This window comes from Caloenas nicobarica, chromosome 8, assembly GCF_036013445.1.
Source record: "Caloenas nicobarica isolate bCalNic1 chromosome 8, bCalNic1.hap1, whole genome shotgun sequence".
NCBI classification, from domain to species: domain Eukaryota; kingdom Metazoa; phylum Chordata; class Aves; order Columbiformes; family Columbidae; genus Caloenas; species Caloenas nicobarica.
In genome coordinates, this window is record NC_088252.1 from 27,996,809 (window position 1) to 28,134,502 (window position 137,694).

At 44.4% G+C, this 137,694-nt stretch overlaps 4 protein-coding genes across 6 annotated transcripts in view; 2 read left to right on the plus strand and 2 right to left on the minus strand.

The window, feature by feature from the left end:
* Positions 1-15,292: 15,292 nt before the first annotated feature.
* On the minus strand, positions 15,293-32,946 carry LOC135991550 (lysosomal amino acid transporter 1 homolog). Its single transcript, XM_065640256.1, has 9 exons — positions 32,753-32,946; positions 29,673-29,796; positions 27,982-28,327; positions 26,617-26,746; positions 25,433-25,523; positions 23,606-23,730; positions 22,614-22,709; positions 21,501-21,686; positions 15,293-16,135 (listed from the first exon to the last, which is right to left on the minus strand). Exons 3-9 carry the CDS (start codon positions 28,317-28,319, stop codon positions 16,004-16,006), a joined length of 1,098 nt encoding a protein of 365 aa, XP_065496328.1. The 5' UTR covers positions 28,320-28,327; positions 29,673-29,796; positions 32,753-32,946; the 3' UTR covers positions 15,293-16,003.
* Positions 32,947-50,417: 17,471 nt separating this feature from the next.
* VEPH1 (ventricular zone expressed PH domain containing 1) lies at positions 50,418-118,037 on the plus strand. 2 transcript variants are annotated; one of them, XM_065640340.1, is made up of 13 exons: positions 50,418-50,555; positions 52,658-52,873; positions 55,879-56,053; positions 68,647-68,813; positions 70,280-70,489; positions 76,986-77,206; positions 82,539-82,748; positions 83,571-83,965; positions 95,536-95,675; positions 98,813-98,947; positions 103,692-103,809; positions 113,240-113,376; positions 117,801-118,037. In XM_065640340.1, exons 1-13 carry the CDS (start codon positions 50,418-50,420, stop codon positions 118,035-118,037), a joined length of 2,499 nt encoding a protein of 832 aa, XP_065496412.1. The 2 variants fall into 2 exon arrangements, with proteins under 2 accessions (XP_065496412.1, XP_065496413.1); XM_065640341.1 differs by lacking the exon at positions 98,813-98,947.
* On the minus strand, positions 59,802-64,963 carry PTX3 (pentraxin 3). The gene is made up of 3 exons (XM_065640309.1): positions 64,697-64,963; positions 63,807-64,313; positions 59,802-60,970 (listed from the first exon to the last, which is right to left on the minus strand). The coding sequence occupies exons 1-3, from the start codon at positions 64,842-64,844 to the stop codon at positions 60,357-60,359; spliced, it is 1,269 nt and encodes a 422-aa protein (XP_065496381.1). The 5' UTR covers positions 64,845-64,963; the 3' UTR covers positions 59,802-60,356.
* A 17,497-nt stretch (positions 118,038-135,534) lies between the features above and the next one.
* CCNL1 (cyclin L1) overlaps positions 135,535-137,694 on the plus strand; it is a 13,088-nt gene continuing 10,928 nt past the window's right edge. For both annotated transcript variants that reach the window (XM_065640096.1, XM_065640097.1), the window contains exons 1-3: positions 135,535-135,822; positions 136,003-136,077; positions 136,277-136,386. In XM_065640096.1, the coding sequence (XP_065496168.1) occupies positions 135,544-135,822; positions 136,003-136,077; positions 136,277-136,386 (464 nt within the window). In that variant the 5' untranslated portion in view covers positions 135,535-135,543. The remainder of the gene's footprint in view (positions 135,823-136,002; positions 136,078-136,276; positions 136,387-137,694) is intronic.

A 137,694-nucleotide genomic window follows, 5' to 3' on the forward strand; every position in this document is an offset into this window, starting at 1 on the left:
GGACTCGAATATTGATAAAGGGAAAAGAAGGGAGTTTTATCGAACCCAAAAAAGGAAACTTTGCATCAGACTTTCTAAAAAAAGGGAACACGAATTTTGCTAGAAAATTTGCAATTAATTCCTATTTGTTGGATATTCGTTAATTTTTGTGTGCATGCATGTATGACATTGGTGAGTAAAAGGTGGATAATATCATTTAATGAAATTACACCAGAGACACCAGTTGCCCCAAGTTCTTGAAAAGACGACAGTGGTGTCAGGGTTCCCAGGCTCTGTTTTCCTGTAAGTGCAGCTGCCACCGACGGGGACAAGGACAAAGGTGCCACATCCCTCAAGCTCCTTTATTTTCCCCACCCCATGACAGTGCAGTGCCCTGAAAATATTTACACAAACCTCTCAGCAGTGGAAAAAACCTTAGTAAAGGGATTAATGGAAATAATGTGCTGTCCTCGGCAGCCCGGGGAGTTTTTGCGGTGATGGAATGAAGAAAGAGCAGGAAAATTCCTTCCTGAATCCCACAATGGGTTCAGTATTCACTAATACTGAACCTCACCGTGCTGTGGCTTGTGGAGGTTTGAAATCGCGTAAGAAAATAGTGGGAAAAAATACCCGACAGTGCGAGACACTGATCAGCATTGCTGTGCAGAGAAAACCATCCAAAACCCACCCAAAACACAGGCTGCTGCAAGAACCGGTGGTTTTGTTCTCTTGGCACAGACTGCTTTGGGGAGTTTACAGTTTTCTTTTTATTTTCTTTGCTTTTAATCAAGACACTGTGCCTTGTGCTCCTCTCCCCCAGCCGGGAGCACTTGCTGGGGGTTGTCCTGTCCCCTGCGTCCCACGGCTGGTGTCACCCAGGCTCCAGGTGTAGGACCGAAGCTGCTGGAGACGGGCTCGGAGCTGGAGTTTGGAGCTGCTCAGTATTCAGCGGCACAGCTTACCTAATGCGCATGGATTTAATTCATTTCTGATTGATCCCATAATTACAAAATTTGTTTAAAGCTGTTATATTATCTTCTTATTTGACACAATATGGCACAATTTTGTTATAGTATTGAAAACCAAATAAGACAACTGCAGCTGGTAGCATTTCAAAGAAACATCCCCTTTAAGATGAAATCAATCCTGTTTCAAGTTTATTCCCTTGCTTTATGATTGAGGCTCTAGGGGTGTATTTTGCTGAAAAAATGTCTTTTTGATTTTTCAGAAATTCTTTAGATTAATATGCAGCTGTCATTGCAAGGCAAATCCAGACCCGCTTTCATGTGTCTCCTCTCTCCCCAGGCTGCGGCGAGTGCCGATCCCTGCCGGGCAGGAGCCGCGGGCAGCGACGGGCAGCACCGGCAGCACCGGCAGCACCGGCAGCACCGGGCACAGCCACCCCGGCCCCACTTGCCCCTCGCCCTCCGTGCCCGGCTCTCCCTCGGTTCACTCTCACCACCCCTTTGTGAAGCAGGCTGGAAGTGCGACCCCCATAACAATATAAAGAGAGTTTTGGTCCTTTGTGTTTCCCTCGATGCGCCTTTTGAAAAGTTGTTTGACTTGCAGATCATGTCGAATAAACTTTCTAAGGGGATATTTTCGAGTAAATAGACGCTGAAGGCCGTAAGAGAAGTTTAAATATTTATATCAATATTTAACCACTTATTCTTTCGGCGGCGTCAATCAGTGCGGCTGGCAGGACACGTCCACCCCTGTTTCGTTTAAACACGGAGCTGCTCGGCTGCGGTGCCGGCAGGGATGGAGATCTGCTCCAGCTGCTTCATCCAGCCTTGGCAGCTCTTCTCCAGCTGCCTGTGAGCAGAACATCCACCAGCACCCACAGGTAGATCAGACCAGATGTGGGGCTGGTGAGAGCCTGGCCCAGCTTGGCCAGAGAGGTGGTGGCTGAACCATCCCTGGAGACATCCCCGGCCAGGCTGGACGGGGCTCTGAGCAACCTGAGCTGGTGCAGATGTCCCTGCTCATGGCAGGGGGGGCACTGGGGGGGCTGGGGAGGTCCCTTCAACACAAACTTTCCTATGCTTCCGTGATTCATGTGGATGGCATCTATGCTCTCTTGCCGCCGCTCTCCCAGTGCCCACAGCAGCATCTGTTGCCTGTAACTGGTGAGTGGGGAAGGTTTTGTGAAGCCAAAATAGGTTTTTCTTGCTGGAAATGGAAATGTCGATCCACCGCGGTGGAGTGGCGATGATACTTGTTTGCTCAGGATGTTACTCTTTATTATTATGGTTAAAGGATGGATTTGTATCCCTTTAGCCATGTTAAGTGGAAAGTCACTTCCCAGGTAGCTCTGTTAAAGCAAATTATCACTCAACGTCTGAGAACATATCTTAGGATTTTTAAATTTAACCAAAGTAGCATTTATCAGATGAGCAGAGCAGTGTCAAAGGCAGCCCTGTGTCATGGTTTATGGCCACATCCTGTGTCCCACCCCAAAGAGGTTTGTGCATGTGCGCAGCAAGGCCTCAACTTATAAAACCAAATTAGTCAATAGCAGGACAGACAAAAGCCCACGGAATGTCTTTGTGGTGCATCATAGAGGTTATTTTAAGAAAATAAAGTTTTCATGAAAAGGTCTTTGGCTGCTCCATGGTAAGACCCTGCCTGGCCGCCGCTGCCATGCCCGCCCCGTGAGCAGCACCCAGAGGTGCCACGCGTGGGACTCGTTTGCTCCTGGCATTGAATTACTCATTAATGAAGTTCTTGGGCAGATGAGGCACCAAGTCACCTCTTCCCCCCGCCCTGGAGCTGCGGGGAGAGGGGACCCGCGTGCTGCCATCACGAGCAAAGTCCCAAATCGCCCTGCGCAGGTTTCTGTGAGATTAATAAAAACCATTATTTGGAAGAGCTTTTGCATATTTTATTTTCTTATCTAAACTGGAGTAGTCCAAATCAGGCATTTCTACTATTTCAAAGAATGAGAGATGCTGTTAGGGAATAATACATTAATAGCTGAAATGCTACACACGCTTGCCCTACTAAGGCTTTTTCTGCACTAGTTGAATAATTCTGTTGATTCCTTCACTTTAACATAAAATTTGTATTTGAACTGCTTTCTCAGAAGCTTTCTGCCGCAGCTGGAGTTATAGGATGAGTCAAAACAAGAAGATACGAACACAGAGAGCATGGGAGCGTTATGTGCAGAAGTACTCATCTCTCCCTAAAATTTGGCTTTTCATTTCTTTGTGCTCTGTTTGATTTCCTTTTTTTCCATATTCCCATTTTCCTTCAGGGCAACTGCAAAGAGCTGGTCTGGGACAGGGTTTATATCAAATACCAAGACTCCAAGCTCAGCGTGGTTGGAAAAATGCAAAAAACCATTTGTTGTTTCTGAGAGCAAAGACCAGCACTGTGTGTAACCAAGTGCTGAGAAAAGTCACAAAAGAAGCGTGCTATCAACAAAATCCCTGGACAAGTTTGAACTCAGAGGCTCGAAACCATTTATCTCATGTCTGCTTCTACTCCAGCAGAAAAGGGGTGGAAGGACGGATCCTGATTTAGACCACATTTTGGGACATTTCTGGGTTGATATTGCCCCTGACAGCCCTGCGGAGCAAGATTTGTGGTTCCCAGAGCTGCTGGAAATACAACATATTACACACCCAAAATTTCCTTTTTTTTTTTTTTTTAAGCATTAAATACTTTTTCCTTTCCAGGACAAAAAAATTCTTAGCGGAAGGTACTGCATACTACACATACAAGGACTAAGTGTATATATACATACATCCTACAATTTTTCTGCCTGGTATGAGGTGTTTTATAGAAGCAAACATTCCGAAGGAGAAAGGCTGAGAGGTGATTTGACTGAGCATGAGGATGCTGGTTCTTTCCCAAAGGAATTCCCAAAACTCCTCCTCCATGTTTATTGACTGTGGTCTTATTATTTTAAATGATTTCTGATGAATTTGGGCTGATTCTTCTCTCTCAGCAACACTTTCTAGAGATTCAATAATGACTCCGAAGACAAACTTCAGTTCCCACAGCGTTTGTCACTTGTGCCGTGAAGGGACACGTGCTGTGACCCCCTCCTCCTGCTGACGGTGCCTGTCACTGCATCGTCACACATCACATTGCCATTTTCAGTAAAAAAATAATGCAATTTGCAGTAAATGCAGATTATCAGCAAGTGTAAAGACTTTCCTAAATAGTTGGAGGTTGCTGGTTGGGAGGCAGTGCAGTTTTACCGGCCAGAGAGGAAGCCTGAGCAAACCAGACTTGGTTTACACTAAACTAAGCTGGGGTATGGATATCAATGGTGACCTGATTGCGTAATTATTTAATGCAGATGGAAACCACGAGCGGCGTTTCCGCGCTCGCGTGCCGATCGTCTGCGTTTCCCCCGGTGTGGGGGCAGCTTTTGTTTGCTGCCGGGGATGCGGGTGATTTACAGATGTTTCGGATGAAGGATGGTCACGTGCATCGTGCGCTTACAACGTTTTACATTCCTCTCGATTATACATCTGTCACGTTCGTTATTAAGTCGCTGCGGATTACATTGCATTACGGCGTAACAAGGAGATGTATCACAGAGCAGGGGAATGCCGTGCCTGTTCCAGCTGAGGACATTGTTTTCCCATATTTCTCTAGCAAGATCACACATTATAATCGCTGCATACAGTATACCATGTAAAATGATCCCCATTTATTTCATACAATAGATACCGTGTCGTTTAATTAATTTAGACTAAAGAGGAATGCTCAGCATTCACTAACAACTTTTCCTTTGGGATTTTAAATGAAAAACCCTCATTCTGAGCAGCAGCCGGGGCCAGGAGAGCACTCCTGGAGAGGAGGTTTGCATCCAGAGGAAAACTGCCCCCACACCCCGTTTTTCCCCCCAAATGTAAATGAATTTATAAAATTGATCTAAAGCATCTAGTGGCCATGAAAGCTACAGCACTGCATGGTATGCAGAGTTGACCCACGGAAGAAATGCCAATTATTTAAGGAAACTACGCATGAGCACAACCATGGACTCGAGGAAACCAGCCTGACCCACAGCGGAGCCGGTACCAGCACTGCTTTCTTTTCCCAATGCCTGTCCTTTTTTTTTTGTTCTTAAGCCAAATATAACAGGAAAGTATAAATGTAGATCTCAAATGGTGATGTTTATGGTGCACGGAGCACCACAGCAGCCATAGCCTGAAGTGGCGATGCTGCCTTTTAGCATCCCTGTCCCTGCAGGATCCGTTTCTAAATTATGGAGATTTCTGCAGACCTTAGGCCATGAGTATTGAACAGTCCTCACCTCGTACAGCTTCTCATTGACCTAGAGTGCAATACAGGGGTTTTTTTTAACATAAAAGCGTTGTTGACAAACCCTTATATTACTCCAAGAGATCGTTTACCCATGTGCTACAGGAGACTTTTAAACCTGCTTCTAATTAGCCAAGCCTTCGTTAGAGTCATCACAGGTCCTTGTTCATTGCTTCCGTTGGAGATGATCTTTTAATCGTGATTTCAGTGGGTTTGATGAGCGCTGAGGTGCCTCCCTGTGTTTGTTGGCTGTTTATTTGCCCGGGGTGCATCCCCTGCCCCACACCAAGGGGGTGACACCACCAGCAGCCCCCGAGCTTGCAAACCTTCAGTGCATCCTATACCTCGCTCTTAGCTTTTCCTCTCACATTTATAGCTCCGTGCACTTACCGCAACCCCTATTTTCAGCGTACATTAAGTGAACTATTTTAATCAGAGTTCCTCACTCCAAAACAATTTTTCTCGGGAAAGATGCTGTGTGCTGGAGGCATGGGTCAGCCTCCGCGATGCTCCTTGGTAAATTTGCTGTGGAAAGTCTTTCACTGCAGCCTTTAGCAGCCAGAATATTTAAATATAACCACACAGCTTTCATTGGATGTAATAAAAGATTCTCATCCGTATTACTGTGTTCGATATCAGTGGTTTGCCTCTCAAATGTATTATAGTTCATTTCACATTTAGTGATACAGCAATAGCTTCAATTGTGCTTTGAGGTCAAGGACAGCCATTGATCCATTTAAGCAAATACTGCTATTAATTAGAGGCGGGCTTGCACTGAAATATCTGGTGGGGGACACTTCAGGCACCTCTGAAGAACGGGCATGGGCAGTGGTTGTCCTGATGACTGTTGATGAGGAGTTGATCACTGGAAGGTAAAATCGGGTACCCTGATCACAGGATGGGAAGAGAGGATCCCCTGGGAGTCCCCCCCTCCTCGCTGACATTGTCCAGCCGCGCTGACATTGCCCACGGGGCTGGAGCTGCCTGGTGCTCCTGGCTCCGTGAGCCCACAACGGACCAAGGATATCAACCTCAAGGACAGACGCAAGGATGACAACCTCAAGGACAACCTCAGGGATAATCTCAAGGAGAACAACCTCAAGGACAACCTTAAGGATGACTTCAAGTGTATCAACGTCAAGGATAACTTCAACGATGACAACCTCAAAGATAACAACCTCAAGGACAACCTCAAGGATAACACCTTCTGCCTCAGTGCCTTCATTCCACTCCCCATCAATCCTCTTCCCACATCTTTTTCTTCTTTCCTTTTTAAAGCTATTGTCTAGCCAATTCCTTTTAAGAAAAGAAGATTTTACAAAGCCTCATGAGCCATTTCCCATGTCTATAAATGTTTTATTACTCAGGCAATATGGGCAAAGCACTCACTTGTCTACTTTCCAGGACCTCAAACACAACAAAACAACTCCCCCAAATCCTCGCTCCCAAGTGCACACTCAATTCCTTGCTACCACCAGATCACCTTAATGAAATAATGAGTTTATACAAGTACTACTAAGCTGTCAAGAAAAGTCTTTCTATATTAGAGCAGTGATCTTATTGAAACATTTCAAGCAAAAACAAACAAAGAACTTAAACAAATGTGGGGGGAAAAAAACATGGACAAGAGATGGAGGAAAACCCTGCGGTATCCGACACGGTGGCTACAAAGACCAGGGGTGATGGACGTCTCGGTGAGGTCTCCTCTTTACCCAAAGGTGTTTGCCTATGAGCAACAAAAAAAGGCAGCATAAACCAAAGTCGCTGCTGAGAAGTTGCAGAGGTTATCTGTCATTGTCACGGCTCTCTTTGCAGTATAAACCGTCAGAGCAATTCAGAATCCCGGCAGCTATAGCTGTTCCTATATCTTAAGGACAGCCTTTTCAGAAGACATCAGTAACAACAATGACAAATCCTGCTTTTGAAGGGTCTCATCACACTGAAAACTTGCTTGGGTTTGTGACAGCACTTTTACATAAAGGTAAAAGAATTCAGAGTTTCCCCAGGATGTGGTACCAAAAATCACATTAGCAGATAGTTGAGCAAGAAGATCAGCATTTAATATATCCCCACCATATACTCATTTTTAAGTATAGAATGAAATATTGAATAAAGAGGGCTTAAAATAAAACCCATCTCCAGCTCTGTGCTTGAGGCATCTTGCCGCGGCGGAGGTAGCCACCGATTGTGTTATATAATATTTGTTGTTGGTTACATCGGGCTCCAAAGCACAACTAAAATAGTTTGTCTGTTGTAGGTAGGGAGATTGAGCTGATACATGTTGGCGTGGGGAAGATTAGGAGAAAAGACACGCTCTAAAACTTAATAAATCTGGAATATATATTATAATCTATTCTAAACTAAACATCGCGTTTCTAAATTGAGCCAGACAGGGTGAACAATATGGAGCAGGGATGGACATAAGTGATGTGTGCTTGATGCAGCATGACTTGCATAAAACAAACCCGCCTCACTTTTTTTGGTAAGAGGTAGATTTTAACCAGGGCAGGGACAGACCGTGGTCTTTGGGCAGTGGCCAGCACCAGGAAAAGGCAGCAGATGGATGTGGGAGAGCTACACGCACAAAAATGAGTGGCTTTCAAGGCCAATGCATCCTTTTGTGGGAATCTTTTGTAGCAGCAGCGCCTCGATGTCCAAGCATTTCATTGCAGATGTTTTGCTGAGACACATCTCCCAGGACAAGCGGTGGCTCCTGTCCCACCACCTGCCAGCTTGGCCGATTCAAGGTCGCGCTTTGCAGAAGTTACTGCAGTTTTGTAGGCAAAATATGTTGTTTTCCTCTGGAGACACCGTCCCACAGCGGGTCCGCACAGCCCCACCAGGAAAAGCACAAAGGACACTTCCCACCAGGAGTGAGGGTGAAGCATCCACATCTGTGCAGGGAGAGAATGCAATAAATATCAAATGAGAACTGATTATACAACATAATATCACTTTCGATGTAAAAGTGAATTACGCTGTGTGCAACAATAAATCATAACTTTACGTTTCACCAGCACACAGCTAGTTCTGAACTGTAGAATCTGGAGCTCTGGCTGAGTCTACCAGCTTTTGGGGGTGCTTCTACCCCGAGCTTCATCTCCAGCAGATCAGATGAAAAATTTTAGCCTGATTATCATGAAAGTACCTGCATCTGAAAAGAAGGCATCTCCAGTCCGTGGCAACATGCAGTCTTGCATACTGGGTAATAATTTTTTTAAAGCAATAGCAAAGCAAAGTCAAGAAGTCTTAAACTTGGTAATTTCAACAGGTTTCCTACTCCCATTGCAGCAACAGATGAAGGCACCGGTCAGTGAGGTGTGTGGGGCCAACATCATGGGTTGTTCCTGCTCCCACCAGGAAAGGCACACCTAGATCCATGGCTAGGTTAGATTTTACTTTTAATTGTTGCATGATTTTTAAGCACCTGATCTGTGCATTTTGGCCAGACCGGGTGAGCAGCTAAAAAAGCACGAGTCCCCCTGTGCAAGGTTGGTTAGACAAAGTTAGAAAATACACAGGCAGAGGCTTAGGCAAGCCCAAAAAGCAAGGAGCTGCCAAAAAGCAAAGCAAAGGACCAAATCAGATGCAGTGCTTCAGCTCGGCTCTCACAGTTCCGTGGCTTTTGTTCTGGATTTACATCCCAGGAGCAAAGATGAGATCAGCCGGGGCGCTTGCAGGGTGGTTTGTGAGGATGCGCTGCAGGGTCCCTCCTCGGGGCTGGGGGATGCAGCCCTTGGGGGTTCCACAGGCTTCGGGGTTTCACAAATCGGCGGCACTGGAACAGCAACTGCACCATCTGGTGGGAATGGCTCTGTCTGGGCTGGGACCGTGGGCTTGCAGCTTCGTCCCGCAGCGATGTCCTGGCGCCCTGCGGGGTCCCAGCCCTCTGCCATCGCCTGCTCAAGGCACCAGGTCCCCTCACCTGATGTGGCAAGGATGAACCAGGGAAATGTGCCTGTTGGTAAAGGACGCGTGTAAAAGAGAGCAGAGTGCAGACCGAGGACGGAGCGTTCGCCCTGCAGCTGCGCTCGTGCATTGCGAAGGGGAGAGGAAGGCGGACATGCTGCAGAGCAGTGCCTCTCCTGCTGGGAACCCAGGATGAAGGGCTGCATCCAGGGGGGCTTGGGGTCATGAGACCCCCCCTGCACTCCTGCCTCCAGCTCTGGGGTCCCCAACACAAGAAGGACACGGACCTGTTGGAGCAAGTCCGGAGGAAGCCACTAAGATGGCCCGCGGGCTGGAACAGCTCTGTTGTGGGACAGGCGGAGAGAGCTGGGGGTGTTCAGCCTGGAGGAGAGAAGGGAGATCCTACAGCAGCCTGCCAGTGCCTAAAGGGGACCTACAGAAAAGCTGAAGAATGACTTTACAAGGGCGTGGAGTAACAGGACAAGGGGTGATGGCTTTAAACTGAAAGAGAGCAGATTTAGATTAGATATGAGGAAGAAATTCTTCCCCAGGAGTGTGGTGAGACACTGGCACAGGCTGCCCAGAGCAGCTGGGGGTTCCCATCCCTGGAGACATCCCTGTCCAGGCTGGGTGGGGATTGGAGCAACCTGGTCTACGGAAGGTGTCCCTGCCCATGGCAGGGAGTTGGAACTAGATGGTCTTTTAGGTCCCTTCCAACCCAAACCGATGTGTGATTCCATGCTAAGAACAAGGCCAACACACAACCAGCACAGCCGCGGCAGAGAGCCAGACCAGCCCCACGAAACGGGCGCGTGGCTTCAGTGACCAAGCCCCCGCACAAGGGAGTCATTATTTCTCCTTAAATAAATCCAGGGCTGAGCCGAGGCTGGCTTCTTTCTGGTTTTAGGTATATGACATTAAAAAGGTTTAAAAAGAGGTTTTACAGGAGCGCGGCTCGGCCCGGCATCGCGGCACAGGGCAGGGACGGGAGCGCGGCCTGCGCCGGGCTCGGCCTGTGCCTGCAGGCAGCTGCTTTGCTGATTAGTTGAATCTTAATATTTAGGAAAAAAAAAAAAAACCCACCACAAAAAACAAGAAGCAAAGGTAAAAGTGGAAGGCACTGCTTTCACTACAGCTTTGATTCGACAAAACAAATGAGTTGTGAAGCGGTGATGTGGTCTGGCTGGGCGGAGTGAGGTCCAGCAGCTCTGCCTCTGCAGCTGCCAGTGATTCAATAGCCTGTTGCCATTTCATCCAACATCAAACTTTTCTTGTTTCTTCACTATAAATACATAAACAAGAGAGGACTGCAGCACCCTAGGACTTGTAGAAAGCTTCCAGCCTTCATGCTTTAAAAAAACAGACGCAGAAATGCAGAAAAGAAGTTGTACGTTCAGCATTTAAACTTTCCTTCCACATCAGTTTTTGCTCGCTTGCATCCGAGGGAGAGCGCTGAGAGATGAGGCTGTGCTGCAGGACCCAGCTCCAAATTCGGGATCGTAGATGTGCTTTGGACATCAGTGACTCCACGTGTTTGTCCAGGGCCAACTCAAATGAGCCTGTGCCACAAAAGGGGCCAAAACGCCCAGCAGTAGGTTCCATGTGTGATGGGAAATGTGCCCCAAGTGAAGCCCCACCAGCCCCTGGCAGGTTTCTGTATTATCTGACATCCCTGATGTGCTCTACGGGGACACACCAACAAGCAGAGATGCTGGATGAAGAGGGGAAGAAATACTTGCCTGCTTTCTCAGCATGGCACTTCAGTATCTCTGCGAATTGGTTTTAACTACAACTGGCAGTCCTTATTTTAAAATATGGGCATTTCTCTGCTGGAAATGCTGTCCTCCATTATTTTCTTCATCTGAAAGCTGCAAGAGTCAATACATCACCACTGAAGCTTGCTGAGTGGCTAGAAATAAGGTGATATCATTTCCAAAAGTAAGTGACCAGCAGGCTGCTGTTAGCTCTGCCCATGCAGAGGGACAGATGGCTTTTTGCAACTTTGATTTACTGGTAATTGTTGGAAAAGAAGCAAGCAAGGAATGAAAACCCTATATTTCCATTACAGTTTACTTAATAAAAAAATACCATATGAAAGTCAGACACCATAAAATGCCCATCTTCTCTCTATATTTACAGGATCATACAATAACTTGAGCCAGACCAGTGATCAATTTTAAAAAGCCCTTTGCAATTGAAGGCACAGACAAGTGAGTGTTCAATATCCCTGCAGCAAAGCAGCAGCCACGGTTCACCAGAACAGCCCAAATACGGCCAGACGGCATCACAGCAACGGGAGGGGGCAAAGTCCCGACCAAAAGGCTGCTCCAGAGAGCTCTGGAGCAGGACACTCTATTTCCAAGAAGCCGTTTTGAACACTGAGCAATTTCTCCTCTGATGTGCCTGAGAACTCTTCTGCATCATCAATTCTCCCTGCTTGCAAGAAACATTTTGGCATTGATATGGAGGATATTTTTACCATCGAGCTCCCACATTACAGCCAATTCATCAGGCTGCAAGTGCTGCCTATGGCAAGAAAAGATCAATTCTGACTTGGTGGTTTCTCATGCCTTTCACATACACGTCCCTCTCCTCTCGCCCAGCACCACATCCTCCTTCCTTGGCTTCTTCTAGTCCTTCCCATTAACTTCACTTACTGCTGGGCATGCGAAAGTCTTTGGTTTTGCTGTAGACAGCACGAGCTCAGTGCCAGGTGGCAGCCCTGGAGCAGAGGGGCTGTGGAGGTCCACGTCACCCTGCCGCACCGCTCCGCCCCAGCGTTCCCCCAACACCATCCACACCAGGCGCTCTGCCCCGTGGGCTGTGGGGTCTGAGGGAGTCCCCAGCCTTCCCTGACCCTGCATCATTCCCACCTCCTGCTGAGCCAATGTCTGCTACGGAGACGGTGTCCGTCCGTGTGAGATGTCTGGTCTGCGGGCTGGTGGGTTTAGGGCTACCTCGGGTCCATCGGCGCTCCACCTCGGATATGAGGTGCTCATACCTATATGCTTTGTTCATGCCATGGTCCCAGGAAGTAGCTTAGGCAGCTCCGCATGTTCAGCTTTGTTGGAAAAATTCAATCATTTCATGTATGAGTCACTTTGGGACATATCTACAAGAACTTTCTTTAAGAGGAGAAAGTTTAGGCTGCTGCTGAAGGAAATGCCAAGAGAGTCACAGTGGTTGTGTTGAGAAATAAAGGCTCATTTCCTCGTGAGGGCTGTTCCCTCTGGGTGTGTTCAGACCCTGGAATTGTCCTTCAGCCCAACCATGGCTTGGGCTCCAAGCAGGAGCAGGTACAGCCTGGGGCCCACTAGCAAGTCAGATAAAATGACGCAATGCTTCTTTCTTCTCAACATCTGCAACCTGTCCTCCAAGCACATTTAAAGACAAAATGTGCTGTTACAATAGGTGGTAATTTTGAGGCACGTGATGCTCATGAAGAACAGTAATGTTCTGTACCTGAACCTCCAAGTAGCAGCGAGAAGTTCCAGGGAGCAGGAGAGGAACTGCTGTAAAGTCAAACCAGCATTTCTGCCAGAATCAACCAGCGTTTTATTTCTCAGTCAACAGTTTAATCTAGTTTAATGATTATCAATACTGATGTTGAGTGTAACCACCTTGTGTGGTACAATTGCTAGAATCTAAAAGCCAACTTGATTTTAATGGTTTATCATTAGGAGTATTATTTAGTCGGATTAAACTGGTCTTAATTCTTCCGCAATCATCACTTAAAAGCTGTTTGGAGTGCATTACAGCGACCCCCCTCATCACGACATGAATCAATGCTCTGTCTCCACGCCATCCATCTCCAGCAGCATCTCACCAGCAGACACATGGACGGACACTGAAGTATACAAGCTATTACTATTTTCCTTGTTATCCATTAAGTTGTCTTCGTTGTCTGTTACCTGCCTACTAATAAATGCCATTGGAAAGGACCCAAGCCCTGGATGTGGGTAACAAGTTTCTCAGGGCTACCTCAGTTAAAGCTTTGGTTAACTTAACCTGCAGCTCCTTACTCACAGTGCTGGAGAAGTTTAACTCTTAACTTAAACATCCATAAACTTCAATATCAGGGATACATTAAGTCACACAAAGGGGCAGCAACAAAGCAAGCAGCACAAGGCACAAACATTGCTCTGTTAGGAAAAGGCTGTTTCTTATCTGTAATAATATGTAAGAAAATTGTGACGGAGCGGTTAGAACAAGAAGGCTGCTGCCCAGTCGTGGGTATTCTTGTCTTTGAGGTTTCCCAGAGACAGAGCAGTGACCTTGCACAGGTTGTCACAGCACTGGTGACAGAAATATGGCACTGCCTTCTGCTCTTTGAACATAAAAATAAGGTGGTTTTTCTTGTTGTACTTCCTTGTACTTTTGGCAGAGCTGTAAAAACCCCTCTCTCGAAGGTATTGTGCTGAAAACCATGTGGGAGCATCTTCTCTGGCTTCCAGAAGATGCTGTAGACCTTAAAAGTCAAAAGGACACAGGGAACGAGATCCCGGAGCAGCCAACTGCAGTAGCTTCCGACTGGATGAACCGACCTTGTTTCCTTTAGACTAATAATACCTTTTGTAATTTTTTTTTTTTTTTTTTTGGTCAGCAAGAATACAAGTATTAATCTAGGAAAAAAAATGGCAAAATTACAATTCCATTGTCAGAAGTGGTGAATTAAGTATTAATACATATTCTTCTCCTTGAAACAAGTGTGCAAAACCAATGTGTTATGGTCAGGAGTAACTCCATTCAGGGAAGAATCTTCTGCAGATGACGGACTATGTTAGCTACTTTATTTGATTAATTTGTTTAAAAATAAAGCCCTGAAGACATTTTAGATGTTTCCTTCAGTTAATGAGATTTCCATGATAGTTTAAAAAATAAAATTAGAAAACAATGCCGTTAATCTTGGATTACATGCAGCACGGGAAAGAATTAGTGGCATAAAGCAGGAAGATTAAGACACTTTGCTTTCCAACAGAATAGCTGTCATAGAAGCTACACGCTGTATTTTCCCATCTGAGATTAACATCGCGGTGATCAGGATCTGCCCTTTAGTCTCTAACCTGGTATATTTGGGCTCGGCTCTAACTTCTGCCTCTGGTTCTGAGAAAATAGCTAGGGGCTGAGCAAAGGGATGACAAATCTCACATCCTAATAGGTGATCGGAAACAGCAACGATGACTCTGTGTATTTGATCAGCTCTTGCAGTCACATAGTTAATTGGAAATAACATTTTCACAAGTATAACTATTCACTTCACCCACATACTAAATATTTTTTATATATATATATAAAAAAATAAATACTGTTCCTTCACATTTAAAAAGTTATTATTTTCCATTAAAAATCTCAAATTAAATCACAATAACTTTATACACCCTGCATTTGGCTGCTATAATAAACACCAGTATGAAATGGGAAAAAAAGACATCCCAAAATAGGATTACATATAGCAATAAAAGGGGAAATAATCTTTGAAGAAATCGTGTAGGAGCAAATCCTGCCTGCATTAAAAACTAACAAGTCGTGGTTTCCATCACCAGCCAGGCACGAGTTTGATAATCTCACACGTGCAGCATATAAACCTGTGAGTACAACACGTCACATTTTAATTTATGCACTGAAAAGGTTAATTTCTAACACCCTTCCCTCGCTGCAGAAATCAGGGGAAACACATTCACTCTTAAGTACTCACTGAGACCAATAAAGTCACCAGCTTTGCTGGGATGGATCCCACATAAACCCTCCGTGTCTCGCAGAGCTGTAAAATGTTCCAGAAATACTTGGATTTTCACCACACAGCTCAGCAACTCAGCGTTTTTAGTGGGCACTTTTGGCAGCAATTTAGATACGATCAATTGCACTCATTAGTTACATTTATAAATTTGTTACGTATTAGTTTTCATTCTTGAAAAACAAAATTTAAATCGTGTCCCTTTAACCTGAAATCAAAGGGAAAGAGCTTAATGACAAGCCCACAAATGTATAAAAAGCTCATATTGACCTTTCTAAAAAAACAACCCTTTTGTTCACAAATTTAAATCATTATACATATATTCAATGAAATATTAACAAGAAGTTTATTCTTTGAGATCATTTTATTAAAGTTTTCTTCAAACACAACATAGCATTGCAAAAAATCCACAATTGCAATATACAGTCCCCTTAGCTTCGGGTTTGGTTTTTTTTTTGGTACTTACATAAACCAGAAGTTTGCAAAGAAAACGTATGTTGTAGTGTTATATGGTATGTAAGATTATATTCCTTGGAAGACACAGGTATTGATGTATAAGCGCTCTAACTCTTCAAAATAAACCGCACAGTGATACTGTGCAATGAGCCCAATAACCAACTCCCGGATTCTGCTTTCGCATCAATGATAGAAATGACTTAATTATAGGATGTTTTTTCTTCCGAGACACACAAAATGGAGTACAAATAAAAAAGGCCAAATCTTACAGGCAGCAGCCTGTAAACCCAGGTTGGGTTCAAGGCACACGGGAAACCTCATCGTCTGGTTTTAAACCAGCCAAGCTGTTAATTAGATGTACGTGTTCAGCCAAAAATAAATAGTCATCCCATGATATGCACTGTATCATGGTGTCAAAGAAATACTTCTACAGCACCTATTGCTGTGACTCCGTATCACACTTTGGGGAGAAACGGCGAAAACGGGGGAAAAAAACATCTGGAAAAAGAAAAGTATGTAGCCTGAAACGACACAGTAAATATTACTATTGGCATGTCATTTGCAAATGAGTAGTGACAAATTAATGACAAAATAAATAACGAAGAATAACTCTGGTCCCTAAGCAACTGCAATGCGAATAGTTCGTCAAAGTGACCCAAGATGTGGTTTGCAGGGGCTCTCGGCCGCCTCGCTCGCCAGCAGCGGTTCCACCTCCAGCGCCACCGAACCGGCTCCTCTTCCCTTGCGCTGCCCGTAGAGCATGAACTGCACACTCACCTGGGATTTCGGGGTAAGGAAATAACCAACCAGGGTCCAGAGGCAGCATTTGCAGCGCTCGCTTTCAATTAAACCCCAAATCAGCTGTACAGAATAAAAGCAGCCATCCATTTAGTTCTGGCACCGACTCTGAATACCACAGTCCGCAGAGGAAAGCTTAAAACTTGCTGTGTCTAATTCATGCACTGTAGCATAAGTATTATCCATTTATTTAATCCCGACTGTGGAATTTTCTACATTAGCATATAACCTTTTCCAAATCCTACTTAAGGCTCGTTTTCAGGACTCCTTTATGGCAAAAAAGTTTAATCACATTTTACTTGCAACAATAGAAAAGGGAATATACAGAAAAATTCTAGCTCAGAACTTCAGATCCCTTTGGTTCTATGGCTCGAATATACATTAAAATATCTTTTAGTACCTCATCCTCATTCATTAGCAGTAGAACAAAGTTCGTGTAGGAGCAAAGTGGAATGAAATATATTGTGCTGTCCTACTCCAGCTGCGGTGGTTCAAATACTGGGCTGGGCTGGGGGTGGATGCTGGTAAGGAGGGCAAGTTATTAAAAAACTTTTCTTAGTGATAGATCAGAAAACAAAATTCTCATTTCCTGCAAAATTCTAGGCAGTTTGATATTCAGAGGCACCGACACGCAGACCACACCACAACTCAATATTTAATGCTGTTTTCAGCACAGAATCGTGCAATTAGACATAATTATTTATTGCTATTGTAAAATAGACCATTGAAAATACTGCTAATCTCTAAAGAATTAGTAAGTATGTAGTTGTCCTTTCCCTCAATAGTTCCAGCTCTCAAATTTTTGACTTTAAAGACATTAGTTGGGTGGAAGCAGGTGAGCAGATGAGGCCAAGTGGAGCCTCCGACGTAAAGATCTGCATTACAGCAGGTTTAAAGGGATGTGATACAGAAATAAGTGGCCATCTGTGCACTCAGGTACCTTCTACAATTCCACTATGTTCAGCTCACATATGTTGAGCTTTCATAGAGCCTGGATCACCACTACTGGTAGACACAAGATCCCATTTTAAAAATTACATAGTTTTTCTCTGGGAGGAGATCTGACATATGGAATTCTACCGGGAACACTTTAGATCAGTTAAAATTACTTAGCTGGTAGACAATGGTTGTGAGAAGTTTGAGGCTAATGTATGTAATTATTTATAAAAATAAGGAGAATTAAAAAAACATCCAAAAAAAGCTTGCTGGGAGGCCTGGATGAATAGAGAGGAAATTCTTTAAATCCCAGGCAGAGCCCCAAGAATTCTCCCACCTTCTCAAAGCTTTCCAGCATCCCACCTCTGAGGTTCCCCAGCGAAAGACTAGACAGGATTTCCTCCAAAACAGCAGCTCAGCGCTCCTATTTTAGTTTTTCTGTACCATTATGTGCAGAATGCTTTCTTCTTAGAGTTTAGCAAATTGGGTTTATAGCATATATGGCTACCGCTTAAATTTCCTGCCTTTTTCTTTTTTATAGGCCTTGCTGTACTTGCAGCTGAGCAGCTCCCCAAGTCTTAATAATTGCACTGGTGGAAAAAGAAACTGAAATTGGAATAAAATTTGCTGAACTCCTCCTGCGGGGCTGGGAGCAGCCTGGGCTGCAGCACCCAGCACTGAGCCACCGCGGCGGCAACTGCAACCGAGCTTTAAAGGAGGAATAAATCATAAACCAAAGCTACGTGGAGCTTATCAAGCCGTATTTCCAGAATATGTTTTTGTAGCATATGTACTCAGCTGCTCCTGCTTTTAAAATAAACGCTAAACTGCCAAGACTAATAGGAACTAACTCGCTGCTCAAGTCTGACTTTCTGGGGAAACTTAAAGACCGAAGTGTGCAAACAGCCCAAGTGGGAGGAGGCACCAAACCGACCCCTCAGAGTGAAACTCAGGACAGACACTGAGCTACTATATCCATTCTTTTCATTAAAATAAATAATTTAATGACAATTCAAAAAACGAAATAGTTTTAAGACAAAACCGGGCATTTCCAGGAGCGCAGAGAAGTTGTATGTTTGGCTGGGCAACTCTCCTGGCTGAATTGTCAGGTCAGGCTTCTATTCTTTGCACAGCGTAATTAAATTACAAAGCGTGGTGTTTCCTAGAAGTATATAATAGGTTCCAAGTGGTTGTCCTGCACATCACAAAAGGTGCAAGAGAAGAGTCTGTGGACAACAGCTCGGCTCTTGCTGAATGTACTTTGGCGATCCAGTAACAACCTGGCTACGCTTAATGAAAAGAAGAACATGTGGAGGATTGGAACACAGTTCTCTGACAATAGGGCGATGTCAAATAAAAAAAAAAAAGAGGAAAAAAACCTTGGTAAAGGGCTTTGTCTGAACTAAATCCAAAGCAGAGTTGTTTGGTTTTGGGGGCAGCAGGGGAGGGAGGGACTGGGGTGACTCACAAAAAAGGACCAAGTTTTCTGGGAAAGCTTGCGCAAGATTCGGCCTCTTGGAAACTGACTGGCGGCTGCTGCCAAAAGTCCAAGGGCACAACTGGTCATCAGCTGATTTTCCAACACGTAGTATTGCATCCCTGCATACAGGTGAAACATTATGCAATGATGCACATAAAATAAAGCTCTAATAAGGCCCACGGCAGAACCCTACAGCAGGCTAAGCTGGACTTAGCATCTCTGACTGACAAGGCACGCTCTCAGGCCCAATTAAACCCTGGGCTTTGTGGTTCCTTGAGGAACTCCAACCACCTTGCACTGCAAAGCAGTAGTTGGAAGGAGACATTTACTGGAGAATAAAATGGTGTACAATTTATAATTCCAATGCATAACGCTATGAAACTCCTCTTAAAATGAAAAGGAGGACAAGTCGTACTTCACAAACAACTGGACACTTCCATTACTTAGGGAAAACGACTGGCTTATTGTGCAACCAAATAAACTGAAGTGTAGACACCAAGGGAGCGGGATGACGGCGTTACCCTGTTAAAGCGAGCCGCAACAACCCGGTGTAACCCTGCACTAAGTAACGCTGGAGATGCCGTTCCGCTCCGACCAGGAGTCCGTTTGTTCCTAAAGCCAGTCGGTGCCAGCTGTGTCAGATGGAAGCAAAAGAACACTGCGGCAGACACAGGGCGAGTGAACTCCTAATCCTGGCGTGGACCTCGAGAAATGAGAGTTTACTTTCCACCTAATGGAACTCTGGACATTACCAGGAATAAAGTCCACCAGAATGAGGCAATTTCTGCAACTAGTCCTCAAAACAGAGACTGTTACACAAATTATCAATTATGAAACACATCCCTCTTAGAAATTTTTGGTTTCATTCCCCCGTTTTCCAAAACCCAGGTGATCCTGTTCTTCATTTTCTGGTCTAACATGACATACCAGTTTGTTAGATTTCTGATTTCCTTGCTTGGCAAGAGACAGCAACGAAGCTCTTGAAAAGCATCCACTTCCATACCTCCAGGGCTTCCCCAAGCAGGAGGTCTGCTTTTGTTTCCTCTTGATTACAAATACTCCATCCATTTTCAACCAACGCTATACACTCCACTAGATTCCCTATAAGCTCCTCAACCTGATTTGGAAGCATCTGTTTCCAATGTCATCTGAACTGGAGGACTATTAGCGAGATTGGATTCAGACTCCAATCAAGAGATGAACGTCACGGCTGGCAGCGCCGCCCGGGCCGGGCTCCGAGCGGGGGAGGCTCGTGGCCCATGCCTAAAGTTCCTTTTCAGAGCCCATCGCAGAAAGGCATCTGCAAATGTGCACATAACGTACTGTAAGGGTCATCAGGATCGAATTCTAGGGTTTTTTTAAGGTAAATAAACACTGGCTGGTTTATGTTTCCAGCTGGGGGTGGAAGAAGAGTCACTTTGTTCACGGAGCAAAATGCCACGTGGGCTTGGAACCCAAATCCCGACAGTCTGCTCATGCAAAAGCAATGGCGTTGCCTCATAAAACCACAACTTATTTCAAAATGGGCAGTTTAGCCTCTCCAGTGTAGTGGAGCGTTGTCTTCCCACGATGCAGAACAAGCAGACGGCTGCTCTGGTCAACAATTCATTTAACGGGCCACCCGATGGCCACCGTCCCATCGCTCGCCTAGTTGGAGCGGCTTATGAAATTACTTTAATCAGAAAGACAAGACTGATGCCTGGGAATCATAACTCCTGGAACTCTCCCAGGTAAATCGGGTAAAGAACTTCCTTTTAATATGGAACGGATCAGCGCAATGTGCTTCAGCACGGGCCTGAAATCACTCGTCATTTTATCCAGTTTTATAGTTTGAGTTCACAGAGCTAAGTACCAAGATGTTTTCAGACATAAACCTAAAATTCTTACTTCAGGAAATAATCAGAAAATCTCCTCCTTATACTTTTTTTAAAAGTGAAAATACAAGCTATAGTAACACGACTGGTGACTATAAACCTATAGTGAACAGTAAGATGTTACTGTTCTCTCGGCTTTTAAAGCTAAAGTACTATTTTACTTTAAACGTTTTGAATTTCTTGATCACAAAATGCTGATGCTCAATCTAGAAAGAACACGACCGACAGTAACTAATATACTGCTGGCATACTGTAATATATAATAACTGTAATATATAATAACTGTAATATATAATAACTAATATACTGCTGGCATCTTATGTACGTCCCCTGAATACAAGAATAAAAAATTATAGTGTTTTAAGTTTGCTCAGGACTTTCAAGAAAATGGCACAATAATCGAGATAATGGTGTAGCTGGTGTCGCCCTTGGTACAACTGAATGAGCCCAGCTGCTGATTTTCAGCGGTGCTCCGTGTCTCAATGCACCTGATTTTGCCCCAAATTCCGCAGCTAAGGGGAGCTGCAGCATTTCCTTGTTAAGTGCTATTTTCTGAAACTAAGTTTGCCAAAACCTCATTGTTTGTCTCTGACGTTAATGCGATCTTGCAATAACACTGACAATTTAACCAAATTCTCAAAGCTACAACTCTACATTTGCATCTAAGACCAAGCAGGTTTGGAGTTTGTTTTGCTTTGTGTAAGTTTTTGTTATTGTTGTTTTGTTCTGTTTTTTAATGTATCAGACAGTGAACATAAGAAAAACAGCACAATGTGCAAAATGTCTCCCCCCAACTTTTACTATACTATGTATATGTACTGGCTACAAGAAATAAATTAACCTGCGCAAGGCAGCTTTAATGTAGATATTTTCTACAAACTTGTTATTCTTATCGAGAACTAGGATTATTAAAAGCATATAAATGATTGTTCAGAAAGAAGTTACAATTTTATGATCAAGTTAGAATCATTAAAAAAAAATGATTAAAAATAAAATCCACTTAATTTCTGATCAACAAGCCTATTCTGAGAAACTCATAACAGGAAAAGGATACAAAAATGTCTAGAAACAAAACTCCAAAGCTCCCAATGAGCCATGGAAGGTGGCGTAACAAGTAGAGTGCCTGGGAAGATTCAGGCGTTGGCATCTTCAAAACAAGGCTCAGTCCATACGTACAGTTTCCCACCATGGCCAATGCAAACAGCAGGTAAGAGGTGCCTTCTGTTGATCTTCTTCGGAACTAAACACAAATTTTTACAGAAGAAATGTTAGAACACATATCACAGTAGCCAGTTATAGATCATTTTAGCATTTTGTACTGTAACACATCCAAAGACTTTCGGTCATTCTTGTCCATCTCTTCCCAGGCTCTGGATCCCCCGATCTTGGTACTTCCAGCACGTGTCACTGAAAACAACTGAAATTGTTACAGCTCTTCGAACCAGCTCTGGTTAATGTCGTTTTTATGTAAGTGCAAAGCAGCAAAGATAATCTGCTTCCAAATGATATTTAGGTCTTAAGAAATCTGTTGCTCTCTCAGGCTGTTCAGTGGACCTTTTTGAAAATATTGTGGTATTCCAGCTGTGATGGAAAAGGTAAAGGCGGAATAAGAATACGCATAGAAATGAGCGAATAATTCCCATAATCAATCAAAAAGCCCGTATACAGTTGAAAATGTAAAACCTTCAGGTTGTTTTTTTTTTAATTGAATATACTGATAGGGAGGAGGCTGTGGGGAAAATGGCATCTTTGTGGAAAAGGGGCTAAAATTCTAAACTAATTTCCCTGATTCTAACTTTTGATCCCATGATTGGTTACTAAAGGTAGAACAGTTTGGAGAGAAAAAAAGGGAGATATCACTTGCTCATGACAACAATCCCACAAAGCACGTTTCTGCTCATATCTGACAAATCTAACTGAATTCACCTCCTCTTTCCCTGCCAGTCAATCTTCTTCCATCAATCAAAGACCATCATTTTCCTAAAATTCTCACCATCCTTCTCTGAATGGGAAAAATGCTCTTTTTTTTCCTTACCATTCGAGAGAGTCACCAAAGCAAAGCAGCTTTGGAGTTCAGAGGGCTCACTGCCAGGGAGAATCCAACATCTAAAGCAACTCGGAGTCTCTTGTAAAACACACACGTGTACTTAGACAAAAACCTACTTACATTTTTATACAGCTGAGGAAATCTACTTCCCAAGTAGAACACACAGGATATGTAGCCACAAATGAAGCCTGACATTTCAATCATATCGAGAGAGTTCTGAAAAAGAAAGGTACATATATTTTGGCAAGAACACTTTCAGGTGTTTCAGAGGATTAAATTGAGAGTCCGCTGGCTGATTTTCTGGACAGAACTCCTTTCATGGCGGTTCAGTGCTGCTCTTCAAATGACCAAAAAGGGCTAGAAAGGGTTTAATCTTTATCTCACAACAATGCACGCTGCCACGTCATCGCCATGACCGAGATCAAAACCAGTGCCGGGCTTTAGGATACGACACTAATATCAATCCAGTCCCCTTGCTAAAAAAGCCTGGGCACAATAATTCAAACCCAAACTAAGAACTGTAGCTAGGGCCGCTAAAAAAAAATGAATCATCCTGTCTGGAGAAAGCAAAATACTCATAGTTTAAGAGTTGTTAGTTTTCTCACTCTAGCTGTGTTTTGAAAATAAGCTGCTTCCCTGCTGGGCAATGTTGCTGGATTACAATTATTTTACTGCCATTAGTACGAAGGCCATAAAATGGCTAGAATAGCCTGTGAACTTCCCCGCCGCAACGACAGCAGCAGCAGGTACAATTGTAATTTTCCACTTTTATTGATTTCACTTGTGACCGTGTAGTCTCTACACAGATGCCTACAGGATGTACCATGAGCAGAAATACAACACGTGTCCGTGTTATTTCGCAGAGCAGCACATCCTAACGACCCACGGGACAGAATAAGCCTGAAACACGGGAAGCTGGTAAAAGAAGCAATTTTATAACTTTATTTTGGGGTGTATGGTCCGTAGTTAAAACATCCACATAGTGCTACATTTATGATTTCTAAATCATTGTTAAAAACGTCATCCGAATTTCTTTAAAGCTCAGAATACACAATCTTTTCAAGAGGCTTTTGGGTGGGATTCTTTTGGAATGGGAGCAGGTAAGAACTTACATCACTTCTTTCCATTACTTTCCTCTGCTCTTGGTTTCTTAGTAACATCTGACAGGGTAAAATAACCCACAGTGCTATACACACCACGACCCACGTTACACAGAAATTCTTCAGGCTTTTGCCTCCTAGGATGACAAGCAAACAAATTAGCTGAAAGACAACATCTGCTGTTGATTTAAGGTTACTTTTTGCTTACAATATAAATATGTAAATGTAAAGGTAGGATTTCATGTGTCTTTTCCTTGGCAGCAATGTCAAGCCCACCTTGGTTCTGGGCTCGGTGTCCATCCCTGCTCACCATCCCAGCCGTGCAACAGCGGAGGGAGCGGGGCAGGAACAGGAGGGAACCCCTGAAATGGGCATCGCTACCCGTGGACAATGCCCACGCTCAGTTAATCTCCTATATCAGCTCCTAATAGTTTACTATTAAACATCGGCTGCTAAACAGAAAACTGCTAAGTAGAATAGAATGTAACAGTTTCAGCACAGCTTGATTAAAAACTGCAAAAGCGAGGATATTTGAAATTTAAATTAACAACATCTTCATGAGCTCTGGAGCTCTGTTACCTTCTGCTGCTCCAAGCAGCTGTTAAAGTCCTGTGGTCACTGATACCAGCAGAACAAATTGCTGTTTGGCGTAGAATCACAGAATAGAATAACAGAATCACATCGGTTGGAAGAAACCCTCATCATCAAGTCCAGCCCTAACCTAACCTCACTCGAGCACTAAACCACGTCCCTAAGAACCTCGTCTAAATCTGTCCTAAAGACCTGCAGTCTAAAATCACAGACTGAGGAGCGCTGTTCCATAGGCCACACTCGGAGATGCAAAACTGCCCCACATGTCTGGGGCAACTGCTCCAGATCCGGGGATGGAAAAGCCATTTTTCAGAGCTTTAATCACTGAACCATTCCTCCCTCCCCAGCTCTGCAAACCCCTGAGCTGAACCAGGCACCGGCACCTCAAACGTGCAAAAACCCACGTTTGTTTTCAAGAGGAAGCAGCAGGAAGGAAATATCTTCCGCGCTGACCTGTCTCCAGGTTTATTATCGGTCCCATATTGAATGAATCTGCTTTATCCCTATTTATTCCGCTGGGCAGGCATCTGTTTCACTTCAGCTTTTTGTTACCTCTGCTGCACCATGGATTTTCTTTGATACTCTTTTTTTTGGTTCAGATTGATGAGTTGATGTTTTTTATTTGATGCAATGAGATTCCTGTCTTCCCTCGCAGTCAAAACAGGAGTCCTTTGGTAGGCTGCATACCATTAATACAACTACTGCCAGGGTTTTAGGAAGCACAACTAATTTCTCTCCCCTTTAATATGTTTTTAGCCATATTGAAACAGAACACATGAAGATGTCAAGTTATTTTATGCTATAAGCAAATAAACTCCGGTTTCAATCAACATGGGGGAAACTAACTGAACCACACAAAGAAATAATGCTTGCTCTCAACTTACATGTATTTAATAGATAGCTGTAAGTAGATGGTAAAACCATGGAGTGAGTTAAAATATGGAACCAGACTTCACAAAACTACCACATTTTGCATATCCATCTAAACTGAAAGAACTACGTGGAAAATACTTACAGATATTACGTGGGTAAGAAAAGAGAAGGGCAGAAAGGCAGAGAAGAGAAAGGGCAGGATTTTCACAAGAGATGAGAAAACTGGAAGCAATAGGCCTAACAATATCAACCAGAATTTGTACACTCTATTTTTTGATCCCTCTGAAAAAAAACCCTATTTAAATGCTGTAGAAAATATAAGAGTAAAGAGTGCACTACATTATGGAGAGCATTTTAATTGTTGCAAAACCTTACGTTTTTTCATCTTCTGGTTCTTGAGCTTATAGTAGATGAATTGTGAAATCATTATTATATCCATGTTAACGTAAAAAACGGCAGTGACAATCTGAAAGAGAAGACATATTTTCTTGTTCAGTATACAAACAGAACCAGATACCTTAACTGCATGGAAATTTTGCGTCATAATCACAATGCGAATGACAAATACCAAAGCACTGCCAAAAAAAAAGAAAAAGAGGCAAAAAGCGTTTCCAGTACAAAACTAGTTCGACTGCTGCAGATAATGCAGCGTGAACCTTGTGCAACGGGGACTTGCTGATACAACCGCAGTAACTGGACATTTTCCAGGACGCACAGAAGAAATTCCTGCCTGGGCAGATGGCAAATCCTGCCAGAAGTTTCACTCTGCTCCACCCGCTTTCCCAGCACTTTGGAAACTGCTCATCTTACTCAGTGTCTCTTCCCTCAAAAGGACAAAAATTGACATTTTCTCTTCCCTTTTTCATAACGGGGAGATGGAACGGGTAGCGCCGCATGTCAGGTTGTAAAAGAGAAGACAAGTCTGCCCACCCTTGGGTCCATCTCCAGCTTGTGAAAACTGCGGGTGGCCGCCACGCACCTCTCGCTCTTTTAATTAAGAGTCAAAAACCAAACCAGCAGATAAGCAACTTTCAGACACTTGTAATGTATTGTTGACAACTACTGTTTCTTTCAGAGAAACCCTTCCCTTAATGAAGAAAATACATTTTTCTAACTAGTCAGAGACTAACAGCTTTGAGCTGATATTTCCTTGTTAATAAAGTTTTCCTAAAAAAAAAAAAAAGGCAAGTTTAAAGAGTAGTAACCTCAGAACAGCTTGATCTATGACAAGCTAAACAACAAAACTTCCTTCCAGCCCCATGTGCTCTCCAAGCCCATTTTGAAGCTGAAGCTTAACTGAAAATTCCCCACTTCATTCATCGAGTAACACCCAGCAAGTCTCTCCAAATGTTAATTACAAGTGTGCAATGGTTGCTATAACACGTAACAGTATCAATGTAAATATTTGGGAAATTATGACTTATTTTGTAGACAGTACATCAGTGAACAGAATACAAAGCTATTTTCCTTCCCAGGACGTATTTTGCTGTGCAATATTAAGTTATCCTAGAGAGAGTTTGAAAAGCATAAATCAGAAAGCAGTTATATTGACGGATTACCTGAATTGGCAGTTGATTTGTTAAATAGCAGCCTATGAAATTGGTAATATCTCCAGCTACCCAACACAGCAGAAAGCCCAAAGACAGCGCTTGATCCACTCTTCCATTCTGACAGGCAACGTAAATTTGACTGGCACAAATTGCAGAAGGAATTGTCAAATAGCATAAGGAAAAAGACATTTAACAAGCTCAGAAGTACATTTTTCAAAATCTGAATAAAGAAAGATTAAAACTCGAACCACAAGAGACCCGTCACAGCAATACTCCACTCACCTTTTGAAGGAGAACTCAGTACCACTGTAGCTCACCATGTCTCACTCTAACGTAACAAACGACTCAAATCACAACCTCATTACTGCTCCTTTTTTGTGGCCTGCACTGAAATACCATTTTCTGGACACCAGAACTATGCCGTAAGCATTTTACATTCATCTGCTGCAAATACCAGCCTTTAAAATACTGAAATAAGAAAAGCACTGTTATTTTTCATAGAAGGGCTAAGAATAGGCGAAGCTTCTAAAAGAGCTGACAACGACACTTACGCCTCTAAATTGCAGAGCTGTTATTCAGATCCACCATGGGGACTGGGAAGCAATCCCAAATGCGAGTCCATTAGACATCACTTGATGAATTCCATGCTCACTAACATGACAGTTTTAATGTAAAGCCCCCTCTCAACTAATATTTCAACTAATATTTCTGAAGCTCAACAGCTGACCAAGAGTGGGTTTATTTTGCTGGTTTTCCATGGCCCTTTTACTAGTCCAGTAAATTATATCCCCCTTACAGGGACAGACTTTGGAGTCAATCCCATTTTGTTTCAGGCATTTTCACCTGCTGGGAGCATTTCTAGTTTTCCTTTGTCATCTCCTGCCTACGTACGTGAAACCTGAAGCCGGTGCCAGTGACCAAACAGCAACTGATTTAGCACCACCGAAGTGCCAACGCGTGGGCTGTTTTGACCTTTTCTCAGCCCAAATTTCGTTGGCGGGAGCCGGGACGAGAGTATTGGTGGCAAAACATGTGGTTTAAATCAACACAGAGGCAGCTTCTGCTGCAAGTGTGCCTTGCACACATCTCAGGGTGGAGAAGATAAGAGAGAAGAGGTGATTTATTCTCATTTGCTCTAAGTGGCAGAGATTAGTGTCAAGTCAGTACAACAGAACAGTACATCAAGCTCATTTGTCAACCACCAAATATTGTTGCAAACATGAACAACATGCTTCTCTGGCATATTATATCTGTATTATGCAGATAGAGGAACATATCCAAGATAAATTTTTTCAAAAAGGCAGCTTTTGAAAAAGGCTTGAGGCAAGATTAGTCATGTTTGAATCTGAGGACTGCTTAAGACTTTAAACTTACGGTAGTGCAGCAAACAGAAAACAGACAATGGAAATGAGTCCTGTGACAACGCTCCAGTACTCCCACGCGTTCTCGACGCATTCTTCTAGAAGATGCCAAATCCATGGTGTTCCATTTATGCACAATCTCCTATTCTCTACTGGCGAGATATTGAAAGCATGTGTATGCAGCTGAGAAGCCATCATTCCTGGACCGAGATCCAATTTCAGAAGTTTATTTCTGCCTCCATTTTTACCCCATGCAAATCCGCAAATCCGTTTACCGATGCTGAATATCCTCTGTGAAAAGACCTCTGCATCCAGACAGATGCTCGATATCACAGTTATTTCCAATCTCATAAACGAACCTGCCAAATTCGAAGAAATAAATATAGCCAGTGTGAATAAGACATTAACTGTGCAACGCTTGCTTATATTTATCGCTTACAGAAGAGAAGTGAGACTTCCAAGAAAGAAAAATACTTTGTGGTCCCTCACATTCATTCGCTCTTGACAAATATGCAGCGCTCGAGATTTATATCACTACAGCATTTTAGTCGGAGGTTTTGTCAGACTGAGACCGCCAGTTACACTGAGCTGCCAGCAACCTGCTACAGGGAAAGGAAACCGAGCCATTTATTTGCACTTCAGACCAAAACTCTGATTTTCACGTTCAACACTATGCCAATGAAGTAACAGAACTTTCTTTAATGGTACCAGCCCGGATTCTGAACGCTCCACTCACACTTTAAAAACATAATGTTGCTTTCTGTGTAGCTAATTTCAGGATAACATTATGAAAAATAAGTCACTTATGACTCAGATTCCAGAAAGCCTCTAAGTTCTACCTGATCTAGCTCACCCATCAGCCTGACCAGTGATCCAACAGTGTCAAACAGTTTGCATTATTTAATACTCCAGAGCAAAGACAGTAAGCATGAGAAACTCGCACAAGGCAAATGTAGGGTACTACCACCCCAAAATCCCCACAGTGAAACATAACAGCACAATACGGCTTAAATTTGAAGGAAGGGAGGGTCAGGTTTGACCTTTAAAATTTTTGTTTCTGTTTTTTGTTCCTACTGAAATAGCCATCCTATTCGAAATTTTAATATTTACTTAGAAGGCTAACCACTACGAAATTGAAGAAAACTTTAAGAAAAATGCAGCATTATCTACTACTATTCCTTGAAACTTCTTGCTGACAAAAAACAAGCCGGTTTCCCACTCATTCTGATGAGATAATTTAATTCCTTTGAAGGTTAATAATTCCTCACGCAGAGGAGTCTTAAATCAACTACCTATTAAAGCAAAAAAAGCCAGAGCAAGCGAACTGTTTGAAAAGAAAAATAAAAGTATTGCTATACTAATAGGTTCACCTGTTTAGTATTTAAAGCCAGATGTAGAACGAGTAAGATAGTGAAAATTTCTAAGACCCTTTGGAACATCTCAGATGCACAGCAAATTTGGAAAACAGGGAGAAGTAATACTGAGGTATAAGAGCATCCCCCTAGAAGTGAACAAAGTTACTTATTATCTCACAGGCAACACTCCCAAACACCTGATGTTTGCGGTGGGGATTTTTGATGTTCTTCACACACGTGGGGACAGGGCTTGGAAGGGCTGACAATAAACCCCTGGGTTTGAGCCACCCTCATCATGCATCAAAACTACTTTCAAATCTTGAGAAAGTTTCACAAAGTTAGGACTCACTTTGCTGGTCACGGAGAAATCTGCTTCTTCCTTTCGTCAGACGCCAGGTATTTGTGGTGTTAAATGCTGAGACAAGTTTTCTGCAGCAACTGGCTGCCTCTCAAGTGAGCTGTCATCATTGGACCTAAACCAATTAAACGAGAGAAAAAGAATGTATTCATATACTGGGAATTTACCTTGGCCTATTAGATATATTCAGCTTATACTGGGGAAGTTATTAGACTTTGTAGCCATCTTTGACAATAATTTTTAAAGTTAAAAAAAAAAAAAAGTTATGAGTAATGTTTCAGGTAACTTGCCCATTCTGGTACTCTAAAGTTGAGCAGAGTTTTACCACCCACTAAAAAGGGAGAAACGTCAAAGCACACGTACTATTTCGGCAGTTTTTAGGCATGAACTTTCAAGCATTCATAAACGTGGTAACAAAAACCTTACACATTTTGTTAAGCTTCATCTCAAAATGCCCATTTAAAGACAAGCAGTGTATGTCGGATGTAAAAAAAAAAAAAAAAGAAAAAAAAAGGTATTTTAAAACCATGTCTGAAAAACTAGGTTAAACATGGTATTTAAAACCATGTCTGAGTATCAGAACTGCGGTTGGACTCACGTGTGAAAAAGTTCCAAGATCAAGGACTATGTGGCAGCAATTCAGACTCAAGCACCTGATTTTGTGCTGTACCCTGGTCCACACCCCCGCAGCTACTATGGAAAACCAAACAGTTTAAAAGTGGTAGGAAATAGAGCGGCCACTTACACTCCCCAGCAGACTGGAGCTCTGGCCTCCTGCCACACAACACGCTCAACACATTTAAAGCACGTGTGCATATTCTTGGGTTGTTATTACTCCACATTTACGCAGCAGAATAAAGTCCGCGTCGCCGGTCCTTGTGACCGCATTTTTAATCGTACAATAATTGCTATTTTTCTTAAATCCTCAGCAAAATGCTCTTTCCCAATAAGGGCTCTATCACCAAACCCAATAATTCTACCAGCAGCTGGAACAACTGGCTGCCGTAAACTAAACGTATTGGCCACAAAACCTGAACTGCTCCTGGGAAGGCAAAAGGCAACAGTGCCGGATCTTCAGTTATTTTCACACCTGGGCTGGGTCTGACATACCAGGATATGCCCTTCACCAAATCGGCTACATCTTCTGACACTGAACTATGTTATAACGGTGTTCTCAGCTCAAAAGAATAATGGTGCTTGAGCTAGAGCAGTCCAGACGGTTCCCTCCCCAGATACATACAGCCTGGCATCGAATGTTTTCATTTCTATCGTTGCATTAAATACTTTCCACCTGAAAACAGGATAAGCAGATTGCTACGACATTTATTTTCTTCCTATAGTATTTCAGTTGTCAATGATGGGAAGGGAAAATAATATTAAAATGGGATTTATGTTCCTATAACAACTCCTTGCCTGTAACCTCAGATTCTTTCTTAGATAACTGCTCAAATACCAGTTACTACCATTCGGAAAAATTACAGTAAAGGTATTATTTTCACATAACGGTTAACTTGGAACCTTGACATCATACCTTTCTGAAAAGCTTTAGTGTTTGTCTAGCAAGAAACAAAATGGCTATGGCGTAAGTTATTTAATAATAAGGAATCAGTAGCTTGAGATTCCTGTCTGGACACTCTTCTTATTATTTTAATCCCCTAGTCTGGAGTAAAAAAGTACAAACAGAAATATTCAATGGCTTAAAAGTGAAATACGCTTCATAAAGAACAGTTGAGGAAAAGGAAGGTTTCCCTGGAACTTGGGAGACTCGCCACAGCTCCGCTGCCTCTCCAGCATCCATGTGTTCGGCTGCTGCGTCTGCCGGGATGTCAAACGAGACACCGGTAGAAATGTGTGAGGACAGCAGGGATGCGCGTTTGGCACATTTGCAAGCTCCCTAAATAGCAGCTAATAACAGCTTGAAATCCAAAAGGATGTTCAGTTGTACAGTACTCAGGATTTAATTACTCCTGGGGAAAAGAAGAAGTGGAGCTAAGCCAAGGAGCAAATTCAGGGCTTCTTCAAACGCTCCCCAATATTAACCTGGTCGTTGTATCTTGTGTCCAGCTATTCTCTAAATAGATTTTTACACACTCCTGATTGTGCGTGATAACGCATGAGCACATTTTACCTAGAAAACAATGCAGTTCTCATAGAACACTTCCAGCGTAGCTTATTAAAAAAAAAAGAAGGAAAAAAAAAAAGGAAAAAGGGGGGAAAGGAGGGAAAAGGAAGGTTAAAAAAAAGGGAAAGGAAGAAAAAGGGAAAGGAAGAAAAAGGGAAAGGAAGAAAAAGGGAAAGGAAGAAAAAGGGAAAGGAAGAAAAAGGGAAAGGAAGAAAAAGGGAAAGGAAGAAAAAGGGAAAGGAAGAAAAAGGGAAAGGAAGAAAAAGGGAAAGGAAGAAAAAGGGAAAGGAAGAAAAAGGGAAAGGAAGAAAAAGGGAAAGGAAGAAAAAGGGAAAGGAAGAAAAAGGGAAAGGAAGAAAAAGGGAAAAAGGTTTAAAAAGAAAGAAAAAGAAAAGAAGAAAAAGAGAAAGAAAATGAGAAAAAAGAAAAGGGGAAAAAATAAAAGGATAAAAAAGTGAAGAAAAAAGAAAAAGAGAAGAAAAAAGAGAAGAAAAAGAAAAGAGAGAAGAAAAAGAAAAAAGAGAAGAAAGAGAAAAAAGAGGAGAAAGAGAAAAATGAAAAGAAAGAGAAAAATGAAAAGAGAAAAATGAAAAAGAGAAAGAGAAAAGTAAGAAAAAGAAGAAAGAAAAAGAAAAAAGGAAAAAGACAAAGGAAGGAAAAGAGGGGGAAAAAAAGAAAAAAGAAGAAAAAGAAGAAAAGGGAAAAAAGCGCCTTTCTCCAGGAGGGCCCAGCAGGTACCGCAGCCCGCCCCGGGGCAGCCCCGTCCCTCGGGCCGGTGGGCCCAAGCGGCAGCAGCCCGTGAGCTCCTGCAGCCCCGGCCGGTGACAGCACTTGGGAACGCGGAAGGCGACGCTAACGGGATGACAATCAAGCCCGGCCTTAGGAAAGGGCTCCCCGGGCAGGGAAGGGGCTCGGCGGGGACACGCGCCCGAGCGGGGCCGGCACCGACCTGGCGAGCGCTGCCGCTGCTCCGCGATCCGCCCCGAGCCGGAGCGGGGTTCCGCCGCACGGAGGAGCCTGCGGGCAGGGAACGCGTGACGCTCCCGCGGCCGGAGGCGGCCGAGGGGATGCCCCCAGCCCCCAGCCCGGCGTGGGGACGGGACGGGAAGGACAGAGGGCGGGAGGGAAGGAGAGAGGGCGGCAGGGCCGCCCGCCCCGCCGCCGCCATGAGCCGCCGCAGCGCGGGGCCCGGGCGCCCCCTGCGGGTGGCGGAGCGGCGCCGCGCTCCCCGCCCGGCCGTCCCGCAGCCTCCCGCCGGCGGCCGAGAGCCGAGGGGCGGCCGGGCCCGAGGAAGGGAGCGGGCCCGAGGAAGGGAGCGGGCGCGGGTTGGCGCGGGGTGGGGACGTGCGCAGGGAGCGAACAGCCGCGGGCGGTTCTCACAGCACTCGCTAATTCTGCTCCCGCCTTTCGGGTGGAAGGTTTGGGGAGCAGCTAACGCAGCCCTGTGCAGGCAAAGGGCTCAAATCCCGGGGGCAGTTTTGCTACAAGAGGGGCCTTGAGGTGCTGGAGCGAGTTCTGAGAAGGGAACGGAGCTGGTGAGGGGCTGGAGCAGGAGTGTGACGGGAGCGGCTGGGGGAGCTGGGCTGTAGCAAGTGATACAGCGAGAGGAAACGGCCTCGGGTTGCGCCAGGGGAGGTTGAGGTTGGATCTGGGGAACAATTTCTTCCCCAAAGGGCTGTGGGGCGTTGGAACAGGCTGCCCAGGGCAGTGCTGGAGTCACCATCCCTGGAGGGGTTGGACAGACGGACATGAGGTTCTCAGGGACGCGGGGTGGGGGAACGGTTGGACTCCGTGTTCTCGAGGGTCTCTCCCAACCTAAATGATTCTAAGGTACCTGAAGTGGCGCAAGGCACAAAGCATTGTGCTGTTTTTAAGACTGAGGCGGTTATGTCAAAGAGTGCTGCCCACCTTTTATCCAAAACCATCGCTTTCAGGCCTGTGTGCCCTATGCAGGGCAGCCCTTGGGAGAAACAAGCGAGGTTTGGGGTGCAGGGGCCCCCAGACATTTGTTTCCCTCGGGGCTGAGGCCGATGTGCCCTTGGCAAGCCCGGGCTGTGCTCTGGACGCCTGATAAACGCCGTGGTGGCTTTTCCATGGCCGGGCCTTGGCAGGTCGGAAATGCCACATTTTAATGTGGTCGGTAACAGCAGCGAGTGATCTGCCATACAGAGGAGTCTAACGAACAGTCCCGGGATCTTTGTGGGATGTGTGCTTTCAGACATGAATATTTTAAAATATTTTGATAGGAAAGAGTGTTGTATAATTTACTGAATTTTTAATAGAATTTTACTTTTTATTCTCATATAGGCTCATAATTTCTGCAGTTACTGCAGCCTAGCTAATTAACACAGGGTTGGGAGAGCGATTAAAGGCAGGCTCTGGGTCTCTGCTTTGCTCCAGTTTAATTGCTGCTCAAGCACCAGTTCAGGGTTGGTCTTGGCAGTTGAGCAGCACTTGTCTGGCACCGTGAAATTCCCTGTTTATGTCCGCGAGACTCATCTGTTGTTGGTGGGCAAAAGCGTGCAGATTTGTGACATTTTTAGTGGCACAGCCTTGTAGAAGGGACAGGTTTTGTTGCGTGCCTTAACGATGTTTTGGCTGAGACGCTCAGGTGGTGGCTGTTGTTACAGGCCCTCTTAGCTGGAGTCTCCTCACCTGCGTGGGCAGAATTGGGTCTCATGGCTGGTGCAGAAGAGGGGAACAGGCTGGAAGGAGCTGCCTGTGCTGCGGGAAGGGCTGTGCTGGCAGCAGGACTGAAGAGGATTAGTCTCCTACACCTCCCCGGTGCCTGAAGAAAAACCCCCTCGGTGTAAGTAACCCATGTAGTACCGAACCCAGAACTGGATGTGAACATGAAGCATGAAAGGGCAGCAACTGGAGACACCACGCGGGTGACTGGAGGGGGTAAAATAATACACAAATGCTCCTTGTAACAATTTTTGAAGGCGAGCAAAATTTGAGCAAACTGGTAGCGGAACCTGGAAAGTGTTTGTGCTCTGAGGGCGCTGATAGACCTTGATGAGTATTTTTATTTTTCAAGTCAAAACCCTACATATCGTTAAATACATGAACGTAAGTATGTTGATTATTAGATGACCTCAAATGAGTTAACACATGTAAAAATACGTAACGTTACTTTTAAGGAGATAGGAGTAAAGTAGCAATTTATATGTGGAAAAAACAACATAAAGTCCTCTCCAAAATACCTTCAGAGAGTAGAAAACATTTTCAGAAACAGAGGTCGAAATTCATAGGTTTGTCTGGGCCAGTTGCTGCCTCTGTTCCTGGAATGTGTGCATCTGCCATGTCACGAAATTAATTTTATAACATCCGCCTAAAAAAAGGGGGAATAAAGAGAGCATAATGTGGTGAAAGGCAGCCAATTATTTCATAAATGTAAACTACATTAAAAAGTGGTGTACAGCATTATATATTTATGGATACAATTTCGTTCTGCTGTCACATAACAAAATGAATAATACATTAGTCCAAGAACTTGTCATTAAGTGAATTTCTTTGTTGCCTTGCCATTAAAATAAAGAAGTCCTTGGTCTGTATGTATGCATGACATTAAGCCTTTTCTGGGAGCATAATGTAGGGTGGGTGAAGGTACTATTAGGCTACACATTTAAAGTAGATTTTATAGTTTTTAAAGTGAAATAATGCTAATGAAATTTGTCATATTTAAAGATATTCAGAAAGGCTTTGCAGGTTTTTTTTCTGTTAATGAGATGTGATAAATGGAACTGACATTAGGTATTACTTAGATGAGAAAATGCTGTTCTTTTTTACCCTATTTCCAGAACATTATTATGGCAACCAGTAGGAAAGAGTTTCTTTGCAAGAATTAATGAGAATATGGAATTGGAGGTTTATTTAAGCATCAGAAAACTTCCAGGTAAGGCTGACAGTTCTTGTTTATCCATTTTAACTCTAGAATACCAATCCATTTTCTCTTGTAAGTCTCTATGTATTACAACACTGAGATCACATTTATGTCTTTCTTGTTGTAATGAGGTCGAGTCCAGTCCATATCTTACTTTAATTCTTTTCTTCTCAGAAGAGAGAGGAACATCTATTTATAGTCTGATGAAGAAGACTAGTGGGGCAATTTAACTTGATGATTAGGAGACAATTACCTTTATGGTTTAAGTCAGGCTGGATATGGGAATTTCAGGCCTCAGCCTAAATTCTTGTCTCACCTCCTGAGTCCTGCTGAGGAAGAAAATAAGAAAACCTCAATACAGTTAGATGATGATGCAACTGTTTTGGTGTTGAGCCTTCTGCGTACTGTGTAGAGTTCTTCATGTAGAAGTATGTGTTAAGTTTACACCTTTCCAAAGGAAGATTAAAGTTATCTGAAATACCATTTATCTCAGAATGTATTAATATTTTTTTTCTTTTTTCTATCTAATGTAATGGACAGCAAAATTGAATCAGGTTCCTGCTGAGTTGGGTGAACGCTGAATTTTCTATTACTTGATTGTGATACAACATGTACACCTCACTATCTGATAAATTCAGACCTGCTGGGGAAAAACAGGGAGCCACGTTTTGGATGCAAAGGGTCAGATGTTAACTTATGTTGCGGAGACTATTGGTTTAAGTTTTTGGTTTATGAGAGAGAAATGGTTTCTCTGCAATAAGTTTTGGAAATTCAGGGACTGGGTTTCATACCGGAGCCCCTGCTGTTGGCTGTGGAGCAGGAGGTGCTTAGGCTATGGGGGCAATACTTGAGGAAAAAGACAACAGGTATAGTGGTACCACCCTACCACCCCCAAAAAAACCCAACCCAACAAAAAAAACCAAAGCAACAAAAAAAAAAAAAAAAAAAAAAATCCTGAAAATTTTGCTCAGGCCTTGGGCTAAAGTTAAGCTGAGTGAACAGGGCCTGGAAAATCACTGGGTGGAATGGAACTTATTTATATAGAGACTTTGTTCCACAAATCTAGCAAACAAAGCTTTGTCCTGGGCAGGAATTTACATAGTCATATTAGTGCTGATATTAATTCATTTAAATACCTCGTCCCATGAGGAGCTGCCTCTCTTTTCTTTTTCTGCTGACTGGTTTCCTTCAGCTGCCGAATCTCTGCCGCTACCTCACTCTGATGCCGTTACTGAAATTGGAGTTTCTGGTAGCAGTGCTGTTCCTCGTGTTCGTCTTTCACAGCATTCTGCTCATCTGTGAGGCGTAGCGTTAACGAGGGTAAGCTTACTGAGCATCTCACCAGATGTTTTAGTCGTTTTTACAGACTGGCTCTTACTGTGGCACCTCTCCAGAGCCAAGAGAACCTGCACACAAGAAAGGCATGAGCGCATCGGATAGGTGCGTACAGCTTCTCTTTCTTGGAAGTTAGCATAAATGCCTGTATTAATTTTAAATGTGGGTCTATGTTACGGATTATCTGCTTTCATTAGTAGCTTCAGAGGGTAGGTGTTTAATATTAATAATCACTGTTAGCCTATAGACTTAATTAGGAGGAGAAACAGCTGGATGCTGTGCAGAACCAGCCTTGGCTCCAGACACCGCGTCTCTCGGCAGCAGGCAGGCCCCGATTGCCGAGCTCTTAATTCATGACAGCTGAGAACAGCATGTCCTCACGGTTACTTATCAATCCTGCTTTTCCTTCCTGCTTCTAGGACCCTTTTAAAGGCGTCTGGCTCTTAACTGGGAACACCTCTGGGAACAGTCCCCTGTGGTCAGGCAGTTCTGCGTGGGAGTAACTGCTTTTGCTCTCCTAGGGTAAGTTTGCTTGACTTCTGCTCTCAGGGACACAATACAAGGGTTACTTGGGCCGTCATCAACAGTTTTAATTCATTTGCCCTGGCTAGCCTTTAAAATACTTTTGCTTAAGCCAAGGGCAGATTTCAACCCATTCGGGTGTTACAAAGTGGGAAAAATGTACAGAAATCCAAGAAGTGGAAAATCCAGCAGAATGGTTAAAGTGCTCCTCAACCTGCAGAGCTTGTAACTCCAGTGGCACCAATCCAGCACTCTGTGCTGCTTGGTATGGTATAGAAAAACTCAGCAGTGGAGTTATGCAGCTCAATTAGCACAGCTCGTAAACTATGCAGCTCAATTAAGGAAGCCCTGTATGAGGGAAACAAAATGAATGGAAATGGATGCCTGAAGTAATAAAAGATGCAATTCTATTGGAAAATTAAGCAATTGTGTAATGAAAATATTACCTGAGATGCAAAATGTGAATGTGAGAGTGTCTGTGCATGTATGTGGATATGTAAAAAAAGAATTTGGTTGTGTTTGCAGTTTTTTCATCACAGCAGGGGAGGCTGTGGAGCATCTGAAGTGCTGTTAGATGGACTGGCAGTGAGACTTATCTATTGCCTGTGAGTATTTTGGAACTGTCTCCAGAACAGGAGTGGCTACAAAGAAATGAGTATGCAAACTTTTTCTGAATTTCTGATATACTTTATCAACGAGATAGCACCTAGATGCGCAGCAGATGTTGTCTTTTGTGATGCAGATGAGCCTTTTGGAGCAGTGCAGCTGCTAATGAGCTCTGTGTATTGTTACAAGATAGGGCTGCCAGGCAATAACCACCTACAAACCCGACTAACGAACCCCATGGTGCTGAGGCAGGGTCTAGCTCCTCTGAGACGACGGGTCAAATCCTATAGATTTTAGTTTTAATTCGGGGAAAACCTCTTTTAATTTCAACAGGAGCTTTGACTTTGCCTGGTATGCAGGATTTGGCCTTTAGAAATAAACAACTATTCTAAAAGTGTCAAACAAGATTGTTGTGCTTTGCCAGTAATTGATATGGAGTATAAGCAACACTTACTATGGAAAAAAAAATAGAGTAGTTAGAAGATAGCTTTAGTAATTAATATGGAATTTGATAGAAATATTAGGTGGACATCTAACATTTTTTTTTTTGGCAGGACAGTTTACAGTCCTGAATAATCCAATTAAGGGATGAAACAATGCAAGTACACTAAATATTGGGCTGCTGCCAGTCAAATGCATGGCCCAGAAATCCTTCTTGTTACCTGGTCCATATAGAAACCAAAGATGACTTTATAAATGTCTATGTCGTTATCCCCTTTTTTCTTTGGGACGGGACATGGGCTTAAGGTAACTTGAGGAAATACCTACCGGGAGCACAATAGACTATATATCCTTGTAATGCCAATAAGAGTCTTTCCATTAACTTCGGAGGCTCTGTTATTTTGGGAATGAAATATTTCATCCTCATAGGAATGGAAACACCAGGATGTGTTATCTGAAGGGGGGAAAAAAAAAAATCTAATTGGTTATTTCCTGTTATGGTAGAGAAAACGTTGAATCCACCTCTACAATTCTGGGACAAAATTCCTAATAGATATGTGGATTAGTGAACTATACGACGTGTGATGGGTAAAGAACTTGCTTACAAGGGAAACATTTTCATGGTCCTCAAGGTATTTGTATCCTCACTGATTCCATCAGAATCTGAGGAACGCTGCCACGTTTTAAAAATATGTGAGAGTTAGGGGAACGTTCATCGATGTCTTGCTTGGCAAGATTTTGAGAGGCCTGAGCACGTGTATTTAAAGGACAATATGTGGTGCCCCATCCTGTGCCAAATCTGTAGCACAGAACATAGTCTTGCCATGTGAACTTGTTATTTCTCTCAACGCAGACTTTCACTTCAAAATGGAATAATTATTCAAACATGTAAACCGTTCGGAGGTATGATGTGTGATTTCTATACTGTTCTCCTTGGTTTTCCATGGCTGACTCTTGGCGTACAACAGTTTTTTGGCATTGAGACAGACTGCAGGGACAGAAACCTGTTTTCTCCATTAGCCTTTTATGTCAGTAGATTGGTAGGGGGTTTGATTTTTACGAATACCCTAAATTAAAGAGACTCCAGCCTGACTGTGAAATTAATAGAGCTATCAAAAAACCCACTGTCATTATACAACAATTGTTAATTATTTACAAGCAAACTTCTGCAAGAACCGTATTGTCACTGTCAGCATTGTCGTTATTAAAATTAAAATGCTTTGTCTGGGTGGAAGATAACATGACTCATTTAGGCTAAATGCAATGACTATGGAATATTCTGTTTCTCTTCACTAATTAATCAGAGACACAACAATAGCATGTCTCTTTCCTAACGACGTTTATTTTTAAAGTTGAACAAAATAAATATTTTCAGGGCTTTGTTTAAAAAGGACATAAGTTCATTGTAGCTATTATAATAAAAATTAAAACCAAGTTGTTTTTTCCTAGGATGGGAAATCCTTTTTCATGAAGTAAATTCTCCTTTTCTGATGATGAACTGTATGTGAAAATCTTTTTGCCTTCTTATCACAATATCTTGTTTTGCCTTATTATTTACTGTGTGCATTATAGGCTTTGGAGTTTTGAGTTGCTCAAGTGCTCTCTGATTTAATTTGTCTTTCCAAGCATATCCTGGTCCAGTGGTAATTTCTTGGTTCTCTGTGTAGTTGATTATGGTTTTTATAAGCAGCAAGAGGAAAGTTGGAGAACTTTTAAGATGACAGCGCTGGGTGGTTTGAATCAGTCTTCCTGCTGTGTCCATCTTGCATTAGCTCAGTTTTTGTTGTGTTAGCGACATTAATGGTGTACAGCCATGAATCTGTCGATGCAAAAGCAGAATAATTAAAGTATGGCCATGATAGGGCTGTAAAGGGTGATGCAAAGCTCAGCAGGGAGTGCACGGATCGGAAGGGATCGAAGTGCCCGGCTTGGAAGGGATCGAAGTGCCCGGCTTGGAAAGGGCCGCGTCACTGTCTCTCTCCACGGTAATGCCATCAGTCATCTTTTCAAAGCTTGTTTGGGTCTCTCACCTGATCCTTACTTTGCTGCCTTATATTCCCCAGCCTGATGTCTGTCTTGGTTTTTCTTTCTGACTGTAGAGTTGATTTGGGGATATTCTGTGTGGGGACCTCTTTCTGCTCTCCGCCTCGTGAGGAGTTGTCTGAGACAGTCATCGCTGCTCTTATCTTTTCAGCATAGATACCAGCAAAGCTTTTCCATGTAAATCTTCTGAGGACTGTCATTAGCTATGACTGTAGTTGTGTTTGAGTAAGTACAAAACCAGTTTGTGGTTCAGCTTTTCCTTCCACACGAAAAGTTAAAAGATTGTCAGACCCTGGGGGAGAATGTTACTTTGCTGTTAGAAGTCAAAAGTAGACTTGCAGTGAGTGAAGGAATTAACCTCTTAATTCCTACAGTACGATGACTTAAGAAGTTATTGGATGCAGAAGTAAAATCCAAGCCCTTGTTTATGCTCTCCCGGTTATACCATGCTGCTCTTTGAAACTTTTTTTTTTTTTTTTTAAATCTCCTGCTTAGAAAACAATTTTGAGAGTGAGGGTATGTTCTGTTAACAGCTTGCAAGTTTTTTACAGTATTGTAGAGGTAGGAGAGAAGCAACCTGTGTTCTTCATGTACATACTAAGTTAAAAGAAAGATGTAGAGAACACACAATTGCATTTTATTTAAAAAAAACACCAACAATAATTTTCTTAACATCATTAAAAGTATGTGTTCACCCACGATTAATTTTATATTTGGTTGTAGAGGCCATGGTGGAATGAACAGCAGCAAAAAAGCTGCTGGGAGGAGTTACCATCAAAATTGAGGACTCATATGATTGAATGTGTATTCTATGGAAGATTTTTTTTTTTTTTTTAAACTGTATAATTTATAAATGCTTTCTGTATTGCAAAAGGACAAAAGCTCTAACAAGAATAGTACAAAAATGCCTCCTCATTATCTTTGGACAAACAGTCTGTCTTTTCTTGCAGCAGCTGGCTGAGCGTGCTTGACCTTACACTTTGCTGTTCTGAGACTTGGTTCATTTGCTATTAATTTGGCCGTTGGTAGAAAAATGTCAGTGCTGGCGCACTCCCAGTGTGTGTTTGCTCCTGTGCTCTCCCAGGGCAGGAGGACGTAGCCGGTATCAGTTCCATCGAGATCCTTCGCGCAGGCTTTAGTTACGGTTGATTCGTTGGGAATCTGAAATTTATTTATTAAAGGAAAGTTAAGCACGTCTGAATACTTTTCCCCTTAATGTGGAAGGAAAGCGTGTTCAGCTTGCATGCAGAACGCTGCTGGAATGGTGTGGAAATCCTCTCTCCCCTGTGGCTGCGAAGCTCTGGAGGTGTTGAGGTAGGTCCTGGTTCCACCTGGGCAGTCAGGCTTTCTTAGGCCTGGCTGGAGTTGTGCTGAGATGCAGTGGGTGCCAACTGAAAGGATGCGTTTCCTCCAGTGTCCTGCTCTTTTCCAGTTTTTCTTGTGGCTAATGTTCTTCCAAAGACACTGAAAGGGTCCAGCCTTCTCACCAACTTCTGAGAAGAGGCCCCATAAGTAATATTAACTTCTGCAATTTCCTCGTTAGTCTTAAGCAAGTTATTAATTAACTGAATGTAACCACTGGCTGTTGATAAATCCTTTTAACTAATTCAAATTCCATATCAAGCTCGGAGTGTTTTCACTCAAGCTGCTGCCCAAGTTAAGCTTTGCGAAGAATTAGTTCTGAGTCGTTTTTGAGTGCTGGAGTTGGGGAAAATGCAGAGAAGATATTTGTTTGCTTGATTCCACATGACAACTCCAGGGTAACTGAATAGACTGTACGGTTGGTTTGATGAGGCTGCGCACGGAGCCGGCAGCTTCGCATACCAGAGACCGGGGAATGGAGAACACTGACAACTGCAATGGATTTTATCAGAATGTCTCTAAAGAGCAGCACTTTGCCTTCAATTATTAATGTTTTTCAGAGGTTTCTCTTCTGAGAGGTATGAATAACTAACTTAAATATGCATTCATGTAACATTTTCAATGATGAATAAATTACTGCACGGAAAGGAGTAGCAGATCCAAATATTAAATAATGGAAGAGGTTTTTAAGATTGTAGGAAATGTAGTCTTTAATAGTGTGACCGTTGCTGGTTTTTTCTGTGAATGCGGGGGACTGTGGTCATTACATGTATAACTGGATTACAGTGATGTTTGTGACAAACATTTTAAGTGAGCTTGAAGTGCCACAGAAAGAAAACCTGGTGGCTCAAGAGGCACATTGTGCCCGGTGCTGTACAATTATTGCCTTACCTTAGGGGAAAATGCCGGCTGGGAAAGGTGTTGGCTCTATTCAAACACGTGCTGGTGAGGAATGGGGGTGGGTTGTTGGGTACCTGGGAGGAACCTTAGGATGTCTGGGGATCGTTCAGTGGCTGCTATTGCAGGAGACTTGGAGGGACAGTGACTTGGAATTTATTTATCGCTCTGAACCAATTTTTACTTCCAGAGTGGCATTCTTAGAGACCTTACCCTGTAGCCTCTCTGAATGCTCTGCACTGTTTAGTCTCTCACTCTCTTTATACAGAAATAAGTATTTACATACTTTATAAAATTTGATAACAAGTCCTTTTTCTGTAATGTCACTACAGGCTTGAAAATCTGTCACAGATATACATCTTATTAAGCAACACTTGAAAATGCCCAGTTTGACAGCATCACCGTGACACTGAGCATATTGGTATTTGTTATATGAAGCAATTTATTCCATATTAGCAGTGCGTTGTTTATTTTACCATAATATTTTAATGTCATGAAGATACTTAGAAACTGAGTTCTTACAAATCTGTCTTACGGATGTTAAAAAATGCTTTCTTATCAAGTGTTACGTATAGCAGTGGTGTGTTCCGAAACAGCGGTCAAATGTAAGCATTTGTGATTTCTTTTGTATTGAAAACCGTAGAAAACTGTCTCGACAGCACATAGGTGTCAAGTAGATGTATAAAAAAATTAGTCAAGTTAAAAACTGTTTGCAAAAGTAGCACTTACCAAGTTTATAAGAACATTCTTACCGCTCTGCATCAGTTGGGCTCTGCCTGGCTTGCGCAGCCAAAATTAACGGGGAAATGTGTGAAACCTGGTTCACTTAAAGCAGCATCTGACCTGTACAACGTGCAGATTCCGCCAGTTTATCACAGGGGGGAATATTTACACGCTGGTTTACATGTCTAGGAAGAAATTCCTTCAAGCTGCGGATGGCCCTGCCATTCTGGGAGAAGAGACGAATCTTAAGAGGCCATATAATTCCTTGGATTGTTTTGCAACTGTTCCTTGTGTGTAAGAACTGGATGTTGAGAGCAAGTCAGTTCACAGCTCCCAGGACTGCAGCAAGGTGTTTCATTAGCAAAAAACCCCATTTTTAACCCTAGCCTAATTAGCAGACTTCATAATTTATTGTTTCATCATCTGGTCCAGCTCAGCATCCATGGGATTTCTGGACGACATGAAGTGTGGAAACCTGTCATGACAGAAAAAAACAGCGAGGCTTGTAGGAAACAATGGTTGTCTTGTGGGAAGAGTTTAAATATATGCAGCTGATCCCATGGGAACTGCTGTAGTCTATTCACCCTGTGTGAAAATGATGCTCTTTCAATATAATCTTTAATCCTTTTCTTTCACTGAAAAATGTGAGAACTTTATTTAAAAGTTTTGAGAGTGTGCCCTATTTTAGTGAGTAAATGCTTTCCAAACATAAAAATAGATCAAATTATTAGTGTGTGTTTGGGGGAAAGTCCTCTGAAATATCTTGCAATATTCTGTCCATAAATTGCATATGTGAATGTTCTTGGAAAAGTTTCAGGCTGAAAATAACTGGGAAACGTGTCCAGGCTTTCTCTTTTTTCCTGAGTGGGTGCATGTGGAGAAGGAAACATCCAGCAGCCTTGGAGATATTACAAACTTCTGTAACTGTTTGAGACATACTTTTTCTGATTCCACAAAACAGATTTTTCCTGTGAGATGGGGGAGAAGGATTTCAAGAGAAGGGAATGCTATCATATGCACAGAATGAAAGTTTGCTTTGAAGATGATTCTAATTTTCCTCCTATTCATGGAAAAGGAAAATAAAACTAAACATGGAGTTGTTGAAAACATTTGTTCCCACCCCCGGAGAGAATGGAAATCTAAACCTTGCTTTGTTCAATCCGTGCACGTGTGAATAAAATCACAAACTCCCGCAGGGTTTAGTAGAGCTGCTGTCCTGTTGGTTTTTTACAGGACCGTGTCCTAAATATTAAACCCTGTTTGGTGAAATACACAGCCATATTCCTGGAGGTACGACGCGATATGTATTTTATAGTCTGCACGCAGAGTGCTGAAAAGGCAAAGAGTTACTAATACTGTTTTCTTTTTCTTTCCTATAGCGTCTTTCATCCAAGGCATCCGGAACACTTCATAGAATTCAGTGCGTTAAACATGGCAACATGTCTGCAAGGTAAGGAAGTGGATTTTTTTTTTTTCTTTTCTTTTTTATAGATAGAGTAGTCAAGGCGTAGGTCTGTGATGTGCCAAAGATCGCCATGGTAAAGCAAGACCTCTGGCCTCCCAGTCCTTTAACACAAGTCTCTCCACTTAAGGGGAAGTCCCAGGTCACCTTCTTCTGCATAATTTACCTGATGCTTAAATCTAAGTTACTTTTTTGAGCCAGGCGCTCAGTTTATACCTTTTAGGTTTTTTTCTTTAATATTTCAGACCGTGAACGTTACCTTTTGTTTATCAAAGAGCTTTGGCACCTGTGGCAGTGTTACGGAGGAGAACGGGCTTGGGGCGGTTCACTTAGGAGATTTGGCCCAACAGGGTAACAAGGTTTTGTTAATTGCCTCTTGCTTTGCAGTGAGCAAACCGGAAGATACTGTGAGGTTCACTTCACGTGAACTCCAGGTGGCCTGTGTTTCCTAAAATTCCTTAAATGTAGTGAGGGTTTGCTTGATTTAGGCTGCTTAGCGTGGAACTAGGTTAACAGTATTGCACAGTTCTTTGAAGGTCGCCCTTTAGTTTTCAGTGGGATAGCACCAGCTGGTAAAATCAAGTAACCACACTTTCATTATGAGTCTTTTGAAAGTTAAGGAAATTATTCAATTTCTTGCAGAATTTTCTTCTCTGTAAATTTAAAAATTCTTATCCTCTCCTATTCGTCTTTGATTTAAAAGATACTTTTTTTTTTTTGGTCCTTCTAATGTCATTCTGCAGAATCTGAGTTCCTCATAAAACTGTAAGACTCTTTTAGCTCAAAGTTCAATTGGCTTTTGGATGCCCTTAGGTCCAACTGCCCTTTTACATGGAATTTTTCTTGTTAATCTTCTATTATTGGGGGAATTATTTTGCAAACAGACCAATTCAATTGCTTCCAGCTCCAAAACCTGTCAGGCTACCTTTTATTCTGATTGCTTCTGATAAGGAGCTTTGGTAAGAACGCTGTGCCTCCAGCAAGCCAAGACTCACCGTGGAGGGCAACAGCTTCAAGGTCCCCGGGAACGTAGGGCCCTTTCAGCTCGTCATGAAAAGGGAAACTAGGTGTTGAAAATCAGAATCAAAACTTTGAGTTAGACGTGGGACCGTGCGGTGAACCAGTGGAAATGCCCGTGTTTGAGCTGGGTCTTTTTTTTTCCTCCTGCATAATGATGACTTGGAGTTTGTTCCAAGAGTGCGAGTCGCTGCTTTGCTCCCACGTTTTGGCTGTGGGAGGGGGTGGATCCCTGTGGCGAACACCCCAGGACACTGTGATCATGGGAAGCCATGCAGGAGCTTTGGCAAGACCCTTTGCCTCTTTTTCCATCGCTTGTGTGCATGGAACACAAATTTCATGGGACAGATCAGTGTCCGATCTGGCAGGTTCGTTATCTCTGTCCTGTGGGTGAGGTGGAGTCAAGATGATGGGACATTTTGGGAAACAAAGTCTGAAGCAATTTGATCATCCAACCTGACCCTTTTTAAAAAAAGGAAAACTTTAGAAGGCACATGCATTATGCTGTTCCTTTTCCTCAGTGCCAGCGCCCTATCGGTAGGAAACGGTACAATTTTGTAGCGAGAAAGGAGGTGCTTAAAGGACAATTCTGTCCTTTTAAAACCTATGCAAGAAAAGTGTTCTCAGCACTGTTACATGATTTAAGTATTAAGATCTGCTGTAAGTCCATTTCAAAGAGCTTTTAGGAAGTAAATGTTTTTCTGCACTGTGCTTAGTGTTGTCTGTAAAACTGAGATTGAAAGTGTCTGCTCATCAGATGCAGAACAGGACCTTTCTGAGGAAACTCTTCTGCAGAAGCACATCGAGTGGCATTTGCAAAAGGGTGAGAAGGGGCTGTAGGGTTTCAGTGCAGCCGATCAAAGGGAGGGTTCAAATGGATCTTCCTCCCTAGAGCATTTTTCTAAATTACAGGTGCAGATTTTGTTGTGCTACTTATGAGAGTCACGTTAAAAGCCAAAGCAAGCTTCAGACCCTCTTTTGTATTTGTGTCAAGTGTTCCAGAATGATACTATAGCATTTCTTCCTTTGGACAGAAACTCTCTTCTGCAACAAGTTCACTTGTTCTTTTTCTTTCAAACAGTGTGAGCTAACTGAGGGTTGGGTTTTTTTTACCTTCCTCCCAGGGAAGGATAACTTTCCACTAACACAGAGAGTTCTGTTTTCTCTATTAAAAACAACAGCCCTCAAGCGGAGTGGGCTTTGTATTTTGTCCTGGAAACAGAGCGTTGCATTCAGAGATAAGGCCCCTCTACATTTAGGTTCTCCTAGTCACCTGACGGAGCCATTGGGAACTTTTAGGCTGCTTTAGTCTGCATTCCTGAAATGCCTTGCTGCTGGCACTGGGATTAACAGCTTCAGGTTCACTGCCTGCCACCCGGTTCCTCGGCTCTCCGTGCCCTCGGACGCTGCCGGCGTGGCAGGAGAGCAAAGCGACCGCTCGGGCTTTGTGTCCGAGAACACAAGCTTTGCACCTGTGACCACCGTTGGGGATGTCGTTGTGGAATCGTGACCAGGTAAAAAAAAAAAAAAAAAAAAAAAAAAAAATCAGTTTGTGTCTGGGGCTTTTTGAACTTGTGTGTTTGAATTTGAAAACTGTGAGTATGATGGGGCCGATCTCCTCTCTGCTCACACCGTGATCTTCAGTTCAGTGACTGGTGGTTTGTGCCATAGCGATTGTCAGGAGGGTCTGGCCTGTTGTGCGTCGGGGTTTGCAATCTTATTAGCTTATTATTCTGTCCTGTTGCAAATAATCCGAGTCCTGTGTAATGATATTGATAGATTCGGGAAAATAAAAAATGCTTCACGATCAGGCTTATGGCAGATCAAGTGCAAGGTGCTGTCTATGCTATTAAAACAGAGATTGTTTCATTGAGTTATTTCCAGAAGGTTCTTTGTAGTTTGCATTGGTTTTGCTCCTTATTTGACATTTTGCACTTTTTCTGAAAAGTATCATGAAATAGAGGGATAAAGGGTACTCTGTATCTGACATAATTAATATAACAGATCTACTTTGTGACAATGTATTAGTTCGTTCATCAGCTCAGAAGAGGAGCTGGCTGGGAGTCCATGCGGGCCATTGGGCAGATGTGCCGCATCTCTTCCTACCCTCACGACCAGTAAATATTCTGCATCAAGTGAATAAGTGAAGACAGAAGGAAGATTTTCCTTTGTGACCCGATGTTTATATTTTAATATACGTTCTCATCCTGGGTTCATCTCATGCAAGCCTGATAGGAAAACATGGTGATGTCCGAATCCTTGATCTGTCCCACTTACCCAGCCTCTTCCTCACTATGTCCGGATAACAAATAGCCTATTTTTTTATCAGATTCCCTTTTCTCCTATATTTTACTTCAGCTAATACATGTCAGATCTCTGACATGTCTCCTTCCTCTGTATAAAGCTACAGGGAAATGTTACTAATTGGCAATGCAGACTGGGTCATTGAAGCGATGTGCACAAAAGCAGACTGATCCCGCTCTGGCGACTGCTTTTCTATTGCATAACATTTGAGGCTAACTCAGACTCCTGAATAAATAAGTATCATATTTAGTGCATGCTTACCTTAATGTTGTAATTTGGTCAGCTAGGTAGTCATGTATCTCTTGTATTCCTGCAATAAGGTGAAACTTTGTTTAGATTGTTAGATGCCTAAATGTAAAGGACGTAGACGTATACACGTATATTATATGGGTGTCTTTTACATTTAGGTGTGTTTGCTTCAATTCAGAAGATGTTTTCATTCACAAACCAGCACCTACCAACAGCCTCCTTCGCAGTTTCTCTGAATGTTGCTTCATTATGGTGAAAATATTGCTGATGTGGAAGGTGTTGGTGTTGAAGCAGTGGGCAGGATCGCTTGTGTGCTAAGAGAGGCCACCACGGATGCCATTAAAGCTGAAGGGAGCTTGAAGTGACAGTTGAGCAGAGCTTGTTCGGGGTGAGGTCCTCGAGCTGTGCAGCGACTTCGTGGGGTAAAGAGACGTTGCCATTTGTAATCTCTCCTTCTGTGTGCATCTGAGCTTACTCTTTGTGTCCCCTTTGGCAGAAGCTCCTGAGCAGTGTGGGTGGTAGGGGTGCTGGGGAATGTCCTCTGTGCGGTTCAAGCCTTTCTCAGTAGGGTCTTGAAGAGGGGGCTCTTCCACCACCCCACGTCCCTCACAGCTCTGCCCCGAGTGCACTTTGAGGTGCTCTTTGGGGCTCAGAAATTTGTGGCGTTCTGTGTTTCTTCGTTGTCTTGAATAGTGTTGGTGGGAAAGGATGGAAGGAGCACAGGAGGAGGGACGGCCGTTGCCCTGATCCCGCTGGTAGGGCCATCACGGAGACCCTTGGAAGACTCAAGGACAGATGTTTTCTGCCTGCATGGGTTTATACTTGCCTTGGTGAAGTCCAAGGAGGGTGTCCAAGGCCCGTGAGATGTTCTGGACCTGAAGGGCCCTGTGCTGTTGGTCCCTTCCTCACGTGCGCTGAGGTTGGCCGGGAAGATCTTCATTTCAACAGTGTATGAGCAGAGGGACCCATCAGCACAAGGCAGGTCCTGGCGGTCTTGGAATAACAAATAGGACTTCTGAGATGTGCAAAAAACCAAACTTCTCCTGTAATGAAGGCAAATGTCTCCTCTGCGGATACTTTAAACACCAGATTTTTGGGACACAAGTGCAGGACTCTCCTCTTTTACACGTGTGTGTGGTGCTGAGCCCGGCATTGCTCGGCTCAGCTTGGATTAAATTCCCCGGCCAAGGAGAAGTGCGGAGCTTCACCTCAGCCAAGTGTTTGTTTTGCAGGAGTTGAAAAGAGCGCAGGGGTCATTTTGGCAACAAAACCGACTATTTTTCTAAACAAATATCATTAGCTTCTCAGTCTTGCTAATGGTGTGTTTGTGGAGTACAGACACAACTCAAAAAACAAACAAAGCAGCTTCACCCACTGCCTCTAACTCTGCTCCTGACCAGAGAAAAGTGGTTTGTAATCCTTATCGCTTAGTCCAGTCACCATCCTGCGCAGATGTATGCATTGAAATCACAAAAACTTGGTTTTCTTCATTAAAAGTTATGGATTGTTTAGCTAATTTTGAGCTATTTAGTGTTTGAGAGCAAAAGGACCTTCAACGTGCAGGTCGTGGTACATGCTTAAGCACATCCCTGGATGTGACATAACACAGCATTTGCTAATTATTTTTTAATTTTCCTTTTAGATGGGGGCCAAGGAAGTCTCGAAATATTTATTCTTCACGTTAAACTGATGGCTGGTCCACAGGATCATTTCCATTCCGTCCTCATGTGAGCGGCTCCCACCCGTGGTGCGGCAGAGAGCACAGCCATGCATCAGCTCTTCGCGCTGGTTTTGGCACAAAAGGACCTTTCCCGTGCAGGGGATCTTTTCTCCTTAGAGGATGCTGAAATCGAAGGAAGTCTCTCAGAAGCTCTCGAACAAATAAGAATAATTAGTTCATCTGCGGTAAGTGAAATGCTGTCCTCAACAATTTTTCATGAGATATTTAATTTAATTAAGACAGGGAGATACACTCTGCTTGGCATTCTTGAGGTTTTTTAGAAACTTAAATTGTGTAAGGTTTAAAAATAATGGTAACCAAATCCAGTTGTCACTAACTGGATTTCCTTTAAAGATATTGCAAGTTAATCTTTATAATATTTTTCATTAAATACTTATTTAAGGCATATTAAAGATTAACAGATGGTTACAGGTACACCGTATGTGTAGTGTGTATTCTGTTTGCGGCAGAAAGTGTTCTGAATGATGGCAGGCTCACTGATTTGGGTAAAGACTTTAAAAGCGTTATCAGAAAAAAAAAAAAAAAAGCTCTTTATCCTCCTTGCTCCCAGTTTGCTGAAGGGGAAATATTTTTTTGAGCCTTAAGATATTTGATTAGCAACACGTACATGTTCTCACAGCTGCACTTCTATGGCACTTCATGTAGCAGGTGATTTCAGAAATCAGTTTTGGCAACGTGCAAACCTCTGACTCTCAGAGCATTGATCACGGCGCTGCCGGTCGCAACAAGAACCGACTCATCCATCAGCCGCTGTGCGCCGGATCTGTGGTCATTTCTTTGACAGCAATTATATCTGCACAATCTTTTAGAATGTTAATCAAGTTATTTTGGCCATTGCCTCTGCTGCTTGTGATGTACTTCAACTCACCTAACTGCAGATTAGCTGGAATCTTACACAAATTACCCCTAATGTACTTTTTTTGAGATAAAATGCCTGGATTTGCTACAGAATGTTTTTACAAACACGGCAGCTCAGGCATCCTGCAGAGCCACCTCCGAGCTGCCGAGCGGCTGTTCCCACAAGAGGGCTCTGGAGATCGGGATCTGCCCTGTTCCACTCTCTGAGCACTCAGGCTTTGACATCTGTTTTTGCCCAAATGTGTGGAGTTTCACAGCAATGTGGCCAAGACTGCTCTGCTCTCCGTGCCCATGCGCAGCCAGCAACCGCAGCTCTCGCCAGAGCTTTGCTCTTGTGCCATCCCAGTAGCGTTAACTTCTTTACCTCTATCAATAGGTAACGTTCTACAGAAGAAAAAAGGTGGTGTGTTTTTTTTCGTAAGTGCATGGATTTTTCTGTCACACCAGCTGTGAATAAAGGCAGAAAATTGCTTTGAAACAGACCCAAACGTTGTGGATTCTGCATGTGAAACGCTGCCGTCCCCGCTGCAGCGCAGAGTCCCTCTGCAGCTGCACGTCTGCAAACCAGTGCTGGACTGGGTGCCAGCCCTTCACAAATGTCCGTGCTGTATCTAACAAAAACGAGGAGCTTTGATTAATACTTCAGTCGGTCTTTCATCTTCATTACTTTTTAGGGTGGAGCAGCATAGATTAGACTGAGGGACAGTCGTGTATTTTAAATCTTTCAGTTATCGCGACGCTCTGCTGTTTCATATCCACGTGGCATTGGTGTCACTAATTACAGAGGATTACAGGATTTTGTGATAAAGCCTGTTTAATTAACTTTTTTTTCATGTTACATTGATGCTAATTGAAACTAAGTGACTCAACATGATGTGAAATATTTGGGATCCTGCATTTGACAGAATTATAGAATCATAGAACGATTTGGCTTGGAAGGGACCTTAATTTGGCTGTGTATATTATAGATGTAGCAGTTCGAGTTTCTGTTTTAGGATGGTTGTGGCAGAAGTGGCCTGTGCGAGCGGTTCTCAGGTGTGCAGCTGCAATCTTATTCAAGAAGGCCAAGCTTCAAGGCAGACTACTGAAAATAGATTGATAGAATAATCTGGGATAGATAGGCTACCGAAAATAGATCGATAGAATAATCTGGGATAGGTAGGCTACCGAAAATAGATCGATAGAAGAATCTGTACCTTTACAGTAATGGGAATTAAGACCTAAGATAGTGAATTGTGTATGGGATGACTAATTTTTGTGTTTAGTTACACTAAACATTTGTTGTAAAGGTGGAAGTGAGAAAATGGACACTGGACATTTACAAAAACTTCACCTCTTCAGGTTAATTTTGTGGGGGCCTTGAAAAGGGCGGGTGTTCACTGGCAAAACGTCTTTCGGTTTGAGCCAGGACTACCAGACGAACGACAACGACCAGGCGGTGGTGGAGATCTGCGTGACCCGCATCACCGCGGCCATCAGGGAGAACGCGTCCATCGAGCGGCACGGCAGAGCGCTCGTGGCGCTCTGGGAGTCCTGCCTGGAGCACAACCTGCAGCCCTCGGGCAGAGACGAGGACACGCCGCATGCCAAAATTGCCTCTGATATCATGAGCTGCATCTTGCAGGTGAGACTGAGCCGAATGGAGGGAATGTAACGCATCCCTTGGCTCTATTCAGTTTTATATTTAAAAATGCAATTGTGCTTTGTTTTCCGAGGGTGTGTGGGAGCGATTGCATTTGTTTAAAAACCAAGAATATGACCCCGATTGTTAAAGTATGTGGTTACATGCATACAGCATCTGTTGCAGTTAATCAAAAGTTTTGGCAGCTTCCTTATCTTTAGAAGTGTCTTGACTGTTTAGTGACGGAATTCATTACCTTAATGCTCCATTAATGCGAAGTATTCACGTTTTATGTAAGTATTAAAGTGGGAGGCACAGAACTATCATTTTCTGTGGTTACAGAAAGATTCATTTGAAAGCACTTGGTATCAAGGAAGAGATTATTGTTTGGGATCGTTCTGGAAAGCAGCAGAATGCCCAAGAGATATTAATGGCATGAAATTAGGCCATTAGATATACTGTCCGTAGAGAGGATCTCCCTTAACATGTTCATTGTGAAAGCTGTCCTGCGAAAGGTGCTGCTTAGCCCCTTGTAGGATATATTGTTCCATAGACTTACTGAGATTCCTCGTCCAGTTTGGCTGGAAGTCCAAAAGAAAAAAAAAAAAGGACCTTCAGAAAAAATACCATCAATGCCGAATTTGCTTCAATAAAATTTTACTTTCTAGCCCTTGTGCATGGTCAGTTCTGTTTACCCCCAACCTGTCACTCTGAAGACTCACAAAAAGGTGAATTACAGCAAAATATTAAAAGAAGGGGAAAAAACCTCCTTTTCTGAAAGCCAGGTTGTTGTTGACTTTGCTTTGGGAAGCGCGGAGGTTTATTCTAGGCAGGCGTTTGGTCAAGGCTGTGGGTGAGGCTTAGCGAGATTCCTGCTGCTCTGGCATCCCCGAGCCCTGAACCGTGAGCAGGGCAGAGCTTAACCTTTCCAGACGAGAGACCGTACATTGCAAAATTGTATTTTGTCTTTGTGGTGCTTTAGAACTCATGTTTCATGAGAATACTAAAGTATGCAATGGTTTGTCTAAACTTTCAGCTTGTGCTGTTGGCAACTGTGCACAAGTCAAGGGAGCTCGTATCCAAATGTTTTATGGTTTGCACTGTGGTGCAGATCACTTCAAGAAAGGAGTTAATTGAAACGTAATGAGAAAGTTATAAAAGTGCGTTTATGCTCCCTGAAATAGAGCTATTATCTGTAAGTTCCTTCGCATAAAAAGAAGAAAGGAGGCATAGAATAGGTTTTATACAGTACGTGATGGATAGTTGAAGTAGTAATGAATATCTGACAGCTGGGTTGGATCTCACAGCATGTTTCTGTTGCTATTAACAGCAGGGAGGTCCCCTAGGTTTGCAAACATCACTATATCATATTATCAAAATCTGGTTTTCATTGTCACCTTCGCATTTTCATAAATGTGCGTTCATGCGTTCATATTCGTAATGGAACAAATGAAACCTTTGTCCTTCCATCTGAATTCAACCCTTTTCTTAACTAAGTATTTTATCTTTACTGTAAGGGGGGCGGGGAATATTCTTTGGCGTTTTCTTAGATCTTTTAAATCCCAGTCAGAGGCCCAAACCTTATCTTGCCATTCGTTCTGCACAGAGTCCCAGAGCACAACTTGGAGGCAGAAGCTGGCTCCTGCTCAGCGGTGCCTCTCAGCCAAACATCATGAGGCATTATGTTGGTTTTAACGTGCTGCTGCATAAAGCTCTGTTCATTTTAAGGACGTTTCTCATTAAAGATGCAGTTTTTGGTCGTATGGCCGTTGCCACACTGAGCAATCTCGACTCCTAGGGGTTGCTGCAGCCCTTCTTCCTTAGGAGCGGCTGCAGCACTTGGCTGAGGAGGCCGGTAGCAGAGTATATGGAACAACAGATTTGGCTTTTCTCAAATCTAAATTTATTTTTTTCAGTGCTGCTCCAGAATGAGCATCTGTTAAGTCTGGACTGCCTTTCTTTGCGCTGTTTCATTGCTTGCTGAAACATCTGGGTTCCAGTGGTTGCCTGTGATTTTAGATGCCAATTAAATATAATCATCTTGCAGGTTTATTTTCAAAAACAGTGATGTACTCCAGTTTCAAAGAGATGTTCAAAACTGACTGGAGATGAGAGAAAAGCACTGATTAAGGAGGCTCCAGAGAGGATGCGGGTCCTTAGTTGCACATAAATACATCCTGCTACTTTCGGGGCAGTTACATATGGGAACATCATGGGCAATGGATGTGTATAGTCTGTGCACACAATTCCACGTATACAAATAGTTGCAGAAAACCTTTTCTGACCTTAATATCAAAACTTAAGTGTACGTGCAGATACCTCTGAGATCGCTGAGGCTTGGTGCTGTTTTGGGGGTAGAAATTAGCTGGTGTTCAGAGAAATTGGCTGGAGTTTAGGAAGGAAATCAAAATTATTATTAGAGGAAAACTGATGATCAATACTTAAGCTATTGCCCTGCGAACAAGTCTCCCAGTACGCTTACTCCCGCGTACTCTTTTTCCTCATTTGACCAGTTTGCCTTTGATTTAGTCCCAGTGGCTCAGCATGAGATCCTGTTCTGGGACCAGAGCCCTTTCTTCACGTGGCCTCTGTCAGCACAAAGGCCGAAACTCAGAGCAGCACTGTGCTTTGGTCTCCATGAGAGGAGCTGTGACAGCTGCTCCTGTCTTCTCTGAGAGCACCAAACACAAAACGTCTTGTCAGAAATGTTACAGCAGTTCACATTTAACTACTGAACTTCATATGGTGCGTTTTCCTCCTCCTGCAGAGGATAAAAATAGGTGCGTTATTAACATCTCCTGGGGCCGCAGTTTTAAATTTCTGTACTTGGTTTTTCTTTGAAGTCTGCCTTCAGTGGCGTTACCAAAACATGGCCTTTCTTGATGTGTATTTTGCTTTTTTTTCCCCTGTTGTTTTGATTTTTGGGTTTTTTTACTCTGATCAGCATGAAACTCTTTTTTTAATTTTTCCAGCTGCTTATTTTTCAGTGTTTTTTAATGTTTTTACAGAATTACAATCGACCTCCAGTGATGGCCTTAGCTGTGCCCGTGGCGGTGAAGTTTCTGCAGAGGGGCAATAAGGAGCTGTGCAGAAACATGTCGAGTTATCTGTCCTTGGCTGCCATCGCCAAAGCGGATCTGCTGGCTGAGCACACGGAGACCATTGTCAAAAGTGTCCTGCAAGGTAGGAACACACTGAGATTTTAGGATTTAGTCCTGCAGCGTGCCCACCATTAGATTAATTAGGCAGTATTAGGCCTATATACGAAAAAACACATTGTACATAAAAACATGTGTGAGGCATGTAGGTATCAGCATATATATGGGCATAACTGTAAACGTGATAAAACATGTTAGACACAATCCGTAATGGAATGTATCAAGGAAAAGCTTTCAAGAATATGTGAATTTACTGAACCTTGTTGTCTGTGGAAGTTTCATTATAGATTGGATGACCCATCGGGCAGGAAATACATCTGCACTTGTTAGTACACTCTACTGATGGACTTATGAGATACTAGTTACTGGGCTCTTATCCTTTCTATTCATGTCATTAGCAATGCTCCAAAATATAAATGGGGATGAAATGAATCCCATTCTGTGGCAAAAAGTCAGATGTAAGATAGAAAAGCTTTGCAGTGGTTCTTTAATTTTGCCTACGTTATTAGCTTTACCTAGAATATTGTTGCTAAACTCTGTACAGGTTACTTCTGTGGTTTAAAAAAACGAAAAGATTCATTCCTCTACAAAAGGAAATCGAATTTCATTGAAGTAGTAAAGTTGACAGTATTTGTTGCAATACAGCAGCACTGCAATGGTAAATCACTGTTTTTCTTCAAGCATGGGTAATAGAAATAAGTGGCAATAGCTGTCTAATTATTCCAAGAACATCGCTGTTAGGATGTTAAGCCCTCAAATTAAATGTGTGCATTTTGTATGTGTTAAAAAATACCAGTGGAGTGTATTATGGAGGGATAGCTAATCTGGGCAGTAATTTTGTCCTCAAGATGTTATGGTAAGAGTTTTCATATTTCTGTCCACTTCATTTAAGGTCAAATGTGTGATAAACATGATGAATATGTGTGAGCTGTGTGATAATATTAATCACGTCCAAGAACAGAATATTGCTAACAATTTAGGAGGCGCATGGATGATTCCTCTGAGAGTCGTGACATGAGTATTTATGTGTTAACATTGTGTGTTACCACTTGTAACTCGGTCCTGTTAATAGCAAGAAATGAAGTGAAGCAGCTTTGGTACAGTCATAGGTGCGGGGAAAGCGATACGCACCCACAGCTGAAGGTTTTGTCATGACCGTGCCTGCTCAGTTCTGTGTATTTATGTTCTTCTACCAGCAGATGTTGCTGTGGTTTGGAAATTCCAGGCTGCAAGAGCTCGCTCTGAATGGGCAAAGTACTTTGTTTTATATAGTGGCTTAATAGCGCTGTACAGAATTTATATGTCAGGCATGAAGAGGTTGGTTTGCAGCTAAAAACCGCGCATAAAGACGGAGCATTTGCTGAGGGAGAAGGGGAGTGGGAGGAAAGCAGGAGGATCAGCTGCTGATGGATTTACAAAGGGCCTGTTCTGGTGCCACAGACCGGGCTCAGCCCAGCGGCACCAGCCAGGCTGATACGAGGCCCTGGCCCCTTGCCTGCATTTGAGAGCTAACTGGGGTGGTTTTGATTACCTGGAGCAACTGTTTGGCTGTGTAATCAGTTTCTTATCTTATTAGCTAAAAAAGAGCTCTTTGAAAGGGTGTTCAACTACTCTGTTCCAGTTAGCGTGAATTCATCTCCTAAACACGCAAACGTCTGTGCTGTGCCCGGGATGCCGACGGACCCGGTGCCGACATCTCCCCGCAGTGTATGGGATCAGGCACATTTATTCCTCTTTCCGTGGGACGGCAGCAAAATTTCCCTGTCCTGTTGCTGTAATCTGTGAGTCCCGGGGCTGCTCCACCTTCCAGAGGAGCTTGGCGAGGGATGTGGATGCCGCATTCAGCAGAGGCTTGTTGGGGAGCAGAACTGGGCTCAGCACCGTGTTCTGGGCATGCACAACTTGTGCTTGCTCCCTCATTTCTGCATTTGCAAGGTTGCAGTGGCTTTTCCATCTTTGGAGCGCAAATTCCCCCCAAATACTATTTCCTTGGCGTTCTCCGAACAGGCAAAGTAACTGTTGGCAAAAAAAGATACAGTTAAGCCAGGAAGGAAAGAGAGAAGCTGCTGGTGGTGACCTGGGGTGGGCAGGAGGGGATTAGACTGTGGGGTGAGCTTTGCTAGTCCAGAGGTGATAGAGGAAGAGCAGAGCAGTTGGAAGGAGAATTTTGCAGCTGAGTCAGTGCGAGTGGAAGGACGGGCTTTGCGTTGGGTCATCTGCCAAACCAGAACAGAGGTGGGGAAAAGGCAGCTGCCAAGACACAGCATTTCAGTGAGGAAAGTCGCCAGGGAGGACTTCTGGTGATCTTTTTGAGGATTTTGCTTTTTCTGCCGTGTTTCATGGCCATTTGTTTCCATTTAATGGAAAGAGGATTGTAGAGCAGTTTTGCCCTTGCACAATGCTGGGACCTCAAGTGTTGGGGTTTTTTTTTTTTGAACTCTGCAGATCAGAGGTGAAATTTCATCATTCTGTAGTTAAGGTATCTGTATTTGCAGATATTATTTAATAAGTGATTTTTGTCATACTTACTACTAAGTATTTATAATTTAGATACATTTTTCTTTGAGGGTAATAGGAGAAATTCTATCAATCGGAGCTGTTATTTTTACCTTAAACAAACCATGTTGCCAAAACTTTGGAGCAGATTGTATAGCTTTAGCTCTAAAGCACAACCCCCTTGCATGGCACAGTAAAGTGGAAATTACCTTGTCATAACCTTTTCTTACTATTTTTGTATCATGGAAGGAAGGATCTGGTAGCTGCGCCATTCAGGAATGAGCACAGCAGCAACGTGTCGAGAAACTTTTCAAAGTGCGGCCTTAGGGCCTCTGTAGAGGATGAGAAAATGTGAGTAAAGCCGAAGGGTGTGCTGCTTTCGGTGGAAACGAGAATTGCTTTGAATGAGACATTCTCCACAATAACTTGTTCAGAGGCTTCAACAGGTAGTGAAGAATCATTCTTGTCATAAATGGTTACGTGTCCAGCGAAGAACAATTCATCATTGTCTGCTTCAGCTCGTTTTTCTACACGCTGCTCACCCCGGTGTCTTGTCTCTCTGCTCCTGTGCACTATATCTAGCCCTGTGTTTTTAGTGGATTTTGGATAAGCTCGCAAACGTGAGAGAAGAAAGCCAGTGCCATCAATTCTGCAGTGTACGAACCTCCCGTTAGCATCAAATAAGTTGGTTATTTGGATATCTAAATGTATCTTAAAACTGAATGTGTCCTTCTGGGCTGGCCAGCGCTATGCATGGCGTAGCGATTGATTTTTTTTTTTTTTTAATTTTTTTTTAATATTTTTTTTATATTTTTTTTATTTTATTTTATTTATTTTTTTTTTTAATGTGGAAATATCTCAAAACCAACCCTTCCTTCAGCCTCCCAGCGCCGTGCAAGCGCAACCTCAGCTCCGCGCACGCGTGTCCCCATGGGAGAACTCAGAGTGGCAGATCCTCGCGTGGCAGCGTTCACCAGAGGGTTTGTTATCATGACAGGCCTTTAAAGCCGTCTCTGGCTAATGCTTGGATTTCAGTCTCTGTTTGTATGAGATGTTGATGTTTATGTTCTTTTCTATTAGCAGCTAAAGCTATGTCGTTCAAAATATGGAAGAATCCCCAACTGGTAGTTACTTTCAGAGTTTCGGTTCATGAGAAGCGTGGAAAGTTTTAGTTTAGTATAGTGTCTTTATTTACAGAACAACTTTACAAAAATAATTTCAATAAAATTATTACAAAGTCAATTTACAATATAATACAGCTGCATTTTCTCCACATGTAACATCAGATTATGATGGGGACTATTACTTTTATATGTTAGGTCAATCTGTGGCATAAATAATGCTTTAAACAAGGAGCTAGTTTTGTTATAGTCTACAAATTACTAATGATTAATAAACAACACATTTCTTGGCTTATGTGGTTCCTCTGTACAATTCACATTAGCGCTATAAACGCCAACGGCTGGAGGAGCCTGGAAGATGCGCAGCCCTCACGTCTGTGCTGCAGGGATGCTGGGAGCACCGCTGGGCTCTGAAATGTCCACGGTGGCACTTTATACATCAGAAAATGGTCACCTGGCCTCAGGAAGAAGCTTTTCCAATGCCACGATGTGGGTTGTTGGTTTGGTTTGGTTTGTTTTTCAGTGTTTTGCCAAAGCAGCAGGCAGAGATCAAACCCCGTCTCCGCAGCACCTCGTTTCGTAAACTCGCACCGCTGACCTTCCTTGGGAATCTGAGAGGGACGGGCTCGTGCGGCTCTGTTCACTCATACGTGTTGGCATCCAGCTCTTCACCAAATACGGTCTCTGCTTCAGAAACTGCCTTGCCAGAGTTTAGGAAACGTACTGGGCTCCTCCGTAGGGCAAAACTTCTGTGACTCCCCACCCCACGACGTTGCCCCTGATGCCGCACGCATTTTCTCCGCCCTGCGCCGCTATCTCTGTGCCGCTGAGCACTCTGTCCCACATGTTAAAGCCAGTTAATTTCCCAGAGAAGGCTAAAGCTTCGTCAAACCCACCTCCGACGCAGCAGCCGTTCTTTTCTTGACCGATCTGCAAAATCCCTCCGTCCGGAACGATGTGAGTGTCGGCAATGCCCGAGGCGGTGCCTGCCAGCTCACCCTTCACCCACAGGGACGCGGATCCGTTCTTCGAGCTCCAGGCGCCGCAGAGATGGACCCACTTCCCAGGAACAACCACGTTTTTGACGACTAGTTTGTGCTGGTTGCCACCAACAACAAGCACTGCGGAGTCCCGGCTGAGATAAAGCTGGATTTCATATGGATTGAACTTGGTCCCGTAGGAGAAGACAATAGTTTTGTCCAAAGCCTCGGTCACTTTGATCCAGATACAAGCAGTGAAGGAGCGAAGGGTCATTCCAGCAGTTGGGTGAACGCTCCCAAATATCTTTTTCGAACGCATGGGGAATAGAATTGCTGTTTCGCACCCTGGAAAAAGTTAAAAAGGTGGTTAGGTGAATAAAAACTAGTGTATTTGTACATGCACAGTTAAGAACTTTGACACATGATCACTTCTGGGCTTCTCAAAGGGAGCTGGGAGCTCAGCTTAGCAGTGGGATGTAGGAACCCACCTACGGAACGCTTGGAAGGAGCTCTCAGATCTGATGGATGGATTTGCTGAACGCTACGGCAATGGGTCTGGGGGCTAACGAGGCTGCAGGAACAAATGTGAGCTCTTTCCTCACTGCCAAAGTGGCGTGTTGTACAGTCCTGAGCCACAAAAAGTGACGTTTGGGTTTCATCCTGCCTGCCCTGGCACTTGCCCGGGGGTCTGTGCCTCCCAGGAGAGCTGCTCTGCTGGGTCACCTAGAGAAATTAGCACTTTACATCAGGTAATTATGTCGGGTAGTCCTCGCTTTGCTTCATTTAAGGCTCGGTTTAGCCTCAGTGTGCTTTTTTTCAGGATGGAGCGATGAGAAGAGCAGCGTTATGGTGAGGGGATGGGGTCGGTGATCTGTCACACGGCAGGTTTGGATGCTGGTCCTGGGCACGTTGTGTCCTGCGCCTGTCCCGGGGACAAATGGGCAAAAAAGCAGGTGCAGGCAGCGTTGGCAGAAATGTGCTGAGATGCATTTATTTATTATAATGTTTCATTTTTCTGACCCTGCTGTTAGGGCTATTGGTCAGAAACTTTCGTGCACAGTGGTTAAGCCTGGGAAGTGTGTAGGACAACTGATATTTTTTTGAAACGATTCATCTTTCATCTCCAGTTAATCAGTATGTTGATAAGAGATTAGTTACATGCAGTGACAGAAATTGAAGAAACTTAGAAAGTAACTGATGATCACTAAACCCAAGCCATTTTTGGTATTCTATGTACTGTGCCTCAGTCATAGGTAACTTAATATTCTGAGCAACGTATGGGGAAAAGCAGCCCCCTTCTACAATTGAGCTGGTTCATTTCCTATTTAAACAAGCTAGAGGATCTAAAATGTCTTAAATGTGTGTGGAAATTTCTGCTTCAGGGAATGAAGGACTCTTTGTGCCCTCCAGGACCGTGCTGCTGTGTTATTTCACAGTCTGCTTCCTTCCAGCTTCCAGCACATTTTACATTTCTTCATTGGCCCTTTTGAGGAGGGGCAGGAGCAGCAACTGCTGGGGATACTCCTCAAAATGCTACTTAGGAACGCTATTGTGAAAAAGCTTTTAATTAGCAAGCTTTCGGGCTCTATTATCAAGGCCTAAACAAAATTAAAACCAGCCTCACTGAAGAACAAAAATTGTGATTAGAAAACCCCTCAAGAATATGGCTGGCAGCGGTTCAAGATGTGAGAAATTAAAGTCAGTTGCTAAAAATTCCCTTGGAAAAAAGTTTCCAGAGAGAGACTCTGGAAGTACTTAAAATGTATCTTTTAAATTAAAAAAATAAGAACATTTTCTATAAAACTACGTAAGAACCAGTAGAAACTATCTGGATTTCCACTAATGAGACTGAGATCCTTGATGCTGATGAAGTTTTTTACTCTCACCTAGCGCAGAGTCTCTGCCAGGCTGGCTGTGTTATGGACAGAAAGGATGAGATCATGCTTTTGGAAGGCAAGATTCATGTGTTTGGGGGGAAAAAAGGAATATGCTGTGAGATCTACTTCCAGTACACAAAGATTACTAAAGTGTTGCGATAAATCAAGGAGTAAAAGCGATGTACTTGTGAAGCTGAACCTGTGTCTTCCACGAGAGGACAGATTCATGCTGGATTGTAAAACGCTTTGATGTAAATATCGCGTTTGTATCGTAAGAGGCTCATGTGAGTTGTATTAGCAGCTATAAGCAGCTCTCCTGGCAGTGCTGTTCAGGTCAATACGGTCGTTAAAGACATGTCAGCATTAAAACATATGTCAGCATTTAAAGATGCGGTGATAACTATCTGGCAGGCAGAGTTACGCTCAGTGTAGTTACATTGTGCATGGAGCAATTTTGCAGCCGGGTTTTAAATAGCTGGGGGTCCGCTCTGCCATACCCAAGTTGCTGTCGCTGTTTTTTGGGGTGTCCTGTTACAATGTACGGAAAAACTGACATGAAATTTGAGATGTGAGCTCATCTTTCTACAGCCGCCTCGCTTGCCGCCCAATGCGAGCATTTTGGAATGGGGAAAAAAAAAAAAAGAGCCCCAACCACAACAATACCAGAGTGTTACTAATTTTTCCGTGCCTCTCGGGCAGCTGGGGTTGGTGAGGAGACAGCGTTTATTGTGGGGAGAGGAGGGAGCAGGTACATGGGTGAGGAGAACAGGAGAGCTCAGCGACTAGTGCATGTGGGTGGGAGGTAGCAGCTGGGGAGGCAAAAGGTGAGAGAACACAATTTGTGTGTTTAAAATCTTTTTGCTGCTCTCTGACATGGGTTTGGGTCTGGGCAAGCCTGCGGGAGTGGGATCCTTGCTGGGTGGCTGCTCTGCCCTGTGGAAGGACTTGGATTAAACCCTTCTCTGATCCCGCGTTTGAAAAGCTCAGTGCCTCTCTTTCGAGAGCAGTTAATGGGTTGCCTCCCTGTGTGTACAGGCTGCTGTGACGTTCCTAAGACTGATTTGGAGTCATATGTGGAGGAAGGCGCTCAAGAGGAGTGTTTGCAGGACTTATGTTTGAACGGGCACACCGCAGAGAGCTCTCTGGTAAAGCACAGCACACCTGGACTGAGAATCATCGAATCATTTGGGTTGGAAGAGATCGTCGAGATCATAGAGTCCAACCATAACCTAACTCTGGCACTAATCCGTGTCCCTGAGAACCTCGTCTTGTGTCTTTCAAACCCCTCCGGGATGGTGACTTACCTGCCGGCAGTAAGTGCTGAGCTGCCCATTTCTGCGACGCCTTCAGTTCAGCTCTGGTTTGCTGTAGCTCTTTCCACAGGGAGTTCAAGACGAGATGGTCTCCTCTGCTAGGACTGAGTTTCTCTTGCTGCGGAGCCGTGTCCTGAGCCTGGGAGCTGCTCGGCCACGCGCTCTCCAGCCGCCCCAGCCTGCTGGACACGTTGTGGCTCAGCAGCAGAACGTGCTCGAGAACCTTCCCTTGCTCGGACTCACGGAGCCTCTTGGCTTCTTCGGCTTGGTCACCGTTCTTCACAAGCACCTGCTCTACCTGTGACACAATTTGGGAGGCGACTTTCTCGACGAAGGTGGCGGTGAGCTGGCTCAGCTCTGCTCTCAGGCTCTGCACATCCACCTTCAGCAGCTCATCCACCGCCTGCAGCATCATGTTCTCTTTCATCTGCGAGTTCTCCAGCATGATGAAGAGCTTGTCCCACTCTGTGTGCTCTCGCTGGCAGTCGCACGAAGCAGCTGGAATGGAAGAGACAGATGTTGCTATTCCGTTGGACTTACATATATAAACAGGAGGAGTATTTGAGAAAATCTGGCTCTGCAAGGCTTACATGTTCCAGACTGTCAGTGCACTTCCCTCTGTATCAAAAAGTGTGTGTTACAGCAATTCTAAAACTGTCATGAGCAGTCTTTTGCAAGAAAACTGAAAAATAAAGAGTATAAAGCGAATTCCAAGGCGCACCAAGTGTTTTAGCATTTGCTATCTGCAATAGTCTAGTGGTACAAGCATCTGCTTCTTCCTCTGGGAAAAAAAAATGGTTTGTAATAACAACTGTTACAAGAGTTAGGCAGCAAAGAATGCCAGTCTGCACTTAGCACAAATCTAGTTTAAATCTGCTTACCTTCCTCAGTACCAAGAACCGGCCCTTCAATTTCATTATCCAGGTTCACATACATGAGGTCGTAGTCATCGTCTTCATCCAGAACGGAGACAGAAGCCCTGAAAACACAGCAGAGCATCAGCAGAGACAGGATTTCTCGGGGCAGCATCCTCTGGGCAGGCTGAGCTCCAGCCCCGGACTTGAGCGGAGACGAGACGGTGTGGGATCCGCAGCCAGCCCCTAATGAACGCTGGGATCCGCAGCCAGCCCCTAATGAACGCTGGGATCCGCAGCCAGCCCCTAATGAACGCTGGGATCCACAGCCAAGCCCTGATGAACACTGGGATCCACAGCCAAGCCCTGACGAACGCGCTCGCCGGGGCTCGGGTGAATGAGGGAGGCTGGAGCCAGCACTGCAATAAGAGGGGGTTTGGCCGGGGGGCGTGCAGCTCGCTCAGTCCCAGCCCTCCCAGAGGGGCAGGAACGGGGGAAAGCTGCTCTTACTCTTGCTCTTGGCAGCTTTGCTGCTGCAACGCGCAGCCCCACGAGGGCTGGAGGCACTGGGGGGTTTGCTGCCCCCGTTACGGGATTTTTGTGTTCGTTGTGGGAAGGAAAGTGTTCTCTGCGAACTTGTTTTGCAGTTGGTATGTGCCAGGGCTCTGGAGGGGATTGGTAGAAAAATAAACATACCTGGAGTTGGTTTGGATACACGTCTGTGGTTTAACCTAAAAAGTGTAGCTTTTTGGATAGTTGTGTATAAAACTTACTGTTACCTACTAGCAGTTTCCTGCTTTCAGCAATAAGGGAGAACTTAAAGACCGCTTGTTAGAGTTTTGCTTTTCTAGCCCTAATTACTGACGTCATAACTCTGTGGATAATATTAAGACATTATTGCTAGCGTCTTGTTTTGGGAGCACGTGGATGAGCAGCTGCATGATTAGAGTTGTTTCTGTTGACTTCGAAAACCAAAATAAGACACTTTTGGATTAGCTGCTAATCTGGTGCTATGTATTATTGTTGTCGGTGTTAAACTTTACAGAATTTGAAACAGATTATCAGCTTGATGGGCCATTAATTATTTGAGAGACGCGTTGCTTAGGTGAGATTACAGGTAATACACCAATCCTACAAATGATATATTGGCTGTGAAGTATTCAGAGAACAGCAGAACTCCCCATATAACTGCATCTAATTTGCAGTCTGTGTTTTCTTTCCACGGAGTTCCTGCCATGGTGGGGCCTCCAGCTGCTCTCCTGCAAACACAAATAATAAATAGTAACGTCACAGCAATATATTAGAAAGCTCAAAAGTTTGGTAAAGTAGAGGTGAACGTTTGTGGGGAGGTGTGTGTCTGACTTGAGTCATCTCTGGGAAAAGAAAATTTGTCTTGGTGCATGGACTTTTATTTTATCGGATCTGGAAAGTGTTGTAGTGAGGGTGGTAGGGGAAGGAAAAGGGAAAGAAGGTAATTAAGGAGTTGAGTGTAATATTTTTCCATTCTCAGACAACAAATGTACTTAGTTTAGACTGAGACAGATGAAGCACGGTTGGAAAAAAGTGAATTACTTGGGAATGGGCGCAATATCGCCTCTGAGGATCAAAAGGTAGCGAGCTGCAAGTGCCTAAATCCCTTAAAAACTGAAAAGGTGTGAGAAACGAATGGCAAGAGGCACTTGGAGCTGACTTGAAACATGAAAATACAAGAAAAATGAGGAATTGGGTTGTTCTTCTTGACCTTTCTGAAGTTATGTGAAGAAGAGACACAAACTGTGGTGTCTGCTTGGATTGTTTACAAGTTTGTATATAAACAGGTTATTGAATTAAAAGCAATTCCATGTCTGAGGTCACTTAAATATCACTCCAAAGTGGTGGGGCTGCTTCTAAATTGCCTTTGCTTTTCATTTATCTTGGTTAGAGAGTATAAACCCGGCAATGTTTGCTGGAGGAAACTGCCCAAATTTGCGTTTGTCCAAAGTATTTTTGTCCAGAGAAGTTTTGTGGCTGCAAATTGCATCACTCCTCTAATTCAGCTGATGCTTCAAACGCTTGTTTTCTGAGAGTGAATAATTAGTGTGATTTTCCAGATCCTTCCTGCCTGTGACATCCCCGCTTGGGCAATCACAGGTCTCAGGTCAGTGCCTTGTTTAAAGCCGGTGGGTTTTGTTACTCTGCTGATTTCCCTCCACACTTTTACAAGGTGAGTTTTGCCAGGACCATGGGAATTCCATCTTTTGCAGTTGTTACCATTGCTGAAATTCAACTGGAGCTCAAGGGCTCTGCTCCGAACAGGCAGAAAACTTCTAGTGGGAACTAAACACGTGCGAGTGCAAAGGACTTATTCCTGTAAGCACTAAGTTATCCAGAGAATAAAGTAATTTTTAGTGTATTCGATTACAAAATTGTTCAATTGCAAACTCAGATATGAATCTAGAAGAATCCAAGTCATACATTCTCTCTCCATTGTAGTTCTAACTTTGGGTGGATTGGTGCTTCACGTGAATCCCATGGTACCTTAGTGAAACTCATAATAAAACCTGACACGTTTTGACAGACTCACTTGTAACATCAGGAAGAAATTCGCACAAAGAACGTGGCTAGAAAACGGCCAGAACTGCTGGGCTTGCTGAGCTGCTTGGGGTAATTCAGCAGCAAATATCTTGCCTTTGCAACTGGCCTTTGCACTTTATATAGAGAATAAAACAAGACAGAAATTCGCATGTCTGTGGGGCTGGAGGTGCCGTGAATCATTAATGTATGTTGGTTTTTTGGCTCAGAGTGATACTGCAAGACCCAACAGTGTCCTGGGTGTGTTTTGTGTATCTGGGGGGGAGCACGAGGTGCTCTGGTCTAATCCATAATAGCCTTTTCCTACCATCCATGAAGCGACCTGCCCATCTTCCAAAATTAAAAGGCTCGGCTGTAAAATGGGAGAAAAAGCAGCAGGCCGGAGAGCTCGTTCCTCTTGGAAACCAAACCCAAAGAGACCGCGAGGACTTTGAGGGGTTCACGAAAAGCAGCCGTACCGCACCGCGATCAGCAGATGTTTTCCATATGTTGTTCGAGGGGAAACTTAAATATATTGAGGCAGTCATGTACAGCAATGTGAAGTTATATATTTTGGTATGAGCCTGGGCTTCAAATTGAATTATGCGCAGACATCTTAAGAAAATGTGTGAGAGGGCTTTGCGTATCTTTGTCTGCAGTTGACTCTCTCTGGCTCCTTGCTATTCCTGGAAATGGCATCCTTAACTAGTTATCTTCAAATTCACTGCTGTGCATATTTAGTTCTCTTAATAACCAGCTATTCTTTCCATATGCCGCTTATTTAATTTGAAAGTCTGAATCTCAACAAAGGAGAGATACGGTTTTTATGTGCTTTCTAGCCGCCTTTTTTTTTTTTTTTGGTGGTTAATTAAGTCACGCTTAGTTTGGTCAGAGACTCAACAGAGTATCGTCCAAATCTGAATGCTCATTAAGCCGCCTTCTTGTGGTGTTGTACTTCAGAATGAAAATGATATTTTATGTGCCAGGGGAGGTTTAGATTGGATGTTAGGAACAATTTCTTCCCAGAAAGGGTTGTCGGGCATTGGAACAGGCTGCCCAGGGCAGTGCTGGAGTCACCATCCCTGGAGGGGTTTAAAAGGCATTTAGACGAGGTTCTTAGGACCATGGTTTAGTGCTAGAGTTAGGTTAGGTTAAGGTTGGACTCGATGATCCTGAGGGTCTCTTCCAACTGAAATGATTCTATGATAATCCTATTGAGGTGTTATTTTGTGTTTTGTTTTTTTGTTTTTACAGCTATGTTGTTACACCTGCAATGATTTGTTCTATTTGGGTGATTTATTGGGTTTCTTGGCCCAGTATGTATCTTTCTACAGCGTGTTTTCTGCCTCCCTGGTTTTGCACCAACGATTCTCAGTTGATCCCCATTGCACTGCTGATTTCCCCGTCTCTCCTTTGCTGTGTTCCAGGGAACCGGCTGCTGCTGCGAGTCCTGCCCGCGCTGTACGAGCGGCGCCCGCGGCCCATCGACCTGCGCCTGCCCGACCTGCTGGCCCTGCCGGCTCAACTGGACCCCGCCGAGCGGCACCACCTCCTGCGGCTGCTCCTCATGGTGGCCAGGAGAAAACAACTCGGGGTAAAACGCATCCTGTGACGCAAAACGCGCTCGGGGAGATCTGGCCGCGAGATGCTGCGCCTCCCTTTGGAGGGGGGGCTCGGTCTGTCTGCGAGCTGGTCCCATAACACGTATGACAGGGCTTTCCTGCGCTGATTCCCCGCAAATTCCTTAATTCCGTTCCAAACTCTCCGTCTGATCATAAAGAGAACGTAATGACTCTGCTGGGCCAAAAGATTTGTGTCACACCAGAACAGTTTGCAACTTTTTTGGCTCTTCCTCTGTCAGCTGGGTACGAATTCCCATGACTGTGCTTCCATTACAATATATGAACTGTATTAAATTTCATATCAATGAAAGTGAAAATGAGTTAGGAATTGATTAGAAGTGAGGTGCAGGTTAATTATCTAGGGCAAAATCTAACAAGCTTTGAAAATTGCGTATCATTGACAGCACCCAGTGCATTAGAGGGCACAAAACCACCTGCTTTGTGAGTTTATGAAATTCATAAAATCTTCGGAAAAGAAGAGTCGACAGTAATTAGTATCTTCCCCCAAGCCAAGGAAATTTATCACAGCACAGCTGGCTGTCGTGGGCCCCACGCTGGAGCCGACACAGCTGATGTTGCTTTGTATTATCATTATTGCTATTATTATCATTTGCTACTACTAACAATTTATTCAGCCACCCACCTGCAGTATTTTGCCAGAGTGGTAGGTATTGGTGTACGAAAGCTGATAATCCTAAAACAAACAAACAAAACCACAAAAAAACCCACCAGAAACAAACAAAGCAACCCCAGAAGGGGTCACTTTATGCCCCATTTCTATGTTGAAATGTCTTAGTTTCAGTGAATCAGAGGTGTATTAGTGTACACGTGTGTTTATATGAAAAACAGTCCTTCGGTAGATATTCCCTGCATCCTGTTTGTGAGGTGATCTGAAGGACTTACACCTTCAGCCTCTTGAAAATTGTGTTGTTACAAGAAATGACAACTTGCCTACGGCATTTTTTGTGCAGTGGGAATCTCACCTCTTACTTTACCCCCGTTCCAGCCATTAACCTTGTCACGTTATTTAGTTGCTGGTGGAAACCAAACATTTCTACTGGTACTTTAATTTACCGTATCATTTGGGATGGTTAAATCTTATGTTGTTTTAATCAATACAGCACGAGACTGGCCCAGAGCAAGGGAAATATTTGGTGAAGGGTTTTTTTTTTGTCTTTTTTAACAATTGGGCATTTCCTTAGTTCTTATATGCATAACTGCAATATTTCAAGGCTACAGCTTACCCTTTCCATATGTTGAGCTGAACTTCCATTGACCTCAGCAACAGCTCCGTGCAAAGGTCAGCAAGGGTGGAAAACTTGCACTAAATCAAAGTCTAGTGTTTTATTTTTATCAATGCACAGAACCTCTTTTGGCTAGATGTGTTCACAATTAAAAAATATGTTCACAATTTGCTTCTGTCTGATTTTTTTAATAGGTGTTGAAAGAGTGTATTCCGTTTTTATTCGGACTCTTGAGAGACCCAAACCACAGTGACATGATTCTCAACATACTCACAGAAATATCCAGCTATGAACCAGCAGCCTTGGCAACGTTTCTTCCGATGCTGAAGGAAATTGGTGAGAGTTTCCCGAGTTTAATTGGGCAAACAGCAAAGATCTTTGGAGCTGTCGGACACATCGATGAGGTAAGTTTGAGAACCTAAGTTGGTTGGTTTTGAGGTTGATGTGGCTGTGTTTTGTTTGGTTCCTTGGTTTTTGGTTTGTAGTGTTTTGTTTTGGATTATTTTTGTTGTGTTTTTTTTTTCCAAATCTGTATAAAGTTAATACATCAAAGTCTTCCTTTTGTTCCCAAGTGCCCACACTGCCCTACCAGAACATAACCCGGTAATAAGACCACGATAGGTCTGGACTGTAATACCACCGGAGAAATGGAGTTTGGGTTAGTGAGTAAGAAAGACATTTTTTAAAAGAGATTAATAAGCATGAAAAAGATAAATAATTACATTCTCCTAACTGTAAAGATAAATACATCAATTAATGAGCATGAAAAATGTAATTAAATTTTCATGACTGTAAAGATAAATACATAAATTATTATTATTTACTGTGTGTCTGGGCTGTTCACATATGCTTTGTTTATATGAATTGTTTTTTTATGGAATGGCTAAAACTCCCATTTTATAAAAGCACATAACTGTCATTATTCCAGAGGCTTAGCCAAGTTAGGTTGCAGTGTGCCTAAATGTGAAAGGAAAGGTGGAGAAAAGGAAAACCATTTTGCACACTCTTTGTATGATACCCTATTTGTATGATACCCTATTTTAGATGCATGTAGCCTTTGGGGATGTTGTGATCATGCACTGAAATACGAACTTCCTCGTATAGCGTAATCCAGATATTTTGGCTTTGTAGCCAAGTTAACTGGATACTCCTGACAAATGTCTTTATAGTGAAAATTCTCAGTGATGACGCTGGGCTCAAACCTCATCACGGGAACATCTTCCCAGTTAATGTGGGATGTGACCCGATGGGAACATGATGCCTAAAATGGATTTACACTGACAAGCTCCTAAAAATGTTGGGAGTTTTGTGGCAGCATAATGTAGTTTTTGCTTTAGTCGTGAACGTGCAGTCTGGGTGCGGGAGCGATGGTCACGTAATCCCAGTGCCACGAACAGACTCAAATATATTTTGAGAGACCATTGGGCACCTTGTACATCCCAGAGCCCCTTTCCCTCCCCAAAACACCAGCTCCAACGTGAGCCCCGTCCCCCTGGCACTAGGAAATGCCTTAAAACCCCAACAAGACCCATCTTACCCCACTACCATCCCACCTCCCAAAAACAAAGCCGAGAGGAAATTACCACCACGAGCTTCTAAACTGCACCATTGCTCAAGACACTGAGTGTCCTGAGGACACCAAACTGGTTTGACTTATGATGTGTCACGATTTTTAATGAGGTTTTATTTTTGTTCTCAAATACGAGCTTACGTGTCTTTCACCACTAATAGACATTTTCCTTCCACCTCAAATCGCGGTTCTGTAAAGGCAAAACGAACGTTCTGCTGAACTCAAAGAGTTTCTGGAAAATAATTCAAATTTTTGTGGCTGTGACAAAACTCCATTAAGTGGCAGAAAATGAATGGTATGTAATAAATCTAACCGTTTGCTGAAGTGTGGCACTGGTGCTGGCCATAGAGCAACCTGGATAATTTATTTCAGCAAAGAGCTGAATCCCGCGGTTTCCTTGTCCTTTCCGTGATCCTTGAGGCAAAACTTGCACTGAGTCAATGGGTGTTTGTCTGTGCAAAGAGCAGGATTTGCCTTCCTGAATGGGACCTTTTGGTGGTTCTTCCTTTTGGCGCTTTATTTGAGCGTGTATTGGCTGGCGACGGGTGTCTGGTTGCTGTGGAAGATGCTACACTTGCTGTTTCTGCTGATCTTGAGCTTTATATTCATTTAAAATGCAATTTATCTTGTAAGAATCAAAACCAGATTCGGTTTGGCTTCGTAATTCTTATTTCTGGGGGAGGGGAGAAGCCAAAACCGCATTGAAGACTGTGGGCCAAATGCAGTTTGTTGTTCTCTCCTTATTTGCTGACATCACCCCAGCAAAATTTACCTTTAGAAGAACCTCTATAAGCTTCTAACGAGCTAATCCTCCAGTGAGCACAGCTGGATTCAGAACTTAAGGATTTCTTTGGGATTCTGTATTTTAGGATGTTGAACCAGCTCTTCCCATGTGAGTGTCTTTGAGGCCCCTTTTCTGCTGGGTTCTGCACTTAAAAGGGGTTGAATTTATTTTGTCTTTCGTCATTACTGTTTTACACCAATACCAAGAATAAGCAAAGAACCAACCAGACGTGTTGTATTTCATATGTTGTCGGAAATTATAGACTACAGGAAAGTTTACAAAAAAGTGATTTGCAGAACGTTTTCTCTTTGCATTTTTTAATCTGTTGGTTTGTGCGGACACACGTAGCTACCAAGTGTTACACACGCAGCCTGGGCAAGCCAGCACTGAATGATTAATCTCCAATCTGTTGAGTAACTGGCATTATGCCCCGTGTCGTACGTTTTATTTTTCCACGGAGCCGCAAGCAGCAGAGCCATCGCAGCCCGCGCTGCCGCTGCATGCTTGGGGTGGCACGATTTTCATTTATTTGCAGCGGGCTCTGGTTTAGTGCCATCCAGGAGACCTTTCACTAGATGATTATGATTATGATTATTATTATTTAATTTCAGAGACCTTGAGTGCTTTGTGGCCCAGAGTTTTGTGAGGGAACGAAGAGCCGCTTCAGCAGCACATTCATTGGGCCACAATCACCCGGGCTTGCAGCACAGATACGGTGACCCAAGGGTCCTTGTGGCTCTTTTGTGTTTTGTGACACAGCGAAGCTCTCACAACCCTCTTTTTCCCTTGTAAAGCTTCTGTTTGCTTTACTGCAGCGGTTCCTTGCGCAGATTTTTGCCCCACTTTATTGTGAGCCAGGAGATGGTGTCTCTGGATGCTCCTGTGCAGATCGGGCTTCTTGAAATCCCCGTGGGTTTCACTGGTGTTCGGGGCATCACTCACTGCAAGGCAGACGATCAGCCTGCGATAAGATATGGAGAAATGCAACTGGCATCATAAGAACTGGACAAATCTTAAAGGCTCGGTATATAATAATGAGCGCACCCACGAGAAAGAATTAAAATAATATTAATACTCTGATGTAAGCGTAACTGTTAAGTTCCAAGCATTACTGCAGCAGTTAGTTTATTTAGCTCAGGTCTAAGAAACATGCAAGCGGCAAACAGTCCCTGCAGAGACGTGCAGTGCCGATGGTCACGTCCTGCAGGCACCGTGGATCACGTGCAGATTCTGTGTTTAGATTGGATATTAGGAAAAAATTCTTCATGGAAAGGGCTGTGGGGCATTGGAAGAGGCTGCCCAGGGCAGTGCTGGAGTCACCATCCCTGGAGGGGTTGGACAGACGGACATGAGGTTCTCAGGGATGGGGGGCAGTGGTAGAGTTAAGTTATGGTTGGACTTGATGATCCGGAGGGCCTCTTCCAACTGAAATGATTCTGTGATTCCATGAATGCCGTCCCCACAACCACTTTGTCACTTCTCCGCCTCTTTTCCTGTAGCGGATCCGCGTTACAGATCAGCGGTTACAAATATGCTGCTGGTTCTCACTTAGAGACATGAATCGGCATCAGCACCCCCTTCCAAGTGGGAAATTAAGCTCTAATGGTAGCGTTGGAATTTTATTTATTGATATTTTCTTTCACTCGAGGTTTACTTGGGGAAAAGAGACGGCAAGGGTGGAGGCTTGGCCCTTTATGGTGTAGATCGCAGATAGGAGCAGAAAATTCTTTCTGCTGGCGTCCAGAAGCGAATGCTTGTGCCTTCCCCGAGCTGCTGCCTCCACCCCGGTGGTTCAGACAGACCCCTGCAGAGGTGGGAGCTTTGGCCAAAAAGAAATCCCTTCATTTTAAAGCTTGTCCCCGTGTTTATCCGCGCCACTGCTGTTATCTCAGCAGCAGTCTCATGGGTGAACTTGAAATCAGAGCTTCTCCCTTAAATGTACATTTGTGCAAAGCAAAACACCATCTTGGGGCATAGGTCAATTGACCATTTAAAATTTTTTTATTATTTTTTTTCTCCAATAACTGTGTGTTTTGAACCACCTGGAAATTGGAGTTACTTCTGAAAGCCTTGTGATCTTGTTTGGTCGTCTCCTGAGCCTGATTTTCAGATAAAACAAAACACTTTGCCACACCTCATTGCTCGTGTTTTAGATCTTCACCTACTGGCAAATGTAATACCAGGAAATGCAAGGAATGCTTATGAAAAAACACACGAGTACATAAAATAAGCATTGTTAAAATAGCAGTGGGTTATGTATATCCAAATAGGATTTCTGATTTTTTTTTTTTTTTTTTTCGAAAAATCGTGGCAGGGATAATGACTGCTTTCATGTTGAGCTATTTTGCCATAATTTTGTTTTGTATAACAGTTACATATTATGTTACTGGTGGAGTTTATTGTTCTTTTAGCTCACTCCAGGCGAGTAGCCGCGTTTCAGCGCGGCTGGAGCTGCTCCAGCTGCATCAAAGTGACATGAAAATGCTCAAAACTTCCCTTCCAGTTACATCTGCCCCCCAGTTTGTTTAGGAAACAAAAATGTGTTTTAAATGTTAATTGAGCCTGTGTTTATCTCTTGTAGGGAGGATTGTCTTTCAAATAAACTAGTGAATATGGACCAAAAAGTCAACTTCTTTTAAGCCATTGAGAAAAAAAGCTCATTCGGTCGCAGCAGCCCAACCCGGGACAGAGCTGGAGTTTGTCCCCATATGGCTGACAGGGAAGCAATTTGTCTGATACGCTTTTCTCATTTATCTCTGTCACGGCACGGCACAGCGGATCTGCTTTTGCTTAAAATAAGTTGACTTTTTCTTCAAAAAATGTCTCGCTTGTGATGCTGGGGCCGTGTTCTGCCAAAGTCCCCCGTGTATTTTTATGGCCCCGCTGTACTTGGAATCCAACTTTCAGCAATTTTTTCTCTCCTGTTACGCAGTCCCAGAAGAGAAGAGATAATAATGGTCTTGCCCCGCAGCGTTTGGAGGGTGATATGGCACACGACTGCCCCTCCTTTGCTGCTAACCCTTGGGAAGACGAGAATTTTTTATGTTCCTAAAGTGACTTTGCTTGTATTTCAGCACAGAGTCTAAAAGCAAAATATTTCCCTATTTCTGTAACAATCTGCTGAGTATCGAGTGGGTTTCACTCCGTGGAGCCATTCCCAGTTACCCCAGCAGAGGATCTGAGATGAGCTCCTGAGTTAATTCCTTCTTTCTCTGCTGCTTTTCCCACTTAGAGATTTTTAGGACTGCGAAACCTAATACACCTTAGGACAACTATAACAAAGCAGGAGAACCCTAATGTGTTTCTTCACCTTCGGGGTTTGCAGTTTAGTTTGTGAATTCCTCCACGTACGTACAGAAAGAGTTGGAATTGGAGCTGTGTGCCCTTGCCAAGCGGAGATGATAAAGTATCTTTACTAGAAAATATTTGCATGTTTAATATTATGATCTGAAGCAGCGTCTTTAATCCTCGTTTGTGGGGGAAGCAATCTCGCTGATAAACTGGCGAGATCACATCCCTCTGATAAATGGGCTCGCAAAACTTTGGCTGCGGAGGGCATATCAGACTTCAGCGGGCGGGCAGTGACTGATCCGGCTGCCAGACAGCGCCGCGTCGCCTGCCATGAGATCTTAAAGCCAAATCTTGTTTGAAACTTCTCTTTGTTGGGGCGTTAGTCACGGGTCTAATCTTGAGTGTTGCTCCTCAGTGAATTGCTATGGAAGGAGGGAGCCCCTGTGAGTTACGAGGTACTTTAACCTGGAGAAGAGATGCTGATAGTCCCGCCGCACCTCGCTGCTCTGCGAATGCTGGGTGACGACAGGCTCTTGCTAAATAGAACAGATCTGCAACACCCAACAGGTCCAGAAAGGAAGGCAGGTTTGGGAAACGTTTTATGGACTGAAAAATGGATCTTTGCTCTTGGCAAAGTTTTAGTAACAGCTAATGGCATGTGCAGAATTCACTGCAATTGCCTGGTGATCCGTGGTTATTTGCAGAGTAACGTGGACGAAGCAAAAACCTGGATATTAGCCCATTAATACAAGGCCGTAAAGAAGACACAAACCTGATATGTCCTGTGGTGCCACAAACCAGCACAGACCTGAGTTGCGGGGTGTGTTGAGCTGAGGTCTGATGGTGGTTATAATGTGTTTGTGTCTGTGCTAATCACAGAATAGTTTGGGCTGGAAGGGATCTTCAAAGCTCATCTAGTCCAACATTCCTGCCATGAACAGGGATGTCTTCAACCAGGTCAAGTTCCTCAGAGCCCCCACGAGCTCAATGTGCAACAGGTCAGGTATGGACACAAGATAAAAGACCATGGGGGAGAAGACCCTGTGAACTGGAACAGCGTATGTGAGCACTTGCCCCGCTATGGGAGAGTTTGCCTGCCACAGACGGCACGGAATAAAGCAAAAAATGGGCATGGAAACTGGGTATAGGGACATGAAGTAGTTTGGCCAAGACTCATCGAAGATGCGAGGGGAGCTGGGTTGCTGCTGCTGAATTAATTTATTTAAAATTGTCCTTATCTCCTCGTGTTGTGCAGGAGCAAGCCAGAACGTGCCTGCTGTATTTGGTGAACCAGCTGGCCAACATGGAGCACTCATTTCACCATATTCTTCTGCTGGAAATCAAGAGTCTCACTGACACCTTCTCGAGCATCTTGGGCGCCCAGAGCAGGGACATCTACCGCATGAGCAACAGTTTCACTGCCATAGCCAAGCTCCTTGTCCGACAGCTGGAGAGCGACAGCACATCAGGAGCCAGGTAAAGCTCATTTTTCTATGATAGTCACGGTCGTGGCTGTGCGAGGCAGCATCAATTTATGTGAAATATATTCAAGTTGTGATGGATGAACAATCAGCTGGAAGTGAGATGTACCTCGGTTCCTGTAAGTTGCTACGTTGCCATTTTCGTATTGATCTTGATATTCCTCTTGTATTATTCCAGTCTCTACTCACTCAGCCATTGGATTGTGTTATTTACAGGGGCAGGTAAGCGCACAAAATAGTTTACAGACGCCTGGTGGGCAACGTCCCTACTTGTAGAGGTAACTTGAGGTCTGTATTTCAAATGCAAGCATAAGGATGATTGACACTAGCACAGAAATCTGGAATTAAAGGGGGGCAGTAAGAGCTCTGTGGGAACCAGCTGCCAGGCAGTGACCTCTGAACATCACAAAACAGACATTGCCTCGTGTGGCACTGAGGAATAAAGAAGCCGTTCAAGTTTCAGCACTTAAAGAACAAGAAAAAAGCCATGTCTCAGATAAGTCGACTCACAATCTGAAAAGCTTCAGTTAAAAATAAATCGGCGAAGTCAGGCTACACGATTATCGTGGAGTTTATTCTAGAAGATAACGAGTGAAGCTGGTGAGAACAATGACTGGCATAGTTCCCTGATAAAGGTTTGCTAAAAAAATTTGGAAAAATGTTCTCAAGTTTGTACAAAAATATGTTCTGCTCACTCAAGCATCCTAAGTTTAAAGCATCAGGAGTGTTGCTGTATTTGTCACAGCATGTATGTAAGTGTTATTTAAATGTATGGTGATAGCCACTTTTAATTAGGGAGACACTTACAATTAGCATTGTGAATACTGAAATAGGTCAAGAGAGCACAAAGGAATAGTAATTATTTGAAAAAATGTGACACAGATGTCAGAAAACTCATAACCATGAAGGATAGCCTTGGAGACAGACCTGCAGGGCTGGAGCCAAAACATTGAGGTCATTCCAGAAACAATTAACTGGTATCCTGGAGAGTGTTAAAAATGAAAAAGGAGAATAACCCTGATATAGTCCCTCATTTTACAACAAGAAATGTCCAAACTTCACCTGGTGGCAGAAAACTGCTGAAATCGAGCCTCTGCGCTCCTTTTATGGAAAGTTTCATTAAAAAGAATGAAAAATCCTCAGTGGAGACAGCAAAGTGAGCGTGAGATGGTGGTACGCATTTTCTAAACTAGTCAAGTTCAACGGTGAAGAAGAGTGTGCCCGATGTCACTTAGTGAAGGGAACCAGAAGGATGTCACGAATGCTGGGGACGGCAGTGAAGCAGGGCAGGAATTGAGGTTTCAGTAACAAAGCCCAATAATAGTTATTCACGCAGCCCATTGTGATCCCTTATCCTACGGTAGAAAAATTACTTTATTTGCTAAAATGTTGTGGTATTCCTTATTATCTTCTGTGCTTAACATTTATCTCTAGAGCTGATAAAAACCAGTAGAAAACAGAAAAGGTTGTCATTAAAATGTTGCTGTGTTTACCCGTTTCTCTCTAAAATTCCCCTTTGTTGAGGACTTGCTTTGGTCTGAGGAGTAGAAGCTTTTTTATATGTGTGAGTGTGGTTACAGATGCAAAATACTGTTTGGATGAAGAGTCTAGGGGAAGAGAAGGGAGGAAATTATATTTTTCAGTGGATTTTTCAGGATCCGTCCTTATTTCCCTTCAAAAAAAAACCTCTACTGATGATGCAGAGCATGAAAGGAAAAGGCTTCCATGGGGCCAGACTCTGATTTTTCACAGTTTTAGGTGTTTGGTTTGACATTTCAGGCCTGCATCAAGTGAAGCATCAGCTACATCAGACAGGAACAAGTACGGCACAGTGATCAAGGCTAAAATGAGAGTTCTCTGCTGATTTAAGCAGAGCTTATTCTGACTTGTACCAGCATAGGTGGGACTGGTCCCAACCTCGGTGTGGAAATACCCTCCCAGCTGCAGAGCTGCCGCAGTTACGGAGCTGCAGTGTTTTTTAAAGAGCGGCAATTCAGAGTATTTATGCTGTGAAAGGAAAACAGAATTTTAAAATGTGTGGTTGGATTATAACCATTCCTTCCAGAATCACGTGTTTACATAAGAAGAAACTGATTTCTTTAGAGCGATGGCTGGCTTGGAGTTGTTTGACACGGGGAATTTTACATGCAGTTGGTGGAGAGTATAATTAAAACCATGCCATGCTCTGTTGCCCCTTACTATCACAAAATTGCAAGTTATTCAGTCTCAGAGGTGCTTTTTAAGAACACATACAGAGTTTTAATGGACTGGTCCAACCTAGAAGTATAGCATGGTCAATTAAAAGACAGCAAGAAAGGAAAGAAAGAAAGAAAGAAAATTTAATGATGCTTCCATGGCCAGGTTCTGGGAAAGAACTGAGCATAATATGCTATAGCAGTGCTGCTCATTTTTGTCTAGTGGCTGGATTAAATTATCTTTTCTCCTTAAAGGTGAGGGCAGGCCTAGCACGTGGTGTGAGCATTCATTTATCATTCGTTTCCCTTTCATTTTCCACCATGTATTTGGAAGCTCTTGATGTGCTTCCCCACTGTGAGCCTGAGGTTTTGGGATCGCCGTCGCCATCCACCACTTGCCTTCCTCAAACCTGCGCTGTATTTTATTTCCTCAACCTGTCCATTGTATTTGAGGAGGTGATTATGTCCGTACGTTGATGAACCACAAGGACCCGCGCTTGATCCGGTCATATTGCCTCCGTCCACCCAGAGCTGAAGCCCTGGAAGCAATCCCGTATCGAGTGTATTTTTAGCGATTTCTATTTGTGTACGCTCTCTTTCCTATTTTAAGCACCTGACTGGTGATGTTGATAATGGTGGTGGAAAGGCTCTTCAAATTACTGTATCGCTCTTGACTTGCTTTCAGTATTTAAAAGGAGCCGAGAAGAAAGATGGAGACAGACTTTTTAGTAGGACCTGTTGCGACAGGACAAGGGGTGATGGTTTTAAACGAAATAAGGGAGATTCAGGCTGGACATGAGGAAGAAATTATTGCCCCTGGTGGTGAGAGCCTGGCCCAGGTTGGCCAGAGAGGTGGTGGCTGAACCATCCCTGGAGACATCCCAGGCCAGGCTGGACGGGGCTCTGAGCAACCTGAGCTGGTGCAGATGTCCCTGCTCATGGACTCAATGAGCTTCGAAGGTCCCTTCCAACCCAAACTAATCTATGATTCTATTATATTAAGGTCTCTTTAATTTAAAAGCAGTGAAACGATGAGTAGCACGGTACTATCTTTGCAAGCCAGGTCCTTATGACTTTTCTGACTGGTTTGTGCGTCCTTTTCCTCTCAAAAACAGCCTGAGCATTGGTGTAAGCTGATCCTGCTCCAGCAACCTCAGCAATGTACCCGAAGTCTCCTGCCAAGATTTCAAACAATAGTTTATTTTCCCGTTGCTGGAAGGGCGGCCGGCAGGAAGCGCTGCCAGGCCTCCCGTTGGGCCTGGGCTGGAGGCTTCATTCAACGTTTCACGTGGGGTTTGTGCTCTTGGCTTCCCGGGAATCGATGCGAGTGCACAGCGGGGACACGTGAGAGCCCGTGGTCCCCTGGGACACCCTCCCCAGTGCTTCCAGTCCCCCTGAAATCGCGGGCACCCTCAGGGCCAAGGCTGAGGTGGTGGCTTGAGGAGCACCACGAGCCCCATGTGCACCAACCAACTACTGCTTCATATATGGCATATAGGATTAGTTCATGTGTTCCTTTAGCAGAAGCATTTTCTTCTATTTCCTTCACAAAACCATCAAAGCTAAACCAGAGAATGCTGGACGAAAAGGCGCTGTCATAAAACGCCACTTTTATTTCCAAACATTGGGTCTGTCATTCATAAACCCCATCAGTCCATCACTCCTCTCTCTGTAGCCAGAGGGGCTTTACATAGATTTACGTATGGAACAGACATTTTTCTTAGTGCTTAGTTCCCACAATGGGAGCAGTGTTGAGAGTTATGTTGGAGTGACAGCTTTCTAATAAATTAAATCTTGTCCCACATCTCCAGAAAGATTTGTTAGTAAAGGTCATACCAAGGTTCTTTATTACAGAAGAATATTTTTTTCAAAGTTTTCTGCCGTGTTAATATATTATGAGATCTTGCCTAATGAAAAACAAAACAAGACAAAACTTGCCAGCTCCCCTGAGAAATATCCTGAACTACCTTTACCAAAACAGATGAAAAAGTGCATTTTGTGATGCAGTATTCATGGTGCGTGTTTTTTTAAAATGTGCTTTTTTGTTTCCACTGTTGGTAATTTGCCGTATTTGGGAATTTTTAATAGGCTTCCCAACTGTGAGCATGACTTGTTCAAACTCTGCTGCTTTGAAAGTGCTGTGTTAAAACTCTCACTTGTGCCTTTCCATATCTGTATTTTACAGATTTAGCTATTCCGATATTTGCTTATCAGGAAAAAACAAAAAATAAATGGTCAGAAGCAAAACAAGCTTGTTTTAGATCTGTGGGTAGAGTTTAAAAAGTAAATACTGTCAAACTGTCAAACACCCCTTAATTCTCCAAGAGATTTCTGGTTGTCTTTGTAGTGCCTTCATGGTTTTTTGGTCCGGTTACTCCATAGCTGCAGGAATAAGATGGGAACAGAGAAATCTGCAGCAGAAGGCACCTCCCTGAAGAAGAGGTGAAGGAACAGCGGTGCTTTTGCCCCACAGTGCTGTTAGTACCTGGAAATTCAGTCCTCCTGCTGCTGCAGCAGTAGTTCTAAGATTAACATAACAAATTTAAAATGAAACAGCTTCCTCCACAGTCCTACAAATTCATTTTAACTCTTCATTTTCTCCTTTGCGGAACTTCAGTCACATTGCTTAGAACTTTTCCTGAGCTCGTTTCCATCCGTGCACTGAGTTTTAAATTATATTTTTTCTTACCCAGGGTACAATAATTCAGTAGGAACTACATGTACTTTTGTCAAACCTTTAAAACCACAGACTTGTATAAACTCTGCAATTAGCTCTATTTTTGGTTTATGAAAATAATGCAATAAGTCATTGTTTAGTAAGCTTGAGAGAATAGTTTAAGCTCAGCTAAAAAACTTTCCTATGGGACTATCAGGGAAAGAGCTGGGTCTTGCTTATGCAGATAGAGCACATGTGGTTTGTAATCCAGTGTTGCCAGAGATGTTCAGTGTTTCTCATCCATCTGACAGAGACATTGATCTCGAAGATGTTTTTGAAAATGATTAATTAACCTCTAAGAGAATCTCTGCTGAAACATAATCATGTTACCAGCTACATGGTATGTGAAAATGCAGCATCAGCATCACTATGAGCACAGTGTGCCAGAGTTAAATCTCTGCTCTCTACTTCCTTAGGATGGAAAATGACGCTGAAACAGAATCTCCTGTACCACTGGATGATCTAAAGTCTGTTATGAATGGAAATGAAGAAGATGAAAAGCTTCAAGTTAAAATACAGGCTTTTGAAGAGAAAATAAATGTTGACAACAATACTCCTGGCTCAGTGCGGAGATACAGCTTGGGCCAGGTTTCTAAAGAAGAAAGGAAGGATATGAGATTTAACAGGTATGGCTGTGTAAAATGTGTGTGTAGTTTTCATGAGTATCAGTTTTGTAATAAAACTTTATCCAAACATTGAGAAATTGGTCCCCTGGCATGATACCTATGAGCATCATGAGCCTAATTTTAACCAAGTCTCATATCCAGGAATTTACAGGCTGGATAAAATCTTTCTAAATTATTAACATAAAAATTTATTTAATCTCTTCTGTGCCCTAAAACAGCACAAGGGGTGGGAAAATATTTGCATACAGATATTACTAGAAAGGAAGATACAGAGGCCTCTTCTGGGTATTATTGCTAACAATACGTATCAGGTGTTTGAATCAAATTTTGTCTGTGCGCTGTGTGAGACGAGTGCGACTCTCCCGGGACACTGGGTGAGATAAGGGCTTAACTTCACCCTCAGTGTATGTGTATATACATACATATATATATATATATATATATAAATGCAGAACTGGAGGCTGAATCTCGGTGCAGTTAACTGGCTGCCGGATGGCATTTTTATGATGTGATCCATAAAGCACACACTCCAGTCCCAGGGTTATAAGCTTTTTGTGGATAGGTTGAGTGGCTCCCTCCATGGCATGCAGATGTTGTGATATATGGATATTATTTCGTTTCATTTACTTATTCAAGCTGTGGCTTGAGTTTTGCTTTTGAAATGCATATTTACCCCAAGATACTTGCCTCCGGCTGAGCAAGCCCTGTGTTCAGCTCTCTGAAGCAGCTGCACGGAGGTAACCTGGAAGAACATGTGTTTGGGTGATTTTTGTGTCTTATGTCTATTCCAAAACACTTTTCCTGTCCTTAATCGCCTTCCAGGTCCAAAAGCCTTGCTTTGCACGCAGTCCGCATGAAGGGGGCAAGCTCGGAGAGCAGGCAGGACGAGGAGAACGGGGAGATAACTGCTGGTATCTCCTTCACTGAGATCTACATCAGCCAAGAGAACGACAAATTGCCTTTCGGTGTTGATCCTGAAGCGATGCAACTGGGAAATTCTTTGGTTTCACGCCAGAGTCTCGATTACACAGAATCAGCGAATTTGGCAGAATCTCCTGAAGAAAAGGCCTTGGAAGGAAGCGCAGAGGCAGCGACAAGCCCTGTGGAATACCAGGACAAGCTCTACTTGCACTTGAAGGAAAACCTGGGTAAAGTGAAAGAATATGTTGCGGAGATGGGGAGGAAAATTCCGATCCCCGACCAGTGCGTTATTGAAGGTAAGAACCCTGAGCCTGTCCCGTCACCAGAACTTTAACACGACACTGAAAGTCCTCTCGGGGATCGAGTAAATGGGTGGGAAAGATCCTCTAGTGCAGAGCTCATGGATGGGGAGGAACGTTAGAATCATAATCACAGAATGGTATGGGTTGGAGGGACCTTCCCAGCTCCCCCAGTGCCCCCCCTGCCATGAGCAGGGACATCTGCACCAGCTCAGGTTGCTCAGAGCCCTGTCCAGCCTGGCCTGGGATGTCTCCAGGGATGGTTCAGCCACCACCTCTCTGGGCCAGGCTCTCACCACCCTCAGGGCCAACAATTCCTTCCTCATGTCTATTCTTAGTGAGATTATTATTAAATCAGTTGATCACAGCATACACCAGAAATGAGGCAGGTCAGGACCCTCGGGTTGACACATTCCAGCCCAGACTCAAAGCTCCCTGAAGGCCCAACAGAATGAGATCCCTGGCACGTTGGGTTGGGTTGGATCCTGTTCCCCTACGTCCCTGGGGTTGTTTAAGGTTTTTGTGCTTTCATCAAGGGTGGGTGTTTGTTTTCAAGTGCGAGGAAGCTGCTTTGCTGAGACTGCGGGGGAGGCGGGCGATACGCTGCAAGATTGGGTCTTTGATATTTCTCTTTGAAGTAAATCTTTCAGGTTGGGTTGTGAGCCTCTTATACTGAGCCGTAGCTGTGTCCTTTAATGTGAATTTGTGGGCATCTAACCACTTGCTGCTGGTCATGAGCTATTTACAGCCCAGCCCTTCGATGATTCCAAAGTGTAGCTGACTCACTAAATTAAATCATTTTACAGTCACTTAAAACATCATCTTGTAACACTACATAACTTCAGGTCCATCTAATATCAACTTCTGTTGATAAAATATTTGCTTGCTTACTTTTTCAGTGGTCAAAAAGCTGAAAAGTAGTTTCCAGTCATAAAAGGGACATAACTGCATATATTTTAAAAGCCTGTGCTTCTCAAGAATTTCCTAAATATCTTAAATTCCAGGTTTACTATTTGGAATAGTTATTTGGTAGAAGCTTTTGTTTCATAAAGTCACAGTGGAAACAGAAGAGTGAACAATCTGGCTTTTCAAGTGCTGAATGCAATGACCTCACATTAATCGAATGCAATACGTTGAATATTTTTCAATGTATTGCTTAGCTTCCATTCTGAAGTAACTGTTTTGATATGTTCTAAGTATGTGACTGTTTCTAAATTCATCCAAACTATTGTAATTTCCCGAAAATCCTCAGCTAGCATTCTTAGGGAAATTCTTTGAGTAAGGACACGTGCAGAACAGGAGATTTACGTGACTCATTCTAAAGATGCTGGAGAAACGCAGTCTGGCTCATTACGCAGGGGACAGCTTTGTTAATATTTCAGATGTTACATAAACCATTCCATCTAAAACCTCGCCGTTACTGGACTTCTGTGATTTCTGCACATTGTAAAGGCCCATTCAAATATATCTGGTTTACTTTTCAAATAGGATGTTTAGAAAATAGTAAGAAGATGTTAGAAAATATATTAATATACGTAGTTGGGTAATATTATCTTGGTTATGTAGGAGTTTGAACTGGAAATTTAATATGTAAAAAGGGGAAAATATGAAAAGACGGGCACTTCAGAGTCCCATGAAACAGAGAAGGAAATAGTGATAAAATCAGTTGCAAGGAAATAGGGAGGGCGGGAGAGAAATTGCTGCCGTGTGTGTGTTTTGTGCTTGTTGCTTACCGCTCTTTTACTCACCCTTTCTGAGTTAATACCGGGATAAGGTGCTGGTGGGACTTTCTGACTCGAATCAGAATTGCCATTCCAGCATCCCTCGAAAGGGCAAAAGTTGAGAAAATTGGATTTCTTTACCAAAGTAGGAGAAAACTGAAGGAGGACTCATAACAACCATCAGCACTGTGCAAGGCAGTTAAGGGAACAGGCATGCTGGACAAGGCAAGAAATAATTTTATTATAATTGCACAGCTGAGAAAAATTAATGCAAAATATCAGTGAATGTAGCAGGTATGGGCTGCAGAACAAACACGAAGCGTTCTAATGGAGTTTAGATCTCTTAATGCGACATAGTCAGCAGTTGATGCTTGTTAATGTCTGTTTCTTTAAAAAAAATAGCATAAGGATATTTCAAACCATTAATGAAAGTGAACTTAAGAAGCCTAAAGAAGTGTAAAGAACATATGCGTACTTCTGTTTTGAAGTTAATGTAGATCGTAGCATAAAAACACCCATAGTACATTGAGAAATACTTACAAGAGAAGCAAAAGACCAAGACAAAAATTAATACTTGCAGCAGGAAAAAATAGTTTTTCTTGTAAGAAATAAAAGCAATTTCCCTAATACACTTAAGAACCAGGTTTAGCGTCTTTTACCCCTATGCACAAATATGAGCATGAAGTCTTCTTAAATGCTTTTTCAGCTTCGACAGTAGAGAAAGTTCTGTAGCCTGTGCTGGCAGGGGAGTTGCAGAGGTTAAAAACACGTTAAAGAAACCTGCAAGCTAGCCAAGGTTTGATGGAGCTGAAGAAGGGTTGGTTGTCCCTCAAACATTCCTGTTTCTTCCATGTGCATCAGTTGAGTTAATGTAAGATTTTATTTCCACCACAACTCCGACGCCACGGGTGCTCCGAGTGTGGGCACGGGGCCAGGGCTGGTCCTCGATCGCATCCTCTGCTCTGTAACGTTGTCCATGATTTGCAAATTTTCTTTTTTTTGCTATCGATTCAGACACTTTAGCCCTCACAAAATGTTTTGGCTTTACAGGGTGCGTTTTTTCAGTCTCCTTGTTGATTTATAAGCTCACTTGATTTATAGTATATGTCAAAATGTATGTAATATTAACTTGAGTGTTTGATTTTACAGCTGTGAAGGGACACAGTTCAAGAACTGTAAGAGTGGATCCATGGTCAGCCTGTGACAGTTAATTTGAAGCCGTCTCCTATAAACATTGACAAATGACTTGTCCTCAGCTCTGTTATCTCACTTAGTATTTGCTATTTTTGGTTGCCTGTGCTTCAGGTGGAGGAGGGTTGTGAATGGGGTACTGATCCTGCGGCATGAGCAGGCTCACGGCTGCACTGGTGGCCAGAACGTCTTAAGAAATGGTCAAGTTGAGGGTGTTTTGAAGAACAGAGGAGCTACAATGGCTTCCCCAGTGCTTGTGTGTATGTACATGAGTGAATCTCTTGGAACTACTACTGGAGTCAGAGAGGAGCAGAAGGAAGGCATCTGAAACCACAAAAATCCATTTATTTTAGATGGTTTCCGTTGGGGGCTGATGGTTTGGTTCAGTTTCTGCTTATTTTGAACCACTTCACCCAGGTTCACATCTCTGCCATATCTTAAGCAATCTGAGGCATTCTTTTGTGTCGTGTTCATCACTAATCCTCTTAATCCTTTGGATATTTTCCTAAAAAAACCCCACAATGCCACCATATTTGTCAGGCGCTTTATCTTTCATGGAGCTAAGCGAAGTAGTTTTCATCAGCCCATATTTTTCCAGATGGTTTGTGATCTTCTACCTTATCGGTACTTCCAGGATCTTGCAGCTGGCAGCAGCCCAGACTTGTGCATCTATCATTTCCCAAATGCTCCCAAGTTTCATTATGGCTTTTCAACGTTTCATTATTGCTGTTCGATGTTTCATTATTGCTTTTCAACGTACGCTGGGCGGGATTTCCACCGCCTCGGTGTGACTGGGGTCCCAGCGATGAAGAGCAAGAGCCCGTGTTTGAGGACCCCGTGTTGCATTTGCCATGTCTCCCCTGGCTGCAGTTCTACTTGCTCTTCAGATAATTGGGATAAAAATGCCACTGTTAATGCCTGAGTGTCAACTGAGCTGTTGGAAAGAAAGCACTTGGTAATATCTGTGTGTAGAGGATGCCGAAGGATTCGTGCATCTTCAGCCTCTTTTTTTAAAAGGATGGAGCCCGTTCATTCCATCCCGGGTCACTGAAGCCACATGCAAAATGTGATGCCATCCAATGAAAGATATTATAACCATTTAATAGCAGTGAGTCACTCCCGGCTCCTCAGTGCCCTCCAGGAGGAAATACAAACAGCAAACGTTTTCTGGGATTAATGGCAGAACCCTGAAAAGATACGAGGCAGCAGGGGAAACAGGTTGCAATATACTGGCCCTAAATCTGGTTGTTGTTATGTTTTATGCGGTACCGAGGGATAATCTGTACCATATGCCGGTGGAGATGGAAAAGCGCATTGGTCCCCCGCAGCGCTGGCCCTGCACCGGTCTGAGGAATTCCAGCGTTCCATGAGCCAGACGCTGATTTGGAACAGATGGACCCCTGGTCCTTCGCTGGGATCGCAACGTGGCCCAGGCCGGCGCTTCCAGAGATACCAACGCTGCTGCTAGGCCAAAAAAATCCTGTTAGTTGGTGGTTTATTCTATAGAACTGGTATTTCTATTGCATCCCACACGTGAGGTTAGTGCACTTTTGCTTCTGAAGGTGGGACAATGTGGCAGAGACGTTTTGATATTAGACTGTTGCACCTTCCCTGATGACGTGGGCTTTTCATTGCCCCGATGGTAAAGGGAAGGACTTCATTATTATTTTTTGTTTAACTGTTAGAAAGTTAAGCTATTCTGTATGTTCTCAAATGTGGCTTTTTGCCACTCAACTCAGATTTGGACTCTGTGTGTTGAGCGCATTGTCGTGGACCCCATCATAGCCATGCCCTCTCCATTAATTTTTGTGTAACTTACTGGAGATGAAATCAGTTGGACTGAGTTATGGCACACATGCAAAGCTAGCGGTGTTAAAAAAGAAAAAAAAAAATCAGCATTTCTTGAAGCTGGTTGCTTTAAAAATTTACCTTTTCTCCTATCAGGGTATTTATTGTTTGCATGCTTATTTGTGATCCAAACTGAACAGATCAGGCAAAGGAAACTGAGGAAGCTGAAAAAGGCTTAAAATTGAAATGTAAAAAGTTGCATCCGTTTCTTGTTCCCTGGTTTCATGTTTGTGGGTGGGTTTAATTCTCTTTGGGAAATTCATGAGCATACTTTTACTCCTATTAACAGATTTTATTTAATAGTGAAGGATTACCAATGTAAATCAAATAATGCATTAATTGTTCCCAGAACCAGCGACTCTGTACCACTTGCCTGTGACCCTCCTGGTTTAGCCCAGCATGTCAACCTGGAATCAACAACAATTAACAACTCTACTGACATTCCTCTGTTTATATTTTGTTCTTTTTCCCCAGGCACAACCACTTACTAGTGAACTTTGAAACAAGTATTTTCTTGTTTCCCATAGGAAATCCAAGTTGATGCTTGTTCTCATGCTGGAATTTTGGGACTTGCCAACAGGTGTGATGAGAAATGCGATTGCCTCTATTTAAGTCGGTATCACAATGAAGATACACCTGGTGTCCTGTCACCTTGTCCCTCACCTGTCCCTTTCCTCCTCGTGCTGCATCTTTGCACATGCTGACATGTACAAGGGATTTTCCTGGCCCAAACAAAACAATCGTATCCATCATCCAGCTCCAAGAGCTAGCACTCTTAAATAGTCATAAGTCTCTCTCTGTATTTTATTATTTTATTTCTTTTCTTTTCTTTTATTATTTTATTTTATTTTACTTTTCCACAGTCAAAGCCTCTATGAACCCATGCAGTATAGAAACGCTGTCAGAGCCACAGATGTAGTGGCTGAAATGGTGTTTCCATAAATCCTCGTTTAGGTCCGACGGGGCGGGTTACTCAGGGAAATCGAAGTTGGCACAAACACCCTCCTTCAGATTCACTTTCCACATTTAGAAGCGTCAGTAGTTTTTAAAGTACAAAACTGATTCCAGAGTCTGTAAATACACAGCTTAAATGTGACCAATGTAATAGACTTAATGTCCTCAGGGAAATTAGTTAATTTTTTCCTTCCTCTCTCCCTTGCATACTTTTGACCAATTATTTTAAAGAGTTGCAGATCAATCTTGGCCATAATTTGGACTTTATTGCTTTAAATCCCATGAAAAGGACCTTTAGTCGCCGTTGGATTGCGGCGTTTACCGAGCTGCGCCGGGTGCTGGGGGAGCTGCCGTGGAGCAAAGGGCTTTTATTGACAGGAATCTCCTGTGTCTTGTATCTCACTGATACCCAGAAAGTTTCTTTGGGGCTAAATTCACCTTTCCCAGGTGAAGTCAGGGTGAGTGGTAACGTGTCCCCACACGGGGAATTACACAGAGGTTCAGGGAACTGAGTTGTCTTCGCCTTTGTAAGCTGGGGATGGTTTCATTTAACCTCAAAGCATTTTGCTAACTCTAGCCTGCAAGTGATTTATTTTCGTTCTTCCTAGCAAAAATTCTTGTATTTCCTTGTTAACCTACAGCCCTGTTCCCCGCTCATCCATCAGATTCGCCGTTGTCAGCCGCTGTGCATTGCTAAGTGCAAACGCCACGAGTTGTTTTCCCTCAAAATGATGCCGTCAGGTCTCCCAGGTGTAAACGGGTCTTGCTGTGTTGTATTTTCTCTGCTTTAACTCCTCTGTAATCCATCAGGATTACACAAGGCTGGTATTGGGTTCATAGTGGTTTATATAACTTGCAGTGAAGCAGGCAACATCGCCCAGCTAAAGCTCAGCCCATTTACGTACGTGTGGTTTAGGAAAGCCCAAATGCATCTTCTTAAACTGCATATCGTGCTGAGTACCTAAGTACGTACAATTCGTAAATGCTGATTTTAAAAGTACCTTTTTCATTCTCAGAGTGTGTCTGAGCACAAGTCTGAACATGGACGTGTGACACACGTGCTTTGCTCCTAAATAATCCTGCCACACTCCTAAATAATCCTGCCACACTCCTAAATAATCCTGCCACACTTACCCACAAGGGACAGCAAAAACAACATACTGTGATGAACGTTTTGAGGGCTAAGTAATGATTCTTTGGGATCCTTGAATAAGATATTATAAAAGTGCAATGTTATACTAGAAATATCAAACCCCATGGTGAAGGTTATTACTCTGCACTGGGATACGGTACATAGAATCTGAATCGGAATTGCTACACGAGTGGGGAAATAGTTGTAAAGAGCAATATTGTCACTTCTAGAAACATCTGGTGCTTTGGTTTGGCTTCTTAAAAATGAAAACGTAACATACAAAATTTAGTGTCTAACAACCACTGGGTGTTACAATAACACTTGCCATATATAATGCAGACATTTTGGGGGGATGTTTTGAGCACAACAGACTCTGATAACCTGTTGAACAATATTTACAACACCTGCAATGTTTTTATGTGGGATGGAGTACAAGAGAACTCTACTGCCATGGTTACATTTGATTAAAAGTTTAAACCCATTTTATTATTCATAATGCCAGAAGACTATGACTGAACCCACGTGACTATTACAATTTGTATTTTTAGTTAAAGGTGCGTCTCTGTGCGGGAGTTAATGACCCAACGGGCCCCTGGTTATTCTGCAGTGTGTATATATCCCGTGTGCTAATCTCTCCTGCTTTAGGTTAGTATCTGATGATGCTGTTCATTAAAATGATTTTTTTTTTTGCCATTTTAAACATTTTGTGAAATGGCACAATGTAAATGTTTTTCTGACATGTCATTTTCTTTAAAATGCACCCAAATGATGACAAGAAACTAATTTCCTGTGGTATTGGTGTGTCGATTTGCATTTGAGTGAAATACAGTGTAGCAGTGCTAGATGTGGATCAGGGTCATCTTAGTCTTCATCAGAATGTTTATTATTTAAATACCACTTTCCACTGACTCTGGGCTGACTGAGATTAGCTGTTATATGTTGCAACCTGTAGTTCATTGCAAACCATTGAAAAACACGTAGTAAACTTTGGCTTGTTATCAGACATTGCCAAACTCAGCATAGCAAATGTAGCAGAAATAGCGATGAGTAATTGCTTGTCTCATACCAAAGGTTTGAAGATTGTCTGGGTAGGAGGCTTCTTTTCCGTCGGTATTGACAAATTAATGCTGCTTTTTTCCAGGAACAAACTTTTTGCTGAGCCAACGTGGACTCTGGCTCCTGAGCTGACATTTATTTTGGCGTGTATTGTCAGCCTCGGTATTTTTCTCTGTGTCATCCACAATGTCTTGCTAAGCGATTTGTTAGGTTTTTGTCTCTCTCCACAGATCCTTTACAACTTTTTTGTTCTGCAGCAATTCGGAACCTTCTCCACAGTCCTATCAAGCACAGTCCTGCCCAGCACTGAGCATCCTTTCTTAATTACGAACCCGCAGCCTTTAAATGCCTCCCAGGTTTCTTGTCAATTTGTACCTTTGTAACTGAAAAAATAACCACTGGACTTGTTACCATCTATGATGCACAAACCAAGGGTCTTCAGCGTGGGCCGTGCTGGTGGAAGAGCGTTGTGTCAACAGCTCCTTGGAGACGCCAGTGAGTTTTGTGCTTTAATATGTCCCCGGACTTCAGGTCGCTCTAATTAACCCTTTCTCTTTCTCAAACTCCTCCTCTATATTGAACGTGAATACTGGCAGGTGGCTGGTTTGGGTAGTTAGATTAAACTCAATTTTTCCCCCATAGCTACTAATCCAAGAGTAGTGGATTTTATGTCCCATCTTTTTCCTGCTAAGATGGTCATGTTGCTTATGGACATGATATATCTTTGATCTGCAGCTAAGTTAGTTGTTTTGTTTTGTTTTCTGAATCGTCGTCTCAGTTTAGCAGCATTTGCATCTTTGTTGGTTTGACTTTAAACCCTGGCTTTCTACTGCTGAAAGCAACAGTTGCACACACGCTTCTAATATTGTCCCACTGTAGATCTCAGACTACATTTCTGCTGGGATGGGTGCTTGACACGACCCAGACAGCACTTCCACGTCCCACAGGATTTGGTCAATGTGCACAAATCAATATTGTCTTCAAAGAGCAGCCTCCAAATGCCCAATGCTTGGCATCGAGCCACCACTTCATGCAGATTCTTTCTTTCTTCAAGGCAACGTTCCCCTGTGATCTATCCATTTTTTCAGGCCTATACAAGAGGAAAGAGTGCCATGTGTCCTACACCAACAATTGTGCCTCCTTTTTGGGTGCGTTTGGTGAAGCCAAGAGCAGCGGCCCTATTTCAGCTCCTCTTTCCACCACCATTGCAAAATGAAGGAAACATCTTCAGACTTGTCCTGTGCTAAATGCACTCTGAGACAAGTACGGGTGGGTTTTCTTGTTGGCTCACCCATGGATCAGGAGAGCTGGGGCTGGTCTGGGTCCTTCTGTCTCTCTGGAGGGGAGTGATCTGGATGACGATTGTCATCCCGTTCATCTCAACGTCCTTTTCACTTGTTTTGGTCCTTGTGCTCACTTCCAAATATTCTGCATGGCCTTGGCTTGTGAGTGTTTCCCACAGTCAGTGCGGTGACTCCACTGGCTTTTGTGAGCTCCAGCTTTAACCTTCCCATGCCTTTACACCTCAGATCTCCTGGGCTACAGTGGGGTCTCAACGAGCTCTGCAGCCCCAGCTTGGCACAGGTGACTTCCTTTTCTCAGCAAATTCAAACAGTTTTGTCAAAGGATAATAACGTGGGTTCCACTTGCCAGCTTCTGCATGTTTTTCTCCCAGCCTAACAACCATCTGGCCTCTCTGTAAGATTTTCGGCAGGTTCCAACATCCCAGTTTTGAATTTTCTGCATTTTTAGTGACAACCTGGTCCATCGATACTTTTGCTCAAGAGACTCATCCTCTTGTACCTCTGATAAACTCATTCCTCATACTCGGTGCTTTAATATGAAATAATGAATTTATTATGTTTCTCCCCTATGCTTTCACATCTTGATCAGATGAAAAATGTTAAAAGCAACAAGTATTTCAAGATGGTCTGTTGTTGGAGAGAAAGGCCACCCTCCTGATATCAGTCTTCCTTGTTGCTGGCACGCATTGTCGGTAGATCTAGTCTCCCGTTAGCCACATTTTTTAGAAAATTACAACTCCTTTTTCCAGTTAGGATATTTTCTTACAGCGGGCTGATCTGTAAGCATAGGGCGGTTTGTCTGTCCGTCGTTTCTGGCTTTAGCGGGGACGGGAATGCAGCAGCAGCTGGTGGGACCGGTGGTTCCCTCCCCAGGTCAGGTCTCCAGCTGGTGCACGGGTGCAGCTCTCCCTGGGTTTGCATCAAGGTCATTATCTGAGGATCTCTGTCTTTTGTTTTCCATGCCTTTTTACCTCGGATAGCCGCTTGTTCCTGTTCAGAGTGGCTATAAAATGATGCCGCTATTTTAAGTTAATAATAATCATCATCGGGTTATGCCTAACATGCTGTTATCATTATGAGTCGTCACGTAAAGAGAGGCAATGAGGGTTAGGGGTCAATATTTTGCAAAAGCAGAATCATGGATCTCAAGGGCTTAATTTCCAGTTAAATCCAGCACGGGAAGTTCAGAGTCAGGTAACACGATGTGGCGCACAGCTTTGCACCGCACCCTTGATCCCAAATGGCGCCTTCACATCGCACGTAACCACTGCCGGGATTTTTATCAGCAGACGGCACAATCACAGCTGGCATAAATGGTCGTGATTTGGCAGAGCAGTGAGAATTGGAGATGTTTTGTCTGTCTGTGGTGCAGCTGGGACTGTGACGGTAACTGCAGTTTTGGAGCAAACCCGTGTGTTGAGTGGTGACACCGGGTCACAGCCACGACCGTGCGCATCCCACCTTGCCCGGTGTGTAACTGTGAAAGCGTTCGCCATCTCTTGTCCAGTTGGACCTGGAGCTTCACGCCTTTTCCTTTTCCCTGTGTGTTTTTTTGCTGCAGGGAATGGCTGCAAAAGCTGTGGCTTCGTGGCTTGGTGTGTAACAACCCAGCAGGGTTGTGGTCTGTATGCTTGATAAGAAGTGGGGTTGGTGGGACCTGGAGCATCCCTGCACGGGCAGGTTCGGGCAGACCTGAGCTCCGAGGTACTTCCGATGCTCAATTAGTAAGCCAGCCTGTACAGCAAACATGCTACATGCACAGTAAATGGATTTATGCCTCTTTTGGCTCCTGGAGGATCCACAGAAAGAGGGGAAGCACTGCGGGTGCCACCAGCGGCTGAAGGAGCCGGTTCCTGGCCGGGAGCCGCTCATGCTCTCCTGCATCCCTGCAGACACCAGCTTTCAGCTGCGCGAGCTCTTGGCAAGGATCCCATAGATGTCAGGCCCCTATATGGCTCTTTCTTAACATGGGATGTTTTTTCCAACAAACTCTTCAAATAAGAATAAGCGATGCACAGTTTTGATACGTCTGTCTGGTTTGATAAGCTAAACGACGGTACCAAATGCGTGAGAAAGCACAAAGAGGATAAACAGCCTGGCGGGGGGCTGCCGTGCACCTTTTGCATTTGGGAGTAAATGATTCCCATACAAGGTTTAAAGCTCTGGGGACCAAATTTCTCCAGTACTGTCAGGTGGCTTGTGTTTAATTTAAGGGCGCAGACACAGCAATGCCCTTCTGAACACCCAGGAGCTGACCCAGACCATGCCCATGCACTGGTTTATTGCCTGTATGCTGGTAACGGACAGTTACGTTTCTGTCTTTTTTTAGTTGATTTTAATATTCTGTGTATGTCTTTCTAGATACCGTCAGAAGTTGCGTAGCGAAGCTGTTCTTCAGCTGTCCCCTGAAAGGCCATTACTGCCTGTACAGTAAATCCAGTTTCACCCTGGTCAGCCGGCAGCCTCCGCTCTGGATCCACATCATGTTCCTCTTCCAGCAGGTGTGTGCAATACGGGTTCGTGGCACCTCTGTACGGGTAACTTTGTACTTGGCGAAAACGTTTTAATGGTTAATCTCTTTAAACATGCTTCCAATCTGCAGCGCTTTGCGACCCTCGTATTTTCTTAGAAAGTTGTTCTAGTAGGTCGAAGTGATTTTGCAGTCTGTAAGTTTTTATATTTCTATTAAGTACAACAAATTCAGACTATCTGAAGAGATTACAAAGTCTGGGGGAAAAAAGTGGGACCAAACCTTGTTGTCCTCATTCAGGCAAAACTTGCAGATTCCGGCACTCCTCAGGACTTTTTACTGCAGAAGTTTCAAGCGAGCCGGATTTGCAAATCTGATCAGTGCTGTTCTCCTACCAACCCTACAGTTATTTTCTCTTGTTTAATACCATTTCCAAATACAGCCCAGTGTTTGGACATATATGGGATTTTGTGATAGGTTACAAAGTGTATGAAATTGTAAGAGACGTCCTGACATTCACACTTCAAGATGAAACAGATGGTTTTGTGTTACGATAGCAAGGTTCAGTTTCTCAACCTGTGCGGAGCCAGTCACTGTACTTCATCCCACCCTAACGCAACCTCAGAATTTTAACAGGACCTTGAGAGAATAAATGAATTGTGTTACAAATGCATCATTTTATTCCTGACGTGAGGAAAACAGATGTTGGAAAACACAGACGAAAGTACTAAAAAGCAAAAAGGAGCAGCAGCAGCAGAGGAGGGGGTGACAGAGCTGCCACAACTCGCTCCCCCCCAACCCCTGCCGTGGATTTTAACACAACCACCTCTGTTTGGCCTGCGGTTCGTGGTTTGAATCAGCTGCACCGACAATTTAATCACCGATCCACCTTTATTCCCCAGTGCCTTGCCTTTTCCTGAGATGTTTTTCATTGCCAAACCTCTCCCATTAACCCCTTCCCACATTACTCTGAATTTGAATCCCCCTGCACAGCCAGGGCCAGGCTCAAAGCAATGCTATTTAGTTTATATCTTTGCAAACATGCTGTAAACACACCACTTTAAATGTTTTTTTAATGGGAAAAGTTTCACGTTGTGCTGCACCAAGCGTTCGAGCCTGCTGCGCATCAGGATGGTGTTTAATGTAGATAATGTATGTTCTTTCTTTTCTTCAAAATCTTAAGGCTTTTAAGTACTGGATATATAACTATTGTTAAATTAAATACAGGGCACTAAATCCAGCCGTGGGATAATGTTATTTAAGCCTGTGAAATTGTACGAGAGATACATTTGACGTAAAGTGTATTTATAATGTGTTAATAATAAGTTAAATGAAAGGCTGGTGATAAAAATGTAGTTTTCAGCAGATCCATCATAGATTCACAGACAGACTGCTAATATACAGTTTCTGAAGATTTCAATAGCAGTTACTGTAGTTTTATTCATTTTTTGCCAATCGCTCCATATTCTGTTTGACATTGCATTCCGCAAAAGCAGAAGCGAGAAGAGACTTTTTCTCTCAGGTCTCCAGAACAGATCCTTGACTTCACAACCCTGCTTTCTATTTAATTTTAAAAATATCAGTGAATAGTTACACCGTGTTTTGAAGCCCTTGAACAGAAGTTGTGAAACAGCAAATTATTAGTGCAGGGCAGTAGGAAGAAAAGCGTATGTCAACGGAGACCTGAGAAATCGTCTTACAGTTAAGCGATGATTAACAAAAGTAGCAAAATTAGAATAAGAGGTGATGTTAGAGGGGTTATTTCATAGAATCGTTTTGGTTGGAAGAGACCCTCAGGATCATTGAGTCCAAACATCTTTGATAGGCAGGATGCTTTAGTTTCACAGATTCATCAAAATAATCCTCTAATGCTGTATGATTTAATTTTCTTCATCAGGTGGGACAGTGTCACCAGCGAGGAGGGGGCTGCCCGACCTGTCCCTTCCTAACACCTTCCCTCGCGTTGCTCATTAATTAGCCAAACACCAGCTAATTGGGCTGCTGTTTTCTTGTGCCAGGTGGCTGCCTGAAGCTGACTGCTTCTCCCTTTTAATTGGGACAAAATGATCCTGCTGTCCTGACAGCTTAGCTGGAAAAAATGCATTGCCTCGGCCACAATAAAAATTCCTGGGTGCGTCTTCCTGAAGCGTGTGCGCTGGGTGCCAGACAGTGGGATTAGGATCCTTGGGTTTCTGTTCAGAAAGTGAAGGAACATCCATCCAGGAAACCTACGTTAAAAAGGACATTGTTCACATTGCGAAATCAAATACTTAAAACATGGAAAATCACATTTGCTTGTGCACTCTCAGCTTGGCTCCTGTGTGCAAATGCATTTTTTAATTCCAAGATCATGGAGCAGATCTAGTAGAGGCAGAAGTGCTGAGCGCTCTCAGCTGCAGCAGTGTTCTTGTAACGTTGACTTTGTGTGCAGTTTATACAGTGAAGAACTTAATGCTGTTGAAATATTAGAATAATTCAAGGCAGGATAAGGTTGTATGCTTGCTGTCCTTTGAAACAAGGAGCTCTGGAGGCGAGAGCACCCAACAGTTTCATCTTGGTTTGTGAATGTTCAGGGGATGAACATTCCTGTACCCCATCAGCAAAATCTGCATTGAACGTGTTCTGTGGAGGATTTTTCTCTTGCATTTCATCCCGCTGTCTGTTCAGTGCGGTCCCAAACGTTGCACAGTTATTGTCCCCCACGCAAGGACCAGGAGCTGCAGTGGGGTCTGGATAACCACACACAAACCTGCAGCGGTGCCAAGCATCTTTCGCATTAACTGGTAAATGACCAGTTTTTTCCAAAAAATATGTGTCACCGAGATGTGCACCTGGTTCAGTGAGGCCCGTGCTGCGAACATTTTGATAAACTAGCATTTCAATGCAAAAATTACATGCCAGTTGCTGTGTGTAGTCGTAGTTGAAAGATAAACTTTAGTGAGCCACAAACCTTAAAGACATGTAACGTACAATTAAAAAAAGCCCCAAAGGAAATGAAATATTTGAGGATTTGTCTGACTGTGCGCATATTGATCCATTGTAATTCCTTACAAAGAAATGAGCTAATCCCTGGCTACACGCGTGGCCGTCCCACTGTAAGAACAAGATGATCTTTGTTGATGGCCAAGTACAAAATGCCTGACACCCTGTTTTCAACATTTCCTTCAGAGCTTGTTTGCAGAACCTTTGTCCATCCAGAGTAGTTCCGTGCAAGTCCTCAAGGCCCTGTGGGAGAAGACACAGCTCAAGGGGACGCACAGTTTTGAAACCGCCATGATCCAGTCTACATTTCCACACCAAAAGGTAAGCTTTTTACTTTCTCAGAAAAAAAAAAAAAAGTAGAAAATTTCACCCTGATATTTAGAACAGCTGTACAAAGACCTTTACAATCGCTACAGCAATTCTTTGCCGTGGTCGCACTGAAAAACAAACCCCCTTTCCCTGCCCCTTCTACTTTTTTGCCTTAGTTCTGGCATCTTCCCAAGTCTTTCCTCCTGCATGACCAGATCACAATCCACAGCCTGTGCCTCTGACCTCCCTTTGCCATGAAACACTCGGCTTGTGGTGATGTTGAAAAATGTTGACCAGCCATTATATTTTCAACCTCTGCAGAAGGTCCACGGTGTCATTTTGTTCCGTGCTTTGAAAGGTCTCCAGGCTTGTTCTCCACCCTCTCCTACATGCTTCACATTGGATTGTTCCTGGTGTGATGAAAACTAATGATGCTACATATGGGTTTTTTCCTGCTTGCGGTTTCAAACTCTAGATTCAGATTAGCTGTCACTGTGGGCTGTTTGGCAGCCACTTGGAAATTCACCTAGTTAAACACAGGCTTGGATTTTATGGAAATGATCATTTGTACATATACCATTAGCTACCCCCATCACTTTAAAAGATTACTCTTTCAAAGCTGTTTACTGTCTCTGGGATTTCAGCAAATGCTATTTCAAAGCTATTAATCAGGCTCCTTGGAAAAGGACACTGTAGGATTGTAAAACAAATATCTATTTATTCCTGAACATCTCCATCCAGCTCAATGGGATGAAATGAATTGTCAAACGTGATTTTAGAATATTCTCTCTCAGAATATTGTACGCATGAAGATGTCTGACTGAATCAGATTAATTTACTAAGGTTATGGCTGATTTAAAAACAGGAGTTTTGTTAGAAACACCTTCTGAACCCCCACGATAATACTGCATTGAAGTGGGGACTCCTGCTGTGGATGTAAGAGGACTAGGGGATCCTCACATCCAAGACCCAGCTTATGGCCCAGTTTTACTTAAGACACAGTGGAGCTGGCACTAAGTATTTTAAATGCTATCGAAATCCCAGCCTGACTCATCTGAAGGCATTAGAACTGCTTTGCTCTTCAATACTGGCTTAACTTGAGACCGTGCCAAGATCTACTTGTCGAAAGTCAGAGCTGGAGGAGTGTAAAGGAGTTTGGGGTGAATAACGAGCTTAGGGAAGAGTGGTAGGATTAGACGTAGTGCATCATGCACACAAAGTCTACAAAACGTGTCCAACACCCTAGAAACGTGATTAGTCTCCAGCGCATCGGTTGCATAATCCTACTAATGCTCAGATACGAGCGTTTGCCCTATTTTGGGAAGTTTCATCACTCCATGACAGCAACCGTATCTCCGAGTTCCCAAATAGTGGAGCTGGAAAATGGGGCATTGATTTTCACTGAGTTAATGAATTAAGCTGTGAATAGAAGTTCGGAAACTCCAGGAACTGTGGACTGCCTGCGAGCCTTTGGAGGCTGAAGATGGGCAGATGTAACACATCTGAAACGGTAAAAGACTTGAATATTCAGGCTTGGTCTCCACAGTGTGCTGCTGGATTTACTTTCTCAGTTTTGGTTTTGCTTATTAGTACAGAACCTCAGTTTGTTTCTAGTGCAATTCTCATTCAGTTTGCTGAGAAAAGTCTCGTTTTCTGGGAGCAACACCTAGGCCTGCCATAAGGAAGGCTTCCTTTAAGTTTTACATCCCCAAGAAATCTGTCCAGAACATTCCTGGCGTGACCTCATCCTTACTTCACTTGACAGTCTAAGCTTCTGTAGTAATGTGAATATTTTTTTTTTTCAGAAGTTCTTCCCATTGCTAATAGTACTTCAAATATTGCAAAAGATTTGACAAAATTATTGTAATTGTTAATTTTATTCCTCTTCCAGTAGTGCGGGAAGCCAAATTAGCATTGTGTGATTGTTTCAATAAGCGTAGCACTTATAATTTAAAGTATTTTGAAATCTGTTGATATAAACGCAGCATCAGCGTCCTGCATTATATTTTATATTTTTTTCTGCATCATCTTACAGCGATGTCTGAATGCTTTATCAGAACTGAGAAATTTCTATGCTGTGAGGACGTGGGGAAGGTCCGACCCCCAGGAACCACAGCAGAGTCCATCCTGCATCACTGCTCTGCAATCGCTCCGCGTTCTGCCCTGTGACCCTGTGGCTAAACCAGAAAAAAATGAACTTAGACTTTTTTTCAATATGTATTCTAAACTATTTTGCAAAGCTGGGAAAAAAAAAAATCTATGACATCAATGGTTTATTCCAGAGTAAATTCTGGGAAATATTTTTCAGATTTACATCCCTGTAAGCGATTTCTGCATTTGGCCGGGTCCGCGTGTGCAAGGAATTGCAGCGAATACCTGGCTCACAGAACGCATGTCGTGTTTCACTGGGCAGCCTGTTCATGCCACAAATAATATTTATCCAACACAGCTTAAGACGTGCCAGAAGTAAAGCATTTCCAGATGTACGTCCTTACAGATTTCCGTTCAGTTGCTTCATCGTTCTTTATCAAAGCGCACACAGGCCACATTACAAAAACTGAGCTGGTGTTGAGCTCGTTGCTGAATTCTTTGTGTTGACTCACGCTGTGTCAGAAGAGTGAGATGGTGACTACTCTATGAGCCTCGTGTGATGCCTTCAGAGGGTCTTTTGTTGAGCGGCATTGCAAGAGAATAATTAACATTTTTGAGCCATTGTTAGTTCTGTTCTTCCTTTCCTTTGTTTGCGATCTCAGTTTACGGAGCAGAAAGAAGCGCCACGATTTCACAATGGAGTCACTGAGGTTTTCAAGATGATGGCGCATGGGGATGAGATAAATCTCTCCTCTCTAATTAGGCTTTTCCCCCGTGCTTCTCTTCCTGAAATAAGTGGCTTATTGCAGATTATTTCAAGCGTACCAGTGTACAGAGTGGAAAAGAAAGATTGCTGCATTGATATTTCAGTGATATTTGTTCCCTTTCAGTCTAGAGTTGGCTCATTGCAGCCACTAAAAGATTTTTTTACAGGATGGAGATGCTCCTGGGCTTTCTGTTCAATGTGATCCACTACCCATGGACCAGCGGGAGAAACAGGGAGAGAATCATAGAATCATTTTGTTGGAAGAGACCCTCAAGATCGAGTCCAACCATTAAGCCAAGCCTGGCACTAACCCATGTCCCTGAGAACCTCAGAAGAGGCTGCACAGTGCTCCTGTTCCATAGCACAGCCAGCTAGATTCCTCCAATGTACCGAATTCTCTTTTGGAGAAAAAAATTAGTGATGTATAAAGAGCAGTTACAGAGCAAAATAATCAAGTTTTACCTGTGCTCCCCAATGTGAGCCGGTTTGAGCGTGCTGGGGCAAGGCAGCCCGAGATGTGGATTTAGCCCTGGCCCCAGCAAAGAGGCACCAAAGGCGGAAGGAATTGCCCAAAGAAGCATCACAGGGGAGCGCACCGAGGCGGCCAGGGGGTGAGGGGACCGGTGTTCGTTGTTTGGAGCGCCTCACGGCTCAGGTGATGTGCAGTGCTCCCCAAGCTGCCTTGCCATCCTTCCTTCGGACAGCCGAAAATCCATCAGGAGATGGTCTCCAGCATGGAGAGGGTGGGGGCACCTGACAGCCTCGTGTCTGGTTAAAATTCAACATTTTTCATCGTTTTGATCTTGTGAAAACAGCATTTTCCTGGCCGTTTTCTGGGTTGAAAGGGGCTGGGAAGGAGAGACGTGATACTGGCGAAATTGGCCCAAATCAGACAACTCCATCCTCTGCAGAGCCTTGTTCAGTGCGTTGAGCTCGTGTCCCTGGCAAGGGATGGTATTTTCCCCACCAACCGGGTAAATCGGTGTTTTCTTTGGGCTGCTGCAGACACGCAAATAAATAGGAGTGTTTTCTGAGTGGTCCTGGTAATTCCCATTCTGTTTGCAGTAACTTGGTTGCTGTTATTTAACACCAACGTTTGTTTAATTATGAGATCACAATCTGTTTTAAAATTAAATAATGGGTTCTAAAATACACTGGATTATACAGTGTTATTAATTACCTCGAAAGGAAACTCCTCCGGCTTTTCCCGTACTTGAAGTGGCAAATATACTTTCTGGAGGTTTCTTTGATCAAGTCAGACATTCGGTTTACTTTGCAGATGCGTAATCCTTATTTCCCTTGCTGATCACTGGCAGAACAGCATCACATTTACCTGGGTGTGTTTCGTGTGAGCTAAATCCATCTTGTTGTTGCTGGGGTTTTAGAAATGTTCATATTAACGTTCATACTAAGCATTTGTCTTTGTGCTTCTCACAGGGGGATGGGTTCAGAGCCTCTATTCTTTCTTTAAAAAGGAAAAAGAAAGAGGGAAAAAGGAAAATAAAGTGGACCCTCACCCCTCATTGAAAAAAATCCTGGGAGAGGGCTGGAAGTAATAAAAGTAATTCAGCTGGTGGGAGACGTGCTGGGCAGGACTGCAGAGTGGGATGTTGGAGGGGCAAAAAAAATCCCAGACCAGTTCTCTGCATCCTACAGCCATGTTACATATATATATATATATCTATAGTTATATTTGTATTTATGTATCAGCCGCTAGAAAGGGAGATACGTCTTTAGCACCGTTCCCTTGGCAGGTTGTTTGCCCCCAGGAGACACATACAAGACAGCGCACACTGGCACCCACTGCAAAATCTGTGATTTTGGGTTCCGAGCTGTTAACCGTGCAGTGGTTCACCTCCTGAGTTTGTTTTTTTTTTTTTTTCCTCATTCTTGGCCTAGGACCTGGACCACGTGCAGATGCACCTGGAAGAAGTGAGGTTCTTTGATTTGTTCGGCTACAGCGAGGCAGCGGGAGCGTGGCAGTGCTTCATGTGCAACAACCCCGAAAAGGCGACAGGTGAGCAGGCTGTTGTCGAGGCCGGTGGGCTGCGCGGTGGTGGGGCTGTGGGGGATGGAATCCATAGTACTGCTTAACAGCGCCCATAATACTTCAGCTATATTATTATAGAAAACAAGGTGAGTGGAAAATACACTTTTTGCCAGGTAGAAGATTCTGGTGACCTTTTTGAAGCCTTCTGATACCCATGTGGTTTAGATCCATGTACTGCAATCCTGAGGAATGGCCTTTTTCTTAGAGTTTTTTTTGCCACTTTGTAAAAGCCTGCACAATGCTGGCCAAGAATTCAGAATATTTTGGCCAAGCCTTTGAGTAATTGGCTGTTTCAGCTATTTAATTTAACAGCTAGCATCTCCTTATATTTCATCAGCCCTGAGTTTAGTAAGTCTTGTAAGAGTGGCCCAGCCTCTGCTGCAGGCCGGGCTGCCTGGCTCATTTCGTGGGTGTCTGAGCATCTTCCTCCTTCCACAACTCTCGTGGGACTCAACAACCATAAAAGAAATCATGCTTTGGGCTGAAATTTCATCTCAGTACAGTGGTCTCGCTGTGATTTGTCCAACACATCAGTGATAGATGCGTGTCAAGCTACAAAGAAAATGAGTCTTTTGCTTAAAATTTCAAACTTTCATCAAATAGCTTTGTTCTGAGTTTTTGAAGACATTTAACTACTCTGAAAAGGGAGGTGCTTGTAGGAAGCTATTGATTATTGATTATGCTGGCATGGCAGGTGTATTAGAGCCATCAGGCTGGATGAAGGTGAGGATGATGTGTGGCACCATTTCCTTGTTGATGCTGTGGGTTTTGCTGATTCCACCAGTCTGGAGGCACCAGAGGACAACTGGGACCTTGCTCCCCTGTCACGCTCCTGTCAAAGCACCATGTCCTCCAAGGAGAGGTCTCAGAAGGGCTGGAGCAGGACGTGGTGCGGGAGGTCCATGTGGCACAACACCAGCTGCCAGGAGCGTGGTGTTGGTTCTGGGATCCAGACCCCACCAGTATGACCAGTATGGAGCTGGTATCTTCAAATGGGTCCGAACACCAGGCAACCAGCAATAACAGGCTGCAACACCAGGCAGCAATTCCTGGCAAGCTCTTGGGTTAGTACAAGAAGAGCTTGCGCAAGTGGGGACCATCTGTACTGCTGACAAGAGGCTCTTGAGTCAGTTTGCAGAGCACTTGAGCCAGCATCTCAAGTCGGGTCAACTGGATCTTTGCCCGAGGCCAGTGGTCCTCGGGAAGCAGCAGTGTAATGCCACCCCTCTTGCTTATCCATCCTTGTTTCAGGCTGGTGAAAAATCCCATCGCAGGGTTGTAGGCTGTCGATCTGGTGTCACAATGTCCCCCAGAGATGAGGGAGAAGGTCGCATCTCTCAAGGGTTCACCATTTCCCCCAGCTGCTGCGAAAAGGCTGCAATGACAAAAATGCGTGTGCTGATCCCCCGTCTTTGGGTGTGTAAATACAGTTCTCTGTTTACACACTGGGGTCAACAGAAAAGTGTAACGTCCTCAAACCTCCTAAAAAGTGCCAAAATCTGCCTTACATCGAGACGCGCAGGAGGCCTTGGCCAGCCGGGCAAGGGGGGGCTGCCCTTGTTGAGCTCGCCCAGCATGAATTATACTTTAATTCCTATGTGCTGGTACTTATATAGGCCCTGGTTACTCATTCTGCATTTTCTAGGAGTGGAAAAACAAATACTTTTTTTTAGAATTACCTTTTCTCTAGCTTATATCCCTATGATGTCAACCAAAGCCTAATGGGATAAAGTGCCATAGCCCAGGAGAGGAGGGAGACGACTTTAATAAGCGTCAGCATCTACAGAATCACCATTTACCCTTTGTTTTAGAGCCAGGGCTGAGAATTCAGGGATGCGTTTGGGATGGTCAGGAACAGGGGGAACTGAGCACAGAATATTTTTGGACTGTAACTGTCCTTTTTAATGAGCAATTACTCCCTTTGTCTGAGTTGAAAGCAAATTTTGAAAAGAAAGGGACATTGTGGATATCGTTATTTGCTTCTCAAAGTAAAGTATTGAAAGCTCAGGTATAGGAAAGGAAGGATGGTGGAAGATAGAGCTCAGTGGGATAAAATTCTGCAGGTGAATGACAAATTCACCTGAGTGCTGGTGATGTGGAGCCGCAGCAGCTGGGAAAGGTCGAACCAGAGTGGGAGATGCTCCCAGGTCTGCTGGGGTTTATAAGATCTGATGCAAAAAAAAGGATTCGAAGGCCTCCTCAAATTGGTAAGAAATGTAAAGGCTGGAAAACATCTTTTCATTCCACAGTGGGACAGAGCCTTTGAAATCTCAAATACTTTTGAAAGACAAGAAAGTAATTTCTCCCTCTCAGCTATGCTGTTTAGCAACCAAATTCTTCTTAAAGAAGGATTTCAGAGGCAAATTCTTTTTCTATTATTGTCTTCATTTTTTTTTTTTTTTTGTTGACATTGCATTTTTTGGATGCCATGTTGCAAGATGCCACTTATCCTCCAGCCTTAGGAAGACATTGTTCCTTAAAGCCTCGACCTTGCCTTAGGATGCCGGATCAATGGTGGTTTTTTGGGATGTAGCTGGGAGGATTTTTGGAGGCTGAGTTCGTGAGGAAGAAGGCGGTTGTGTGTAAGCCATGTGGTGGATCTACCCAAAGCGGCAATTAACCCAGAGAAAGTTTGACTTTTTTTTAATTTTTTTTTTTTTCTCATGCATTCTTCCGATTGCAAAGCATTGCTTATACAACCACACTTTTCCAGAATTGCTCTTAAATCATCCTGAATTGTTCATTCCTGAGCCAGGGGGGAAGAGCGCTCCCACAAATCCCGCTCGTCTGTTCAAATACACGTGCGTGCCCTCGCTGTGCAGCGGGTTCAGAGCCAGGAAAACCAGGTTACACCGTTTTTTAAATTACAACCATTCAAGCACAGCTACAAAGCATTTGGAATTTGGGTAAATGCAGTGTGTGCCTCCTGTGAGGAAAAGCCGCCCTTTAAGAGCCTCATTTCAACATCACCTCCTGTATTGACAGTTGGCTTCACAAGCTCTTGCACACACACAAAAAAATCAGTAAAACCACTCGATAGCTGGCGAGGGAATTGCAGCACATTCCCTGTTCTGGAAGCTGACAAAGAAATTGCAGTAATCCCCGTGGGCTGCAGAAGAGACATTGTGCCCATGGGCAATGATTCGGGTAAAACCGAGAGGGTTTTTTTTATGAATTCCTCTTTAAAAAAAGCAATTCACTCAGAATAGCTGACACCATATTAACTTCTGCATACATTTATCTTTTGCTAGCAGTGGTGATTATCTAGTGAACTGAAATATCCCAGTATAAAGCTTGCTTGAAAATTACAAAAAGTGGCATGCAGTAATGCATCCTTTCCAGATTTTCAACAAAACCAAATGTGATGATTAATGAGAGTGAATCCATATTCCCTTAGGTTAATTCCATTTATCTTCGTCTGCTCGCCACCCACACATTCCTCACTTTCAAGTGAAGAGGAGTTTATTATCATTGAGATCGTTCATGATTGGACTGGATTTTTGTGGATGATTTTGTTTCATCAAGTGCAAGATTTAATGCTTTGGGTTTTATCTGTCTTGAGTTCATCTTGGAAGAGTTTGGAGGTTTTTTTACTTTTTATTCAGTACCTAAACTGCTTAAAGCTTGATGCATTGTAGTTCTGCAGAGAAAGGAAGATAGAAAATAATTCCAGGGGGCACTTACACATCATTGGGTACTATTCAGGGTTAAATTGATTTTGGAGTTAGTGAGGGTCTCTATATTAAGATAGCTTAAGAAACAATGGGTATTATAGTAAATAATTTTTCATTTTGAGTTTGGGTAATATCTTCAGCTTTATTGTGTGTTCTGCCAGAGGAAAAAAAAATAATTGCAAATGTATAGTAAATATAACCTTTCAATTCCTTTAACTTCTTTTTTCAAGCTAAATATCTCATCATACGGGCCAGCACACCACCACGCAGTGATTTCAAACGCAGAGATGATGTGATCACCTAGTTTGACCTTCTATCAAACAGTAGTCCAAGAATCTAGTCCAATAATGCTTATATCCAAGAAATGTCTTCTCTTTGATCTGTATCAATTTTGCATATTTTTTCTGAAGATATCTAAACCTGATTTTTAAAAGCCAAGTGAAGGAGAACCCATGCCATGCCTACGTTGTTGCTCAGGTAGTTTCACCACACTTAAAACTGGGTTTGTTTCTGCTCTGTCCCCAAACGCTGCACCACATTGTGCCCTCCCTGCTCTGGGGAAAATCTGTTTGTAGACATGATCGTGTCACATCTTGATCATTACTTTCTTGTGATATGGATAGTCATATGAAAGATCAGTCTTACATCATTCTTGTATCACTTCTCTGAAGTCTTTTAATTTGTCCTTATTCACGTGAGGTGAAGAAATCAAAACTAGACATTTTTGATTAATTAATATGTGTATAAGAAATGCGCACATGCCAATTTGCAGTTGATTGCATTAAAAAAAAAAAAATCTTCCAGCTGAATTAGTGCAGATGCTGCTTTCGTGTAAGCTGCTCTGCCACGGAAAGAAGTTGGGGTTACCAGTGACTGAATTTGGCTTGGCCAGAGTTCAGACAGAAGAGCAAAGCTCTGCATCTCGGCACAGGACAGACATGGGCCAGAGGAGCCGCAGAAACGATCCGAGGCTGGGACAGCTCTGCCGTGGGACAGGCTGAGAGAGCTGGGGGTTCAGCTGGAGAAGAGGAGCTCCGGGGAGACCTTAGTGTGGCCTTTCCGGACTTAAAAGGAGCCGAGAAGAAAGATGGGGACAGACTTTTGAGCAGGGCCTGTTGCGATAGGACAAGGGGTGATGGTTTTAAACTAAAGGAGGGAGATTCAGGCCGGACACAAGGAAGAAATTGTTGTCCCTGAGGGTGGTGAGAGCCTGGCCCAGGTTGGCCAGAGAGGTGGTGGCTGAACCATCCCTGGAGACATCCCAGGCCAGGCTGGACAGGGCTCTGAGCAACCTGAGCTGGTGCAGATGTCCCTGCTCATGGCAGGGGGGGCACTGGGGGGGCTGGGAGGGGCCCTTCAACCCCAACCATTCTGCAATTCTATAAGAAGCTGAGGCCAGGCTCTTTTTGGTGGTGCGTGGTGGGAGGGCAAGAGACAACAGGCGTAAATTGGAACAGGAGAGGTTCAGACTGGCTAGAAAGGAAAGCTTTCCCACCATGAGGATGAGCAGGCATTGGAACAGCTTGCCTGGAGATGTTTTTGAGATTTTTCAGGTCCTGGATGGATAAATTCACAAGCAACCTAGTCTGACCCCACAGCTGACCTTGCTTTGAGCTGGAGGTTGGATGAGAGACCCCTTGAGCTCCCTTCCAGCTGAATTGTTCTGTGATTCTGTGAAGTTAACCGCAATGAAAATAAGCAATAGGACTTAGAAAAATATTGGAAAAAGGGCTTTATTCTTATCTTTCATGGATCTTTTTCGTCTAATCAGACCCTCAGACATACTGGCATCAGATTCATTACGATGACTTTGGAAGCTGACATCAGAATTCCCCATGGGCTTCTTTGTGGATGTACGCGAGAAGTGCTCTGTTAACACTGTTTCCAGCACCGGCTGCTTAAAGAGAGATCAACGTTTCTTTAGTAAATCCTATATTTTGAAAGATTTTGGCCATAAAAATCCACTTTAGGCCAAAATTGCACATTCTTTTCCTTTCTCATGTTGCGTTCCTGAAGCACCAGCCATCTCAGGATCTTGTGGTGCCTGAACTTTTTGTGCTTTACACCTTCATAGTGCGGGTTAAAGCGTGTTCCTGCTGCACTGGAATCGGTATTGAAGCCATTCCCGTGGGACCAGGAGCCAGGTGGATGCACAAGACCCAACTCCTGAGCAATTGTCTTTCCATATCAAGTCCTTCTTTTGCTGCATCTAGATGTTTATCCAGCTGCCATCATACTCTGAAGGTCACTGTGCACATTATGAATTCTTTATTGTTATCACAGCAGAGTAAAAGTTTTTTCCTGTCCTATCTTTGTCATTTTTTATTCAAGTGAAGTTCTCTCCTCTTTCTTCTATGCACCCCCCAGGAAAGCTTGCTGCTTGGTGCTGCTGGTTTAAATTTCTCAGATTCGCAGCTTTTTGCTCCGTCTCTCACCAGAGAGACTTTTTCACAGCAGTTCTGACACTTCATCTTGGGGGCCGACACGGAGCCGTGTCCGGTTATTGTCACCCACATGGTCCTCAGATGGTGATTTCCTGACACCAAATTGCATATTCTCACGGTGACAACACGTCCTTCATCGAGAGAGTGCACATGAGAACGGCGAATTGTGGGAATGACAGGGATATTAGAAGTTAGACATTTGATGAGGCATTTGCACGATAAGCAAAATATCAGCTTAGATCCTATTTAAAACTAATTATAAAAATTCCAAACTTCTTTTCTCTTCTCACAAATCTGACAAATTATAATGCTGATTTTATAAATGGGAAACAAAGTCACCAGAAGACGAAGTTGCTGATACGAGAGCATGAGAACTTGTACTCAGACCTGCTTTTTCCTTGCTTAAAATGGATTATTATTTCCTTTGGTACTTTTTTGTTCGGTGGCGTTTGACAATACCTTGTGTGCATCCTGTTACCCACATGAGCTCTAATTCAGCTGCCTTTGCTCTGTTTGAATAGGGTTAGTGGTTATGGGGGAGCTTTGCCACAGGATATTGTTTCTTTTGCCTAGAAAACGGGGAGTGTGCTTATGCAGGATTATTTTGCTGTTAATTCGTCAGCAGCTTATTCTACGTATCTCACATGAGTGTAAATTCAGCGAAGACTGTGTGGCACAAGTCTCCTTTACAAAGGCATCTACCCTGGACCGGGGATCCAGAAACCCACGTCAGGAGGCAGAGGGACGGACGGAGTTTGGGTGCTTTGGTTTTCCCTGCCATAGAGCTCGGAGATTCCCCGTGGCCTTTTCCATCCCGCTCTGCACAGCCTGTTCAGCAGAGGCTTTAAAAAGTTCCACCCGAAAGTTTCCACATTATGCAGTGAGCAAAATGATACAGGGAGAAAACAAGCATCTGTTTTACTTTGTCCCGTCTCAGGTCGGGTGGTGTGATGCAAATACACCGAACAGAGCTGCTGCGTCGAGCACAACCTGTTTTTTATGGTGGAAATCACCGCTGCAGATCCACAGCGAAGCGGAGACTTGCCCACCCCCCTTTTCATTCAGCCCATCTCCTTCCAAAACCTCTCTGTCTACAGGGACAGAAATATTTATGGTCTTCCATGAGGAAATTGCAATAGTACACACTGAAGACCCCCAAAGCCTGCCTCTCCGCCAACATAAACAACGCTGGGGAAAAAGTACATTCTTTATCTAAATCTGCTGCGTTGTATTTGCATTTGTTTTTTTTCCTTTGCCAGACAGGAGGTATGTGCCCCGAAAGCTATGAAGGCTTTGAAACCCCAGGTGCTAGAATACTTTTGGTGGCTGCACTTGGCCGCCCCCATCACTTTGCGTCCTCAGCATCACACCAACCTCCTGCGTTTCGCGCTCTGAAGGGCGAACGTTTGTGAGAAGCAGCTTTAGTGGGTGAACTTCCACGCTAAGGTACGCGAGGACGGCCGGCCAGCCCATCACAAACCATCTGGCAGATGCTGGGAAGGGCTCCAAGTCAAACATCACATCAAAAAAACATCCGTTCTCAGACTGCTTACGCCTTGGACTGCTCTTGGTCTATCTGATCCATCACGTCCTGTCTGTCAGTGTGAAACTGGAAGAGAAAGGGAAGAGAAAGCCAGTATTAGAGAATGTTTAAGCTGTTTGCTCTGTACGCGAAGGGCAGTGGCTGGAGGTTACTCTGCGGTGGTGGTTTAAAGCCCGTGGTGATCCTCTTGGTCACTTGGCTCTTCTTATGCTGGAAAATTCCCTTTTTTGTGCAAGGATTGGGAAGGCTCTTCCACGTCCCGAAACCTCGCATGGTTCCAGCCAAGGTCAGTGTGGTGAATATCGGTGACAGGCGACCATGGGGCTGGTGGCAGAGGTGGTCACAGCCTTAGAAACACGCTGTCAATGAAAGTGCAAGGCTTCCTGGTACTCACACAGTGCTTTGAATCCTGAAAGTAATTTTAAATACAGCAATAACTTCGCAATAAGAGGAAAAAAAAAAAAAGAAAAGTGTTTATTTCCCTTTCCTAGAGGCGTTATTTGGTTTTTATTTTTAAGAGAATTGATCAAAGGAAAATCCGTATTGACAAACATAAGTTATTTTTCAAAGGCAAATTGAAGCCACTTTTCAGACTGCTATAGAAGATGAGTGGACTGTAGTGTTATGGGCCAGTTTGTAAGTTAATTTTGCCGTAAGATGGTAAAAACATCCATGTCCTCAATGGGTAACGGGATGAAAAGACCTTGGCTGTTCCCGAGGGAGCAGGACAGACAGCGGGTCCCCGGGGGCTGCTCTGGCCTTTGGCAGCCCAGATGTCAAAATAAATTGTGTTGTTTTAGGAATGCAAAAGTGATAGAAAATCTCCCATTCCCAACCAGTCAGTGCTGTAAGATTTACAGGGCATGAGTAACTCTGTTGTCAGGATTATTTTTTACGGAATGGATTGCTAATGTTAAATGACTTTTGAAATATCTCTGAAGAACTACAAAAGATAATAAAGATGTAATGAGGAGTGAGCTCTACAGAACGCAGGGCTGGGTTGTTACTTGAACGCTGGATAAGGGAGGGCTGATAAGAAACTCATCCCTTCCCAAGGGAAGAAGGAGTCCTGTCTTGGGAGGGTGAGGAAGGGAAGGGTCACACCTGGGAGACAAAGCCCTGGGACTCACCAACTCCTTTCTCAGCAAAAAAAATGACATTTTTCGGCTGGAATTACCTACGAGAGGTTGGCAATCGTTCTGGTGGGATGGTGCCAAGTCTCAGTCCCACTTGGACATCCCACTTCTGGCTCTTAATTCCTTCCCCATAGGGCGGCTGCTGCTGCAATCAAGCAAAATATTGCAATTAATGGAGAGTGATATCTTCAAAATATTCCTATCCAAAGTTCTGCACAGCAGGAGTGTAACTGTAGTGTGGATTGAAGCCTCAGAGACAACGTAAATGCTTACTTCTAATTGCATGAAATTATAAATTATTATCATTGCAGGGCTGAGGAATAACTGGGACGTATAATTGTGGGGAGAAGTACGTGATGGGTAAGGGAATAGAAGGGATGGAGGGAGCAGCCCGAGCTGTCGGCTCCATGTGCGACGCCTCCCAAGCAAAACATGACACAGGGCTGAAACGTCTTTCTGCTGTGACAGCCAAGCGCTCGAGGTTGGGAGGAATGCGGTCTGGGAGCTGACACAGCTAAATCGCAAAGAAAAAAACCCTTTTCTGTATTGCAGCAAAAGCCTGGGCAGAACTAATCCTCTCGCCGTGTGTTCTCTCCCCAGTTGTGAACCAGGATGGCCAACCTCTGATGGAAGGCAAGCTCAAGGAGAAGCAAGTCCGCTGGAAGTTCATCAAAAGGTGGAAAACTCGCTACTTCACCCTGGCTGGCAACCAGCTGCTTTTTCGGAAAGGAAAATCCGTAAGTCAGAAGAACATCCGTTTGATTTTTCTCTTTCCACCCTCCACAACGCCCTTTCCCAGAGGTTTTTACCCCTTGGATTTGCCCGTCGTGGTCTCTGTATGCCACATGAGTAACTTCAGCCAAGGGGTTGCTCATCAGCTTTAGTTACATTTTCCTCTCTGGATCAAAAGCGTGAGATTTTAAAGAGTTTTAGATTGGCACTGCTGGTGACCTGTGCCTGAGCATCATCCCCTCTGCCTGCAGGCATCGCAAAAGCTTCTGCATCCTGAGGCCGTCTGCTCCTGAAGGCATTACAGTGGGTTAAAAAAGAGTTTCCAGTCTTGAACAGTGACTCTTTATTTCCTTTAATAAGCACAAATTCAAGAAATTCCGCTCAGGTAAATGTATTTTTGCCACTTGCAAAGTGCATGGCTTGGGGCAGCAAGGTATGAAGCCACCACAGCCAACCTGCTGCGAGCCGGGTGTCATTTCTGGGCCCTCGGTTTTCATGGCACCAGCAGTGTTTAGGGAGAGATGGTTTTGTTCAGCATATCGGGAGAGTCAGGCCCTCCTGAACGCCTCGGGGCAGCCTCCAAAATCAAGCAACTGTTCACCTTTTTTGAGTGTTTTGCCCGCTTTTGCCATTAATAGCTGTTCTTGAGGCGATGGCGTTATAACTGTGTTATTGTGCAGGAAATATAGGGGTGTTTAAAACAAGGTGATCCTAAAATGCTTTTCTCCCAAAGGAACAGAGGGTTTTTTGTTTTCATTCCACCATGACCTAAATTCAGAAAAATTCTGCTTAGATTATTTTGAAATTGTTTGAAATTTATACTGTTAAGACTCATAGAATCACAGAATGTCTTGAGTTGGAAGGGAACTCAGGGACTCAGAGACAAATGTGTCCAAGGGCCTGGAAGAGCAGGTAATCGAATCCAGTCCCTATTAATTATTACCTCTCTGTTATTAGAAACTCATTTTCTTCAGCTTTTTACAATGAGAATTATCAAACGTGGTGCAAAACAGCCTGTTTCATTTTTTTTGTTATAAGACCTCTCTCTTAAATAATCCAAAAATGGAAGCATCTTCCAACTATAGTCAAACCTTAATATTTCTGATAAATTATCTTTATTATTATAGAAACCTAGTAAAGCTCCTTAAGCTGCTCAAGTGGCTTCCTGAGCCCCTTCCTACAAGAAACAGAGCAGGGCGTCCTGTCTGGGAGGAACACGAGCTTTTTGTGGGACAGCACAACCCTCCTGAACACAAGTAGCTCATCAAACAGCCTTTTCCTTACTTTCTAGTGACTTTTTCAGGTGTTTTGGTTGGGATTCTGAAGGCACTTTAATTGTGTGCCATAGCTACAGCTCAGTAGTGGCTGGTGTTCCCTTTTGAAAGAATGCCAGAATGTCTTTTTTTAGCAAGTCGATTGGCTTATAGAAATGTATATTTAATGGAATGGCTTTAATTAGCTCTCCAAACAAGCCAGGCATGTGGCACATGAGAAGCCCTTGGTTGCTCCCGGGATGTGATTAACACGCAGAAATCGCCTCCTTGGCTTTTCGTTCCTGGTGCTCCCCATGGGGCACGTGCAACACGTGAAGCTGAACGGCAGATTGTGCTCAACGGCGTAATTCGTACAGATCAACTTTCCCTTTTTAAATGGCTGCTTTGCTTTTTTTTTTCTTTTTTTCCGTAAAGTTGAACACAAATACCTGGACGGGTTCGTCAGCGTAGCCGGCTGGCATCCAGCCCTAGGGACTGCAGCGGGGTTATTGCTCCTGGGTTATCACTCTTTCAAGCTGGTGCATTATATCCTGTTATTTCTACACTTTTGGCCTAAATTTGAGAATCTAGTCCTGCCATTAACCATTGCTTGGCTTGCAGCACCACCCGTTTGGGTTGCACGTGTGCCCCGGGCTGGTTGTTGCAGACACCAAACACAACATTTCTAGCTCTTGAAGCAGGGCTGGAGGTGCGAAGCCTCACAGAAGTGGCTTGGACAATAAAAGTGTGATTTCTCAGACCCCATCCAGTGGGAGGACCCGCTCTGCACCTCGCTGCCCGGGTCCTGGTGCCGAAAGCATCGCAAGATGCTGCAAGGGGTGGAAGATGCTCTTGCCCAGCGGCATCTGGGGCTGGTTTTGGTCTCCGAGGCTGGATGGTGCTCATCTGGCCGAGCGTGACGGCTCTGCCCCATCATCCCTGGGCTGGGTGCTGCGTGGGTGTTTGGATTTGACATGTTGCTCACTTAAGAATACAAACCCAGCACAGAGAAGGCATTGTGAGATGGCCAGCTGGCTGTGCCTGCTGGTTCCTGGAGCCCCACCATGAACGGAGTAACCACACGGACAATGTTCGCTCTGTGTGAGCATCTGCGGGGACCGCGGGTAAAGGGGAGGCCGCAGAAAGCCAAAATAGAAGAGGTCTGAAAGCCAGCCACATCCTAAACTCCTGGAAAATTGTGGTAAACTCCTTCACAGAAATGTGCCTGGGGTACAATCAACTTTCTTGAGCAACTTGAGGCCAAACGCTGTGTGCTAGGAATAGATCATTTTTGCTAGATGGGTTTCTGAGTCTAAGGGTCTGGGCTTATGGGGTGCAAAGTTTTGGTTTTCGAGTCTATCCTTGCTTTGCATTTTTTGTGGTTAAAATTTTGATAGCGTTTATCCCAGGTGAGGTTTCAATGCTGAGCCAGCTTAATACTGTTGATAATACTGTCCCAGGTTGGCCAGAGAGGTGGTGGCTGAACCATCCCTGGAGACATCCCAGGCCAGGCTGGACGGGGCTCTGAGCAACCTGAGCTGGTGCAGATGTCCCTGCTCAGGCAGGGAGGCACTGGGGGGGCTGGGAAGGGCCCCTCAACCCAAACCATTCTGTGATTCTATGATAAAGCCCTAACGAGCGTTTGTGGAAGCGGAGGAGGTTGGGCCACTGCTGCGGTCCCGTGGTTGTACGTGGGGAATCAGTGATGGCTCTGGAAACGTTTGTTCCCATGTGAAGTTGGAGATTAACTTCATTGTTCGTGGAAGGTGGTTTGGTCAAAACTGAACATTTTAGAGGGAAATCATCCATTTAAAGAAAGCTTCTCAGGTCTGGAACGGGGGTCCCTGATACAAAAATGAATGAGACGGACAAAGAAATGCCCAGTTCTAGTCCTGAGTTTCAAACCTGGTCTGCTGGGAGGGCAGAGCAGCTCTGGGGACAGCAGGTCCCACACCGCAGCCTCTCCCTGGTCATACTCAGCTCCTGTGAGTTAATTAACTGCCAATTCTCACTCAGATCAGTCCAGACAGGAGCAGAAATCTTTTGGAAAACTTGCCTTAGTCCTCTCAGTAAAAAGCAGCTCAACAGGAAAAACACAAATATTCTTGAGGAATCGAGGGGTTAAACTTGGGCTTAAACTTCTCACCTGGAGACCCAATTTGTACATTTTTTATGAGCTCAGAAATCTCATCTCCTGCAGGAACTTCCCTGAATTTGCTCAACCCTCTCTTACACTCACTGCATCTGATTTTTTACAGTGATGCTAAGTTTTCCTAGGTGTACCTACTTTATACATTTTTAAACAAAACTGCAAACAAGTTCTCCCATATTCCCCATTCCCCACTGTGAAATGCTGTGATTTCCCTTGTGTTCCCGGGTCAGACTCGAGGTATCTGTTCTGTTTTCAAAACCAACAAAAGGAGTTGCTGCTTCCATGTGGAGGTGAGCAGCCTGAGAAGGGAGACGGCTCATCATGGCTCAAGAGAAGAGACCTTCCTTCCATCCCCAAGGACCAGCTGAGTTTTGTACCTGGGACACATCTGCCATCGGCATGAGTTGTGTGTGGCACCGTTAACAGAGGTCACTTGTATTAAAAGCCAGAGAAAGGGAAATCTGAGCCCATTTAATAGCTGAAGCTGGAATTAAAATGTGCAGATGCTGGGGGAAGAGCTTGTAAGTGTCACTGTGGACCCTTGGCCATTGGGTGCAGACCACAACACCCCAAGTAACCTGATGGTGGTTGATAGGTGACCGTGGCTTCACATGGGATGGGGGTTTCTAACTCCCCTAAGGCCCTTTTGGGAAGTCCCGTCAGTGCGTTTGGCCACATGAGTGATGTTTACAAGCCCAGCTCTGGAGACATCAACTGTTTATTAAGATGGTGGAAGCTCTACCATAAAATGATAGAATGTCCTGAGTTGGAAGGGACCCACAAGGATCATCGAGTCCAACTCCTGTCCCTGCGCAGGACACCCCAAAGTTCACACTGTGTGTCTGAGGATGTTGTCCGGTCTCTTCTTGAACACTGTCAGGCTGGGGCCGTGACACCTCCCTGGGGAGCCTGTTCCAGTGTCCAGCACCTCTGGGTGAAGAACCTTTTCCTCATGTCCAACCTAAACCTCCCCTGCCAGCTGAACCAGATGAACTTGGTTCTGTTTGTCTCTCCTGTCTTTCAGAAGGACGACCCCGACGACTGCCCCATTGAGCTCAGCAAGGTGCAGAGCGTTAAAGTGGTGGCCAAGAAGCGCAGGGACCGCAGCCTGCCCCGCGCCTTCGAGATCTTCACCGACAGCAAGACCTACGTTTTCAAGGCCAAAGACGAGAAGAACGCCGAGGAGTGGCTTCAGTGCATCAACGTGGCCGTGGCGCAGGCGAGAGAGAGGGAGAGCCGCGAGGCCACCACCTACCTGTAGAGCTGCTGGCACCTCCATGGCCGTGCCACCAAACCTACCGCGTCTGGGACCGCTCCGGCCACGCTGTGGACCTCTTGTACCTCCAAAACAGGGCCATGAGATAACGTGGGGAGACCACGTGTTGGCGTGGGCCAGGGAGAGCTTTGTGCAGTGCGAGAGGCCTGATGCCCGATGGCGCTACCAGGTGATGGAGGGGCCACCATGCGGGAGCACTCCCTGGCACTGGGACATTTGCTGCTGTAGAAGCAGCTTCCACGTCCACACGTGAAATGTGGGGTTTTTTCTTCAGCCTAATAGTCTGCAAGCCAAGAGTCGTGGTTGGAGACCAACCCGGACCCCAAGCCCTCAGCCCTTGCTGCTGAGATGCACAAGGTCTCGGTGGCTTTGGACACTGCCAAGGGCATTTGAGCACCTAAGGACTTTCTGCTTTCCTCAGTCACTTTCTGTCTGTAAACAGATAATTTTCCTTCTTATTTAATCTCTGTGTACTTTATCCTTTTACTGTTTATATATGTGCTGGTGGAAATAATCAAATTTTCTGCTGCTTTCAGGTTTGAAATGGAGCAGTTTTAAAGATTTAATACTGCTGAAAAATAATTTTAAATATTTAACTGCTTTGATTTTCCCTATTTTTTCTCTGCTTTACAACTGAATATAATTTTTAAAAAATTATTTCCCTTTGTTTTTTTTATTATTTGTTTTCTCTCTTCTGTAACTTTTCAAAATTTCTCCAAAACTGGAAAATTCCCTGTTTTGTTTTCTTTGTCACTCTCAAATGGTTCCAAAGTAGAGGAAGTACTGTAGCAAAGACTGAAAGCAAAAAAGAAAAAGATCGGGGAAAAATCGAATGAGAAGTCTGCGGTGAAGAAATTAACTCTGAGACCATTCAAGCCTGAGTAGAAATAAAAATTTGGAATTTTCCAACCTAGAAAAATATATCTTTTGCATATCAGACCCAGTTCTCTGGCGGAGTGAGGTTGAACAACTGAACTTCTGAATTTATAGCCTGATTTTTCCACCGTCCTACGTGTTCCCAGCTCTCTTGGTTTCGCTGGGGTGGTCGGTGGCTCTGAAAAGGGGGCCCAGGACAGCTCAGAAATGGTTTTCCTTCTGCATTGAATTTCTCTCACTTTGGGAAAACAGGGCAGCAGTTGGCCTGGGGATGCTCGGTGAGGCTGAAGGAAGTTTCCGTTCGGTTTTGCCAATGCAGTCAGGTGTGGATTGCAGAGATTCTTCTTAAATAAGTCATTTCTTCGCAAGGCACAGCATAGAGCAGCTCGAGCTCGGTACCTCCGGAAGAGAGGCCTCAAATAAAGACAAACTGTGGGCAATTCTACCGATGCCCCCGCACCCCGGGCATCACTCTGGGCCAACTGCAAAATCAGAGTCTGGGCTCTCCCCGTTCTTCATTAAATCTCTTCATTTTCATCAGGCAGGCCATCAGTCATAGTCCTGACCTTCAGTTGCAATTTTGCACCTGCAGCTGGAGAAGAATCAGTTCTTGGCAATAACCAAAACATTCTTCTGGTTTGTCTTCTCTTAGACCCCATTCGTTCCTTTCCTTACCTGCAGGGACACAGCTCCCCCATCTTCTGGGACCTTTTTTGCTCAACAAGGCAGAAAGCTGGAAGGCTTGGAGCTTTCAGAAGTTCTGCCGAGCAAACTCGGTTCTGCTGAGGGTGGTTTACTGCGGTGGTTCGGTGTCCTCTGCCTTGCTGGGAAGTCGTTCCCTGGGGTTTATGGCCAGAGTTTGCATTCTTGTATTGTCTGTATAAATATTTAGCTTTGGAGTTGGAGAAGTTGCAAGTGCTGAGTGTTGCTGGGGTTTGTCGCTCCAGCCTGCCAGAAATCTGTAGTTTGTTATGTTGACAGGTAAGATGCAAACATTTGGTGATGAGCATTTATTCAAGTTAAAGGGAGAAATATTTTTTGTTTTATGGTAGTACGGGAGCTGGCAGCTCCAGAGAGTTGTTCCTCGAGCTGATCCAGCAAAGCACCATCAAACCTTTTGGGGAGAAACACCACGGGCCTGGGGCAGCCCCAGTGCAATGAGTTCCCACTTACAGTGACATCAAAATCAGGCTCAACTTGGAGAGGCTGTTCGCTATTTCTGTGTCCCCCTTTTTAGTTGCCAACACTGGTGGGGATCTCTGTGTTCCTTTGGGGTCTCCTCCTCTCTTCCTCCTCTCTTCCTCCTCTCTTCCTCCTCTCTTCCTCCTCTCTTCCTCCTCTCTTCCTCCTCTCTTCCTCCTCTCTTCCTCCTCTCTTCCTCCTCTCTTCCTCCTCTCTTCCTTTTATATTTTATTTTACTTTTTCCCATTATTTTTCACCATTTCCCGGACCTGACGTTGATATTTACGGATACCCCAGGGCCGCGGTGCAGAACGATGCTGAGCCTGGTGCGCCGCGGCTCTGCTGTAGCCACCCCTGGGCAGGGTGCAGGGTGGGAAACCAAAGCAAACAAGCTCACAGTTGTTTTGAAGCAGCATTAATCTGAGGTGACCAGGCTCTGATGGCCACCTTCTGGGAGCAGGGGTGATGTCCCTAAGGCAGGGTGCCACCACGCTGCCCACCCATAGCCTTGGTACCACCTTTCCAACCCACCCCTGCAGCCCGGAGATGTCCCCGTTTCCCCGTTTGTGCAGCCCGACTGTCCTCAGCCACCGAGCACCACCTGCACCAACCCCAAACCGTTTCTTTTCCAACTCTCCACATCTTCCCCAAATCCTCTTCGAGACAGCGAAACAAAACTGATAATTCCTTCCTTACATTCTCACGCTCTTTCCCCGAATCCTGCGGGAGTTCACGTGTCTTTCTTTTGCTTTGCTCGAGGGTCTCCAGTGTTTCCTGAGAGCTTGGTTCCTCCCAACACTGATGGGCTGGAGCCTTCCTCCTGCCCTGGGGGCCTCTCCAGCATCTTCAGCCCAAGCTCCTAATGCGAGTTGAACAACTGACCTGGAAGGTCAGCAAGTCCTCCTCCGAAATGACAATATTTTATTTCCAACATTGCCACGATGACTGGAGAAGGAAGCGCCTGTAGATCACACCACGGGGCAAGTGGCTGAGAACAAAGCAGTTGCTGAAGCTTTCCTGGATGATGGAAAATCAGGGAGGGCTATAAAGTCAGCCATAGGTTTGTAGATCTGAAAGATAAGTTTGCATTGATGCTAACGATGTCAGAGGGGAAACACAAGACTCTGTCGATGGCCCGTGCGATGCCCGAACCAGCTCCAGGCTTCCCAATGCTCTTGGCGCTCCAGAGAGACACTAAAATGTTCAAATTCCTGAAAATTCTTGTGGAGATGAGTGTTGGATCATAGAATGTAGCAAAGGGATCAGAACAACTTTGTTAAAGCTAAATGGAGTCACAAAAAATATTGAAAGCCCAGCCAGGACCAGTCTATCCAAGCACGTGTATGGACACCTGGGCAGCCAGTTTGCACTCCAGGACATCACTCAGCAGGTACGGAGGAGGAGGAGATCTACAGTAAATTGTGTATTTTATGCATACAAATAATGCAGCTCTGCAGACCAGGCTGTCGCCACCAGGAGAACGAAGCCCTGGAGCCAAACCTCAATTTAAAGGCAGCAGTGCAGGGGTAGGAAAAACCAGATGATGGGAAATTTCCACGGCGCCTCTGGCAGATGAGGAAAAGGGATGTCAGTCATTTAATTGTCAATATCTGGACCAATAAATCCTTGTTTTACCCACAGGACACACCATTGAGTCTAATGGGAATGAAGTTAATTTGTAGGCGTGAACTTGGGGATTTATGGTCTCAAGTTCCAGATCATGTCCTGTACTAAACACCAAACGGACCCACTGAGGCACGTCGCTGGGGTTCAGTGACACACCGAGCTGGCCATTAAAAACATTTTTTACAGACAAAATAGTCTGTATTTGATGATGCCAAGTTTCAGTCGGCCACCTCTGCGCTACATCACCCACTGAATGCACCTCGTCACCCGTGTGTGCGCGGGGACAAGCGCCTGTTGTCACCTGTGTGACAGAGTTCGGGGGGGCACAAATCGGGGCCGAGCACCCACCTCGCCGTCAATTTCTGAGCGTGAACGTCACGTGTGGCTCCGTGTCACCTGCGCTCCCCGGGCTTTGTCACCAGCGCTCGGCTGTCACCCGTCGCATCCTTCCTGTCACCCCCAACGTGGCTCAAACAACACGGAACGCATAGCTGCGGAGTTAGAGATGCCCCGGGTGCTGTGCCAAAAAATAATCGTGTAAAATAAGAAGCGTGGCCACACTTCTGCTGTCTTAAATTAAAACTTGGAGTAAAGTAAAAGAGAAACTCAGATGGCAACTTATTGTAGTCATCCTCCTAAAAGGAGAAACGCAGGAATCATCAATCTAGTTATTATGAGAGAAGGGAGATAAATAAATAAATAGATAAATAATTAATTGATTAAATAGATAGATGATACATAGATAGATGAGAGGATAAATAAATCCCACTGTTGCAAATTTTCTCTCGAGCAAATATAGAAATAGTATTTATTGATTCTTGAAAATAACATACCAAAACATTCTAAATTTAAATAGCTGCTGCTTTCTGAACAGGGAACGTGTTGGTAGTTCTGCTGTGCTGCATTTTCTTGGTTTTTTGCTCATCCCCGCTCAGAGACGACGCGGGGGCTCCCGTGGCGCCAGGGGAGGGTCCCTGGGCAGGTGTGTCCTCCGGTCCGCTTTGCATACGGGGGGACAGAGCGAGGTTTACATTCTAAACCTGAGCCCACAGCTACAAAACCAGACCAAAATCTGCACCTGGACACCCCTGAATGCGAGCGGTGTCCAAACCTAAACCGAGTTTTACAGATCAGCATCATTTCTCTAGGAAACATGATTCTTCAAAAGATTGGCTCCAGCTTCTATGAATATTTCTGCATAAGGAAAAGAATCCACTTTTCCTGGAAGAGCTGGTGTCCCCCATGATTTCCGTGCCACACCACGTGTATCTTTGACGAATCCAAGCCTGGGCGAGTGTGTGGCCTCACAGGACACTCAAGAACAACTGGTGCTTCAGCATCACTTCTGCGCCCGCCTGACGACAGCACGACGAAGGGGAGCAAGCTGCGGGTTTTGGCAGGAAAGCGCTGGCTCGCACCTCGCTCAGGACCAGCCTCGTCACGTAGCACGTCTGCGGAGAAGACGGGAGCGTGGGTCCATCGCGGGCCAACACGACGTGGGGACGGGGCTGGGGAATGCGGAGCGGGGTGTCAGCGGTGCAGTGAGCTGCCTTCCAGCTGGGCAATGGTCTGCGGAGGCTTAAAGCACCGATCGATGGAACCCGCGAGGGATCTGCCGGCCCAAAGCCCTGCTGGGAATGGGAGTTGGACTGGATGGCCTCCCAAGGTCCCTCCCACCGTAAATTATTCTGTGATCTATAGCAGGGCAAAAGGATTGCCAAAAATGTATCAGCAGCTACCATAGAATAGTTCGGGTTGGAAGGGACCTCCCCAGCTCCCCCAGTGCCCCCCTGCCATGAGCAGGGACATCTGCACCAGCTCAGGTTGCTCAGAGCCCCGTCCAGCCTGGCCTGGGATGTCTCCAGGGATGGTTCAGCCACCACCTCTCTGGCCAACCCGGGCCAGGCTCTCACCTCGTCCTCTTCCTTCCGTGAAACCTGTGCTGCCATGGCCATCTGTTCTGTACTTAAAAGGGGCCGATAAGAAAGATGGGGACAGACTTGTAGCAGGGCCTGTTGCAATAGGACAAGGGGTGATGGTTTTAAACTAAAGGAGGGAGATTCAGACCGGACATGAGGAAGGAATTGTTGCCCTGAGGGTGGGGAGAGCCTGGCCCAGGTTGGCCAGAGAGGTGGTGGCTGAACCATCCCTGGAGACATCCCAGGCCAGGCTGGACGGGGCTCTGAGCAACCTGAGCTGGTGCAGATGTCCCTGCTCATGGCAGGGGGGGCACTGGGGGGGGCTGGGAAGGGCCCTTCAACCCAAATTGTTCTGTGATTCTATGATCTTTCTTCTCGCTTGTTGTGGCTGTTGCATCTCCCTCAGCTTGAGATGAGTTTCTCCCGTGCAGACCCATGTCCCTGTTATTGAGACAATCATCTGATCACGAGGGTTGGATATTAAAGATTTCTCACCTTCCAGTTTCCCACTCGTGTCTCGCGTGGTCTGGCTGCCCAAGGACTGGTTTCTCCTGGCTCATCTCTGCTGATCCAGCCCTGGTCGGTGGGTGAAACCAGAGCAGCCCAGGTTGAGCTGCATCGCGAGTAACACCCCAACTTCAACAGCTCAGGGGACAGGAGGAACAAGGTAGTGACACGGTAAAAGGTTTGTAAGATAAACATGAAGATGAATGATATTGTGCCAGGCAAATGATAAGTAAGTAATCATTGATTTCTCTAACCAATCTCACTACTGCATTTATTCTTTCTGTTGCTCACAAGCAAATCACTCTTTGTTTCTAATACATTCGTTCTATTATTCCCTGAAAAAAATCTTACATTCCTGCTTGTGAAGCTTTTGCAAACGGTGATTTCTGCTCACTTGACCCTGCCACTCTGCCAGTCCCTTTTTCCTGCCCAAACGGGTATTTCTGTGCCCGGATGGCAGGATCGTACCCTCTGCGGCCAGAGGACAAACAACAGCGATCGCCCACAAACCTCCTTATTCAGTGATCATTTCCCCCACGGTGCTAAACTGCCTGTGCTTGAAAATTCAAGTTAAAATTTGGGACATTTTTGCTGTGGTTACTGAGTCTCAAGCGGATCACATTTTTAACAACCAAGCCACGGGGCCGTTAGCAGCTCCGCTCCACGGTATTTCCTAGAAATGTGAACCATAGGTTGTACATCGAAACTGCTTGTTTATGAGAGCCGGGCCCAGTTCTGGGAAGTTTTCCAAGGAAATTTTACCCTCCCGCTTCCCTGAACAAAGCGTTCCCCAGCGTGTTTGACAGGAACAGAATAAAACAGGCGATAAATGCCGAGGTATTGCGCACAGGCATCACACGCGTCGTGGGTATAAATGGAATAAGCTGGACATTATTTTTCCAGCTTTTCCAATTCCGAGCTCAGTGGCCCATGGGAATAACCTTGCCTGCTTCTTGTTGACAAGTCGTCTAATTCAGCTTGATGCTGGTGACTAATACTCCTCGGCTGAAATCCTTGGCCTCACTGGGGTCAAATGCAAAACTCCCTTAACTCTAATAGGGCCAGAACTTTACGCTGATCCTCGCCTGTCGTAGTGGTACCTTTACAGCTTCCTACCATCAATAGACTTGGAAACACAACCTCATCCCTCCCCACCGACAAACCTCAGGCACCAGGTTGGCAGCGAGGAGGATTTTGGTGAGAAAAGGCGCTTTTTTCACCCCCACCGGCTTCAAGCATCATCTGTGGCTTCGGCAACGTGCACGGGGCTGCTCCAGAATGCGGCTGCCCCGCGGGATGTGTCCACCCCGCAACGTCACTTCTTGTGCTTTGGGGCGGTGAAAGGGTAGCAAGAAGCAGAAAATAAACACATTTTATGGAGTTTGGTTAGGTTTTTTTTAATAGAAACGTGTCTGCACTGATTAGGAGTATTTATATCGCACCTGTGAAGGAACTGGGCATTGATTAATTAGATGTCAAATTACAGCGACATTGAGTTGGCTCAATTATACCGTAAATCTCCCTGTTGTCTAATTAGGTGAAGAAAGAAGCAAAATCAGACCTGATTCATTTGACTGATTCACTGGAACAACCTGGAGCTTTCTAAATCGTTTGGTGTTGGTCAGGTCAGGACCTGGATGTCCCTGGCCAGCCCCACCTGGGACCCCCAGCCCAGGACCCCAGAAGTCACCTGGACATGCGATTTCTGTCTGTCTTGAGATAAAGCACAAGGAAATTGGAATTTCAGGGGTACTGACGAACCAGGTGATGCTTTTTCTGGGAGCAAACCTTGGAGAAGGTGGCTGGTTGAGGCTGGTGGGCTCGCAGCCCGTGGTCACCCCTGGATGGTGCGGAGTTTCTGCCCCGATTTCCCTGTGCCGATCGTGAAAAACCACGGTCACAGGAGGGACAGCAACGCCTCCAGGTTAGGAAAAAAAACCCCTGTTTTCTAGTTACTGGCAGTTATTCATGGAAAATATGTGTGTCTGTAAGAGAGTCCTTTGTTTTTATTTATTTTTTTTGTAAAAGAGAACTTTGCATTCCCATGCAACACTCTTGTCAATAGCTACAAACCTGTGTTTGGTGGCACGACTCCGCATTTCAGAGTCAACACCAGCAGAAAGGCCACGGGTCACGAGGTGCCACGCGGATCTGCAGCCCCAGGCCTCCGCTTGGTTGTGCTTCGGGGCTTCCAGCCCGAGGGAAAACACTCGTGGCAAGTGGTGTTTTTCCTTTGAAGAACACAAGTGTGAAGGTCCCTTGCCTCAGTGCAGGTGGTGCTGAGGCAACAGCAGAGTCTGTTTTTCCAGCTGTCCATGACTGCACCTCGGCTCTGACACGGAGAAGCCGCCGCGGGGATTCAGAGGGCCCAGCACCGAATCCTGGCCATGCTCCGCTTCCCCACCTGATGGATCAGGAATATTTTCCCCTCTACGTGGTCTCCGTTCTGCTCTGTCAGACCTTAGCGATGTCTCATTCCTGTTGCTGAATCATTCACGGTTCTGTGCTGGGTTTAATGCGTAGGAATCTGCCTGTTTTAATTTGCTGGACTCATTAAGTGTCATTAAGACCCTTGGTGCTCTCTGAACGTTGGCGCAGGGCTGGATGAGTGTCCTGCTGTCATGCTGCTCCTCAGCAGCCTGGTACATCTTGCTTCTTCCTCTCAATCTTCCTTTCTTTAGATCTATAGCTCTAATATTGGTATAGCAAGACCCTTCTTTCTACTTCTGCCTCCATATCAGTCACTTTCTCTAGTCTGCTCCTCTTTTCATTTTTTCTTTGAAAAAGCTCATCTCTGTTCTTTCCATCTAAAAAAATAGACTGCGATTAACAGAGGCAACGGGACATCAAGGACCTGAGCACGTGGGATTGACGTGGACATAGCGGTCGCCTGTTTGTTTCAAGAAAGATCAGGTTTGCCAGAACAAACCTGTTGGCAGAGACACCTATTTATACGCAGACATTGTCTGTTTATTTGGTAGGGAGGATCTTTAAGACTGATCTTAAAGAAGCCACTGCCTGCGAGGGGTTCCCACTGTAACAGTGGTTCAAATTTTCCAGCTCCTTTCTACCAGCGTTACAGTTTCCATGGGATAAAGTGTCCCCATTGTAGATTCCCTGTTGTCCCAGAACAGCACAGTGACAGGTATGAAGTGGTAGGAGGTGTGAGAAAAGAGAAAGAAAAGAGGGATGAAGAAGTTTCATGGCCCATGGATGATCCAACCCAAACCATTCTGTGATTCTGTGTAATTCGGAATAAGAAAATTATGAGCAAAGTTTCAGCGGGATGTGAGTAGATGGAGCACATTGTAAATCGTTGGGGAGGCAGAGATATCGCTCAATTCTTTACCAGCACCCGAATCTGCTGGCGAAACAAGTTGCTCCCTGCAGGGAATGTCAACAGATGCTACAGATTCACTGCATTTCCCACCAGGCCTGGTAATTTTCGGAAAGGTCTAGATACACGCGTATTGTTTTGATGATTGCATTTTGGTTTAACAGCTTGGCGTGAAGTCCAAAAGTGCCAAAAATGCCTCTTGTCCACCAGTGGATTTCAGCAGCTTGTTAAACATTAGCAGATTGTTTTAACAGGCTAAAATCATGATTTTTCAGATGTGCTGTGGATATGGGAGAGTCAGAACTGTCCAGGTGAGTGGTTGAGATTCCGACGCTTTCAGCTGATTGAATCATCTAGGTTTTCTGTTAAGTTCCAGTGCAGTAAAAATTATAATTAGACTGTGAATTTTCTTTTGATAACAATGTATGCCAAGAGGTTTAAAAGGGTGTTATGCCGATCACTTCTGTGGGTTACGCTAACACCAAAGCAGATATCTGGCATTTTTTTAGAGCGTGGAGTCAAGGTAAGTCCTGTTACGTGTCAAAAGAAGGTAAAAAAGTCTTTCTCCCAATTCTGCTGGTAATACTTGCATATTCGAAGCTAAAAACACACATAGTTTGAGACAAGCCATGCAATGTGTAAAACAGTGTTTTTGCAAACCTCTAGCACAGCTACTGGAGACAGGCATAAGGTGATGGGTGTTATTTTGATGATTTTTTTTTTCAATTCACTTCAAAATCAAGTTCTATTTACTTCAGGTCAAATCCTAAGTTTGGGTTGGTTTTGTAGTAAAGTGCTGCCTCCTGCTGGGTAAAGGCCCTAGAATAAAGCCTTTTTCAGTAATTTCCTATGAAGTATTTCATCTAAAGCCTAGGAGAGGTCTTCAAGAAAACAGCCTGATGTTTCGAGGCAGCGTCTTTATTTCTGCCTCATCCTCGCCAGAAAAAAACAGGTTTGGTTTGTCCCAAACCTTGGTGCTCGGGCCCAGTTTGGTGCAAGGGGAGCGGTGAATCCCGTGGGGAAGGAACGGGGAGCACTCACTTCTTGTAACACACAGAAATCTTCCTGCTGCATCCAAACATGCCTGTATACATAGATATAGATAGAGATATATATATAACAAAACCATAAAACAAACAAACAAAAAACCAAAACAGAACAAAACCAAAACAAACAAATAAACAAAACACCACCCGCTTTTTAAAAAGGGGGAGGGATGAAGAGTTTTACCCAAGTATCAAATTGCACATACTTGCCAAAAACCTTTTTTTATTCGTTTAGGAAAATTATATTGTGGGTCTTCACAGAACCTGGATACGGTTTAGAGAATTTTACTGAATCAGACTGTGATCTGTTACAAAAATAAGTGACAAAATCATTAATTTATGCTGACTAAAAGGTAAATTATATTAAACATAAACCTGACTCTAACTTATGGTGCTGCACTGTATGGGGGAGCTTTGACTGTAACGACAGCAATCCCCACTCGTGTCAATCATTGAACAAGATGTGTCCACCCACGCTCATAAATGACCTGCTAACATGGATTTTCAAGTTTTGTTTCTAATTAGCTGGTACTGAAGATGTTCTGGGATGCTGGTGTCCCAAATGTGTATTCTGTCTACATTAACATAGCAGTTTTCTCTCAGCTCTGTGGGGACAGAGTTCACTGATGACATCTATAACTAATTATTTCAAACTACCAGTTTCTTTTATTTGCAAATGACTTACGCTCTATCAGTGGCAAAACTTCTGTGTGTTTAATATTGCTGTTGGTTCTATCAGTAAGGAAAATCTTACCTATATATTAGCGATTTAATTTCCTCTCCCTTTGCTAGTGAGGCTCTCAGCATCTCAGCATCCCCTGCCTGTCTCGCTGTGTGTGATTGAGGATGATACAAAAATAACCATCCTAATGCTTTTCTGCAAAATCGGATCAACCCACTAGATGGCAAACAACCACTTCCAAAAGCCCGCAGATGTCTCCTATAATTGCAGCCACATCATATTCACCACTGGTAAGGAGCTAAAGAAATTAAATTTCTGCTCACAGCCAACCTCGCAGAGCGCAGTGAAGCTTGTCCAATAACCACTAGTAAGATAAATTACTAATAAATTACTAACAGGTCCTTTATTATACATACTTGGATTGGCTTTGGCGTAGCTCAGGTGGGATCTCCGATGAACAGCAGGGTATTGAGCATCATCTCCTTCTCTCAGGAGCGCTAAATGTGTCTTCCCGATAATTTTCCGCTCTACCCGGTGAGTTATTTTTGGCAATGTGATATATAAACTCTCAGAGGCTGTTCTTTGGTCTAAGCTGCCCCACTCTGCCTGCATGGACAGAATTTCATGCTTTACTGTAATTGGTGTGAAATTTGGCACTGACTGGGAGCTCAGTAGAGGTTTCACTGTGAGATAAATAAAGTCCCTGACAGAGAAGCAGAGATGGACCTGATGGACCTGCTCTTTCTCCTGTGAATCACTCTCAGGGGAGGAAAAAATAGAACAAAAGACCTCTCTTGAGCTTAATAAGACACTTGAAAATGCTTTAAGGCAGAAAAAAGCTTGCAAAACCAAGAAGAAACGCTTGAACGGCTCTCAGGCCATTGCAGCAGTTCCCCCAGAGCAAGAAGCCCAGTGGAGATGGTCAACTCGCCCCAGCGCCGCCGCCCTGCGCCCTCTCGTTGCCCAGTGGCGATTTTAATAGCGGTAATAACACTTTGTTCAATATTAAAAGCAGCTTCCAGAGAAGTTCTGAGCCGCCCGAGAGCCCTTCCTGGTAAGTCCTGCGTGCAGGTCGTGCTGTCGCTAACCGGACTCATTGTGCGCTGGTTCACGGTTCAGTAAATACCAATATGCAAATGGACGGAGCGGTGAAAGATTTGCTTGATATTTGCACGAGATGAAGCATTTCTGTACTGACGGTATCTGTGCAGGGGAAACACCTGGTGAAACTGCTGCCTGATGGCAGCTCGATGTTTTCTAGCCCCTGCAGCTGCTCCGGCAGCCCATCAGATAATGTCTGGGGAGGCAGCAGGATGTGGTCCTGTGGCCTCACTGCCGGAGCACGGAACCTTTTTTGGGCTCACAAACATGCTCCACAGCCTCATGGTGCCCGAGGAGCTCAGCCAGGCTGACGGCAAAGTCGCCCATCCCTCCTGCTGCCTAAGTATCTCAGTGGTGGATGAACCATCCCTGGAGACATCCCAGGCTGGACGGGGCTCTGAGCAACCTGAGCTGGTGCAGATGTCCCTGCTCATGGCAGGGGGGGCACTGGGGGGGCTGGGAAGGTCCCTCCAACCCAAATCCTTCTCTGATAATGCGGAAGGAGACCCAGGTCTGCTCTAGACCACCAACCCAGCAGGCCAAGGAGGAGCTTTAAGCACAAGCCTGTGCTTACCCATGTGCCTGTGTGGCCGAGTTTGACCAAGAGCACATGGCCACGCTCAACACTCCATGGCCATTAACGCAGCTCCGTGACCATTAATGCAGCTCCATGACCATTAATGCAGCTCCGTGACCCACAGCCTGGAGGTGACGTTCCTCGTGTTCTTTTCCATCCCCTCGGCACTTGCTTCTGTTCACACTCTTGTGCTCGCGGCTCCACTGCCACTTATTCTTGTCTTGGTAAAGGCTCCGAGCCGGTCGCCAGCAGCAGCTTCACTGAAGTGAGCAAGGAATTAATAACGCCAGGAATGTCACCGAAACCAGAGAAAGAGGTTAGGGAGTGGAAGGTGAAGAATCTGCTCACGCGAAACAGAAACACTGATAGAAAAGGCTGCATTCAGAATGACACTTCTGGTTTCACACCAAGTTATTCACGGTAAGACCTGCAGGATGTAACTTACACCACTGGATTCCTCTTGCCTCTTGCAAAACCAGTAAGAGTTTAAAGAAATCACCCTCAGGGAACAATTTCAAATAATTTTCATTGTTTCTCTGAGCCGTTTAATTTAGAGTCCAAAATTGGAGTCTCTATAAATCTTTTATTGAAGTACCGAACTAAGTCTCTTAAAGTCATAATTTGACAGAGTAAAACACCATTTCTCCAGCCTGAGCAAATTTTACTGCCAAGTCTTTCAGTGCCAAACCTGTTTATATCAATGCAAACTCAATATTTGCCCCGTGCTGGAAGTGTATTTGCAATCAGTACTATTAGAGCTGCTAATGCATAGTTTTATCACTGAGATGGCAGATAGTTCTAGATTCTCTGTTAATTTATCAGATTCAGCACGAAAAATTGAGGTTAATCTCCTAAATGATTTGGTGTTAAAAAAAAAAAATCAACTTTCTAAAAATCTCCAGAGTAAAAAACTAGTTGAATGCAATGAGTGAATTAATGTAACGATAGTCTCTGTTCTCTTAGTCTGTTCTACTGAATATGACAGCAGAAACTTTCAGCTATCAGCTCATGTCAAAATATTTTACTGGCTGATTTCCTGTCGCAGTGTTTTCTTCCATACTGACATCTATGATTGCTTAAGGAAATTAAAGAGTTTTCTGTCATCGTGGATTCTTATTTTTCCAAACAAATCTGTTCTGTCCAGGCCGTTGCACATTGCCATTTGCAGTTCTTTGCTAAGGACCTGTTCTTGTCGTTACCTTTTGTGAAACATTTGCTGACGAACCTGTAAAATCCCTGGAGGGGGTTTAGGCCCCGATGTGCTCTGATTACCCAGCACACCTGACTTTGTGTGAGCATCTGACACCAAACGCACCTATTTTAGTGTCCAGTTTAATGTCAGTAGCTACAGAAATGCCAGCAGCTCTTTATTTTTAAACATGCTGCAGCGAAAACTTCTGACATAACTAAGACTTCCAGCTGCATAACAGCTGAGGGGACAACATGTTGCTCAACTCTTCTCGAACTCAAAAATATGTGCAAGAAAAAGAGCAAGGATTGTTAAGAGTGGTACGGGCAGGTTGAGCCACCTAAGGAAAGCAAATACCCTTCAGGTTTTTAAAACATCGAAGCGAAACCTGGAAAACCAGAGCAAATTAAAACCAACGCACCACAGGTGTGTGCGTGGGGAAAAAAAAATTTAAAATAAAAATATGGTGGGCAAATTCCAGTGCAATGAGTGACACCTGCTGCTCGCAGGACTCGTGGTTCTCCTGCTTTCCAGCCCGTTTTGCACACACCGTACCCGCTGTGGAAACGGAAAGAGCTGTTCGCCTTCTGCACACACCAAGGAATCTGGTATTTTCACCTTTGGAATAATTTGAGGGCTAGAGAACTGAGCCAACTATGCTGATGTTTTTCCCAGCTCCTCTTTTTATGACTATTTATTTAATCTTCAGTACGTTCGATGGACTGTAAATTGCTTTTGAGATGCTTAGCGCTGGCGTGGTGGGCTCACCGGACTTTTTTTTGCCATGTTCCCGCAACACAGAAAAACGCTGGAGGTTTCTAAAAGGCCAGCGATGATCCAGCTTGGTGCTGGGATTTCTTTATTCTATGGAAAGTTGTTTTTAAAATCTCAGTGACTGGATGGGAGCTTGTGGAAGGACCAGAACAGTGTGACCACATTAACTCTGAACCTCTGCCGAGTCATGAACCTGCAGGTCCAGCACCTCCCAATTAAATACTTTCTTTCTATAAAAAGCAATAGAAAAGTGATAGTTACAGACTGGCTCTCAAACCCCAAACTATGAACAGAAAATAGGGCTAAAAAGCAAACATTGTGCAGACCTAGTGATCTTTCTAAAAGACATTGTTTGTAAAACCAGGAATGTTTGACTAATCACTGTGTCCACGACACAAAACCAGGTGCTGTAACCAGCCTCCTTCAGCGAGGGTTTCCTCCGAAAACCTGGCAGATTGGGCTTCTGCACCGGCTTTTCTTGTCCCCGATTAAAAATCTTGTTTTTCTCTCTCTCTACAACTGGTTTTATCTTAGGCTTAGCTCAGCAAAGCCTGGCAGCAGCTAACGACTCTGACCCTCTGCTCAATTAATGATTATCCTGCAACCTGGCCCCATTCCTTGGGGTTCAGTGAACTTATGCTCTGTGAACCCTTCGCTGCCATCAGGTTTGCTCATCCTTAACCAGGGCAAAAAAATAAAATATCCTTCCTGATTTGAAAGTAGCATTTCTTATTCGGGCCGGGGGGGTCCCTCCATAGGTCTGACCAGCTGGTCACACGTGGCTTATATTGACAGAAAAATTATATATTCATTGCAATTCTTCCGCACCTATTGATACACAAGCTGTTTAAGCAATGCTAAGCAACGTTTGCATGTTTCTCGGTTACTTCTTAGTTACCTATTTTAAATATGTTGTAAACCTATGTGGATTTCAAGAATAGGCTGTGATTACCAAGTACTGTGGTCACAAGGTCTGCTTATACAAAGATTCTATGGTTACAAGGTTGGTTGATCTTTAAAGGTTGCTACTTTAATATTCTCCTGAACTTACGAGTTCTATAATTCCTTAAAATTCCGCACGGCCGCCGCCGGGGACACCCGAGGACACGGGCCATGAGGGGACACCCCCGCGCCCCCTCACAACATGGCGGATGGAGCCGCGGGGGGGCTCCTGCCACTCAGGCCGAGCGAGCCAATCAGGTTTCGAAGCCGCCCGCGGGGGCGGGGTTTGCCCTTCGTTCGCGGGCAGTTACGGCCGCGGGAAGTTAGTCCCGGCCTGGGCGTGTGGCCGCGGAGGGAGACGGTGGAGTGCGGCTTCCGTGAAGTGATGCAACCAGCGGCTGGTTAATGATCCGTGTTTTCTGAGAATAATCCTTTTATTTATTTTTTTTTTTTTTAAGGAGCGCGTAAGATTGCGATGGAAACGCAACCATAACAACGGCCTACCCACTGCAGGATGGCTGCTTCCCGTTGCAAACGCTCTTTTACTGGAAATAAAGGTGTCATTTGTGGCGTTTCCGTCAGCAGAAACCAGCGGAGCCACTGAACGGCCTCACGGGATGTAACACAAGTGGCACCTTGTAAAAACAACCCATTTTTAGCCAATAAAACTCAATGATGAGTGTCGGTCACGGCCCGTGTACCCCCAATTTCAGGCCGGCGGGAGCAGCGAAATGGGGGGAAAGGCTCCGGAATTGGGTCCGCGAGCTGTTCCCGCAGGTGACGGGTGTCGCGGTTCTTTTATTACCAAACGCCGTGGAACTTTTCCCAGGGCACGTTTCCAGCCTGGAGAGGCACAGCCCCATGTCCGGACGGCGCCACAGCCACCCTGCGGATCTTCTCACCCAATGTTCTGGATTTTGGGGTTTTTTTCTTATGTGTGACACATTGTAAAACGAAGACATAACCAGCGGAGTCAATTACAGTGTTAAGGGGAATTCTTCATTTTATCAGCACTGGGGATCATCCTCCGTTAGCGCTCCAAAGGCTGGATGCTCTTGCATTGCTTATATTCACGTAATTATTACATATACAATTTTGGAAAATTTTGACATACATCTATACTAAGAAATAATTGATGATGTTCATTGTAATTGTTTAATTTACTTACATCTATTAATTATTAGTTAAATATAAGCGCTCTGCTTCGAAACTTCATCTTCTGTCTCCTCTTGTGCAGAAGGATCTAAAACTTGAGAAATATCCCGTTTTTGCAGGTGGTCAGAAAGCATTTCTCTCGTCAATTGGTTAATGACGGGTACGTCTTTTATAACTCAACCACGGTGTACATGAATTTAGCAGCTTCTCTTCAACCGAAACCACCAAACCCCCCCGCAGCCCGGGCACGAACCACCCGACCCCTTTAAAACCGAGTTTAACCTCCGCTGCGGTGAAGCGCACCGCGCAATTCGTTATTTTTCACCGTTTAAAAACCTTTCCCCGCGGAACCCGCTGTAGGAAAGAGCGAGGCGCAGCCCCGACCCCACCGCACGGCCGCTGCTCGACCGACCCGCTCGGCGCCCGCTCGGCCGGGCCGGACGCGCTCGGGGCGGGCCAGGCGCCGCGGACTCTTTTTTCCCGGCGTGCCGCGCGCGGGCGCCGCTGTGTGCTGCGTCACCGCGCCGGGCCGCGCAGTCTGTGCGTGGCCGGCTGCGGGTGGGGACCGCTCCGCCGTCATGGCCTCCGCCGCCGCCGCCGCGCACCCGGGCCCCGCCGCCGCCGCTCCCGCCGCCGCCGCTCCCGCCCCGCCGCCTCCCACCGCCCCGGGCATCCTCATCGGCGACCGGCTCTACTCGGAGGTGTCGCTGACCATCGACCACTCGCTGATTCCCGAGGAGCGCCTCTCGCCGACCCCCTCCATGCAGGACGGCCTGGACCTGCAGTGCGAGACCGACCTGCGCATTCTGGGCTGCGAGCTCATCCAGGCGGCCGGGATCCTTCTCCGCCTGCCGCAGGTGGGGCCGCGCCCCGGTGCTTCCCCGGGGCGGCCGAGCCGGGCGGGGGGGAGGGAGGGGAGGAAGGAGCCGCCATTGTGGCGCGGCGGGAAGGGCGGGGGGGCGGCGGGTGCCTCACACAAAATGGCGGCGGCGGTTGGGCCCGTGACTGACTGACTCTTCCTCCCTTTGCGCTCGTAGGTGGCGATGGCAACGGGGCAGGTGCTGTTCCATCGGTTCTTCTACTCCAAGTCCTTCGTCAAGCACAGCTTCGAGGTGAGGGCGGCGCGGGGAGCGGGGGCCGAGCGCACCGGGTGTTGGGCGAGCGGTGAATTTGGCCAAGCGCACGCCGGACAGGCTGCTCTCTTCGGGCCTCTAAGCCGCGGTTTTTAACTTTTTTTTTTTTTTAGTTGCGTAACTCTAGTTTTATCGGGGTTAAAACCAATATTTTCATGAAAACGGGGCTTTCTTTCAGATTGTTGCCATGGCCTGCATCAATCTCGCGTCCAAAATTGAAGAGGCTCCTCGACGTATAAGGGACGTGATCAATGTGTTTCATCACTTGCGTCAGTTAAGAGCAAAAAGGTAAGATTAGCTTCGTTATGAACATAAAAAAACATTGTCACTAATGTACGCTGCGGTTTTCAATTCACAGTATTTTTCCAGGCTAAGTTCAACGACCTAGACTTGAGAAGGGAGAGCTCTTTGGCTGTTGCGTAGGCAGTGCAGTTCGATGCTGACTTCTCCTGCCGTTGCTTTTGGTGACTTGGTAGATCCGTTTCCATTATTTCTATAGCTACAAGTCACGAGTATTGGTTCTCGTTTCAGGTCCATGGCTGTGGTTCTGGGTCCATTGCTAATGGATTTTTAATGTCTTGTAGTTCTTGAAAGGTAGTCTTAGGCATGAGTAGTGAATTAGCGGGTTGCTGTGGATTCTCCAGGCTTTGCACAATGTTCAGTAGCTTTAATGCTTTTTTTCTTGTCAGTATGTAGCTGTCCAATTGTGGTTATGGTGCCAAGAAAGTATCAGTTACAAAAGATGAAAACTGACTTTTACCCAGCAATGATAGTGTTGCCTTTTAGAAAAAAACAAAACAAACACAAAAAAAACCCAAAAACCAATTTTAGAAAGTATTCGGAAAAAAATATAGTTTGGCCTATGGTGTATGCAGATTTAATGACCCCGTTTCAGCAAGGAGTGTGTAATTGAGTCTTGGAAGCTGAAGGCATCTTTAATTGCAAAAAGTGAGACTTGTGTTTCCCCTGGTACCGTGTGCTTGTGTCAGTGAAGTTGGATGTAAACTCCCACAGTCTCTGTGCAGATCTGGAGAACTGTCTGCTCGAGCTGCAGCTGTTCTCGGTTGGCAGTGCCTAATGCTGCTTTTTTGTGCGTTAAGCCATGTACGTTTTCACGTGTAAAGCAAATTCACTTGCTTGGAAGGAACAGGGAATGGTGGAAGGAAAGGAGTTTTCTAAGTTGCTATTAAATACAAAATTTCTTTAATTCTCATGCAACAGTGTTACAGTCTGTGGGACTGGAGATGTCAGCTCTGATGAAATAGTTCTAGTGGCAGATTGCTTAAGTGTAAAGCACTCCATAGCTACAGAAGGGTTTTGTTTTCAGCCAAATTCTTAAATCCATGCTTACGTTTTTCCACATCACCAGGTTACAGCAGGAATTCAAACTTCAGTGTCCCGTAATGTTTTTTGAGAAGCAGAGTAGAAATCCTGAGGGAGATCAGCTGTTTCTTGATATGTTTATCCTGGTTATGCTTCTGTTGCATCCAAAGCTTTTGCTTTTACAGCCTTGTGCTTGTGTTTTCCTAGTTAGCTTTAGATAAAAGAAGATTGATTTGGTGTTACATTTTGAGACGTAGCTTTTTTTTTTTAAGT

What these genes read in the sequence shown, in the direction of transcription:
- LOC135991550 (XM_065640256.1), bottom strand. Translation starts at nt 28,319, where the DNA reads ATGAGATTGGAAATAACTGTGATATCGAGCATCTGTCTGGATGCAGAG. An exon ending in TTCCTCAGCTGTATAAAAAT is followed by an intron (nt 21,687 to 22,613) that starts GTAAGTAGGTTT and finishes ATTTGTGTTTAG; the next exon opens with TTCCGAAGAAGATCAACAGA. An exon ending in TTTTGTTTCTAGACATTTTT is followed by an intron (nt 16,136 to 21,500) that starts GTATCCTTTTCC and finishes CCGAAATCCCAG; the next exon opens with GTGAGTGTGCAGTTCATGCT.
- VEPH1 (XM_065640340.1), top strand. Translation starts at nt 50,418, where the DNA reads ATGCATCAGCTCTTCGCGCTGGTTTTGGCACAAAAGGACCTTTCCCGT. An exon ending in CCAGGAGAAAACAACTCGGG is followed by an intron (nt 68,814 to 70,279) that starts GTAAAACGCATC and finishes TTTTTTTAATAG; the next exon opens with GTGTTGAAAGAGTGTATTCC. An exon ending in TCATGTTCCTCTTCCAGCAG is followed by an intron (nt 95,676 to 98,812) that starts GTGTGTGCAATA and finishes CATTTCCTTCAG; the next exon opens with AGCTTGTTTGCAGAACCTTT.
- PTX3 (XM_065640309.1), bottom strand. Translation starts at nt 64,844, where the DNA reads ATGCTGCCCCGAGAAATCCTGTCTCTGCTGATGCTCTGCTGTGTTTTC. An exon ending in GGTTCTTGGTACTGAGGAAG is followed by an intron (nt 64,314 to 64,696) that starts GTAAGCAGATTT and finishes CTTCCATTCCAG; the next exon opens with CTGCTTCGTGCGACTGCCAG. An exon ending in TCAGCACTTACTGCCGGCAG is followed by an intron (nt 60,971 to 63,806) that starts GTAAGTCACCAT and finishes AACTTTTTCCAG; the next exon opens with GGTGCGAAACAGCAATTCTA.